At 39.9% G+C, this 106,901-nt stretch overlaps 2 protein-coding genes across 3 annotated transcripts; both read right to left on the bottom strand.

Moving 5' to 3' along the window:
- Window positions 1-483: 483 nt before the first annotated feature.
- On the bottom strand, window positions 484-87,690 carry pigg (phosphatidylinositol glycan anchor biosynthesis class G (EMM blood group)). Its single transcript, XM_006781851.3, has 13 exons — window positions 87,280-87,690; window positions 86,974-87,179; window positions 76,982-77,191; window positions 76,326-76,514; window positions 69,481-69,619; window positions 62,356-62,568; window positions 55,318-55,535; window positions 53,743-54,027; window positions 42,483-42,886; window positions 37,932-38,123; window positions 17,897-18,206; window positions 14,055-14,218; window positions 484-7,610 (listed from the first exon to the last, which is right to left on the bottom strand). The coding sequence occupies exons 1-13, from the start codon at window positions 87,431-87,433 to the stop codon at window positions 7,388-7,390; spliced, it is 2,907 nt and encodes a 968-aa protein (XP_006781914.1). The 5' UTR covers window positions 87,434-87,690; the 3' UTR covers window positions 484-7,387.
- A 2,330-nt stretch (window positions 87,691-90,020) lies between these two features.
- On the bottom strand, window positions 90,021-103,655 carry guf1 (GTP binding elongation factor GUF1). 2 transcript variants are annotated; one of them, XM_006781852.3, is made up of 18 exons: window positions 103,558-103,655; window positions 102,843-103,048; window positions 102,430-102,541; window positions 101,512-101,660; window positions 100,555-100,635; window positions 100,401-100,478; window positions 100,231-100,314; window positions 100,088-100,152; window positions 99,793-99,996; window positions 97,841-97,980; window positions 97,495-97,618; window positions 95,303-95,435; window positions 93,731-93,874; window positions 93,227-93,360; window positions 92,863-92,964; window positions 90,479-90,598; window positions 90,344-90,380; window positions 90,021-90,256 (listed from the first exon to the last, which is right to left on the bottom strand). In XM_006781852.3, the coding sequence occupies exons 2-18, from the start codon at window positions 103,026-103,028 to the stop codon at window positions 90,122-90,124; spliced, it is 2,028 nt and encodes a 675-aa protein (XP_006781915.1). In that variant the 5' UTR covers window positions 103,029-103,048; window positions 103,558-103,655; the 3' UTR covers window positions 90,021-90,121. The 2 variants fall into 2 exon arrangements, with proteins under 2 accessions (XP_006781915.1, XP_006781916.1); XM_006781853.3 differs by lacking the exon at window positions 103,558-103,655 and having other exon boundaries at window positions 102,843-103,539.
- Window positions 103,656-106,901: the final 3,246 nt, after the last annotated feature.

Here is a 106,901-nt window from a genome sequence, read left to right as displayed (position 1 = left end):
TTGTGGCATGAGGGCTATAACACATCTTGGGTGCATCATCACTTTGGAGGTTTTAAGAGAGACTCCTACTCAGAAGCGAGCAGAGCGTGGAATGTGTGGCTCCTTTAATGGTGGCATTGAAGTCCAGCTCCTGAAGGCATAAAATAATTATTTAGTGGGTGGATAGCAGATAGAGGGATGATTACTAAATTATCATCCTCCTACTTCTATACTGTATGTTAAGATACGCTAGGTGCACTTTCACAGATGGTTTTATGTCCAATTTTACTAAATCAGTAGGAAACTTTGAGACTCTAGTGAAAAGTGCATCATATGTCATCCATCCTCCAGAGCAGGAGGAATCAAGGCAGATGGCTTCCACCCAGGATGCAAGAAGCTGAAAGACAATTTAATGGGCAGCTAATCACTAATATCACAGGAGGAACGTGTGCACATCCTTATCAAAACACTTAATGTAACAGCTTGTAGGAATTACACAAATCCTGCAGAGGAAGTCTTTTATTTTAATATGGAGAACATAAACAGATGATTCTTGTAGGTCTGTCACTTTTCACATTAACAAACAAACCCCAAATACTAACTCAGAAAACTACAGATATAAAAGAGGGATTTTCAACATAAAGGCAGATTTCATCTGATTAAACACCTAATTCATCACATACAGACAGAGGAGTGAAGTGTTTGAATACAGAAACAGTATGAATTGCATAGTTTACCACAGGCTAGATTAGGAAATAACAAAATACAACAAAACAAAACATGAGGGCTGTTGCCAAATTATGAACAGGAGAAAACAAAAAGGTTTAAAAATAGACTGACATCACTGTGGAATGTGGAGTGCAGGTCACACAGAAATACAAGAGTCATCTCAACACAGATGGGCAAAAATAACCCCACACACAGTCAGGTTATGATGTGATGTACAACACATGCCTAAAAGCTTTTGACCATGTGAACAAAACAATTATTTGGATCTATTTCATGGTCTGCTGGATACTTGGATACAGAGGAATGAGTTTAAACTGTCACAGTGTTGCCTCATCACGCTGGTGAGAAGCTGTTCCGAGTCTTCTGATCGTTTTATAGATGAATCGTGAAGTTTTCAAAAAGATTAAATAACTTAACAAACCAACTCGGCTCTTTACTGTGAGCCGAGCATTTCAGCTACAATGAAGCAGACAACAATTCTGGTTTTCAAACATCATCTCCTCCTCTTGTTTTGAAGTGACGACTGATCAATAAAACCCCTTTGCTTCACCTGACAACAGCTTATTGCATTCTTTAAATGTTTGATCCAAGTCTTGGTCTTATTGGACATTTAACAGACAGTATTAACAGAAACAAGGAAAAAAAATACCCACCTATAGACAACAAAATAACCCCATAAATTAAACAAAAGCTCTAATCATAAAACCAACCCTGGAACCTGATTTATAGTGTAGTGTTCTATAGAGATGATCTGGCATGCACTTTCTAACAAAAGTAATCAAATAAAGCTGCCACAACTTCTAATAGTTTGCTCTGTACCAGTGCCTTTATAAAGAAAAATGTAGGAGTCTCTAATTGTTTGTACCTCCCTGAAAGCACTAATGCTATAGCGGATATTTTTCAAGCAGCAACTTAAGAAGGTTAAAAATGAAGCTAAAGCTTAAGTGCGAAAAACTGTAGTTCCTTTATTGGCCATTTGAGACTAAAAGTAAATCAATCCCTAGAGTCCCATGTTAAAAAACAAAAAAAAAATTTATAATTCAGCTGGACAGTGGTAGTGGCAGCTTTGACTGTCAGGTGTTCTGACAAAGGTAGCTAGAGCCTAGTGTGGAATTATAGAATTACAAATTATATTGCGGCGTGAGTGGTACAGGTTATCCAAGACGTTTGTGCATGAGTTTTATGAGTCATTTAATATTTATTTGTCTATTTTTTAGCACGAAATGTTCGATATTTGTGTCTTACTTTGCATGTGTAAAAACTCTCAATGCCACTTGCTAACTACAGTGGCTAGCGTTAGCTAATGACTTAGCACTCTGCCTTTTTATCCAAGTGTAATCACCTCTGGTTCCAACTAACCAAACATGGTGACAATAAATATGCTAATGTTAAAGCTTAAAGTTACAGTGTGTACAATTGCAGCTTGCAGTCAACTGAATTCTTTTTTCTCATCCCTCCTAATTCAAGTGACAATTCGAGTGACTATTTGTTCTGGAGGAAACTGTAAAACTTTCTGAAAGGAGTCCAATATGTCAGTGTAAAGTAAAGTTCACTTCTGTCTGATGACAAGGACACTAACGTCAGTTGTTGAGGATATCGTAAACTTTTCTGCTGGTAAGTGCTGCTGTTTTTGTTGCTGTTAGCTGCTGTTAGCCTGTGTTAGCTGCTGTTAGCCAGCTTTAATGAAACTTTATTTAAAGTGGATCTCGGCTAGGTCTTGGAAAAAAGGATTTAATCTCAGCGAGACTTTTAGCTGGATAAATAAAGAATAAGAACATTGTTGGACTCAAACAATAAACTCTAATACGGGGTAAAAATCTAATCAAACAGTGGGAAGGTGAATTTTAGCATAATTTAGCATGTCTAACATTAGCTGGCATAACGCTAGCTTGTAACCAGCTGTGGAGCACAGATGCAACAGGTGATTTCACCAACGGCTATATCCAGACATGGGCAATGACAATAAAGTTGAATTCTATTCTATTCTATTTTCTAAGATATTCTTACAATGTGCACATGTGCCATACTGTCTTTTTTTTAGTACCATGCTGTTACTGAAGTCTTCTCTTTTTCCTGCATTTTGATAAAGTAACCTTTGTTTTGCTGGATATTGATAAGCTATCCTATTATTCATTTCCAGCCTGATCAGCTCACTTTTACTCATGATGACAGGGCAGTGCAGAGACATCCGCACTCAAGTATCATTGCAAACAATAATGTCACCCACCATGGTGCGTGCTCCGCAGGGATTCAGCGCAGTACTATAAATCAAGCTTTTAGACTGCAGGAGTTTGTTAAACTCAACAGAACTGGTCAGGATTATAACGCGGCTTCACAAGATTTTTCACGAGGCCGATGAGATGCAGACGGATGTTACTCTTTTCAAGCATAATTCATCATCGGCGCTGCGGTTCCCACAGAGCGGTTCATAATGTTTTATTCTTACAAAAAACAGAAAATCGATCTCCATCTGAGAAAATGTGTTGCTGTCATTCTAAATTTTTCTAAATCACTTTACAATCACAGGAGGAGATCTTGGTAAAAAAAAGACAGTATGGGAATCCAGATTTAGTCGGATCAAGAGCTCGACTTGTAAAGACTGTGCGAGACCATTGGACAAGTCGAGCGAAGTGAAGCATGCTGACAGAATAATCCTGTAGATCATTATCTGGTTCATCAACTATTTACATCACACTTTGATATCTTTGTGAGATTCCTCGTTGAACTTAGGAGAGGAAAAAGGCACTTGACAATAAGATGCTGCCAGTTTAGCTTTGAGGCTGGCTCCACCAAAAAAAGAAAGAAGAAAAAAAGCTAAATGTGTCCTCCCTGTAATGCAAACCAGCTCACCTGCAGTGATCCATATGCAGCGTGTGTCTGCCCCTGACCCCCCCTGCATTCAAATGCAAATCCTCTTGTTTGTCTGACTTTCCAATGATGCTCGGGGCATTTAAATTCCATTCTGTGCCGATGTAGTAAGCAGTGAGGTCCCTGTCAAGGTGAGTCACAGCAACAACAACAGCGGCAAAATAAAGAGTGACGAGCTCGCCTCGCATGAAACAAAAATCTATTCAGGAAAACGTGGAACACCAGCGTTGCCTCCTCTTCCCCCACTTTTCCCAGTTTGGCAACTGCTTCTCTGACGCCTCGGGGGGAGGGAGTCAGTGATCTTCGCCCCGGGTGAGACGCTGTTTCAAAGCAGACAGCTCATCAAGGTGAGTGACAAGTTTTGGGGCGGGAACATGAGATTCACTTTGGTGTCTGGAGGTGAAAAGATGCATACCGAGTCTTTCAACTTGAGTTTTTTTCCTGGTTAGAACTGCCAGGTTATGATCAACAAGAAGCTTTGAAGCAGTCGCTTCTGTTCGTCGACGTCAAAAGCCCATGAGTCAACAAAATAACTGCTGGAATGATGTCTTACTTTATACTTTACACCACATCCCGCTGGATTAAAAGTCTAGCTTTTTGTGTTGGAGGTGGGGATATTTTCTTTTAACAAATTATACAAAATTGAAGCCAAACAGGAGGTTTGATGAGTGCTCCAGTCTTCACTGCAACTCAGACTTTACTTTCAAAACAAGAGTCCAAGCACACAGTGAGCTCCATCGAGTACTTGGACAGGGACACATTGTTTGCTCTCTTGGCTCCATACTCTTATTGCTTTGGATCGAAGCCAGCTTACATGCCAGTTTTACTTTGGTGGGATTCTCAGTTATACTGAAGAAACAGATTGAGTGGACGTTAAACAAAGTTTATTTCCACGGCCCTCTGGCAGACACAAAATTTTATGAGTCGTGCATCGAAATCCAAACGAGAACAATTCATCATGTGAAATAAAGCCCTACTGAAAAGAAGAGGAATTATTAGCCCAGTCTTTCTGGAACTTGTTCTGCAGTGTTTATAAACCGCCACACAGTTTTGGATTTTTACCAGCTGCAATTTTGCAATTTTGCAAGTAGAAATCAAAAGACAAACAGCAATGAGCTCAAACAAATGCTGCCTCTGTGCAGTAAGAACATCTAAAGCTTCAGTGAAACATAAACTCAAAAAAAAACTGAATGGGAAAAAAACAACAGCATTATTCGTCCTTTTATCAAAAGCTAAAATTTGGATTTGAAGCTGAACAAAAGTTATTTAGGTTTATACGCAACATCAAACTCTTTCCTGTTTGCTAACTTTACTGAGCTCAACTTCATATGAATGTGGTCATTTACTGGGATACGAGTTCGTAAAGGAGGCTAATTCAGCAAAGACACAAAAAGACCCACAGACATAACTGCTCATTTCATCTGAACATATCGAACACCAAAGTCTGAACTTTTTTTGTGTCCACATCTGTCAAAATGTCACCAGACACTGGATGGTTACAGTTACAAAAACAGTAATAGAAAGAAAAGAACACAGTTTAGCTAACGGTTTAGTGCAGCGTACTGGAAATATTGTGTGATGTGCTCGAAAACTCCCACTCTGCACCCCCATGTTACACCCACACAGGTGTTTTCACTCACGCTTGCCTGATTAGACTCTTTTCTCAAGACCGAGTGGGCACAAAGGAGCTCCACTTGATTGACGTCCCCCTCGAACTTCTGCTAATGTTGTTGGACCTTTTAAACTGAGACAACACACACACTTTCTCACAGCATGTGTTTTGACATGAACACGGAGAAAGCACACGTAGTACTAAAAATACCAATAATGGCTCTGTTCTTCTTAAATGACTCCCGTAAGACGCAGCAGCCAGCGTGAGCAACAGGAAGCTCGATGCTGAAGCAGCCGCATGCGATGCAGCTGAAATTATTATTTTTTTTATCATTTACACCTGAGCTCATCGTGCTGTGACAAAAGGCAACTGAGGTTGTGGTCGAATTGTCAAATATTGTCAAAACACATAAAAGTGTTTGGCAGCCATAGCTGAGCTGGTTGAATGCCAAGGAAAAGCGCTTCAGTGCTACCTTTATTATTACCTGACTGTTTACAGGCCAAATATGAAGGTTATGCTACTTTATTAAAACTCTTCTTGTTGCTTTGCATGAGGTACTTTTTTAGAAATCTTCTGTCTCCAGAAGACAGAAGACAGAAGACTGTAACTTAGTTTGCAGTTACGTTGTCATGTTGCTCGCTTCTGGGATCATAGTTGATGCCTTTTCCATAGGTAACCTCTGGTGTGTGGAAGACAATCAGTTCATCAAACTTGTCTGTACTAAGCCCAAAGGAAACGCAGTGAGCAGAGTTCATAAAGCACTGCAGCGACATGGATGGACTGGGATTCTGGACATCTCAGAGTGGGTCGGGTCAGAGGTGTTAATCTCATGTTTCTGTGTAACTTCTCTTGTGTATGTTTGACTTTTCTGAGCTGTTTTGTTTTGTGATATAAAACAAACAACAGCTCACAGCAGATGGCCCCGCCCCTCCCTGAGCCTGGTTCTGCTGGAAGTTTCTTCCTGTTAAACGGGAGTTTTTGCTTCCCACTGTCACCAAGTGCTTGCTTATAGTGGGTCAGCTGAATGTTGGGGTTTTCTCTGGATTATTGTAGGGTCTTTACTTTACAATATAAAGTGCCTCAAGGTAACTATTGTTGTGATTTGGCGCTATATACAAACAATTTAGTTACCAATATAAAAAAACAGCTAGGTTGGTTTTCATATTTTTTCACAGTAACTTTCTAAGTTTTGGAATAAAGTCGATCTCATTTAGTTTTACTTAAGAGATGATCAAAGACTGGATAAAGGAAAAGCAAATTGATTCTTCAGCAGGAAGAAGTTTTATTATTAATCTAACCATTTTATTGTTGTGATTGTTGTGGTATATAGTTTTAAACTCCATCTAGTAAAAAGGTTGGTTATTCACATTCATATAGCCTGCATGAAACAACGTGGTAAGAACACAGATGGCAAAATATCTAAGGAGGTATTTCCAGTATTTGATCTCTACCATAGAGGCGAACAATTCGGACAACTGCCAGCCTTCTAGAAAACACGCCTATAGTATCAAATCAAAATCTACGTCGCTTTGTTCTCAAGTTATCGCATTCACAAGATTTTCAGAAAGAAAAATCAGGTCCTGGGACTGAAACTGAAGCAGCTAAATGGAACTGAGTCATAATCATTAGTATTTGCACGTGTGCTTCAAACTACCGTTAAGTAAGATCTTTTTCACTTTAGTGACATCGCATATTTCTCAGCATTACTCTGTACATTTTCACCACTATAAAGCTCAGCATGAATAAGTGAAAACAACTATGAGGGTGCAAGTCGAGACTAAAACAAGTATTATCAAACGCTCACAGCACATTCACATCAAGCTCTCCAGTGTAACATCAAAGTCATTCAATTAATCATGGAGTCAAAGCGCCCGTTGCTGCTCACTGTACACTCATCCCTGAGGTATGTAAAAAAAAACCCTCTAAAATCTTTACATCATTTCATTTTTATTCATCCTCTTCAACACTTCTCTTTTTGGAAAATAATTAAATATTTAAATATGCTTCTCAAAAATACATTAAAAGTGCATCCCCGAAGTATTTTTTGCAACAGAGTTCACAAACATCTATTCACATAATGTGAACAGAATTAACTTAGAGAGTGAAGGTGAGTACACTGTAGCGTGGATCAGGCTGAAAGTCCCACACAGTATAAGACCAAGTCTGATCCTTTAGGGGGGATTTTCAGTCTTTGGCTCCCTAAGACTTACTTGAGCTGGGGCTTTGTTCCATGGTGATGAAGAAGAGACAGACTCCTGCAGTCAGCAGGAGATGCATGGATTCGTACAGTAATTTGGGTGAAAAGACACTCCATATGAAGAGATGATAGCGCAGAACAGTTACCAGCACTATGTAGGCTGCAGCTGGCACAGACCTCAGCAGGGCCAAACAGTAGCAACCATGGCCGACTGCAACCGGGCTCCTGTGGAGAGGAAAAGGATTCATCAGAGAGGAAGATGCACTGCAGAGAGCAAAGCAGGCGAATGTACTGTGGATAATAGTCAAAACTTCCTGTGTAGAAAAGTTTTGATGTAAGCCAAGGTCATCCGAAGCTGCTTCATGTTTGTCGTGATAAAGTTGACTCGCTAAAAATGCAGATTGCTCAGTGATTCATAGCAGAGGCCACAATTTCGCATTTTTTCCTTTACACGTGTACCCAGGAGAAGACTCTGATCCAATTATCTTGGCACAATAATGCGGATTGCTGGCAAATTCTGATAAAGAAGTTAATGACTCTAAAAGCTGCAAGATGGGATGGCGCGAGGAGATTAGGAGACGATGATGATGTAAAGCCAAACACGCACAGATATACAAAAGACTCGGTCTGTAATACACTGAAACACATGCGCCGGTTTGCTAAGGGATGTTCTTCATTACAGCAGGCAGAGTCCCAGCTGAGGGGAGGAACTTTAAGTCTTTTCACAAGACAGGAAGGCAAACCAAAGGAGTAGGTGACATGCTAGGTAGACCGGTTAGCAGATGGATAGATAGAAACACACGAGTGGATCAAAGACTGACCAATACTGATAATGAATAAACATTATTAAAATCTCCAAAAGCCACATCATGTTACTTAGTGGAAGCTAACATTTTCAGAAACTCAGTCTTTGTTTTGGAGATTCTGAAGACAAAGTTCTTGGTGGAGGAGGAGGTGACGGAGGTTGAAGAAAGCATACGTATGCATGCATACATACGTACGTGTACATGTACATAACATTATGTAATTTAACTAAATTTTTTTAAATTTTCTATTTTATCTATTTCATTACACGGGCATTTTGTCGTACCACGGGGAAGAAATATTGCCGTTAAGTGCCTTCGTAACTTGAATTTTTCGTTAAATGGAGTCTTCGGGGTTCCACTGTATTCTAGAGTCAAATGCAAGGCCATCTGTCTGACAGCTAAAGCTTGGCCCACAGTGGGTCATGCAACAGGACAATGACTCCAAGCACAGCAGCAAATCTACACCAGAATGGCTGAACAAGAAAAGAATCAAGGAGCTGCAAAGGTCCAGTCAAAGTTCGGACATCGACCTGATGAAACGCTGTGGTGAGAACTGCTGTGCATAAATGTGTGGCTGTAAAGAAGAGCGGCACAAAATCCCTCCACAGTGATGTCATAGGCCGATAAAGTCATACAGGAAACAATTACTTTAAGTTACTGCTGCGAAACGTGGTTCTACAAGCTACTGAATCATGGGGTGTAGTTAGTTGGAAGTACCTGAATTTAGACATATTAACTATCACACTTTACTGCTGCAAAGTGTTGCTGCTGTGACCTCCTCTTGACTTGAGTTGGAAACACTCAGTTTGTAACAACATTAAAATATCCTTGGTGTCATGTAATTATTGCATAAAAACAAGGTGCAGAAAACTTCATCGCTGTAGTGAACTGCAAAGAAGCTACAGGCATGTTAGCCAAGCATTGTAGTGGGAATACACGCACAGTTTACCTGAGTGTTTGCTTGCATTACATTTAGCGTTGGTGTAAACAGCATGTGTATCAATATAGCCCGAGTGACTGTAGCTTCAGTAGCCTGCATTATGCATGATATGCTAATTAGCCATGTGCTCTTGCTTCTTATGCTTTTAGCTACACCAGCCTGATAAAAGCTTTTCACACAAAGCTTGTGATGGACTGATGAAACCCTGTGTGTACAGACACATTTCAAACATCTCCAAAGTGACATAAACCACTTCTTTGGAAGTGAAAACAGCTACCACGACACTTGAAAACACCCATTATTGTCATTCAATCCAAACTGCTGGCATGCTAGATAGACTACAGTACGCACAGCCTGTCAACGCTGAACTAAAAACTACCCCTGGAAGCTCTAATGGATATTTCCAGGCACTATAGATAATAATATGAACATATTCCTGCTTTTTAACATCACAGTAAGAGGTTGAGATGACATATTTAAATATGTCTGGTTGCCTTTGCTGCCCTAATGGACTTGTTTTTAAAACTATGACTGACAAAGTGTCTCAGATAGAGAGAAATGAAATTGGTGCATGTCATGTCACAGAAAGGAAGTAGAAATATAAAGCTGCATAAAAAAATGGGGGAAATAGAAAACTGAACGCCACCATGCTCTGTTTGTGTTTGCTGTTACGCCTACTTCCACAGAGTTGCTCATATCAAAACAGCTTGGGGTCTATTTCTGTGTGCTGCCTCATAGGCGACCTCTAAGGTGGGTCATGAGAATGCACAGACAGTCTGTGAAACCTGTGAACAATACCTATAAAAACTGACAGTTTTAAAAATCACCAAGGGTGTAAGTAAGGCTCATTGTACTAATGCTGTGAGAAACTAACTGTAACTGTTACCAAAGTTAACATGTTTATCTGCTTCACTCTTGGTGGGTGTGTTGCTGAGGACCAGAGTAAATCAGTGCCAAGTTTGAGGATTTTTGGGTAAGTGGTTCTCATGTTTTGGCTAAAAGCTGCTCTCTGAGCAAAGCTGTGACCGTAGCCTGCTCCACTCTGTGTGCACGGGCCACAAATATATTTACAAGCATGTCTGTTTGGCTCCGTGTGTTAAACTCTAACCTAATTCTAACTTTACCCCTAATATCAGACCTAACCTTCAAAAAACACCTTCCTAACACTTTACTTTACAGTTTGTCTTGTTTTAACTACAATCTATTTCAGTAAATCATTTCACCTTAAAGCTCACGAGCATGCAGATGCTCAGAAGACTGACACTTGTCACTCTTGCAAAGTGTCTTAGAAATAAATCTGCGTGAATGTGCCTTATGCTGAATGAATGAAATCTCACAGATTACAAAACCTACAGTGGATTAAGACAAAGAAAAACACACTGTGTGTAAATAATGATTTAGTTTGATGTCATTACTCAGCAGATCCTGAGGACTTCCAGTACAAGCCTCGTGGTCAAGCTGCTGATGCTGCAGAGTGAATTTTAAACTAACTGAGATTATTTTAGCGCCATTAGTCAGAGTACCTCTGATCACCTATTAGAGGTAAGTCTTTTGTGGATGAGTGATGACAAGCAGGAAAGTTTTTTGCTCTGGAATGCAGTGTGTGATGTTTACCATCAGCTGGGCGGTGTTGACCCCCTCCAGAGGCTGCAGCGTTCATTACAGCCTACATATGAAATTGATGGGTTGCCCACTTGGCTATTCAGAGGATAAAACCACAGTGAACATGGCGAGGCTGCCAGGCACCAAATCCCATAACTGGCTGCAATTACGCCGTCGATCTAAATGGAATTTACCGCCTGCTTTCATTGCTCCAGTTTAGGTTCAAGTTTACAACCGATCAATGCAGGTGCTGCGTTTGAACGGGCTTTCTCAGAAGCAACATTTTCAGGAGCTATTTTCAACTTACTGTAAATGCAATAATTACAACTAGACATCTCGGGTATCATGCTTTTATTGGATCACGTAAAGTAATTTTCCTTTGCTGCTGTGTGTGTGTTTGTGTGATACTCGACTGCAGGATAAAATCAGTTTATGTTGATATTTCCGACCTATTTAGAGCACTCAGGGTGAGATTCCCGTGGACGTATGACCAGATGTTCTCCAAAAATACTGTGATGGACACTACGTGGCTTTTTTGATGACACATCAGTACTAAACGAAAGGTCGAGACAAAACCGACCACAGTGCTGGACTACTGGATCACATTTTTCATTCTTATACTCCGCTGAAAGCAGCAAAAAGAAAAAAAAAACAATTCAGAAGGATGGAACTTTTTAATCAAAGACCGTCTCAACTACTGAAATGTTAAACACAGCTTATTCAAATGTGGGATCAAGGATTATTAAGAATATAAATCATGTATGGGTATTTTCACCCTCTACAGTCTAATTTCTATGCATTCTTTGTGCCAACAAAATTCACTTTTTACAATTTCTTTATATCTCAAGGCAGCAGACTTGCATATATATCTCCGCTTTTTAGTTGCTGGCATTATAACATAGGAGGCAGGCTAAAACGACTCCTTTTACACAAACAGTATCTTTTGTCTGCATTATAATAGCATTTTAGTTTTGGCTCTATCAGCAGGGCAGCTGCTGCCCAGCCACAGACCTCATCACTCAGCGCTGTGCAGAGGCCTCACGCTGAGACGAAGCGGTAGTTATTGGCTGCTTTCACACACATACAGCAGCCCAGCTACTGGCCCCTCTCCAGTGGAGGTCTTCCGCAGGTTAAGCTGTTTACATGCATCTTTGATACCCTCCAAGGAACGCTCCTCGTTGCCACGAGTAAACTAATTAACATAGCATTTCTGCGCGCCAGCATTGTCCCACCCACAGGCTGAAAAAGTATGAAACAAACAAACAACAGTCAAAAGTAACTGTAATAGTGATGCTGGTGTGTGGCGGTGCTGGCACAGAGGGCACAAAAGACAGTGAGAAAGAGGAGCGTGTTTGAATTTGGTTATAACGCAGAGCGGCGGTGCCCAACGCTTTGGCTGACATACCACGATTCGAGGAGCACAAGTGCCTCTCCATCAGTGACACCCACCATGTTCCAAATGTTTTCTCGTGAATGGATTACAAACTGGGCGTCGTTTCAAACGTTCGGTTATATAAAAAGTGATTACAACAATGATTTTATGCAACCCTGACAGTGGAAACTTCGATCATGTAGGACTTACGTATAGAATTGCTGTGCATGACTTTGGATTATGGAATCGAAACGACTACCACCTCGTCACAGACGCTGGATGCTTCAACCATTTATCCTTTTCTTTTAGCTATTCAAGTTACGGTCATGCCACCAGGAGCACATACAATATCGAGCAATCCTTGAAGCCAAGAAGGGGGGAGCCTGGTTATGCTGGTGGTTTCTTCCTGTTTAAAGGGAGTTTTTCTTTCCCACTGTTGCCAAGTGACTGCTTACAGGGGGACTGTTGGGATTTTCGCTCTAATATTTATGGTCTTTACTGTGACTGTTAGGGCTGTGCGATATAACCAAAATCTCATATCTCGATATGAGACATTTATCGTCCAGTCAACGATATGTATCATAAAAATGTTACATTTTCTGTAAATTCTGTGAATCTCGGGCAACTCGATTTGGTTAAAGTGTTTTCAGCTAGGCGTCGTGTACCTGGAGTCGAGTGTTACAGAAGTTGAAACGGCTGCAGTTTTCTTTGAGTATTTATTACACAGCGTGCTGCAGGGAAACGCCTGTTCTAAGGTTTATTTTTTTAGCACCTGACGGCTCTTTTTAGCTTCTCGTCCATAAACACTCTGCATACTATTTCACGTGATTCAGTTTATTTTGAAAAATCTCAATAGGATCTTCAACTTTATTGTGAAAGGTTTATGTGGAAAATAAACAACCGGACAGCGGAGCCACGCGATGGTTTTACCGTCGTTGTTGCTAACAACAACGCTTAAAAACAACTTGTCCGTCCGTAGTGTGGTTATATTAAATATAAGAGAAAGAGAGAACTTTAAGAAATTCTACAGTGACCATCAGAATGATGAAAAAATATTGCTGTAAACAGTTTATTTTGCGACACCACGAAACAAACGATGGCATATGAAACGATAGATGTTTTCATATCGTCATCCGATATATCTCGTTATATCAAACAGACCTAGTGACTGTTGCTGGAAACTGGTGACACATAAATAACACTTGTTTTCTAAGCTTGGGACAAACAGTTCACACCAGGAAGGTTCCTGCAGTTCACTTCACTTTCATTTTATACACAAATCAATTAAAATGCAGTTACAATCATAATTACGCATAAAGCAGTGATTTGTAAAATCCCCAAAAGCCATCCTGAGCTTGTAAACAGGGGTCAAGACATCACGATAAATATCATTTTTATTTTGTATCCTAATACTAACATAAATCTTTAAAAAAAGCACCTTGAAACTCCTAAAGTACAGTATAGAGATCCTAAAACAATACATCCAGACAGAGACACATGGGGAATAACAGTATAAATCCACTGGTGGGTGTATTTTAAATGGAAAGCTATGGAGAATATTTAAAAACCCTGAGTGATGCGGGGTTTTACGAGTGAACATTTTTTTAGTAGCAGCTGTCTTAAGCTCTGAGCGAGATGCTGATTTTTGTAGTGCTCTCTAGCTCGTTCCAAACCTGCATACCTCCAGTCACACTAAAAGTTTGCAATTTTTTTTCTCTTTTGTGTGTTTACATAGCCAACCATTTACACACAGACATTCACAACTATGAAGAATTTTGAATTACCAGTTAATCTAGCCCCACTAACCACATCCCCTTAGACTGTGAAGCCAGAGTTCCTGGAGAACATGCAAACTCCACACTCCAGGACCTTCTTGCTGCGAGGCAACGATGCCAATCACCGTGCTAATCCAAAAACCAGTGAATAGTGGGTTTTAAATTGAAACTTACCGGTCTCTCTCCGAGCTAAGGTAGCAGACGAGGTGACACGCCCAGAGCAGCGGGCCTGCATAAGTGCTGAGCGCTGTTAAGAAGATGGCAGGTGCTTCTATGTAGCTTTCCAGTCCAACGAATCCAACTGAAATGTCGACGGTGGCTATGTTGTTAGAATTCCCCTGCAGGTGCACAAAGAAATCTTCTTCAAATAATTTACATTATATACAGACAAAAATAAGTAAACAAAGAACTGTGGATGTGCTTCAGAGCTCTAAAGAACTGGTGCTTTGCTTTATCATCATTACTGTGAGTTTCTGGCCACTTCCCAGCAGCCCAGTTGTTTGTTTTCCAGTCTCTGGCCAGAGCAGCGCACACAGCTCTCGGTCTGGAGCTGGACTTAGTAGCACTCAGACGACTGTATGCACCAGCAAACACATTTTATTTCTTTATTTGACAAAAAAAAAAAGAAAAACAAAACACAGATTTCTGCCTTATTTAACTTTGCAACCATTTTTGAGCTTCTCTGGAACAAGATAAATATGTCTGCAGTAAACTGAAAATATAAAACTTTTGTTGTACTTTCTTTTCATCTCAGCCTTTAGAAGATATCATCACTGCAATGCAATCAGGATTTATAGCCCCAATCTTCTGGAAGTGCAAAATACAGTTACAAGGACAAAAAGACTTTGTTCAAATTAAAAAATATATATTTATTTATTACAAATAAAAGGGACACAACAAAACTAATTGCTGTTCAAACTTATTAAGATTTATAAAAATCCCCCCAACACCACAGCATTCACACTTTTCCTGTAACTCAAGCCACTGACCTGCCCCTCTGTGCACAACAAGTGATAATAACATTTTAAACGGACGCTGTTTGTTGTGGCAGGTAAAGAAAATGAAGCCCAGATATCAACAGTGTCTCTCCTCTTAAAAGCAAATGTGATGACGGTCCGCAGACAACAACAAGCATCAAGTCAGCATTTGTCTCCCTCTTGTAAGCACATCTCCGATCACAGAGGAGGAAAACACTAACAGCTGGCTCCATTTTAAACAAACAGCAGACACCAGTGAGCAGGTTGGAGACTGCATATGGATATTTTCTGCTTGCTGGAATCCTGCTGCGATCTTTCAAATGTCATTTGGCACCATCAACAAATGTCTCACTTAAGAAAAAAACCAAAAAGAACTGCAAGACGTGTTTTTTTATAGACAAGATTGATTCTCACAAGACAGTGTGGGAGAGTGTGGCTGGACTAATGCGGTTCCTTAATGGAGTCGATATCAAGGAGGAGCAGGCGGCACACTTTCACCCTTTCAAATTAAAAATGCTTACAGCGCGTGGTGAGTAGCGAGGTTTCGATCACCTGAATAAAAAATATGCGCTCTAAGTTGCTCTGTGTATTCAAGCCCACCTTTTAGTTCTGCTCTCTGATGAATCATGTTTTCCACAGAAGCAGAACTTGTCACTGCTCATGCGGCAACATTTGCACAAACTGGCTCATATCTGAAGAGTAAACACCGTCCTTGCTGCCTTGCTGACCATCTGGTTTTGGGGGACAGCGATAAATCCAGAGAAAAATCCGTCACTCCCAGCGATCGAGACAGACGACATCACTTTACTTATTTATTGTAACGCTAGTGATGTCTGCCGCTGATGTTACCTGGAATACTTCCCATAATCCTCTTGTGTTTTCAAGCATTTCAATGCCAAAAGAGATGGACTTTAGAAACAAAAGCTTTCTGCCAAAAATCATAACAAATCTTTGGAAAACACAACAAAGCAACTCTGTTTCTAGACCGTTAATGTGTTACAGTTCAGACTCGGTGCACCGATCCTCTGTACTCACGGATTCGATTTTAATTGGACATAATTTTGGTTATTCTTCACATCAGCGAGCTTAACTTTTATACTGTACGTCGCTGCTTACACTTCCATTATGGTTACAGCTGCGCCGAGAACGTTTTTGCTCAAATGCCTGTAATTACATGCCTCGATGCTTAGATGGGAAAATTGTCTGGTGGCGGTCTATTCCCGAGCCCATCACAGCATTAATGACCCGAGGGGTGATGAGGGTGATTAAATTGTTAACCACGTGGAGGTTCGCTGTTGACAACAATGCACAGTCACTAATCAAATATCTGCGGTAGGTGGAAGTCGAATCAAAAGGCAGGTTTTCCTCTCCAGCCTTTGAGGAAGAGGCATGGTACATCCTCGGGAAGCGGCCGGTCCGGTTGGCCTTCATGGTAGAGCTGGATGAAAGTAATATGATTTATACACAAACACTTCCTCTGCCCAGAACAGCACCTATTACAGTATCTAGCACTTTATCAGTGGCGATAGCTTCCGTAAATGTTGCTACACTCTGTGACAGGGCGTTAAATTAGATGTCTTTTACAATCAAGACACTTGCTGACTGTTTTGTTCTTCACTGTGCTTCCTTTTGTATTTCTGGGAGGTGTGATTTTCGCACAGCGTCACACACACATCTGAATTTCAATACTCAGCACAACAGTCAAAGTTAATTTGGAAAGGTGGGTAAGGTTTCTCAAGAAAACGTGTTTGGTGATACGCTTAAAGGAGACCTATTATGCTTTGTCTTATTTTCTTTTGTATATATAGCGCTCACATTAAACATGACCACAAATTTAGAGGAGGTCAAGCAATCCTTCGATCCAAGATCTCAGGCTTGGGATTGCTCAAGTGCTCTCTTCGTGATCTTAAGTGGGTTAAAAATGCTTGAGCTAACAAACTTGCAGACTACCATTATGGACACTGTAGTCCCACATGTGGCAAACTCTGGGGCTAAAAAACAAACATAAAGCCAACACAGAGGTGCCAAATACTTCTAGTGGACACTTTTGTTGGCTCTAAAAGCAAGTCAATCCCAAAAAACTCCCATTTTAAAAACCTTAGGTAGAACAATGAATGAGATGGTGCAGTAGAACAATTTGGATCTGGCAGGATTTGTGATCCCTGACTAGACTGGGATCCAGGGATTTTTAAACCAGAGGAAACAGGCACATATTGTTCTGGGAGAGACTTTTGGGGCAACGTGCTTGGTTTGTAACAATGTTTAGGCACAAAGTAATCGCATTAATCCAAGAATCCATGTTTTCCCAACAGAGCTTTTCTTTTTTGTCTTTCGGCTGCTCCCTTTAGGGGTCTGCACAGCTGATCATCTACCTCCATTTCACCCTCCCCATAGCATCCACCTCTGTCACATCGACCCTCTGTATGTTCTTCTTCTGCAGGTCTTCCTCTTTCCCTCCTGCCTGGCAGCTCCATCTACAACATCCTTTATCCAGTATATCCACCGTCCCTTCACTGCACACGTCCAATCTGTCTCAGCCTTGCCTCTCTTTACTTTGTCTCCAAACCACCCCCTTGGTACTAATTTCTAATCCTGACCATCTCAGTCATTCCCAAAGTCCTCACACCTCCAGCTCCACCTCCTGCATTTTTGCCAGTGCCACCATCTCCAAACAATACATCACAGCAGGTCTCACTACCATCTTGTAAACCTTTACTTTCACTTGTCACTCTGCTTTAGTCACAAATCACCTCTGACATGCAGCTCCACCCACTCCACCATGCCTGCACCCTCTTCGGCACATCTCTTGTGTCTGTTGCATTAAGCGATTGACCCCAGGTATTTAAATTCCCCCACCTTTACTACCTCTGCTCCTTCATTGCTTCACTGTTACACGTTTCAAAGAAGAAAACCAACAAAACAAAATAAAGAGTTGAATGTTTGAGGAGTTCAAATTCATGCAGATTCTACAAGACTGAATGCAAATTATACTTGTGCAGTATAATTTGATTTAAAAAGAATCAACTTTAACCAGCTTACCTGAAAGTAAAAGAAGGCCTGACCAAACCAGTAGTGCATGATGGTAGTCTGGGCGGCATCATAGTGGAGTTTCTTCCAGATAAACTGAGCCATGAGCGTCTGGATCAACAGGCAGCAGCAGAGAACTGGCAAGTTGTGAGCACGGAAGAGCAGCGAAACCAACAAAACCAAGCCACTGTAAATCTCCCATAATCCCCTGCTCTTCAGTTTGGCATCTGCTGTGATGATCTGGGATCGCAACAGGTCCTTGGTGCCCGAGAAGAGGATCCCCAAAATGAAGACGTAAACAAAGCGAGCTTCCACTGTGCCCCTAAAAAAAGAAAGATCAAACACTGAGTCGTTTGTTGCATGTGCAGGAAGCCTGAACTGAGTTTCCGTTAAACTTCTCATTCATCATTCAAGTAACTGTGGCGAGTGACTCTGGGATGTGTAACTATCCAAGTGTTTAGCAGTTAAAGATCAGGGGTTTGGGGGCAAGAGGAAAGGGAATAACTTAGATCTTATGTTGCAATAGGGTTTTTTTTTAAAGTTCACCACTTTAATTAATTTCATATTCCTGTCTCTTGTTCCACAGGATTCCTCACATTTCTGTGACTCATAACCCTCCCTTCATTCAGTATGCAGTATGTCAATGTAACATTAATTATTAAAGCTATGAGACTTGAAGACAGAACAAATCGCCGCAGGAAAACAGACTTCCTCGCCATCACGGTGTCTGTCGGGGTTCCTGCATCGCTATAATTTGATGCTATTAACATACTTTGAGTACATTTTAAGGTCATGTGACATTTAATCTAAATTGTCCTTGTTCGGTGGAGCACTGCTGCGTGTAAGAAGCAAGCATACTGATGGTTGCTGTTAAACACACTACTCCTGAAATTGGCTTGGTTATTTCATGACAGCTGATTTGTAATGGTAAAACATTTCTCAGGAATAATTTTCATCTTTCTTTTGCCAGTAATGACAAGGAAAAGTCCAAACTCAGAGATGAACTATACGGGTTGCCACAGTTACAAAACTCCTACTACTGTATATCAGGTTGACTTTTTCCCTGGGTCCTCACTGTTGTCATCAGATGATATGTACTGCTGCTTTAAACACACAGATATGTAGCACACAGTGGTATGTGTCTTATTTAAAATCTAATAATGGTGCGATGGTGGTGTGAAGGGCAGACTTTGAACTTTAACCATGGGGTTTAAGGAAAGTATTTCATTAACTGTTTGGAAAATAGAGCCATTTTTATGCACAGTACCTCATTTTCAGAGGCTTAAAAGTATTTGAAGTTTTGACTGACAAGCATTTAATGAAGGGAATGTGTGAGGTGAAGCCTGCTCCCTTCATCTTTCATGACAAATTAAGTAGATAAAAGATCTTGAGTTGATTCCAAGTGTTGAACTTCCATTTGGTAGCTGCAACATTCAATATTATATAATGAAATAAATATGTCAATGCACCAAATAAACTTTATGAGACTTTATGCCATGTCCTTAAAAAGAATGAATGCATTGGTCAGCTCACCAAAAGATTTTGAGTGCAGATTCTTTCCTTGGTTAAGAAAAATCATTCAGTAAATCACAAAATCTAGCCAAAAACACACCAGAGAAGGTAGATGTAAACCACTGGTTACACTCAGGCGATTGAGGCTCAAGAGTTGGGTGTTCGTCTTGCAATCGGAAGGTTGGCGGTTCAAGCTCGGACAGTCTCGGTCGTTGTGTCCTTGGGCAAGACACTTCACCTACTGGTGTTGGCCAGAGGGGCCGATGGTGCGATATGGCAGCCTCGCTTCTGTCAGTCTGCCCCTGGCAGCTGTGGCTACAAATGTAGCTGCCTCCACCAGTGAGTGAATGAATAGTGGAATTGTGAAGCGCTTTGAGGGTCTCAAAAAGCGCTATATAAATGCAATCCATTATTATTATTAAGAAGGCAAGATTAGGGTTTTCCAGAGAAAATGAAAAAATATGGAGAGATCAAACCATCAGTAAACTAGTGTTTATGCTACACTGTCTGCTCAGAGTCTGCAAAATGCTGTAAACCTGATAACCACACTGTAAAAGAACCAGAGTATTTCAAACCAAAGAAATTAGATATTCTTTAAAAGCCAAGTTAGTCATCTGATTACAGCCCAATAGATCAAATTTTTATTTACTGAAGGCAAAACTGAAGGCAGTGAAGCCCACAAACAAGCTGAAGGCAGCTAGAGTAAGGGCCTGACCGAGCATCAGCATTTGGTGAGGTTAATGGGTTCCAGACTGTCATCGACTCCAAAGGTTTTCCATCCAAACATTAAAAATTAATCCTTAACTTACGATACCGTAATCTTAGTGTACTAAGTAGGGCACCTATTACCTCCTAACTGTTAGGCCAATGTCAAAGAAACTTTGCATGAACAACTTCACGCGTATATTGATTGATTTATTATAAATCCCAATTCTTTGGCTTTTTCACATGAATTATGTTCATCTCATCATCGGTTTGCGTTTTTTCATGAGTCACCTTCGATATACATCGCGCACATGTATGTTTAGAGTTATGTTAATTTGTCCAGGTAATTTTGAGCCACTGAAATTGGGGGACTGTGTATAAATGTGTGTAATTCCTAAACAGTTAAAACATTTGAGTCGTTGAATTAAATCTGAAAATCTGCCATTTAATCAATTCTTGATTATCTGTGGTGCACAGAGACAATTCTAGATGACACTTTTTTTATTTTCCATATTTCCCAGGGCCTGAAGTAAAAGTTTAGCCACCCTGTATGGTCAGATTGTTTTATTTTTGACTTGGCGTAACTTTTAGGAAGCTCCTCTTGTACGGTTTTAGGATTGTTTATGGAGCCACGCTTATGTAGTCTAAATGTGGTTGGGATCAGGCTGTGAAGGAAGGACATTTTTTTGACAGATGTTCTGGTTCTTCTGCACTTTTCTGATATTTAACTGAATCTATTCTGTCTCATAAATCAAGGCTTTTTTGATTTACCTTTCTGAATAAAAGCCTACATGCAGTTCTCTCAGACAGTTTTCTTTGTCTCTGATACCTCAACTTGACCTCCACCGTTCCTGTTAAGTACCATTTCTTACTTGTATTATGAACTCAGGAACTTGCTACTTCAAAACAATTTTCTTTCTTTTTGTAGCTTTCTCCAGCTTTGTGGGGATCAAATATTTCAATTTTCAAAGTGCTAAGCAGCTTCAACGAGGAGTCCATGGCTGCTGATTGTTGGGAAATAGCAGAGAAAGTATTAAGAAAGGTAGGAAATTTGTATCGTCTGACCTTTCCTGTTAGACATTGTGAAAAATATATACCACATACTTTGTTTTTGACATTTTCACTCAAAAAAACTTTATACCATGGACAAAATACACAAATCTTTTTCTATTTATCTTCTACTGACAGTCCTCTTTGTCCATTGCTTTGCATGTGGCATTTTCTCCATTTCTATCCTCTCTTTGCACTCATGCTGTACCGGACTGACCCACCACTCTGGGACCTCTCTGTTTTTCTGGCCTAGCTATTAATGCCTCCAGGATATTCACCCTGTTCAAACAAAGGGTTGAAGTATAGAGGCTCCATATGCTGTGCAGAATGCTCCTCGAGACAAATGCGTGATTTGTGAAATGGAGCAACATCACTAAAGCTGACATACATTCTTGTTGTTTTGAGCTTGCACCAGTGTTCTGAAGGAAAATTCTCCAGGTGTTTGTTTTTTAACTTTACTTTCATAAAATGATACTCTGCTAAGAGTATGATGCCACGACATAAAATATAGCATCGAGCATACCGTGTAGTCTTTCTAAAACAAAACACTACACTGCATTAACCTCCTGTTTTCCCGTTTCATTTAGCTAATTATGATATGTTAAAATGGAGAGATTTCACACTTTCTTCCTTCTCTATTCTGATTTTGATCCATGCCACCGTTTTCAGCTTCCCCTCTGTAGCCCTGTGACAGACTGGTGGTCTGGCCAGGGCGCACCCTGCCGCCTGCACCATGACAGCTGGGATCGGCTCCAGCGACCCTGAATTGGATAAGTGGAAGAAGACGAATGGATGGAAGTTTTCATCTTGGCAAAGATATAAGTTGTTTTGTTTAATTCAAGTTAAGTGAAGTCTAGCCTAAGTCTAACAGAAAATAAATACATCTTTCCTCTACATTGTTCCATTATAACTTTCAGCTTACACTCTAACCTCCTCCTGTTTAAAATATTGTCACCACCGGATGCACTCTGTGTCTACGAAATGAGGGTTTTAGTCAGTTTTAACTGTGTATTTTAAAACATAATATTCAAATATAATCATCACTACATTAGGGCCAACATGACAGATACCACATTTGAAACGTGGACTGGTAAAGTGCTCACAGCCTATTCTTGTTTTCCTTTGAAGCTTTAAAAAGAAGTTATGGCTTAGAGAAGGTTCCTTCAGATATTTACAAATAAGGCTCCAGGTAAATGAAATCATTAATGAAGGGATGGCTAAAGCTGAAACGGTGTACTTCCTGACAGCTGAGATAGACTCCAGCCCAACCACGACCCTGAATTAGAAAAGTAGAAGAAGATAAATGGATCAATGGATCAATGGATCTTTTCAGCTCAGCAAAGATATAATGTGTCACTTCAAGTTGAGTTTAATCTATCTAGCCTAAGTGAAATCTAAGAGAAATTATACATGTAATCAATTACATGTATAATTTATTGAGCAATCTAAAATTGTAATCAAAAATGTATCTTGCTGTACTTAAAAAAAGACTAATCTTTCGATATATAACTCAGGTCAGTGTCACTACTGGTAGCATGAGGTGACACCTGGACCCTACAGAGGTTGCACAGGTAATCCAACTCATCTAGGATGGAACATCAATATGTCTCCCAGCACAGCATTAAGGATATTTCAGGAGACAGACAGTTACTGTAGGAGAGCTGGACAGGACCATCAGTAGGACCAGTATCTGCTATGGAGCTCAACTGTCATTTAGCATAAAACAACAGAACTGGGAGAGGCAACACTGGCACTCTGTGATTTTCACAGATGAGAGCAGGTTCAACCTGAGTGCATGTGACAGATGTGAAAGGGAGAAGCCTTGGTGAATGTTAAGCTGCCCGTAACATCATTCAGGATGACGGGTTTGGTGGAAGGTCAGGTTTGCTTTGGGGAGGCATATCTATGGAGGGACACACAGACCTGTATTGGCTAGGCAACGACACCCTGAGTGCCATTAGGTCAGAAATCCTTTGACCCATTATCAGACCCTAACGCCTGTCCGATGGGTCCTGGGTTCCTCCTGCTGCACAATAAAGCCCGACTCATCTGGCGAGAGTCTGCAGGCAGTAACTGGAGAATGAAGGAATTGATGCCACTGACTGGGCCCCAAGTTCACCTAACCTAAATCCAACAGAACACCTCTGGGACATTATGTTTAGCTCCATCTGACGCCGACAGCTTGCACCTCAGACTGTCCAGGAGCTCAGTGATGCACTGGTCATTGGAACACATGATCTAAATATTCATTTAGCTGCCAATTTATCAGATAACTAAGCTAAATTTATCACTGGTGCATTCTCTTGTTCATTGAATCATTGAAGTATTTTCAGCCTAACTTTATTGATATAAATGATTCTGACAAAAAAAAGAAAAAGAAAAAAATCAATCCCATCACAAACCACCACCAAAAAAAAGATTTCCCAGCACATAACACATTTTCCATTAAGGTCGCTCACACCCACACGTGCTTTCAATTACTCTGGCTAATGGGAGCTTTGAGCATGTTGAAATGTAGTGGAGCTGTGAACCAATAAGAAGGTTAATAGGGTAGGTAGTCCTGCCCTGCAGTACGATATAAAACCAACATGAGTGGGGCAGATATCACTGAAGCACAGGCTGTCCACATGAACACTCACCATCCCACCCATTGTCTTATATGTGCTAAACAGTGAGCCTACTAAGTAGCAAGTTCAAATGTTTTGGTCACCACCTTAAAGTACTGATGTTACATAATTGTACCCATGGTTATTTAAGTACGAGTCACATGAACAAACATCGGAACCAAAGCACGACAACTGAGTTCATGAACACAACAGATTTGCTATTTTTCTATAAATCTGTACATCAGTAACTTTAATTTGGCTAAACTGTATCCACCTTCAGTAGTGTAGAAAGGTTTTGAGCCACACATCATTTCTTTTTATTTTGCTTCCAATGATCCAGAATTTCTTGCCTTTTTTAATAGTGACATTAAGAGAATTTTTAGACAACACAGTGTGACAGTCATAATATTGTATTTTTGTACCAACAAGACGATTTCCAAAAGCTATGACCTGAAAACTGGAACATTCCAGGACGGTGTGCGGTGTGTCTTTAAAAAGTCGGAGGAAACTGGACAAGTTGAGGAGAAAAAACACATCAGTGGCAGACCTAAAAACTTATCTATAATAGATGAACAGTATGTGAAAGTTGTCGCCTTAAGATATAAGAAAACCCCGCTACCAGGCTCAGGGAGGGTCAGCCATGTGCCTCGACTGGTTGGAGGGAAAACAGAAGAGAGGAAAAAACGAGCTCTTAGAGGGACTAAAAACAAAAAGTAAACTACAGGAGAGCGAAGGCAAAAGTTCAGAAACATGCAGTAGCAGCACACACGGCACATGAGGAATGAAAAGATGAAAAAGAAGGAGAAATGATCATTGCCTCAGCCGCGGCCTGAGCCTATAGCATGACTAGAGGAGTGTTCACCTGATCCAACCCCACGTAAGCGAGGGACTTATATCACTAACAGGCCAACTGAAGTCTCAAATACAGCTCTGGTAGGTGTTCATTTACTATTTTGGGGTGATTTTTTTGTCCTGCTGCTCAGGGAGAGGAGAAAATGACACCCTGCATGACTATTGAGACATCTGAGGAGGCACTCCCAAGGCACTCTCAACAGGTAAGAAAACCATATTAGCTCCACATCTGAGGCTTCTGTTTGTTCTTTCTACAACACAGAGGCGGACTGCAGGGCTTATATCTGATGGTTTTGGCAGATGGATGTAGTGTGCAGCTTCTTTTGGTGTGTCACATTGTGATGGCATCAGCCACACAGGGGTAAATTAGTCCATTTTTCACTTTATTAGTTTGCTTTGCAGTTTTCTTCATTAATATAATTCATTAATCATTTGGTTAAACCTAACACTGATATTATGAGGCGCGCACATAGTAACATTGTGTGGTTTTTCTAAAATGTTTTGTTATATTAATTATGTTTCTCTTTCTTTGAGTTACCTGGGTTTGGGCGGTGGCTGTTTCCTGTCTGGGCAAAAGGCGTGGCTGAGGACTCTGGGAACAAAATGCCTGCTCAGCAGGACCAACCATGGGCTTACCAGGAGCAGGGGTGTTTTAGGTTTAGTTAGGCTATTCTGTGCTTAGTTAATATTAGTGTGTTTTTGTTTCCCCCCCCTATTGTGTGTAAATGGTTTGGCCAAATCATTATAAAAGCTACCCTCATGTGTCTTTGTAATTAGGTCAGTTTGTGAGTTAAGTTGTGTCTCATTTTGTTTTGTTTAAGTTTCTGGAAATTTCTTTTCGTAGAGTTATATTTAGTTTACCTCCTTTATGGGCCTGCTAAGTATGGTTTTTGAATTTTGTTAATTTTGGACTTTTTGAGGGTTAAAATAAAGAAAACCCTTTTTGAAGATATTTTTTTGCCTGTGTCTTCTTTGCTTTGGCTGCTTGGTCCCTCACACACATGAATATATTATAGTCATCTCATATCATGAAGGGTGAGATTTTGAACTGCTGGCACTATATATGGTTACTTCAAATAGACCTACAGTCTGTGCAAACTCACACTGCTTACCAGAGGCAACCCAAGTGAAGCACAGGCTGTGCGTATGTGCTTTTTATATAGCAAAATGAAAACACCACATTTAGAGTTCTGTAACTTTCAAGCAAAAGTCTACAAGGTCTGTTGCTAACTAGCCTGAAAACAAACCGCAAGCATGGCTTATTTGTCATTTTTATCCAACATTTTTTGTAGCTTGTCTCTTTAAGTTTACAAAAAAGGAGGTTCCCCTGAACGCGAGCATGATCAGCGAGATTCAAAGCCAGACGAGGCCAGTAATGCATGCCCTGTGGTGCACGACGGTGAGTCTGGATCTAAAGTCTGAAGCTACCGCAAGGTTAAAAACAGGTTTCCACAAGCTCTTCTTCTTCTTCTCCTTCTTCTTCTAAAAGGCTTACTCCACAAAAAAGCCTTTTCAAGTTATCAATAATTTATATACTGAAAAAGTCCCAAATTGAAGCTTTAAAGGAAAAGTGCTTTCGATTACGAAGGCAATTACATTTAGTCTAATTTCCATTTCAGGCATTCAGCATTTTCTCTTATCCAGAGAGACTTAAATGAAAAGATTTTCCCACTCACATCTGCTCTTTAATTAACTTACATTTATTAATATTTGCCCTAAAACAAGGACTAAGTAAATTAGCCTCATACAACAAAAACAGGCAACAAAGAGTGGACAGAACTGTGACGCGAGTTGTTTTTTCTTCTACCCATTTCATAATAGATGAAGGAGAAATAAAGAGTATTAGGAGGTAATGAAGTTAAGAAAGCCACTGAATATTAAGGCAGTTACAGCCAGAGGGAAACTGAGACTTCATTTTGTTCTCTGCAAACATGTGAAGATTAACAGTCATTAGGATGACGGTGCCTTGAATATTCTCTCCTCTGGACCTTTTTGACATCAGATATCTTGAAAAGCACAGATGGAACTAAACACATTCATGACTCAGTTTCATGAAGTCTCCCAGTAAGCTGTGCTAACAATACCAGGAACTTCTATGGCTGAAAGGCAGCCTTATTAATGCGATCAAATCCATCTGTATTTTTCTTTGACAAGCCAAAATGGCTGTTGTGAATGAGATCCATTCGCCTCCAAACAGCTGTATAATTTTCAGAATAATATCCACCATTTTTGCTTCTGATGATATTTCCAAACTGCAACAGCAGCTCAAAAAGCTCTTTGCACATTTAGAGAATCTCCTGCTGACAAGCACGGGTGTCTTCAGTTGAAGGCAATCGCTCAGTAAATGAACGTTTCTTTTGCAGCAGGATGCAGTCAAAGCCGCAAAAGTACGACAGGATAATAGTTGACCCTGAAGGAGCTGAGCAGGTATTGGACATGTATTATTAATCAGGTTTTATGGAAACCTGTTCCAACAGAAGAAAGGAGCAGGGTAATATGCCCCATACAGCACTATTCCTTATTATTCACAACTCCCTTAACAATATGCCAGGCATTGTATTCATTATTATTTTATGCACAGGAAAAGTGGAAAATCCTGGCCTGGATTTGATTTTACACGGGGACAGGGATGGATGTGAGCTGCCGGGTTGGCATAATAATATCTAGCGTGGATGACAAACCTTTCATTCTGATGTACAGATGCAGGAAAATGTTTGTGAGCTCTCTGGAATTACCAGGATTTCTAAACTGATTAGAAAACAAGGCCTGATTTTCATTTAAGCCACAAAATTATAGATAAACACGATCTGACCAAACTAATGTTAAACAAATAGTGCAGAATCTTGGCAGAAGCTCTTTTAGCAGCAACAACTTTGATCCCAGAGACTGCTTGGGGAGACCTGCAAAACCACGAGGGGGAATTCTGGCCCAGTCCTCCCCACGAAACTGTTTCAGTTCACCAGTAACTCTGGGAGGTGTTGACTGAACATTCCAGGTCATGCTAACCATCTCAACTGAGAAAAGGTCAGCAGACTGAGCTGCTTATTCTAAAGCTGATGTAGAATTCTGCAGTAAATCTATGTTGTAACTTGTGAACTAACTGGAACCCCCTTTTAACACTACGCTGTAACCTTCCAAGTGCATGCATTAAAGCTGAGATCAGATCTTATATTGGTGTACTGTGTTTTTTTTAACACGCATTTCAATCAAAGTGGTGTTCATTTTTACCAGAAATGCCAAATTCTGCATCATCGTGCTACAGAACATTGCAACACATGTGTTGCACAACTTGAGGTGGTCTGAATTTGTTTATGAATCTATAAGCGTTCTGATTATAGACTCTCATGTCTACATAAAGCCTTTTGTTTCCCTTTCTAGCTTCTAGCTCCTTAATGTTCCTGCTGTGGTGCTGTGAAAGTTTCTGTGTTCAAGGCACGGCTCTCCCCAATCAATCTTTCTAAAGAAGAGCAGACTTTGTCAGTAGCAAGACACTGTATGCCTTTATTTAGCGGGAGAGGCATCTTTACAACCCACGCTTTCAATCTCATCTCCTTAATTGGAATATGTGATTCTAACTAGCTTTTGGTCCCACTCTCCTTTACAATGTCCCTTCACTTCATTGAGAATTGTGGACATTTATTGATGCACAGCTGTCTCTCACCACAGCATTTCAATCAGTTGACTTTGACTGGACCAAAGCAGCAACTCAGTTCATTTGCTTTTCAGCAAGTCTGTTGTAGATTTGCTACTTTGGCTGATAGAAAGATAGCTTCAACGTTCTCCTGAACTCCTAATTGTTTTGGTATCTAGAGCAAATTTATGATATCGGTATCGGACATAAAAAAGTGGTATCGTGCCATCTCTCGTATCTACAGCACATGAACAGTATGTGAAAGTCATGTCCTTGAGAAACAGGAAAATCCAGCAAGAACCTGACACAATACCTGAGAGATGGAAAGCTGTCACCTAACTACAACCACCTACAAAACACAGTGGAGGGTATGTCATGGTTTCAACCTTGTGGTGTTAAAGATCTTGTCAAAATTAATTAATTCAGAAAATTACAGATTATATTTTCTGCGTTCATCTACGACGCAATACCATTTTTAAAGCATCTGATTGGCAACAGCTTGACTTTTCAGCATGACAATGATCCCAGACGCACTGACAATGCAGTAAAAACATACCTGGATTGAAAAACACACAATGGAACGGATTGGCCTCCCCAGAGTCCAGACCTCAACATTGCTGAGGCAGTGTGGAATCATCTTTTCAGAGAACAGAACAAAAGGCAGAAACATCCAAAGAAGAGCTTTGAATGCCCTTCAAAAGAATCCTGGAGACCTTTTAAAGAAATTGGAAGAAAACTTGCCCAATAAAGTTCAGGCTGTGCTTAAAAAATATCAAATTTCGCATTTCTAACAATTGAAAAAAACAAAAACAAAAAACTTTTCTATGTATGTTTGCACTTGTTTCAATAGATCACTGAACCAATTTCCAATTGTCTGCTCCCCCCCCAAAAGAAAAAGTGGCTCAAAATTTTTGCACAGTGGTGCATGTTTCTGCTTATTAGTCACTATTTACATGATGCTCATGTGGAGGATATCATACCACTGTGGTTTACACCATGTAATCAGGATGGAAAGCGCACGAGACACGGTTCTCCCTCTGAAACCTGCATAGACGACTGCAGGGCCACATGACTCTGACACAATAACCATCTTCCTGAACCGAGAGGCACAAGAAAGTCTGAATACTGAAAGGCATCTTGTTTGTTCTGACATTTTCAAGGCAGACTGCACAAACTATCCTTGTTGTCTGAGCAATAAAGGCTCTATGTAATGTTTATATAATTTCCGTAACTGCAGGCCCTTCAAAAAGTGTCTGCAGTGATTTTAAGAGTACCCTGATTATAGCATGTCATGCACAGCTTTTTGGTTGAAGACATGAATGAGGCTGATTTTAATCATCAGATTCTTTAACTTTCCCAACTGTCATGGCATGAATCTCAGAAGGCATTATGCCATCCACAGTTTCCATCCAAACGTAAAGACATGCAGCCAAAGCACAAAGTGCAGCAACAGTAAACAGGACTCCTGCAGCCCTTCATATCCCTGCTCTCTCATCTTTTTTGTAACTCGATTTACAGTGGTCCGTAATAGATATGAATAAAGTTGTGGTTTTATAATAGAAACAGCCTGACAGACAGTTTAAGATGCAGTATAGAATCCTTGACATGATAACACTGTTTATCATGTTGCTGTTTGGTGGTGGATACATGCAAAGGATCATGGAACTGCAGTCAAAGAATTTTTGTTCCAGATTACAGCCAGTGAAATTGTAAAGTCATTAGTATTGACAACCCATGCTATCAGTCCTCCTCAGATATAATGTTATTTTGTAGTGAATCATTTATAAAAGTCTGCCATTTGCCTTCTGGCATGCATTAACTCAGACCACTAAACAAATGCAAAGCTTGGAAGAGGAAGCTTGCTCTTATTACAGAACAATAACACAGAATATCCCAAAGTTGTGTTCAGCTGCGTCTTCCAGAGGAAGACATTCATCACAAAGAACAATGCTAAGAGTGCATTTTGTTACTTCTTTTTTGTTGTTGTAGAGATTACTTTTGGATTTGAGAACTACACCAGTAAACAGAATGAGCACTTGAATCTTCACAGAAACAGGGAGATGTCCATTCATAGGCAAGTAAGCATTTATTAGAGCAGATAGAGCAATACTGTTGCCTTATTCTAGTTGGTTTTGTCAGATGGGTTGAAAACTGCATTACTAACATACAGATGTGCTTTGGTATTACTTTCATAAAGACATTACATATAATGTATTTCAACATAATTTTTTAAAAGATATTCCTCAAAACCAGTTTCTCTCAGAGATTCTTCACTGGAAATGTTTATTTCAAGGCATTCAAAATAATATTTTTTGTCTTAGTATCTGCTCTTCTCATTGGTCTTAAAGGGATGGGGCTCAACTGGTATCTACCATAGACTGTACAGAAAAGATGGCTCTAGCTTCAGGAAAAAAAGAGAAGACAGTGTAGAAAATCTTACAACTGCATTCTTTCAAGTGTCCAGCAGGGGGCGACTTCTGTAGTAGCAATAAGAAGTCACACCGTATGGAAATCAACAGGATGAAGGCCAGCAGCTCCCTTCATCAATAACCTCAGGAAATATTTTTATGAGTTTATGGCCTCAACTGCTAGTTTCAGGTCTTACTTAAAACAACATGACGTTAAGTTTTTTTAAATGAAGACGCCATTTAGTCAAAAAGTAGGATAAAGCAAGGTACCCTGTGGTTCCCTGTGACTGATAGTCACTAGCTGTACTTGAAGAGAGCAATGTCCTCAGTTTCCCAATCAGTTCTGCCCACTGGGCCAAATTTACTAAACAGGGCAAAATATCGTGTGAGTGCAATCCCCTAAATAGCGCTCTTAAGTGTGGTTAGTTTTACAAAAGTTGCTGTTTTCTAAAAAACTGGCACAGTCAGTTCATTCCAACATCAAGCACAAAGAATAAGCCATGCTTTTAATCAGAATTACATTTTGGCATAATTAGCAGTAAACTACACGTCTACTGCTAACTGAAAACTTCATGTTTGTGTGCTGGATTTGACCTTCTACACGCAATATTGTCACTTTGTAAAAACGAAGTCAAATTGCATAAAAGCTCATCAGGAAATGACTCTATGACCAGTCTGGTCATCTTTATTAAAAACATAATATTTACTTTTCTAAATTACGGTTTCGATTAGAGTCAAAAAGAAGTGCAGTACGTGTCACAACTGTGAATGAAAAGTAATTAGCCAATAAAGCAAGCAAGCAATTTATTTATATAGCACTTTCCAAACAACATTCAGCTGAAAACAAAGTGCTGTACACATGACATCACAAATAACAAAGTGAAATAGTATATGTAAAAAAAAAAAAAAAAAAAAAAAAAAATTAAACAACAATTAAAAAAAAAAAAAAAAGCTAATTTAATTAGACTAAACGCACAAAGCCCATTGAGTTTGGTCAGATTTAGCCCATGTCTGTTTGCAAAAACCCCAAAACCTTTGATGACAGATAAAATGCTCAGCTTGATGCTTCAAAGCGGGACTTGACTAGCAAATTTCAAAGCAATGGCTACATCCATCTATTACATACAGTCTATGCTCCCCACTCAGTGAACTGAGACTAAGGAATTAAAACCCTTTTCTATAATCAACAATTTTAGCAGTTACACAAGAAAAATGTGGCAGGCTGACTGTGATGAATCCAGCTCTGTATTCTCCATTCACCAAAACAGTTAAATGCTTTATATGAATCAAAAGGACTTCTTATTGGATTATTTACTCATGTTTCCAGGCCACTGTCACTCAAATCTGATCAAATCACACCGACCTCACCCTGAAGAAGCAAAACCTCCCCATATTAAACTCCTTAGCAATAATATTATCAGAGTTCCCCCCAACCTTTGACTTTGATTGTTCTATATTTAGTAATGAATATTTAACGTGAGTGAAAGAAAAGATGTCTCATTTCAAACTATGTTTTTTAGGGGTGTTAAATCCTTTGGGAAACCTTCACATTGCTTGATGAGGAGGTGCAATCCAATCAATTTCATCTTCTTATCTGCTGGATTTTTTTAAAAAAAGGTTAATAGTAGTAACAGTGGACAGAAAATAGTCGCTTGTCAAGCTGCAGAGCTGCCTGGATTTCATGTTACCTTGGAAACAAGCACTGGCGCTCCAGCAAGTGAATAAGAAAAGGTAAGACTATGTCCAATCCCCTTAACATGTTTGGTAGATCCCCTTCATCAATCACCTGCATCAGGCTAACACTTACAGTGAATCAGCCAAAACAAGTGATTCAGTGCCAGAGGAAAAGCTTTGAAGCAGACGCCTGAGAGCGAGCAGGACCTGCCCACTTTGTCTGAGCCCTGACTTTCTGCGGGATAAAGCTGAGCCTGTCACGGTGGTAACTGCTAAAACGCCACGGGGACCGAGGAGAAGACTTTAAAACAATGGTTACAGACACAACATCTAATTACACAACAAGCCACTAGATCAATACCTGCTTGATGTCCACCTTTCTTCAGACTTCTACTTTGTGTCATTTCTTTTAAACAATCCTGTTTGTGCTGAAACAACAGAAAGCGGTTTTTACGTACACGGCTCTGGCAGTCAGTGGAGGATAATAATTTGCTAAATGTTACCACTGATATATTGTAAACACAGAATTGACTTTGAAACAGGGTTATAAAACACTTTACCGCCTGGGTAATAAAACTGAAAAATGCATTCTGTGTGTGCCTGTCTGCGTGTGCGTGCGTGCACGTGTGTGTGGCAGAGGTTCACAGGTGTTTTGAGACGAGTTTGAATACATTTCCATTTTTAAGCGGGATCGGTATGCATGAATATTTTTAAATTGGGAAACTGCGCAACAGCCCCCTTTCGAGATCAAGAAGTACACGATAAAATGGGTCATGTTTTGTGCAGGTGTGAAGCACGGGCGCTCACACGCACACACAAACAGAAGCATAAAAATTGTAAATGCTTCTAGTGGCTTTGTGTTCAGTATAAAAAAAAAAAGTGCCATAAATGTGGAGGGGGGGACTGAAACAAACTTTGGCTATGATGCATACAGCCTCAGACAGGTTTGGACCTCAGCCGGCTGCTTTGATGTTCAGCTACTTCCTGCTGGAACGTTCGCTCAGAAAAATTTCATTCGCTTCCGCTTTTGTTACCTTAACTGCATCTTCCTGTCTATAGTTATGTGTCAGTGCTGCAGCGGTAATCAGCCACCTTCTCAATATCTAAATAAATACAAATAATTCAGAGTATATACGTGCCCTGTCGCCTGACTTTGCTAGCTTTCTATTTTTAGGTTCATTTGAGATGATGCCATAAGGAGGGGCGTGCGCGGGGGAGAGGAAAACTGAGAGGGAAAAAAGACAAACTGTATCCACAGTGACATCAATCCAAGCGAGTCTTTGAGCCCTTTAAAGTGAGCAGCGTTGGCTGTTCTCAACCCCATTAGCCATTTTGAAAGATGCAGCAGCGCAATTAGGCAGTTGGCACGAAGGGAGGTGAGGAGGGAGCCGGGGAGTTGTCAGGGGGCTTTACTCTGATAAAACACACAGAAAGAGTAACCCGAGAAGACCAGACTTTAAACAGGGTCATTATACAAAGCTGCTTCTTTTTAGATCCACATTACAGCATGGGTGGGGGGCGTGCATTTTTTATCTCAAAAAGAGATCTATCTAAAATTGCCATAGCTTTAACTAGATGGCTGTTTAAAAATGGCCAAAACAACAAAATATAGACCCATGGGAAATTATTTGTCTCAAATGTTGGAAGCTTTAAGACGATAAAATCAAAGTTCTATTTTAATTGGCCAAAAATAGAATCTCCTTAGCAAGCAATGAAAACACAGAACCTGAGTCACATGACCTGCTGTTGTCAAAAATAACAACACTTAAGTTAGTCTATAGGAAGAGCTAAAGCTAAAGAAAAACTTGAGGTGATGCACAATCATGATCACTGCGTGTGAAAAGAAACACTGAAGCACTGGGTCGAACATCGGCCATGTCAATTATACAGTTGGTCAAAAGGAACGCAAGTCACTGCATGGCTTTAGTAAGGTATCTTTGTTTGGCTAAGGGTGAGAGGTTGAGATTTTAATTAGGCAAGCAGGTAGGCGAGCCTGCCAAGGAGAACAGAAAAGGTTAGGGAAGGCCAGGTACTGGTGGTAGATGAAGGGAGGTCAAGAAAACTAGACAGGAGAACCGTGTGCAGTCCTGAACACTCATCATTTTCTGACAGGGGTTAGTAGCAGGTAACTCTGTGCCAAGCTACTGGCTACAGGATGAAAAATTACACCACTTAGGAGGTGGAAAAATCTTCTCTTTTCGGACAATGCTAACAACAACTATTACAGATGGACTGTGCTAAAGGATAAGATATATACACAGTGTAAAGGGGCTCCAGTCTCCAAGAATACTAATGCATTTAAAGCCAAACCATGAACATGATTTTTTTTATTCAGGTTGAGTTCAAGGACACACATAATTTCCTAAATGCACTGGATGCTGAGCAGCTGGCACCAGATGAACAGTTTTATCATCAGCTCTTTAAAATGAAAAAGATTATTATGCATCTAGGTTGCTTGATTAAGACTTGAGGGTCTTAGCAGGGAAGAGTCTTACCCTCAGAGGTATACTGGAAGGGCTTGAATGCATTTTCAGGCTTAAGAAATGAAAACTCTTCTCAAGATTTGTTTTTAAATGACAGCAGGGACGACTGAGGACCATTTAAAAAAAAAAAAATCTGACATAAGAAAATCAACAGGCCGGAAAAAAAGCATCATCCTTGGAAAACCTGTCGCTGTTGAGCCAGTTAAAATGCCTCCAGTCTGTTGTCATCACAATTGTGCACGCAATTTGATCCAATCTCAATACACAAATCAGTTAGCCGTGGCTGGCTGACTTGTCAACAAACATGACCCCAAGACGAGGAAAACAATGCTCTCCACGCTTTCAGGCTTTCTTTACTACTAGAAAGAGGCAGCAAACTTGATTTCTTTAAAATATGGTCATGAAGTAACAAATATAGTTACACCTGCTGGCATCTGATCATAACACAGGTTTAACTATCTCTGGATCTGCAGTTACTTACACTTTGCATCAACATGATTTTATTTTCCTGTTTTTTAATTCAACATAACAAATGTCATAACTGAGACATTTTTTTGTTTTGCAAAAAATGTATCTTCATCTTAAACAGGAAGCTAGCAACACATTTTGAAAATGTGAGATAGTGGAGGATTACCATTGTGATGCCTCACATCTGCACTTTTTTAAAAATGCGTAGCCATGCCACGGCACGATGTGGATTGGGACACAGTCTCACTGAAACAATTAATACCCTGCCTGTAAAACATATTGGAATGACAGCATATGTGTCTCCAAAACCTGTATGTCAAGCCGGCTTCAGCATTAATGGTGCCTTCAGAAATGTTTTGGTCTGCCATGTGCATTATATCCTCAGTCACACTGGAGTAATAGTACGACAGCGACCTCCTCTCCAAAGGATTCAGTGGAATTTTTCCTCTTTCAGCGACTGAGCGTGCAACAGCCTCAGCCTCTGGGTGATTGCTTTGCACTGAAAGGCAACTGCACAGCTTGCCTGGTGGTAAGCAGCCTGTCTTCAAACAATCACAGTGTGACTTGGCCTGGCTGCAATCACTCTCAGACCAACTGGTGAAGGTTTGTAAATAAATGCAGTCTAATTTAAAAAAGGACAGTTTGCAAACACATTGTAATCAATCTGAGTCTGTGACACGTATATTTGCAAAGGGGGAATCTATTCAACTGGTTGGCAACAGGATTGTATTGTGTTTATATTATATGAAAGCATGGCTACTGTGCCCCCCCCACCCCCCATGTGATTTTAATGTTAACTTGTCATCTTGAGCAACTACGTCACTGTTTGTGGAGGAAGGTCTGTTTCAACTCTGTGTGAATCAGACTGGAATTTAAATTTTAACCTCCTGAGACCCAAACTCTTTCATGGCATGCATTTTTAATTTCTCTTTGCTATTTTGGCTGATTGGGACCTGATGAATGCAAAAACAAAAAAATATGATTTTTTTTTTTTTTCTACCTGATTTTTGTTTCTGAGAAAAATAAGATCCACACATGAGGACATTCGCTTTCAATTTCGATAGAACAGTAACAGAATAATGTCCTCGTAAGTGGATATTGGGCCCTCGTAGAGCAAAATTTAGTATTTTGGTCTAGACAACCCAAAATGTGATGTCCACATATGTGGACGCCAGGTCCTAGGAGGTTAAATCAGTAACTTGAATTTCTGTGTATGCAGACGGCAACAGATTTGCAGTTTCTGTTGATTTATCACAGTTTGCCATCGTATTATCACAAACACATTGCACAAGTTGCCAAATTTACCCTAGGCAACTGATAACAGACTGACTCATTTTATTGCTATCTTATGTTTGTCTTGACATTCTGAAGTTACTTTGGTGATGAGAATTAGCTGCAAGTGGAGACCAGAGACAGCCACGTCATCTCTGTTCACTTCAATGGACCAGGAATAGTTCATATACTTTTATAAACACTTTTAGTTAGAAACATTAGCTGCACTAAAGCGATGTAGTCGGACAAAACTTTGAGATGGAATTTTAAAATGTAAAAAGGTAAAAAACAAGTCTGCATGTTATCCACTAAACACGTACTGGAACTATCTGAAGGCTACACAAACCAACTGACAACCTTAAATTCTGAAGCCCCGCTGACACAACTCGTTCTCACTCAAGGCATCTAGCGGCGACCTGGTCCCCTTCTTCAAGTCAACCGCTTCAATGGTTTGAGTGATTTACAAATCATTTTGCTTTTACATCAATTTTCACAGCAGCTCCACTCTTGTGGCTATGCAGTGAGGTTATCCATTTAAAATTATGCTAACTAGCACTTAACAGAGATATAAAGATAAATGAGGCTGCTGGGCTGCCATTGGTTTTGGTCTTAAATCAAGCTATCTATCCAAAGTCAGTACAAGTGGTAAATATTAATAATGTCTATCCAACATGATAGCAATCCATCCAACAGTTGTTTAGACATTATACTCAAAACTACAAATATGAACCTCACTTTGTGGCCTGCACAGCTATTTGCTGCTCAGGAATAGAGACAAACACATCGATCTGTATTTCAGTCATTGCAGCTAAAAAACTCATTTTCAAGCCAAATGAAAAGCAAATTTACTTACAAAAATTATTCCAATATTCTGCATGTTAGTCTATTTCTTCTGTACTCACCACTCTAATTAAATAGCTGTGTTGTGAATGTGATACTTTAGTTTCATAAGTTACAGATGACATGAGGGGAGAGTGGTGATGCGGCCGTACCAGAGATGTGTTGAAGGAGAAAAGACCTGTCGATACTTCTGCAGTTCCCACTGGCTGCCAATTTAAATCAACATTTATAGATTGCTTGATGCCTCTTTTAGTGTAATTAATTTAATTTAAGACACTGTCAAAACCGTGAGGACACGACGTTACACCAGGTCAGGGAGATTTACTGTAGGTAGATGTAAAGCGAAAAAACTGTACTGCAGTTCATCATCACAGTAAGGGATTGTCCCAGATGACACGAGCAGCACTAGAGTCTTCACGCTCATCTGCATCACAGCACAGCCTGGCACTCCTGAACTTTCAATCAAGTCAATACCAGGGGACAGCAATTTGCCAGCTGTTATGGTGAATGAACTCACTGTTTCGTGGTTCACAAAGACTTACTTACTTGGACATAGTTCGACCAGAATGATGCCAGGGAAACAGGACGTTGCCGACAGCTGCCCGATAGCTGTACACACCCAAAAGCCCGAGGGCGAGGGCGACCTTCGAGACCCACGAGCACCGTCTTTGAACCAGGAAGTAGATGAGAACCAAACAGAAAGCGGACAGCAGGGAGAGGACCACCTTGTGCTCAGAGCTAGAGAGAAAATGGAAGAGAACAGTCACTGGCTGAGAAACGTGCCAGGCACTCAAATGATGAGAAAGGGATTTGCAATTTTCACAATGAAGTTTATATATTTTTAAGGTAAATGCTCAAAGTATTACAGTTGGTGGCTTAAGGCAAACCACATCTATGGTCAGTTTATAGATATCTATATCAATATCTCTCTCTTTCTACATATACATATATATATATATATATATATATATATACATATATATATATATATATATATATATATATATATATATATTAGGGGTGCAACGATACTCGTATCGATATTGAACCGTTCGATACAGTGCTTTCGGTTCGGTACGCATATGTATCGAACAATACAACATTTTTAATTTATTTTATCAACTTTCTGTCTGTTTGACAGCTCAGTGGATCTGCGTTCAACTACTCCGCCTAGGCCACACTGTCGAGTGCAGATCCACCAAGCGCAGATCCACTGAGCGCAGCACAAGCTAGCAAGACAGAAGCTAAGCTCATTGCAACATGGCAAATTGAACCTCCCCCACCCTCATTCAGATCTGGCCTTTGGAACTATTTTGGTCTTCATGTGATGTATGACCCTGAAGGTAAGCGCGTCATGGACAAAAGTAAAACAGTATGTCGGATGTGCCACGCAATGCTCAATTACATGGGTGGGAACTAGTGCGTTAGCGCAGTTTGCTCGTTAACGTGTTGACGCCGTCCAGCCGCACGCATGAGGCGATCCGCGGTAGCTCGTTAACAGAGATTTGCCGTGTTGTGGCGTTAACGTCATTTCAGATTAACGCTGACAGCACTAGTGGGAACACAATGAATATGACTGCACATTTACTCCGACATCATCCTAGTGCAAAGACAAGTGGAATTATTATTTTTGGACTCTGCTAGTAAGTAGTAAGTAAGTAAAGTTTATTCATATAGTACCTTTCTCAGACATGTGTCACAAAGTGCTTTACAAGAAGGTAAGAAGACATAATACAGTCATAAATACATCATAAAACACCCGTCTAATTAAAAGCTTTTTGAAATAAAAAATGTCTTTAGCTGCTCTTTGAAGGTCTCCATCGAGTCCAGACGCCGTAGAAATAGTAGAAGTGCATTCCACAGTCTGGGGGCAACAGCTTGGAAAGATCGGTCCCCTCGAGTTCTAAAACGAGTGTGGGGGACCACTAAAAGGTTTTGATTCAAAGACCTCAGGTTACCAGGTATGTGTACAAATCAAATCAGCAGTATAGGGAGGGGCCTGTCCCTGTAATGCTCTAAAGGTTAAAACTAGAGTTTTAAAATGGAACCTAAATCTGACTGGGAGCCAGTGTAGCAACTTCAAAACAGGGGTCATATGAGCTCCCTTGTTCGAGTGGGTCAGTAGCCTCGCTGCAGAGTTTTGAACAACCTGTAGACAAGCTAGCCCTTTCTTGTTTAGACAAGTAAACAGGCTGTTACGGTAAGAGAGCTAGAGTGGCTTTGCGTTACACACTTCAGGATAATCCTTAGTATTCTGAACTGTGAATTCCTATCATCTAACAGTTAATTTACTGTCTAAAAAAGGCTATTTTCTCCTTTCCTTTTAAGGCCACACTCTTGAAAAACCAGATGTATTCTGACTGGGCTGCCCCTCACACCTGGCTCCACCCACAGGTGGGTGGGGCTTCTGTCTTCACAGCCATAGACGTGTCCCTGAGTTGACTCGACAAATCCAAGAAAAGAAAAAATATTGATAGACCAGCTGATTAAAGCAGTTTGACGCTTTAGCTCCTGGCTCTCAGGGATTACTTGGACATACACTCACCTCATTACTGTGAACTGACTGTCTTTAATATGACGGTTCACCAGTGTAACTGTATATATAATAACACACGAAGAGAAAGCATTACAGGTTCTCATTTGAAGGCTGAAGATGAGCATTTACTTTGATGAGATGAAATACTGTCAGTCAAGTCCTCTAGATTCAGGTTAAATTTAAAAGAGGCACAGCCCCTCAATTGTTTACTGGATTAAAGTCTGTAATAACGCCACACTGAGCACCGATAGGAAATAGTAAGACATCAAAGGACATATCAAAGTTGAAGCCGTGTATTTAGCCATTAGCTGGATCAGACTGGCAGTGGACGTTGAATACTTTGAGACAAGATGAGGCATAACGCTACCTGGATCTCATTATCCAAGCAACAGGCACTGCAGGTAGGAAGAAAGGGCAACACTGGACAGGGAAAAGGTCAGAATCCACATCTCTGTTCCACATTGTGATGAATGTTAAAGAACAAACTATAATCCCCCTGCCTCGCACTGCTGTCAGAATATTAATGGCTCTGAAAAAGCCACAGTTTTTACAGAGAAATCACAGTTTTCCTTCAGTCTGGGCAATCTGAAGACGATTTTCTCTTCTTGAATCTTTAAAAAAAAAGAAAATGTAAGTGGGTAGTCCTATCAGCTTCTCAGCTAGAAAAACACATTTAAAATGTTTTAGTTTCAGAAGAAAAGACTTGCTCTGTGTGTTAACACCACAAAGCTTCCATTAGATGTCTATATCTAGCATTGAAATCTAAATGTATTGTTCACTGAACCGCTTTCATTACGTCTACTACAGTAAGTAATATCCTATATCACGGCTTTCCCCAGAGAACATCAATGAATTTGCTACATTGATCTGTTGCATTTGTGCGTAGGTGGAGAAACAAATTGAGATTGAAAATCTTGTTGCTGCACTGCATTTTAGCCTACTGAGTATATTGTCTGCAGACAGATTGCTTTTCTGCAACGAATGTATCCCCATGTGACGGTTGAACTTCTATCCTTAAACAGTGAACTACGCCTGTTCTTTTTGAATTCTGTTTGATTTGTCCTAAAACATCAAGTGTAGGGTTTTTTTTTTTCAAATTGTAGTTGTGTTGGAAATAAGTTCCTGTTATGTCCTGTCACCTTCATGCTGCCACATATCCACGTAAAAAGAGAAATATACCATACAGCATGACACAGAAGTAATGGTCCTCAGCTTTGCTAGCCCATCAACACCAACAATACAACACTGGTTTTCAGAAACAACATAGTGAAGATTTTGCTGTAGAGCCATATCAGCAATCAGTTTACCACTGTAAATTTAGCTTTGAGTATAAGAGAGCAAATACGCTTGAAGGGATTTATGCATGCATGTAACAGATTTCAGATAAACTTCTGAACTTCGGTGTAATCGCTTTTTGTACCCGGCCCTTTTGTACAGCTTAACACAAACACATCAGAGACAGAACCCTCTATCCTTTTGCTATTCATAGAGTCGTCTGATTTTCCCTTGAGGAGCGATTTAGGAATAAAAATGCTGCCAAGCTAATCTTGAATCAACCAAGAAGCTGTTGCTGTTGCCACTCTCTATTTGCTTTGCTGCCTAGTTAAACAATAAATGTGCACAAACCAACAGTGATGGTTAGTTAGGTAGTATTACTAGCTTTCATGCATTAGAATTAGAATCAATGTTTCTGTAACAATGAAAAATATGACTGTGCAAGAAAAGCACCACTGTAGTAATAGAACTATAATCCTCCACATTTCTCCTCAACTATTTACAGTTTTATTGTCCTTTCTAACATTGGTTGATTTTCACAGCTGTAATTACTAACAATACAATGATCACTATCTGTCCAACCAATAGTTACACAAACTTAGCGACTACTTAATAAACATAGTTTAGCATTTAGCACATAAAAACACTTGTCTTGCTATCCAGGAGGTAGCTGGCTAATCTACTAGCAACTGACCACTTGCTAAGAGGAAATATGAGTGCCTTTGGGTTTTTATTCAGGTAAAGTGACTGGAACTGGGAAACAATCACTGACCACTTAATAAAACACCTGTTCAACTGCTCAGGAATGGAAATATCTTACCAGCAGCCTGTCACATGGTAGCAACTTGTGGATTTATGCAATTTAGGCATTTAAGTGATAGCCAGAGAAGAATGGTCAGACTGCTTCACGCTGATAGGAAGGCAACAGTAACTCAAACACCCAGTTGTTACAACCAAGGTATGCAGAAGAGCATCTCTGAACGCAAAAGCAGTAACTGCAATTGCTGTCAGCTAGCAACAGGAAACTCCAAAATTAGACAATTGAAGACTGATGAGTCTAGATTTCTGATGCAGCATTCAGATGGTTGGGTTCAAATTTGGCAGTGAGTGTAAATTCACTACTACATGGCATTAGGTGATTAATCATCAGTGAAACCAGTTAATTTATATTGTTTTCCAAATACTGCCTGCATTTTCTTGATATGAATAAAATACAGTGACTCAAATATTTAAACTACTTAAAATTGAAGCATTTATCAAAGTTAATATTAGATCAATAAACCCACCTGTTGAGCCAATGCCCAACGTCAGGGATATGAGCCCACTGCACCCCAGTTTGGTTGAGGGAGCGCAGTAGCCGGCAGCAGAGCAGAGTGAATGGTGGCGTGGCTAACGCTAACCACTTCTCTGAGAAAATCTCTGCTTTGGGGTGAGCGGAAGGATGACGGTCTTTGGAAGGGAGGATATGCTCTTCGTCATCTCCAGAGCCCCTCTTCTCTCTGAAGTACTTGCGGCAGACATCCTGGAACACGGTGAGGCAGAGCGTGTTGAGCAGAAAGTACCAGGTTTGGTGCTCTTCCTCTACGAAACTGCTGGCCGCCAGGCTGAGAGTGTGACCGATGGTGCCGGCCAGCAGCAAAACATCCAGCTCTGACAGCGACCAGTCAACCTCACTGCTCCTCAGAGGAGACTGTGAAAGAGAAGAAAAGAGAATAAAAAACAGGAGATTTAGAGCAGGCTGTAAAATCAAAAATAAAAGAGGCCCCCAATATCTTCTGCGCCACAGCTGTATTAATTTCTGCACCTCATTCTGTTAAATTTAGGATCATTTTAAATACAGAGGAAAAAGCTATTCCATCCACACAGGCCCGACTACATACTCAACCTACTTTCACCTCGCCCACCCCAGAGTGATGGCATCACAATTCTCAGTGGGACAATTAGATGGATGAAACTATTGCTTGGGTGATTCACACTAATATAGCACAATACTGAAAACCTCAGCTCGTGACACTCATTATATGACTCATGCACTTCACAGTACTAGGATTACTGCCTCGTGCTTCTAGCAGTCATGTAGCAGTTCATAACAATGAAAGCTTTGAATAGGCGCTTCCTTTAAAAAAAAAAAAAAAAGACTTTACCTCATTCATTTATTCCGTAATTTGTAGGAAATTCTGTCAAAATTAGCATAGATTCTTAAATCGGGGCTGTGAGGTTACAATGACCGTGACCATGACCATCAGATTTTAAAGTCCAATTAGATGTTTGTGCCAAATTTTAACAAATATTCCCAAGGTGTTCCTGAGAATTCATGAGCTAGGCATGAGTTATGCCTAAAAATGTCTGTCGTAATAATTAATCAGTGTTACTATACTCCTTTGAGATTACCCATGATGCATTGAGTATTTCCTTTTCAGTCACCTTTCTCACTCAACATGTGTTAATAGACCTCTCTGCATTGAATCATATCTGTTATTAATCTCTGTCTCTCTTCCAGCATGTCTTTATCCTGTCTTCCTTCTCTCACCCCAACCAATCACAGCAGATGGCCCCGCCCCTCCCTGAGCCTGGTTCTGTCGGAGGTTTCTTCCTGTTAAAAGGGAGTTTTTCCTTCCCACTGTCACCAAAGTGCTTGCTCATAGGGGGTCATATGATTGTTGGGGTTTTTATCTGCATGTATTTTTGTAGCGTCTACCTTACAATATAAAGCCCTTTGAGGTGACTATTGTTGTGATTTGGCGCTGTATAAATAAAACTGAATTGAACTGAATACACAAAATGGACTTAATTAATTAATTAACTGTGTTTTATGCTGATAATGTAAGGCAGAAAGAGGCACTTAGGTACATGCATTATGGGAGTGTTCCAAAGTTTTTCCTGATTGGAGAAATGTTTTGGAATATATGGGCCAATGGTTGAAGTGTCGTTTGTCCAGAGGCTCATGCCAGACTGATTCTTGTGATTTGGAAATGATCTCAAACCCTGATGCTAAAACTGTGGACTGAACAGATAATGAACACTGCTGACTATGAGAAGATGTTGGCTTAATTGTGAAAATGAGCTGGCCTAAGAGCAACGGGAAAGTTTCTGTGACTTCAAATCCAAAGTGAAAACATAACTTGTGTGTACTGGATGTTCGCCAAATCAATATTACCCAACAACTTATTGCACAAATTGACTTATATACCTCTCTGTATGTCAGTGTATTGTTCTGCCTTGTTCTGTGTTGATGTTTTTATGTCTAATTCAATAAGATCTGAATTATAAAAACAAATAAATAAAACGGTATTGTGGGGTCACGCTGACCTTGGCCTTTCACACCCAAACTTAGCTCATCTCTGAGTCCAAGGGAACGTCTCTAACTAACTTGAAGAAATCTCTGACGGCGTTCAAAGAGCTACACCGTCTTCAAAAACGGGAAAGACACAAAGCATTATGGCCAAAATTAATGCCTCCAGCTACAGCTGTCACCAGCGGGAGGTATAAAAACAGTTCAATTTCAAACCCGTTATGCCTGCTCTATTCATGCAGACCAAAACGAGAACAAGCGTTAACCGATGCATGTGCTATTTGCACTCAAATTTAAAAAGGTACACCGTTCAGACTCCTGTTACGATGAACAGAAAAATTACTGCCAAACATCAGATCATCCATCACATGTCACTACAGGATGTACAGAAGCAGGTTCCTGCCTTGGCACTGCTGACAGTGACCATGAGCTGTCATTCATAAATTGCAGTCGGTCTGTTATGGATGCTTCAATCCCATTTTTAAGATTGCTGTTTGTCCAATCGAACACTTGCAAATGATTTTATTCAATGAGCTTAAGTTCAGGCTGAGTTCAGCCAGCCTCTTAGCTCAACAGCAATATTTTAACCTAACAAACAACAGACATGCATCTTTGCCTGTCTTTGCCTTGATGACAAAGATAGGCTAAGATGATATATTCAGCCCCTCCAGGCTACAGTGGTGGCTTCGCTGTGGGACCGGGCTGTTGCAGAACAATTTCCCCTTACACCAGGTTATTGTTATTGCAACCTTTACACCAATCCTTCTCTAAACAAGATGCCCGGTCATTAAATATTTGGTCTAGCAGTTATGTATACACAGAAAGAGAAAAACATTACTTAACTCTGGATATAAAAGTCGTGGGTGAATACATTTTCATATATTAACAGTGCACTAAGAGCAGGTTGCATTTTTATTAAGCTCTTTTCAGGTTTTTATGAATATCTTCTAGATTTAAAAAAAAAATGGCGTGTTCCTAAACTCTCCCAAAATATAGTTCTCTACGAGTCCCATAGTTTAAGTAGAGATTGTTCATCTGTTCTGTGTACGAAACTATAAGTCATCCATGCGTTACTGAGAAAAGGACTGATGGCCTTTATGCCTACAGCTCCTGTTTTTGAGATAAAACATGTCACATCCCAAAGGAAGCTGTAATATATTTTTCCAGCTTCACTGCTCCTTGCTCTTTCCTTCAGTGGCTGGCAAATTGTGAAATCAGAAAAGCCTGCTGCATACTAATCTGTGTTCATGGCAGGGTTTCAAAGTAGATGGATACATACTTAATGAAAATATTACTTGAAAAACAGCAAAAACAAGTAGCAACATTTACCCAGGCTAATATAACCAAGTGATGCAGGATAGATAAAACTTCACTAAATCATTGAGTATACAATTTGCATGCCTTAGCAATACAGCAGGTGACACATTTATGACTCAAGTTAGTCATCGGGTTTAACAGAAAAACTAGAGCAAAACACTCAAGAGATACTTCAGTTTATAGAAAAGTTATTATAAAAAGTATCACTGGCATACGTATTCAACACCTCCTCCACTGTGAGTGGAGGAGGAGGTAGTCACTGTTCATTCAATGACATTCGAATGAACGCTTTCCAGGCAAAATTGCTATTCAGCTATTATTAGAAAGAACTGCTTCTTTTGATGCATTCGGTCATATCCTGGTCTTGGATATTTTTGAAAAAAGGGTTGAGACTGGACCCGTTGAAATACTAGTGCCTACTAGACCCTAGGCTGAACTCAACTCTATACTGCAAAATAAAGAGTCTACAATTATACAGAGAAAACCCCAACAATCAGATGACCCCCTTTGAGCAAGGACTTGGCAACCGTGAGAAGAAGAAACTCCCTTTTAACAGGAAGAAACCTCAGACAGAACCAGGTTTAGGGGAGGGGCAACTATGTGCCACGACTTCTCTGTCTGCTCTTTTCACCAGCAGGTCAGGGCAGATAATTTCATCCTCCTAAGTCTCTCCTTTCTTCCTCCGCATCAAGGTTGCTTGATGTCACCAATAGTCACCTGACTATTGGTGTTTTCTCTGTAATATTGTAGGGTCATTTTCCTACAATATATATTTGTAGAATATATTGAAAGAAAATGGAGACTTTTGCGATCCTACTTGGTTCAGACATCACTTGCAGGACAGGACTCATTTTATCTCAATTTTGTTCCCAAGCACGTCAACCGTTAAATACAACAAGGATCAGTACATTGTCTTTTTCTATACAAGCTAACATTAAGAATTTTCTAGATTTGGTCGTCCTAATATGAATTGTAGCCTCACTTCCCTGTTATTAGCTGACCGGAGTAGCACCTAGTGTGGTGTTCTGCTGTAGCCCACTTACTTAAAGTTTCAGTTTGTTGTGCATCAGAGATGCTCTTCTGCACACCTTGGTTATAACAAGTCAGTATTTGTTACTGTTGCCTTTCTGACAGCTCAGAGCAGTTAAAGCTATTTTCCTTTGACATCAACAAGGCACTTTCCCCCCAAAGTTCTGCTGCTCACCGCTAATTTCTCTTTCTCAGACCACTCTTTATAAACCTTAGAGACGCCTGTGCAGGAACATCCCATTAGATCAGCAGTTTAGACCTGCCTGTCTGGCACTAACCTTTATTCTAATGCTGTCTGAACTGTAGCTGGTCGTCTTGACATGTGTACAGTTATATTTCTGTCTTAACAAACAGCTGAACAGGTGAACCTAATGAATTGCTGGGTGAGTGTAAATTATATCCTGACTTAGTTTTCTGTGCTTTTGGCTGGTCTACACATCACTTACTGGGTTGGGAGGAAATTATACTCCCATCATGTTCTTTGCTGAGAGTCAAGGAAATTTAGTCGAGAAACAATCATCATATATGTTGTAAAAAGGAAGTTTTAGTCTATATATTTAAAAGAAACCAGTTAATTAAGAGTAAGTAAGTAAGTAAAATTTATTTATATAGCGCTTTTCACATATAAAAATCACAAAGTGCTTTACAATACAGGAAATGGGAATATAAAAACAATATAACAGTAAATAAAACAATGTAAAACAATAAAACTATAAAAACAGCATAAGAAGAAATTAATCAAATGCTTTTCTAAATAAAAATGTCTTCACGGGGCTGTTTTTATTTACTAATGCTAGGGTTATGGGTGTGGTTTTACATTAAACAAACATATGAGGGTTTTTCATCTTCACATTAATCTGCGAACCATGAAGAGAGCTACGATATGGTCGTCTACTGACTCGAGCAGATTCTAAATAATGCATAAATATTCTCTGACCATGCTGAGGGCTCCATGTAGAGTAGAACATAAATCAGGACTTGACCTGAAGCCTAATGTGCTGAAGTAGAATATTGCTCTGCCCTGCCAAAAGCCTTTTCATGACAAAGCACAGCTACTGATGTAGCAAATGACCTTTTAGTCTTTCTAGCCTAAAATTATTGGAGGGTCTTTGATGCCACCGTTGCATCTATGCCACTTAACATCACTTTTCCTGTGAAACCAATGTGTCCAGTATGTGTGTTTGATTTAGCATATTCTGCCAGCTGAACCTGCCTTTCCATCACGCAGCTGTGAAATGGTAATACTGACTCAGACTGACTTCCGAGCTCTGCCATTTAAAATATGACTTTTTCCACTCAGGCATAATAAGAAATCATATTAAACGCTCATGCTGGTGACAGACTAGAGTAAGCTCCTTACAAAAGTCATGAGAGACTCAATAGAATCATTTATTAAGGGATTCTTAGCCTTTTTTTGGTTGTTGGAAAAATATAAGCCACTTTTGGCTGTTCTCTTACCCACAAGGGGTCTCCCACAGCAGGTAGCGCCGCATGTCTGAGTTGGCAGATTTTTATTTATTTTTTAACACCGGATGCTTTTCCTGACGCAACCCCAACAGAATCAGTGTCTCCTCCTGGGATCAAACTGGGAGTCATCACTTGATAGGCGAATGCGTAAACAAGATACACATTCCAGGTATTTCACACGTCTTTACAGCTCTTGTACAGAACTACTTTTTTAAAATGACCTCACCTTTGTGTCATTAAAACTCACTTAAATGGAATTCTCATCACATTTTTGCTGGAGCAGCAAGTTTTTCTTTTCGTTTCCACCTTGCACTGAAAGTAATGAGGACAGAGTGAATATATGTTTTGGACAGTTTCCCCAAAGCAGTTATTTGTCAAGTCTAACCAGACACAGCTCTGCACTTAGATCTAAATGGATTCCTGAAAGTATACAACATTATTGTGCCTTAGGATTATTTGTCACATTTTCCAGCACTACATGTTACATCTGGTAGTAGCTTCAAACACACTTTTGTGTGAAATCTGTCCAAAGGTTTGTAATTTTGAGCAGATTTCCTCTTGTCTGACAAATATTCAGGGATTCCTGGGAATTCATCAATTTAATCCTTTGATACAAATACAGTTCAACAATAAAGCAGCTTTATTATTTAATCTCAGTATCAAAATGAGTTTGTCAGTCATGACTTTGAGGACACAGAGTCCACTAACTGCATTTCCTCCCACAGGTTATTAAAAAGATCTTGGCTGTGGAGATCATGGCCATGATTGTAAGCGCTTAATCACCACTTTTGGAACGAGAAATAAAACATGGCATGATACACAACGGCACTTTTATATACACTCTAGAGTAGCAGCAGGACTAAATCCATATGTAGCTTTGAAGGAATCAATAACATTTAAAATCAATTCCAACATCAACAGGAAGCCAAATTATGGAAGCTCAATACAGTTGTTCTATGAATAGTTAAACATTTCAATATATCTGTAGAATGATTTAATACCTGACATTGATTATAATGTGTATGAAAGACTGATTTAGCTTCCAGGTCTTTAACCTGGATTCTTTCTAATGGCCAGCAGGCGGCGACTCTTGTGGCTGAAATGATATCAGATTATTATCAAAGTCGTTGAGTGAATGACCCTCCAGCTCCCTTCGTGTATGACTTCAGTAAACAGTTTTTTTTAAGTCTTTAGAAATTGAAGTGCCAGTTTGACTTCTTACTGAATATAACATATAACACATATAACTCATGTTGTGTTCCCTGTGAGAGTCAAACAGGAGGATAAAGTAAAATATGCTTTAAGGTGAGCCTATCGAGTGACTGACAAGTTATTATATGAGCATTGTCGGCATTATTGATGGGCCTTGGGGGTCCAAGCCCACCCAGTAATCACTGTGCCTCCTCAGCAGAGTCCTACTGACACACTTCAACTATGAATTCATCAAATCTGTTAACGAAAGTTGCTGTGGCCACATTTCTCTCAGTGTGTACTGCGCATGTGTGCTTGCAATTGTGCATAGTGTTTTGGGTTTTTTTGTAATAGCAAAGTGACTTGAGCGAATGCCCTCTCGTTAACGTTGGCGGTCCGTCCAGTTTACATGGTCTTCTGCCAATCCTGCATGAGCATGCGCTGCTCTTCGATTTCTCTTTTAGCTCCACCCCCTGCTTCTTATGACTGATTTTGATTTGCAGGCTTCACAAATCCATGATTGTAATGGTGGGCAACTATGGACCTGTTTACAAATTTACATTTAATTTAAAATTTGTGGGTCTGTCAAGCAGAATCCAGTACTGTGATCCTTCACCAGTTGAAAAAAAACAATCCATTACATAACAACCTGAAAAGATCTGAAACATTAAAGTCATCTATCAAAGCTAAATGCCAAATTATTTTCAGCTTCAAGTCTCGGGATTTGTTACTTTTTCTGTTTCATATTGCTTCAAATCTCACATCTTTGAGTTTTTGTGTTGGAAATTCACCTTGCACTGGCATTTAATAAACTCAACAATAATTCAATTAAGAAGGAAATACCTCCAGGCTAAAAAAAGAGAACAAAATCCATTATTGGTTGCAGCTATAATCAGCAGCAAATATTTGTGTTTGTTTTCATCCACTCTGAAACCCTCTAAATACTTTGAGTTTACTGTACATACAGCAGTACTTTCGATTTATGAATGACTTTCAGCAGCCAAAGAAACGACACTGCTTTGGTGTTTGTTGTGATCAAGCTTTGCTTTTATAAGTGCATTCTCCACTGGGCACATGCTCACACAGCCTTTCAAGGTACTTGGCAGGTAGGATGTTTCATGAATCCTGCAGAATTTCAGTTCAGTGGCTGAAAAGAGCTCTTTGAGATTTTTGTTTCTACATGAGTTGAGCTTCAACAGTTTGTCTGTTTGATTTTTCTGACCAAAGTCTGGTAATTTCACAAAAATCAGCTGCTGGTACAAAAGCACATTTGTCATCACAGGTCATCATCATCACCTGCCTACTGAACTATGAGCACAGTTTTTTTCTTCACTATGACATTTGTAAGACTCAAAAGAAAACAGTCTTTTCACGGTCACTGGAGCCAGAGAAGAAACACCTCCAGTACTGTACGAAATCCTCCACATCCTCCAGTGTGTCGAGTCAGAGAGTTGATTTCCTCTCCCAGCCTAATGACCCAAGTGGATTCTTCTGACTTTTTTTTGCTACATCAGCACTTTCTCAAGAGTTCCCAGAAGGCAAATGAGATGTAACCTTTACAGATAAATTAATAATGAGCAAAGAGTTGCAGCAGCAAAGGGAAGCTACTGTCAAGGCCCTTTAAACAAGCACTTATGACTTAAAGCTTCCATTTTCCACTGAAGAACCACTTCAACCTTTCTATGATTGATAACTTACTTCAACATATTGCTGGGAATTACTTCAATTTGTTGAAGGAAAATTTAACATTGCAGTGATGGAAAGAGAAAATTACTGAAACAAATTTAAACTACCCAAAACCTTTGATAGCACCGCCAAGAGTGTGTTATCATTAAGGCTTAACAAATAAACCACTTATCTTCTAACTGCACCAGCAGTTAGAGTCCAAATGATGGACCGTCTTTAGTTTTCTTCATTTTCAATTTAGATTCACAACAAGTAAAAATCCTGACTGTCTTTAAACTACCTGAGTGATGTTTTTACGTCATTCTCCTAAAGGATCCTGGCAGTGCATATCTTCTAATTTACTATTTTAATTGTTAGTCAGACCCGACACCCCATCTGTCCACTGTGTTAGTGTCTGTTTTATTTACAGAGTTCGCAGTTTTATGGGCACAGTCAGCAACTCTTCTTCCAATAAACTGGACAGTATGTTGAGAAACGGCATCTACTCGCCTAATAGAACCACAGTCTACTGATGCATCCACTCATATAATATTTTATAAGACATTTATATACTAATGTAACTTTTTTTAACGTAACTTTATTATGCAGAAACACTTCCACTTTCCCACCCTCGGAGCCAAGTTTTTGGCAATAAGAGGCAAAAATTAAAAAGTGATAATATGCAGCAATTGTACATTACATGGATTGAATTCTCTAGTCAGGTCCTATATGTGTACATGAATCAAATAAGTGTTTTTAATTTGTTTTGTCATCTTTTAAATAATTAATGGAGGGCAGTTGGTATATAACGCACTTCAGAGTTTTGTATGTTTATGATGTCATGTATGGCTGTGCTTTTTAGCCTTGTTAGCAAGCTAACTGCTGTTTTTGGAGACATGTTTCTAATGTTGCCTCTGTACATGAGCACAGTGGATTTAAAATCAAAAAATTAAGTTGTGTTTGAAGATCAGATTTTGAGTTTTAATTTACAAGCTTTAACAGAAGTGCAGAATTTACTGTTGAGGAATAACATACGTTTTTATACACAGCGCCCCGTTTTCAAAGGCTCATGAGTACTTCGACAATTGATTTTATATGAAAGTTTTATGTCAAGGGGAGGCCTGTTCCCTCGTTATTCCATAAAAAAAAAATTCAAAGAAAACTGGAGTTGATTCCAAGTGTTGTACAAGTGAACCTGTATTTGGTAGTTGTGTTCAAAAGAGAGGCTGATGCAAGGGAAGGAGGCAAGTATTAGTCTGAAAAACCATTTAAAAACAAACAAACACATAAAGCCATTTGAAAAATGAAAAAATTGGAAAAAGGCCAAATCAATCAATCTGGTATATTCCTGAAAAGGCCAGGTCAGCAGCTCAGGAGCACCAAACACCTTCAAAGACCACAGAAGATGAAAATAATTCAAGAACGCTCAAAGAGGTAGCTGCATCATTGTCAAGGTCCACAAGAGACGCCTTCATGAATGGAGACAACAGAGTGCAAACCTCTGGTTGCACTAAAGAACCATCAGAAAATACACTTTTATTAAACTTCCTGAATTAAAGTTGAAGAGCTGCACTTTAATTGCATCTTGATTGGTTAACTTAAATCCCACTGCGGTCATGCCACAAAAATTGTGTCACTGCACAAGAACTAATGGACCTACCTATAAACCCCACCACCTGACAATGTAGACAATACTGCTACAACAATGCTTCAGTTTGAATAATTATTTCTGTGTAGCATGGAAATGTTTCACACACAGGGTAAGAAAACACAGAGTAAACACACTAACACCACAAACTTCTGGCATGTCAGAAGTCATGATTATGTGATCACTGCTGTGTCCAAAAATATTGTTTGTGTTGCCTTTCTGCTACTCTCACCGTCACTCCGAGTGCCTGACTCACAACAACAACACAATATCATTTGTTTAAATGCACTACTATTTCTCACTTGTTTTCTTGTGCGATACTGCAGAGTAATCAAAGAGTAATTATTGCAGCTCTTTACAATCTCTGAAGCATACAATTGTTGCCTGCAGTTTTAAATTGACTAAGAGGCACTTACTCAGACACTTCTTTTAAGCCACTTTTTGGCAGAATCTTTTTTTTACTTGTCAAAGTGAAAATACACTAAAACTTTTTTCTTTTTTCTGAGACTGTTGAGAAGCACTCAAATGATTTAAATCTACATCCTTAAAGACTCTGCAAACTAAATCACTAAGTGAATGCACAACAGACAAGAGCATGCCACCCCATTCGCTCCAGTAGATTTAGCAGGTTTTCTCTCAAATAAATTCCAAAAGTCTCTTAGGTAACGTTTCTCTACCTACAGGAAGTGAAAAATTCAAATACAACAACACAAATCTGTTTGACAAGCAGCGAGGTTTCTAGAGAGATAGATGGATTCACTAACATTCAGTCTTTTATCGTCAGTGTCCCTTTAAAGCAATCAGAGAGCAGCAGAATGGGTTAGCGCGTTAGCTTGTGCATTCATGCTTTACATGCGGATCCACTGTATGTAAGTATGGATCTCTGAGGGCTAACATCTGTTACAATATGTACCCGTGTTTCACTGCACTTACTCACCTTCCCATGAATCTTTGCACCCAGAGGGAGTCTTCGAGTTGCTATAGAGACCAGAATACAAAACATTGCTGAGGAGAAGGCAACGGCAGCAAACACAAGACCCCAGGAGAGGCTGCAGAAGTAACAGGAGCTCTCAGCAGATGTGCACACCAAGACGTGCACTGAGGCAAGAAGTAGGCACAAGAGGTAAAAAGGCAGGGAGAGCAGGGCTGAGAGGATGGGGAGGTCCACTGCTGCGGCACCGCTGAGGGCTTCAGGCATAGCCAGCAGTAAGACCAACAGGAGCTTAAAGGCCAGGAGAGACAGAGAGGAGAGAAAAAGTCTTTTACAAATCTGATGCAATCATTGTAATCTCCAGTTTTATAACCTCCCCAATTTATGTGAACAGTGAAGAGCAATTTAATAACAAACATAATGCATGCATGTACACATTTAACTGATTTTCTAATTGAAAGAGACTTATGATGCTCTTCTTTTATTTATTTATTTTTTTATGCAGTCGTGCTAAAAAGGTTTTACAGATCAGGACAGACTAAAAATCATCTGGTCCTCAGTAGGTCTGAAAATTAGGTAAATACAACCTCGCAAATGATAAATTACACTGTTTCATTACATCCATCCATCTGCTTATCAAATTCAGGGTCGCAGGGGGGTAGCCTATCCCAGCTGTCATGGGTGAGAGGCTCGGTACACCCTGGACAGGGGTCATTATATATTTAAGCAAAAGTGAGCCCACATTTACAAGCAGTATGTGAAAAACTAAGTGCATCCTTACTGCTTCCTTAAAAGAGTAAATAGCAGCCGTGTACTGATAATCAAAAATATTATTTCAGTAAAGGGAGCACCTCTATAAAGTTTGATGGTCTGGAGCTTTTAGATGTGTGTTAACACAATGCCAAACAGCAAAGCCACAGCAGTGGTCTCAGAGACCCAACTGTTGCTCTCCATCCATCTGCAAAGGGTTATAAGGCCATTTCCAAAAATCATTCTACAGTGAGAAAGATTATTCCCACGTGGAGATCAGACTGTGCAATGTTCAGAGAAACTGCAAAAAGCCCAAGAGCTCAAACTGTTAAATGTTGAAGTTCATAATAGTACAATAAGAAAAAGATTGAATAAGTAGGTCTTGTTTAGAAAGGTTGCCAGGAGAAAGTCTCTTCTCTCTAAAATAAAGAATTCAGTGTGTGTGAGCTAAAAGCTCAGCTATAAACGCTCATTTCAGACAGTTTCATGGCTATCACTGACATCAGTAGAAGGGGATATCCCTAATATCCCTAAGAAGAAAGCCGGCTTAAAGGGTCAGTGGCCTTAATGGAAGAGGACCTAAAAGAACCAAGAACCTTGTAGCAAGGCCCAATACAAGATAAACACAATAGATCCCCCTCTAAAGTAAATCTATCTTAGGACGGCTTCATTGTCAGAAATATTTCCACTATCAAAAAGAAAGCATGACACCTGGTGAGGGTTTAGTTTTTACTTTTTGTTGCCGTGCACCTCACTCCCATACTAAAACTGATAAGCAGCACACCAAACTATTACGAGTGCAGATAAAAAATATGATGATCCGGTCCTTACCTGAAAGACAAACACCATGCCTGCAATCATGGAGTACATGTCATACTTGCCCAGCTGTTTGCTCAGAGCAGCGCTCATGGCAGCCAGGGCCTCCAGATACTGCCTCAGGACCTTTTTGCCCACGTTGGTCAGCACCTCGGAGGTGTTTCCTTCCAGGTAAAGCTTCATCCAGTTCCCGTGAGCCTTTTCTGCCACACGAAACTGCTCAAACCCCACCTCTGGAGTGGAGAGAAGTGGAAGGGAGCATGTTTTAAAGCACTATTATTTGCAATGCTCCAGCTACTGCAATCTGAATTTCAGGAGGGAGGGAGTGAGGAGGACATTTATAGCACCTGATTTTTTTAACAGTTTGTGAGGAATTTCATTAGGTTTACAGTTTGATTCTCACATAATTTCTTGGTTTGCTGCCATGTGATTAATCAGGACAAACCTTCTAAAATACAAAAACTAAGTTTTAGCTTTTATATAGAGGAGAAAAACTTTGCTGCCTGGATCTCTGTGACCTAAATGAAATATTCCTAATGTTATAGGATAAACCATTCGCTAACTGTGGGTATTATTTCCTCATAATATGAGCAATTTTTCCCCATATGCTGACATATTAATTAATTACAATGTTAAGCCACAGGTGGCTGATACTGGTACAGCTTGCGGAGTATTTTTACTACGAGCTCATTAAAAACCCAAACTGATCCATGACAAATGTGAAGAAAAGGTTTCATATTGCTGCCTACCCTGTTGTAATTTAGCCAAAAGAAAATGCAGACATATTCCAACTGCTTGTTTTCTTAGAAATGAGACTATTTATGAGTTCATCAATCATTGATGTTGAATTCTGTTTTTCAGAAATAGAAACCTATTAAATTTCAGCATTTTCTTTTTCCCGCGTTCTTGTGTCAATAACGTTCGCTAAATTGAAAACAATACGCCTGTGGTAAAACCATTTAGTTTGGAGCAAAGCAATGTACAATTTATCAAGATGCTAACTATGACAAGCTGTGACTCATTCACATGTTTACAGATGAAATTATGCTCCCTTTCATTTTACTTCAGCCTGTTCAAGGACGAAGCAACGTGTAGGCTTTGAGTAGTGGTATACTTCAGTGAAACACACACACACACACACACACACACACTACTAAAAACAATCACCTATCTCAGCAGCATAGGCAGAGATGATAAATAGTCACTGTGGCTTTGCCAGACAGAAGGGTTGGTTGAAATATCAGAACTTTAAGCCACAGGCATGAATCATGCAATATCAATGGCCCTAGCCATGTTTCATCTGTCTAAAAGTACAGGGATTGGTTAATGGCTCTGCAAGACGCCTGAGGTTACACGCACGCACGCGCACACACGCACACACACACACACACACACACACACACACACACAAAACAAACAAACAAACAAAAAGACAATATGAAGATTGAAGCAAAGCAGACAGAGAGAGAGTGAGGCAGAGAGAGTTTCTAAAGTTTGTATCGCCACAGCTGAACTTTATAAAGTTGCAGGTTAAGTCTACTGTAAGTCTAATAAATGTGACTGCAAAAACAGAGAAACCCCCCCCCCAAAAAAAAATATCATAAAATATTTAACTTAGTGCACCAGACTGAAGCTGAGAGTGGCCGGGCATTATAAATCCTTGCTAAGTTTTTTCTCCAATGAGCTACTTTTTTGTCTTCCTGATGAAACCTCATTGAATACTGAAATCAGAAACGGACAGAAGGCTGATTTCTCCTAAGCAACTCCTCACACGCCCAGTAAAGATTCGACCCTAACAAATGTCCAACAGGCATGCTACTTAAAATAACATCCCCGGCGAATTTCCCAGCAATTTCCCATGATTACCCAAGTGGACGAATACAAAAAAAGGCAACATATCCAAATGTAGGTCTGCTGAGATAATTTCCATTTCATCCCATCTCTATGGAAACCAGGGACCAAAATAAAGTGGAAAAACTGCTGCCAGTGCTGAGTGTTTTTTTATGTTACAGGAAATAGTAGTTGTTTTGAAAATGCCCCATTTACTTTATGTAGAAGTTTGCTTCGGTTCACCACATCTGTTTTTTACATGGGTACATTTGTGTACAAAGTGCACAAGGGCTATCATAACATAAATTGGTTTAAATGTTTACACAGGCCTAGAGATTGGTTGGCAACCCCAGGAAACCTCTGATAATTAGTAGAACCCCCCGCAAGTAGGGAGATCCTGTCTCTAGCATACTGCTGTCATCACCTATAGTTTACATGGAGGATGGCAACTTGTCAGCATTTAGTCTCCGGCCTGTAGCTGCGCATTTTAAAATCTGCTGAATGAAACGGTAAGGCACAACTTTTACTTTGAAGCCAAAAGGTCTCTGTTTCCAGTTTGCATAACACATTTTCACAGTTTCACTATCACTTAGTAAGTAGTTGGCGAGTGTTTGCAGACTCACAGTGAGACTAAAGCAACCTGCTGGCAACCAAAGGCAATTGCAAGAAAGGGGGCCGGGTCGTGGGGGCAGCAGCCTAAGCAGAGAAGCCCAGACATCCCTTTCCCCAACCACCTCCTTCAGCTTGTCCGGGGGAACACCAAGGCATTCCCAGGCCAGCCAAGAGATATAATCTCACCAGCGTGTCCTGGGTCTGCCCTGGGGTCTCCTCCCGGTGGGACACGCCCAGAACACCTCACCCCGGAGGCGTCCAGGAGGCATCCTTGTCAGATGCCCAAAGAAGTTCAGTCATCCGGGAGGGGCTCAGAGTAGAGCGACTGCTCCTCTACATCGAAAGGAGTCAGTTGAGGTGGTTCTCTAAGGAAGAGGCCAGCCACCCTTCGGAGGAAGCTCATATACTTGTTTCTACACTGTAGCAACTGCCAGCAACCACTCACCAACTAGTTGTGGAATAACATAGTCTTCTCTTGCGACCAGTGTTTACCAGGGAGTTACTGATATGTCTCTAGGCCTTAGTTCTTCTAGGCCTTAGCAATCAGTTCCACAGTGTCTACCAGCAAACTCCAATGACTGGGGGTTAGCAGATGTCTGCCGAACAGTCTCTAGGCATGTGTGATTGGGGCCTTAAAGGCCTGGAGCCTGCTTCGTGGGCTTCTGGTGTCTAGCAGTTCAGAACATCACTAGAGCTTGTGAGAAAACACCAAATAGGTTACTCTTCCACTTTAAAAGCATGTCCATAGGAAGTTGCTGTCCATAGTAGGACTGTTCGATATAATGATATATATCGGATGACGATATAAAAACGTCTATCGTTTCATTTTACGCTATTGTTTGTTTCGTGGTGTCACAAATAAACTGTTTACGGCAATATTTTTTCATCGTTTTGATGGTCACTGTATTGGCTATATTAATTTCTTAAAGTTCTCTCTTTCTCTTATATTTAATATAACCACACTACGGACGGACAAGCGCCTGTTTTTATGCGTCGTGTGCTAAAAAATAAACCTTAGTCTCAAACATTAAAACAGGCTTTTCCCTGCAGTATGCCGTGTAATAAATACTCACAAAGAAAACAGCAGCCGTTATATTATACACAAAAGCAGGTTATTCTTTACTAGTGTACATCGCTCAGTAATTTATGCTGGAAACCTACTTGTTTTCCTACTCAAGCAGATTACGCTACCTTTGTGTGCAGAGTGCAAGAGTCTAAAGTTTTTTAATAGCATCTGAAGTCTTAGTCTGTCTCTAATGATGATCAGTAGGATATATGGATTCTTACGTGCATTTACAATCCTGTCCTAATTTTTTTTAGCAAAACACTGATTTACAATTTTAAGCACCTATTTGTACATGGTCTAAATTTACACTTACACAGCTGCAGAGCCTATGCTGTTCTCAGTCTATATTATGTGCTTTAATATGATAGTTTCTTACTTTATAAAATCAGTTGCTCTGCTATAGATCCTGCTAACTGAAGCCCTTGCATGTGAATGTGCTTTTAGCTAGATTGATGAACCTTGGGTTAACTTTTGGACTACATCGTGACCATGAGTTATTAATTTTGTGGCATTAATATTCTTTTACACCTACTGTGTGGGGTGTAAAGTAATCTTCATCTAGGATTCAGCTGAGTTGCTATGCAAAATTATATCACAACACATCAAGCAGTTGTGCATATATGCTATTGAAAGTGATGGAGTTATTAAATAGTAGTGTTGTCCTTATGCAGTCAGGTCCATACAGTAAGTACCGTATCTGTCGGACCATAAGACGCACCGGATTATAAGGCGCATTAAACGAAACAAAACAGTCAGATAAGTCAAACTTTACTCAACTCATTTTTCTTACTTCCTCCACTTCCGTACCATTGATTCATTAATGTGGAATTCTCTCACAGCTGCTCTATTCCCATGTTGTTGCAGTATATTAATGACTAACCTCGGAATTGTGGATGGATTTTTGTCCCTAACCATCGGGAACCCTCATGGTAACTTTTATCGAGTGGAAAAAAGTTAGCGTTCATCCTCCAGCTTCACTGTATTTAAATTATGCTAGCATAGCTGTGTCGCTAGCGATCACGTAGCACATCATTATATACCAGCTAGTCCAACTTCAGTAACCCTACAAACATTACTGCTGTTTAGTTTTCTGTCTTCATTTATGTTGGAAGTGATAGCAGAGCTGTACGTTTGAATTCTTTCAGAAATCTCTCACTCAGAACATGCTATATCATGTTTAGGTGGAAGCTAGCGAGCTAACTTCCTGCTAACTTCTAACTCCATTAAATTTAATAAATTCTGTTTTCATTGATGCCTGGATGTTAAACTTAATTGTTACACCTGGTAAAGCAGCAATGCTGATCATTTTATTAAAGATGAAAGAATTTAGACAGTTTTTAACTCTCAGTGTTGCCGCAGTGTTCGTTTGACTTTGGGACCTGAAGCAGAGTTTTGGACCCAGATTCCTCTGCAAGGCTCCTGACTACGGTAGCCGTAATGCTCCGACATTAGCTTCGTAGCTTAGCAAAGTTGTACTAAAACATTTTTTGACAGAGTTTTGAGCGCCGTGTACCACATAAAATCGGTTTGAGGTCAGTAAGCGCAACCAGAATTCATACATAAGACACACTGTCGATTTTTGAGAAAATTAAAGGATTTTAAGTGCGCCTTATAGTGCGGAAAATACGGTAAGTGAACATTCACACATCACAGTGCATTTTAAAATAAGTTAATCCAGTACCTTTGTGAACCATTTTGAATAAAGCAGAAGCATTGTGCTATTGCCCAAATTTTATAAACCTGCTATATTTGTACCATTAGTTACTCAGCTTCATGGAAGTTAATAGTATGATGGACTATTAACTTCCATCTAGTCAACTCCCAAAATGAAAAAAGTAAAGACATCATCTGAAACTCAAATGTGTTATGCTTTTCTGGACTTTTTTCCCCCTTTGCTCACAACATTTTCTCTAGGATAGCATGCTTAGAATACAACTTAGTCATCAAAAACATTTAGGGAAAACAACTTCTAAATAAGAAAATGCTATGTGTCAAATCATTTATGTAGTTCTATCTCTGCCTCTTTGGGATATTTTAAAAAGATAAAATAAATTACTTCTGACTGATGGTAATTGCTGCTGTTGGTGTATCGAATGCTTCTGAAAGTGAAAGACGGCAAGAGAAAGAGTGGGAGACAGACAAGAAGGGTGGGGGACAGACTCAAAGATGGATAACTCAGACAAACCGCGTGACCCCGAGATGCAAGTAAGGAGCAAAGCCATGTGTGAATATGTGCATGCATTTGCACAGAGATGCAAATGCATGCACAATGCATGTTGAAGATCAGAGCATAGACTTTAAGTCGTGGGAGCTGGAAACGCTCCCACGACAACAAACTGACTAGTATCTAATGTTTGGCAAAAGTTAGTACTTTTTTTTGTCTCAAACTCTTATATCATTGTAAAGCTTTTAGTGCCATACGGTATGTCTGCAAAGTCCCACTGGGTTTATCTTTGACAACCAGGAACTTAAAAATCACTGTAATCACAGACATTTAGAGGATTTTCTAACTGTAAGAAGAATATTTTCTTAACATCTGCTAAACCCCATTAAGGCCCATTAGTGCCTAGTAAAACCGCCTGTTTGAATTGGTTCAGTTTCATCTGACACATGTTGAAATATATAAATTATCAAGTCTGCATTTTTGCTCAGGATTATAGCCTTAATTAAGTAGAATCTTTTGAGCTTGTTAGATGATGCGATGCTGCCTTCACTTTAATCAAACTGCTTCAGGTTAAACCATCTAAGAAGACGCTTTGATGCCAAAACACAGAGACAGACTCAAAGTAAATCACTTTTGAGCCATCTTAAGTCTGTACCATCTGTCACAACTGTTATACGCACAAAACTGAGCGGACTGCAAATTAAACTGTAATTTAAATGTAATAATGACAGTGTTAGCATCAGTTCACATATGTTAGCTCAACAGCTTGTTGAAATTAGCTTATTTTACTACTTGCAATAGAATTAGCAGACTCATGTTGGTGTTTACTCTTCTTTTAGCTCAGTTCTTAATCTGTGATTATGTATAAAGACAGTATAGGTCTCCATTAGTCCATCACTAGAAACATCCCCTTTAACATTATCCTTACTCACTGTTAACATCGGAATATTTAAATGTGCAGCTTTAAGCAATGAATAGGTTCAATGCAAGTAGCAGGCGACATTATAAATTACTTTCAGTTTGTGGAATTACAACATTAGCTGGACTTTTTTTTTTTTTAAATTTAAAGTATGCTTCCCTTAAATTTAATAGTTTAGGAGAAGGCTGAGGAGTAGGGAATGATGGGAATTGATGGATGTTCCAGCTTCAACAGAGTTCTAACTGACATGAGGTAAAGAAAAAGTTCCATATCTCAATTTTGGAATAACTATGCCTTAAATTATTTGGCATACTCACCCTGCTGTGTGCAATGAAAAAAAAAGTAGCTACTGACACCATCACCAGCCAGGAAACAATACAGCATGATGATGAGAGTACCTGTCAAACAAGGTCTTGGCTTTTAACGAGTCCAGAGGAGGAACACAGTGAATCTGCAACCCACCTTTCTCATAGTCGGATATGCTGTCTTTGAGCAAGCAGCTGAGCTGGTGGCCATTGAGATGCAGGAAGCGCAGCTGGTCTCGCAGTGAGGTTTCCTCCAAGACACTCTGGATCACGCGGCCAACGCTGTTCTGAGATATGGGCAGGCCAAGGCCTAAGGCCAGGGTTGGGGTTAGGTCAACCTGCTCCACCACTCCTGGTTTCTCCATTCCCGCTGAGAAGACAGGGCAAAAGGGCAAATAGTAAAAAAGACACAGCTGGTGCAATGGCTGATGGTGAAATAATAACTGGCATGCTTTTGGCCCAAACAATTTTGATTTTGAAAATATTTGTTACCCACAGTGATTTTTTTGCTCTATCAACCTGAATCTACAATCTATCTGGCTATGCTACAACCGTCCAAGGGAAACAGTAGTTGTGTGATCTCGCGTCCAAATGATTGCTCTGAAGATGGGGACCAGTCTGCAACCACTTGCAGTCAGCTGCTTTTTTTAAAGGGACTTAGGGGGTAAAGAATGCAATAAAATTCTGGTAAGACAGTCTGCTATTAATTTCTGATTGAAAGAGGTCAAGCTGGCAATTACATGCACCAAAGTTGTACCAATCAAAACAATAACTTTGGTTACTAGCTGATAGGGGTGGGGGAAAAAAATTGATACTGTGTAGTATCGTGATATTTTGTTTGCTAATAATGTATCGATACAGGGACAGCAGAAATCGATATTTTGTTACAAAAAAGGTTTTTGTGCTCTGACTTCAGAGCATGTTGATCCTTTTTCTGAGCAAGAATCCTGACATTCCTTCACTGTCCAAATGTGTTTAACTTTTTTATGGCAGCAATAAACATGACAGTTTAGTTATTTTAATTTAAGACATGTTTTATTTTAATTAAGTTTAAAACTTGTTTTATTTAATGTAAAATTATATTTTGTTTTAATTTACTTTCAAATTCTTCAGTTGCTGAAGGGGCTGCATAGTTTTCATAAATTGCATAGTTCAGAATAGCTATAATTGTGCCAGATGGTTGCATTCAGTTAAGTTGGACTAGACTGTAATACAAACCATTCAGTTTGTCAACAATACAACTGACTGAAATGAGAGAAAGACTGAGTGCGAGACTTTGATATTAGATAAAATGAATATTGATAAAGTTTACCTTTATGTACAGAATCTGAATATCGCAAAATATTTTTTTAAAAATCGCAATAATATCGTATTGTGCGTTAAGTATTGTGATAATATCGTATCGTGGGATGTATGGTGATTCCCACCTCTACTAGTCGATGGTAACAGCTGTCTGAGGTTTTGTGTCTGCAAATACTTGCCAACTAGGAGGTAAGTGGATAACATAAACGGAAGAAGGTTTGTCTTCAAAATTAAAAGCCCAAATGTGTCAAAACGGACAACTTTTACTTTGACTGTTTGTGGATCACTATAAACAGAAGCCTAAATCAGAAACCATAAAATGAACAAATTGAAAGAAAAAATATCATTATTATATGATTTGTGGTTGTTTCTTGAAGCTTGTCAGACACTTAAGTTGATACTTGGCTTCCTATCCTGAGCTTTCAAGTATACAAACAGAGAGTGGGAGTATTTTCCCAGATTGTCATTGGAGTGAAGTTTTCAGGTTACAATGATGAACTAAACTGGTGTGTGATATATTCAAAAATGAACAAAGCAAATCACATGTCTGGGAAAATGGGAGAGCCACATACTGAAGCATGAGACAAACCCCACAGCTATGATCTAATTTTGTAATTGGACACAATGAAATAAGCCTGGGAATTATCCATTTCATATTAAAAGGAGATGGATTTGCAACAAGACACGGGCTTTGCTGTATTAAGCTCATAGCTATTTGGGATAATGCCACAAAGCTATCAAGGATATCGGCCTTGTTTAAATCTGCTAGTTAGCGATAAAGGTCCCAAAAAAATGTCCAAAAAAATAATAGTCTTCTTCTCAAAGGCGAGTACTTTTCAAACCCGCTGGAAAAAATTAATTCATCTTATCAAATGTTAATCCCACATTAACTGTGTCTAAAACCACACATTAGAATTTTACAATGTTGTTTTTTGTTCTCTGACAAGCAGTAAGTAAAAGCCTATACAGTTACGTCCAATGAAACCTCTTTAGAACAGTACCTGCTTGGTTTGCACTGTAATTTCTGACTTACACAGAACGTTCCCACAGAATAGATGTGTCATAACGCAGTTAAAGGTTACAGCGGCTGAACGCTGATTCATAATTGAGAAAACTGCAGCTGGTGGAAATTCAATGTGCAATCCAATATCTGCCTTGCTAATATAAAATACAGCCATAACCATTCATACATTTTTGAAATGGTACAGTGAGGGATCATTCAGAACTTCTGGAGGTCACAGTTTGAGCACTAGCACATCAAACCAAAACAAATGTGTGTCGACCATGTTTTTTCATTTATGAACACAAAGGTTGCGTATTTATTTTTTAAAATCCAGCTTAAAGGATGTATATAAAAGATGAAGAATGCCATAACACCATCCTAGCTTTTTGAAACAGGATGTGAGGAGCAAGAGGTGGATTAAATCTGAATAAGAAAATGATGGACACTGCACTTTCACAGGGTCAGACACAAAGTAGGTCTGCAATAAACAATATCCTGCTTTGTGCCCCTTTATGACTCTAAAGCTGCGTCCGTGCTGGAAGCAATTCACAGTGCCGAGGTAAAAAGTCAACACTCAGTGACTATGAGGTTAAAAACCCCGACACCAAGTGGGTGGATCCCAAGATAAATCTGAGTCAACTTTGAGGGGAGTGATTGAAGCAACTACCAATAAGACCACAGGGTATTGCTGACTGATATATAACCTGGTAGTAATTATATTAAAGGTTTAGGCAGCCAGAGTCTGTAATTCCGGCTTCACAGCGATGGGCGAAAATCCAATTGCTCCCTGTGTGGCTGCAGCCTAATGGAACCATAATTTACAAGATGAACATCATATTGTATTCATTAAGATTTGAAACTAGTGACTGAGACCTTAACATCATTAGTAAAATAATTATTGAAGTCACAAAACAAGAGAGTCAATGGTAATTTCCCCATTGAATTCTATTTCATTTGACCTCTTTTAGAAACCAGTGTTGACTTAAGTCAGCTTCTTGAATTACGGCCATTTGTATACAAAGGATGCCCTTTTCATTTTAAAGTAATTGGAAAAGACATCAAATTAATTGCCAGGAGAGGCCTGTTCACTCGTTATTTCATCGCAGATTAAGCAGAGAAAAGACCTGGAGTTGATTCCAAGTGTTGAACTTGGATTTGGTAGTTGTTGCCTGAGGCTCTCAATAGGAGGCCTTCAGAGCGCGAAGGAGGCCAAAGGAAACAAAACTGAAGGCGGAGGTCGACAAAAAAGCAGCTGTAGTAAAAGCCTACCAGAGCATCTCAAGGGAGGAAACACAGCATTTGGTTTATAGGTTCCAGAGACAAAGAGTGATTGATTTCCATTAAAGTATTGAATACAGTCCCTATATTTAAAAGGATGCTAGTTTGTCCAATCACATTTGAGCATCTGAAAATGGGGACGGTGAATGAAAAGTTTGTAATTGCTACAAATTTCATTTAAAACTGTTGTTAAACTCCTTGAATTAAAGGTGGAGGCCGACCATCAATCACATCTTGATTGTTTGATTTAAAATCCACTATGATGGTACATGGTGCTACAACATTACAAAAAAGATCTCATTGTCCACAAACCTATGGACCTAAATGTATGACAATAATCTGCCTAATTAATACATTATTAATTATGTGTTATTACAACAACAACAAAAAACTCCAAGTGTCTTCCTGATTTTTTGCATATTTCCTTGGATAAAAGATGGCTCCTTTGCTGAAACTCCTCTCATAATGCACTCCATCTGCAATGCAGACTCCAAGTTTCCATAGCACACTTTTTTTTTAAAGTTGTCAGACCAGTTTCCTATAAAGTCACAAATCCACCTAGATTTCATTTGAGCAAACACAAACTTTCCACTGTCAGGAGAATTTAATAAAACATTCTTTCTGTGTCAAAATCCAAGATAAATACAAATTATCAAAATACATTTTCTAAGCAAAAACTGAGGAGGATGATTACAGAGCTAAACAATAACCAGAAGATTTCTGATACCAACAGTGTCTTATTAACGCAGCTTTGCCCCAAGTAACATCAATTAAATGTGCTGTCAATCTGCAGTAAGAGGGTTATTTTCTCAATGATGCATTCAGATTAAAAAGTGAAGCTCAGGTAGTGAGGTGGTGCTGAAGTCTGATCGTCCGCAGCATGTTCTAATGAAAACAACAGACAGATGAGCTCTCTGCTAATGACCAATCATTCTCACAACGTTCAAAATAAAGTTCTGCTAATGAAGGCCACTGATTGCACTAACTGATGCATTAAAATAGAACACACTTGCATCAATATATTTATATCTAAAGTGGTAATGAGTAACAAGTCTGTGCCTACAGAAAGAAAAAAATCAAGGTACAGAACTTTAAATAGACGTCAGTGTCCTCAATGTAGTTCAGTGATTCAAATAAATAGATAATAACATAAAAATGTCCCTACATCAAGGAACTATAGGGATGTTTCATGATTGCTAGAAATCCATCCATCCATCCATCCATCCAGAGAAGGACTGCTCAGTTATCAACTAAAGCTAACATTATTGGTTAGTGAGGGGCATCCATGAACTATACGGGTGAAACACAGAGACACACGTATCTGCTGATAGGTTCCAGGTAAACGGCTACTTGAATAAAATACTAAAATGTCACTCACCAAAACTGAAATCCAAACTTCTGATGGGTGGCATCACACCACTTCCACACTGGCTTCATTGTTCGGCCCTGAAGGCTTCTGCTTATTTTAACTACCGTTAATCGAATAGGACACAAACACTCTACAAACACTGACGGCAAAAGACCTCGTGATATTTTTTGATCGTGCTCATTTAAACTTACATATTCAATGTTTCAGACTCGTTTGGATTTTGTTTTATGTTCGTTAGAAAAACTTTAAGGTACAATATTTTCCACTCCGTGTTTGGCATAAAGATCACCGGTTTATGAATGAACTTGAATGAATGAATTCATTCAAAAGAAGAGTTTATTTCATTGAAGAAAACACATAATTTGAAATGTACTTGATCAACTTTCTGTGGTTGTTGCGTGTTTAATATTTAAACCAAAAACCTCTGGTGGTTAAGAAAAGAGTCAGTCAACCTGTGAGCCCAGCAGGAGGCATAAAGTACAAACAAAACCACACACGCTGTAGCAACTCCACTTAACTGTTAATGATTAATTAAGGTGAATGGTTCACATATAAAAAAATAAAATTAAAAAAGTAAGTGCCAAGACAGTTTCAAAAATAGACTTGGCTGAAAAAGAAGCAATTATCACAACCGTACTTTCACACTTAAACACATTCATCGCTGCAAAATAAAGCTCTGCTCATAAGCCTCTGTGTGCAATGACACTGTTCCTCACACTAATGAAACGTTATGTGTGAGAACTCAAGAAAGGCTGTAGCAGCTGGCAGACACATTACAAAAATCACACAAGCTCTTCAAGTTAATGGCAAGTCTGCTGCCACCTGCATCCTTTAAACGTGACCTGTTCTGATCACTTCCAGATCCATATTTTCCATTCTTGGACACGAGCAGATTTGATCACATTTAATCTTCTCGTAACATCCTGCAACTTCCCAAAATTGACATCATTTACTCCGTGCATTACCCTGCTAATGTCAAAACCTCAGATTCCTGGCTGCTGCTACTGTTGAAGTTTTAAACCAGCTCACTCTGGAGAGCCTGTTGTTAATTTCATGAACATGTTTGGGTTGTTCACAGCTCATTTAGATTCTTATTCAAATTCTCTGCAGTCAAAGATACGATAAGTACTGAGTAATCAAAATGCATAAATGGTGTGGAATAAGTCATTCTAGCGCCTGTTACCCTCCCTTTAAGCCAACTTTCTTATGATTGGCTGATTTGTAAAGAGAAGGCCTGAGCTTCCGTGGCCAGAATATACCCACTACAAGGTGTTTTACAGAACAAGAAAAAACATGTAAACTGAGCATTTAATACAGTCTGAAGTATTTGGCTCACGTGGATTACTTGAACATGTCCTGAGCCATATTTCATACGAATATCCACACACAGTCACGGGTGTTTTAAGTAACTCTGAATGTAGTGTTGTGTTGGTGCCAGACGGGCTGGTTTGAAACTGGTCAGGAACTGCTGATCTGCAGGGTTTTTGCTACACAGCTATCTCTAGGGTTTATAGAGCAGGTACAAAAAAATACAAAGAGAAAATGTCCAGTGAGCAGCAGTTCTCTGGGTAAAAATGCTTAGTTGAAGCCAGAGGTCTGAGGTGAATGGCCAGGCTGCTTCAAGCTGATAGGAAGAGAACAGCAACTCAAATACCCACTAGTTACGGCCAAGGTATGCAGAAGAGCATCTCTGAACATGTTAAGCCTTGCCTTCCAAATGCAGAAGCAGCAGAAGACCACATCTGTCAGCTAAGAACAGGAAACTGAGGCTACAATTTGCACCGGACCATCAAACCTGAGGAGCAGAAGATTGAGATTCTGAACAGGCAGCGTTTCTTCAATCTCTGCTGCGACATTCAGACGCCAGAGCAAACAACATGAAAGCATGGATCCCTCCTGCCTTGTTTCAATGCTGCTGCTGGTGTAATGGCATGGAGGATATTTTCTTGGCACACTTTGGGTCCCTTTGTGCCAATTGAGCATCATTTAAACATCACAGCCTCCCTGACTATTGTTGCTGACCAGATAATGTGCCATGTCTCAAACTTCAAATCAGCTCAAACTATAAAAGTTCAGCGTCCATCATTTTGACTATGACAATGAGTTCATCCCACAGTCACCACATCTAAAATCCAACAATACACTGCTGGGATGTGGTTGAACAGGAGATTTGGATCATGGATGTGCAGCAGCAGCATGTCAATGTGAACCAAAATAAGGCAGTAAAATGACGTCCAAACTGGTACTATTAAGATGGACCTAAAAAGCGAGTGCATGTGACAGAAAATAAGAAAACATTAAAATTAAGCATTAAACAGTAGAACAGTTACCTTTTCTTTTGAAGGCTGGACTTATGAGAACCAAAGGTGTACTGACTTCCGGCTCCGAAGAGCCTCCGTGGCTGCCGGTCTCCGACATGCCGTGGTCTCCACACAACACCAGCAGGTAAGGCAAGGATCCCTCGACTTCCTGAGAGAAGCAAACCTGAAGGTTAATGGCACTGCACTGTAGATGGAAGGCAAACTTTAAAGCTCTGAGATGGGATTTATTCAAGCCTGGAGCTAAATGTGTCTTGTGTCAGCTAACAAAATAAAAACGATACATCAAGTTTGGAAAACAACAATTTGTTAAAATGATGGCTGCTGGGCTAATGGATTACTTCTTCAGATATCTTTTCATTTTATTACGATGGCAAAATTCGACAGCAACATAAAAGGAAGGTATTAAATGATTACTTGTAAAAACAGAAAGCCGTAACAAACACTGAGGCCATTTTATACCATCTCCAAAAAAAACCCACACAGAAAACAAATAAACACAGAGGGTGAATCGTAAGTCGAGGATGACAGACTTTGATCAAGCTTGGTTTCTTCCTTAAGTAATTCCCTTTCAACTAGACTCACAAGAGTCTTCCATTGACAATGAATTCAACAGGGAAAGCCTTATGAGTTATAGCAGAGGGGCTGGTTTAAAGGCATGACTGTAGATGTTAACAAAACAAAAGCCAGATCCTACCACATATAACCAAAAGACACTTCAGTTCTAATGTTGTATCATACCCACAAACAATATCAAAGGCCATCATTTATTATTTAAGAGTGAAAATTGTAATCCATTAAGCAAGACAACCTGAAAGACAGACAAAGTAATCATTAATGAGGTAGCTGGGATAAACCCTGCCAAGACGAGTTGGATAACACGAGTATCCGAGCAGAGGAGCAGAAAATGCTGGTGTTTTTGTAGATGGAGCTATTGAACGAGAGAACTTTCGGATACTCTCAGACTGTTACATAAAAACATGGAGAATGGTCTGAGCCGAGGCTGCAGGTGGAAAGCCTGCGCTGAACTGTGCCTTTGCGCTTTGCTGAACAATTATATTAGTTACTCAGCACAGCAGCAGCAAAAGACTATCCTCTGCCCCAGATTTTACCTCTTGGATGCTTGTTATAGGATGGCACTGGACACAAGGGACGATGGGGGGAAAGAAAAGAAACTAAAAACCACCTAGCCACATGCTGAGTGAGCCTCTTTTCTGTTTAAGATAAGTCAGTTTTCTCCTGGATGAAAGCACGACGCGGACCTCTTCTGGGAGACGTTTTTTCACACTTCATAACAAACCTTTTTTGGGCCAATACACTGTCCTGAATCAGACACTTGCTCGTGTTCTCCATGAGTAAGCCAGGAGGAAAAACAAAAGCTGCACTTTACTCTGAAATCATGCTTTTTGATCTGGTAAATCAGTGATTCTCAGCCCAGGGGTATTTTAGCTGTTAGGAGGGTGGAAAGCTCAACTAAATAACTCATAGAAGAAAAAGAAATTGTACTTTGATTCCACGATATGGCAGCCATACATGCCCATTCCTACATATATGTTTAAATGATGATGCATGCGCTGTTTATTTGCTTCTCCATAATTTTCTCTTCCCATAGTTCTGGTAAACTCTTGTTTTTCTCCAGAACTGTGCAGACTCTTTCAGATGTTTTCTCATAAATCCGTCTTGTTCTTGGGTGTAACCACTGGATTGCATCTTGTTTCTCTTGACTAGACTCTAACAATAATACAACTACCTCCTCAAGAGTGTTTCTGACCGGGCGATGGAGGTCAAACACAGGAAGCGAAGATCTCTGTTATGCCTAATGAGGTATTATGTCTCATCTGGTCATGAAACTGTCCGGTTACTTTGAAGGTTTTAAAAAAAGTGAAACTGCATATAAGTAATACAGTCTAAATCCTTAACAGTTTATACTTCTTTTTTTTTTTTGCTAAATCCCTTAAAAAAATCAATCACGTCTTGATTGACTGTGTTATATCCACTTTACGCTTTACATCCAATTTCAAATCCCCTGTTGTGGTGTATAACAACATTGTCTGGCTGTCCCAAAACTTCATGACCTAACTGCTCATACAAAGAGCCATAAAAAGCATTTTGTTTTTAGTCCAATCATAAGAACAGAAAAAAGAAACCCCAGCAGTTAACTGTACATTTCAGATAAAGGAAAGACTGGAGCGATATAGCTCATTAAAACAACAATAATCAAGCTTTTCGTTTGAACTTAATAAAGATAACTGAAACAGACACATAAAACTATTTCCAGGTATAAATGTTTTTTTCACTTGTCTCCCTGACAGGCCTTAGATCACTTGCTCATTCTGCAGGTCATATTTAAAAAGTTTTATACTTTAAACAGCAAAAGTAGAAACCAACCCGTACAAATTGAAATATATAAAAGAGAAGATTGAGGCCATGAGCTCTCCATTAACACAGAGGTCTTACTGAGGTCTTTATGACCAGGAGGTCCTGCTTTCCAATCATGTTTTAATGGAGAGTGTTGCGTTAGTCCGTGCTGCAGGTAAAGAATTTCTCTGTCCCTAATTTGCGCTCGGTTAAATAAGCCTCTCGCTTCATTTTGAGGTAGCCTCTGAGGCTACCTCCATCTCGAACCACCGTCCCTTTAAGAGCATCAAGGAGCGGCGGCGGCAAATAACACCCAACTTGCGTGTGCAGTGAGACATCCTGATACCTCAGTATCATAAACACCCAGATATATTAGAAGCATGTGCTGATTGAGGAAACATTGTTTGGTAGGAGCTTCTAAGATATCCTGCGGGACCCCACTGGACTGTGTCTATATTTAGGTCATAGTGCTGCTAAAAGAAAAAAGAACAGGCACAGCTTCCACTAATGTGACTGAAGCAAGACTTTCAAACAGGTTTCATTCAAAGAGCTCACTGGGAGCACATGTGAGGCTGCCCACAGCACAGAGATATCGCCATGAGCCAGGACAGACAGTTTTTAACAAGACAGAATTCAAAACTTTGGGATCTGGTGAAATGTTGAATCAACTTATTCAAAGGAAGGAAATCTTAAAGGGTTACGTGCACTTGGCTTCTGTTCTCTTCAAATATACCAAAGCAAAGGGAAAGAAGAGGGAGGTTGTAGTCTCATGTAGACATGATTTGACAATCTAAATACAAGCTCCATAGCTGAATGACAGCAAGAAAATGCCCATTAGCAACACACACACGGTGCAAAGACAATATGCATGCACAGCTGCCAGACCATGTGAAGGAGAGGGGGGGGGGGGGAACAAAGGCACAAGACCTGCACACTGATCAAAGGCAAAATTAAAGATAACAAAAGCTTAACAGTTTATTAAATCTCTGGTGGTTCCTGCAACAGATAACATAATAAATGCTGGAAACGGTGCAAATTCTCTGTGTAATTAAATGTCTACCTAAAAACTGATAGTGTTAAAAAAAGAATCACTGATAGCATCATATTAATATATTAACCAGTCATTACTTCATATTTGCATATTTTCCTGTCTTTACTTTATTATGACACTAACTAGATTTAAACAACCATAAAAAAAAGAGTTATTCTATAAATTTATTAGAGAAAAACAGATGTTGACAAGCAATAGCTAATTTCAGTTCAGTCTTACGAAGCACATCAGTCCCATTAGCTTCACACAAAAATCTGAAGGCAAAGCACTAAAACAAAATATGGGGAGCAGAATAAAAAATAAAAGTCTGTCCTACGTTCACCTCTCTTTAAAATGGCTCAAATTATATTAACAATGAGCAGCAACAACACTGATAGTCCAATACTCCATCCCTCATCTCTTCCTAAGAAAAATAACAGTCTCTTCTGAAGCTTAATGCTCCATGATGCTCAGAACCCAACAATGAAACCCTGGACCCAAAACAAAAGACTGAAAGGAGGTAAAATGCAAAGCACATACATGTAAGGTTGCAGAAAATGCAGAGTTGGATCTTTTCGAGGGTTTGCCAAAATGAGCTACCCCTCATACATTATACACAGTCGTATACGTTTCTTGGAAGTGGTTCAGGCTTACCTTTCAACTCGGCTTTTCAGGCCACAAAAAACTACCTCAGGTATTCAATAAGGTCTATTGGATTTGTGTAAACATCTTTTGTAGACTCCTTCCTTATTATTTACCTTGAGTCCATCTGTGGCAACTGGAGGCTTGTCAGGGATATTTAAAAGGCAACAACAGAGCTGAAGTACTTTAGTGCTGCTTAATTAATGATTAAATACTTTACCCATGTTTTTTAGATGTTTTTGAGTGTTGCAAAGTCCATTATTTTTGTTATGTTTTGGTTGTTTTTGGAAGAAAGCAACAAGACTCACATTTTATTTGCTTGGCAAACCAATTTCTGAGATTTTACATGTCTATGGGTCATGTATGGCCTGAAGTAGGCTGAAAGGGTTCCACAGGCTTCAATTACAAACTATGCAGCTGGGATGCAGTATGTATCGTCATCACACAGCTGCTTTTATTTATGTTCACCCTTAAGACTCTAGTAGCAGCTGCAGTATTTTCCCGAGCAACAGGCGTCACCACTCAGACAACAGTGCAATATCAGCGCTAATATAGGAAAGGAACGAAGTCAAAACCCAATAATTTTCCCCAAAAATTATTTCTTGAAAGTCTTATCTTTTCAAACTGTTGACCAGGGCTCTAGACTAACTTTTTGCCATGGTTGCACTGTAGTACCTGACTTTTTTTCTTAAGTGCAAATATTTTAACCACATTGCTTAACACCACAGTTTTACATGTTCACTTTTTTTTTAAAATTAGAGGACAGGGGACACTTGGGCAGTGCATTTATCGCAGCATATAATGTGTTTTCTGGATACACTGTGCTTATTCGGCGTTTCCATTCGAAACATATTAGCACCAGTTAGGGCTGCTCAATTAATTGAATTTTAATCACGATTACGATCTGGGCTTTCAACAATCATTAAAAATGACTGAGCCGATTATTAGCCCCTCCCTCGTGCTTTACTCTCGCACTGCTCCGTGTGGCAAATCGAGCGCACCTCTCTGCATTTCGAACACGTGTCACAACAATTAAGAGCAGCGGTCCCCAACCTTTTTTGCGCCACGGACCGGTTTATGCCCGACAATATTTTCATGGACCAGCCTTTAAGGTGTCGCGGATAAATACAACAAAATAAAAACTAGTACCGGTACCGAAAAAAAGAAAATTTATTCATAACACACGTGAAAAGACCAAGGAAAACCGAGTAAACGATAAAAACGATAACAAAATAACGCTGAAAACCGATAAAAACCCTGAAAACTATACATTTCACACCTGAGCCTCAACTCTTGCGGCCCGGTACCAAACGACTCACGGACCGGTACCGGTCCGAGGGCCGGGGGTTGGAGACCGCTAATTAAGAGGACCCGAGGGAAGCTCGGAAAGCTAAGCAGAAGTTATTTGGAGAGGAGAGTGACTGCTGTTGGTTGAAAAGAGAGGTAAAAAAAACCTTCAGTGGTGTGGAAACATTATGGGTTCGCAGAGTCAGACGTGGATCAAGTAGTGTGTAAACTTTGCTACAGTGTCGTAGCTGCACCACAGAGCAACACTGCAAAGTTCACTAAACATAGATGTTTACATTTTTCATTTATTTTTTATATTGCAAACATTTGCACTGTTATCAGTATTTGCACACTATTTTATATTATTTTTTGACAATCTTTAAAGTCATTATTCAATACATTGTTATTGTTAAATAAATAACGTCAAATAATCGAGATCTCAATTTCAGTGAAAATAATCGTGATTATCATTTTTGCCATAATCGAGCAGCCCTAGCACCAGTCACAAACACAGTATTGCCGGCAACGGTCTTTCCACACTCACGACAGTAAAAGCAGTGCATCATTCTGTCAGCTTTACTGTATCTTAGCCAGGGAAACTGTTCAAGCCACTCGCTTTGAATACACATTCCCCCTTTAACTTTCAGTGGGCTCTAGCTCGGAGTCGATCGTATGTGGCTCGTTATCTGATGTCGTCTCCGAACCAGTGTTAGACATAACGTGAGAGGTTGATGGCTTAGTGTCACAGCACTGGCTATGAATTTCGGGCGGATCAAGCCTTAACCTAATGAAAAAGTTATCAATCGTTCTTTTCAGTCCTTTCTCATTACCCACAGCTGCATCTACTTCTGTCGGACGAATAAGAAAGGTCCCGCACTTGACCATCTCTGATTGGTTTAGACCATGATATGCATAATGTGCATCTGTTGTTAACCACACGGAGACTTTCAGAGTTGCAGAGACTTTTTTTTTTTTTTACTCGAACAGCTGAGACCTAGGATTGTTTTTATAGTCGTATCATTGAGAAATTAGGTTGCATGTGTGACTAAATTGGTCGCACTCTAGAGCCCTTTGACATATCTGCCTCTGTATAATCTCTGAGGTTCTGTAGTGATGGTAGTAAAAACTGACACGACCGTGTCTGCAACCCAGCAGTCGAGAGGTATACCATCGGAAAAACAGCAGCTAGCAACAGCAGATGTGAGATCAATTTGACATCAGCTTGTCATCCGGTGCTCTTCCCAAGGTGGAGAATGTTGATTATGACAAAGTCTTGGAGGTATTCTCCTGAATTCTAAAGATGCTGTCAGTTCCTGACTGCCTTTGTTTCATTTGGAATCCATGCATCTCTCTAAAGACCTGGGTTGAAACTAGTTGGTAAATATTGCTAGTTAGCTACAATTAGGGGCCTTGGGATAAAAATAATGAGGTCTCATAAAAGAAAGCTTACATTCTAACCCAACAAAACCAAAAAGGAATTCTTCTATAACACAGAATGCAAATGATGCACATAAGAGTAGAAGTTAAGAAAATAAATTACCTTTGAAATGAGAGCACTATGGATCTTCTTCAGGATGTCATCCATCTCCATTAGTTTGGGTTGGATGAGTGAGCTATACGGTCCACTGATATGACCAATGTGGTCCAGGCCTAGGTAGTGGAGGATTAAAATGTCCCAGTCATCTCTCTTTAAGGTGCTGTCCAAGTGACGGGTTACATTGTTGTCAACCTGGAAAGAAGGTGACGCACGTCTTTAGATACAAGATTTAAGTCATATTTAATGTAGGCTTATCTTATTCAAAATTCATCTCCATACCAAGACTGTCCTCATTAAATCTGAGCTAAGAGGAAATTTACCCAAACCTGTGGTACCCTTGATAAGTAAACATCCCTCCTATCAGGTAATGAGCTCAGAACCACCAAAATCCTAGTATAAACAAGAACAGATTGCAAACAGTCCCACAGAACATTGCCGCTAAGGCATATGGATCTATTAGATGAGCAGTTTTGATGTGATGCTGGCTGATCAGCTGCCTTTATCCCTTGTATGACTTGGATCATTTTTATGTATCATTTCTAAAATTCATGTACCACATCAGCAACCAGGTGCTTTTATTCTTTTTTTTTTTCATATTAGCAGAAAATTACATTACATGACTTTTACAAGCAAACCCCAACGGCTCAACTCACACATACCTCAGTGTAGTCAGACACGAAAAAGGAAGTTGTGCCGTCATATTCCATGAAGTGTTTTGGGAAAAGGCGCACCCAGGTGTCATCCCCGTAGAAGACTATCCTCTTCCCTGCAGTTTTGGCTTGCCAAATGAGGTTGTCTTCCAACAGTGCAGGAGAATTTAGGTTCATTACCACATCAATGAAGCCTGGGATACTGCCAGTGGTAAGAGCCTGGGGAGGAATATGTTTTTGTCATTGTCCTTTGAACAATAATTGTCTTTTAATGGTGTTATACAACCTTACAGTTTCATCATATTAACCCCACTAATTAGGATTTTTTGCTGCAGTACAGGGATTGGTTAAAAAATGTATACATTCATTAATTAATTTTATTATTAAGGTTTAAAAAAACAGTCAAATTCCCATTAATTTAAATGGCTACTACACTGATCTAACATTAGAAATTAAACCAATTCCCACATCACCAAACCAATCTTGCTACCACAAATGGAAAGTGAAAGCTGAATCAGGTAGACACATGATATTTATGAAGTATAGTTTCTACCGATTTCATCATGGAATCTGAAATAAAACAACATCGGCCTCCATTTGACTGACAACTATAACACAGCCTATTTCGGAAGCCAGGAAAAAGCTGGTGCATCGTCGAGGGGGAAAGTACAAAGGCCTTGTCTTTATGCAGCGAAGTAGACAAGAGTTTGTAGATGATGGCAGGAGACATTGTTATTTAACACCCTCCCTCCATGTGCTGCCTGGAGCACAGCTCTGGATCCTCGCGGACACTCAAAAATCCAGACTAAAATGAGTAGTGACCAGGATTTATTATATGAGAAAAGCAAGACGGAGCTGTCAAGGGGTCCAGGGCCAGAAAATTCACTGTCATCTATTCTTAAAGCATCGTCCCTTATTGTGTTTATGTATTCATCTGATCAACCCTGATCAGATGAGTCCACATCTGGGTATTTTGTTCAGTGTTTTTTTTTTTGCTTACAAGACATTTTCAGCAATTTATGCTATATCACTGTATAGGTGCCACTTCTCTATCGCAATTCTATGGCTTCTACACAGGAAAACAAACCAAAGATGTCACACTTCAAAAAATGGAGGTAAAAATGCATCAAGTATCATGCTTCAATGTCACAAGATTCAAGCTTTTCTTTATTTTCAATCACGTTTTGAATACTAATGCCAGATGTGAATTTCTATGCCAATGCTGACACAGAGGTTTAGACTAATAATTTGGTGTTTCATGATTCTTTTTCTGTTAGCATATGCTATATTTTATTTTGTTCATCTTCATTAATAACCACAACACTCCTGGTTTAAAACCTATTTCATTATTCTTTAACATTCATTCAGTGCAAAATTGCATTCGAAACAACTGTGCAAAAGTCTTGAAAACCCCCTTATTTCTTAATATTGCAGTAGTGCAATGTTTCTATTGAAACATTTGCAAACATACACGGACACACAGTATATAAGGCAAAAACAAAATCTGAGAAATACTAACCAGGCTGAAAATCCATATTTGGTTATGAGCACCTTTATTCTTCAACAAAGTCTAAACTCTCTTACTAAGCTTTCTGACTAAAAGTAGTCTTCAGGAATAGTTCTCCAGGCTTCTCGAGGGACATTGAAAGCTCTTCTTTGGATGTTGGCAGGGGAGGCTAATCCTTGACTGTGTGTTTTTCTATCCAGGTATACTTGGATACACACTGACAGTGAGCTGAGATTATTGTCATGATGAAAAATTAAGCTGTTGCCAATCGGACACTTTCCAGATGGTTTTGCATGGTGGACCAAAATCTGACCAGACTTTCCTGCATTAATAATTCATAATTAAAATAAGCAAAATTCACCAACATCCCCAGCACTACTGGTTAAAAGGCAGCTCCAAACCATGACAGAGCCTCCACTGTGTTCTATAGATGCTGTACTGTTTTAGATTATAATGACAATTTTGAAACAAAATTTTCACAACTGGGTTCATCACTCCATCAGTCCCATTGCCACCAATTTTCACACCCGTTCTTAAGTAATTTCCCTTCCTTACGAATGACTTCTTGACCGACAACCTTCCACTGAGACCATTTCTGATGAGGCTTCAATGAACAGGTGACAGATCAAGTGAAGGGCCAGATAAATCTCTCAGTTTCTGTGTTGGGTCTTTGCTGGAGTTTTTCATATTACTTAAACAGCATTTGATAGTCATGTCGTTAAGCGGCTTTACAAACAAAAGATTCTTCTGAAAATTGTCAGGGATAGGGACTTGACTAAAAATGAGTGAAAAGCAGCCACAGTCCCCCCAGGAAAACTATCAAAACTTTGAAAGATCTTAAAAGCCTGAAGAACGACTACTCAATGCAACCTTTAAAAGATTACAAGGAATTCTGGAGCCTTGGAAGCAAAATACAAAGAAGTCACAGTGGTTTACGCCTTTTGCACATCCTTGTAAATTACAGCCACTTATGCATACCAATATCTTTTGTGTTTTTTAAGAGAAATAATATTCTTCTTAAAATATTTGTCTCCCTATTTAAAAATGACAAACTAATACACAAACTCTGGGACAAAGTAACCCACTAACAGCAGAAGCCTCTCAGTTGTTTCTGTTTATTCACAGGTGTAACAATTCCGAAACCCATCCTCTGAGCTCTGTTCCTGAGCTCAATTATTCACAACTTCCTTCCTTGCGATTGTTTTGCCTCTGCCAGCGCAGGTGCTTGTTTCGGGGAGAGATGGATGCTTTCTGCTTCAAAAGCAGGCGTCTCTTTCAGTTTGTTCGCTCTCAGGAAGGTCCCAAGTCTATTAATAGAGACAGCCTGACTAATGAAAACAGTGCCTTGGACATAAAAAAGGGCAAAAATGATAACACTGTTTGCAAGAACAAATGAAGGGACATAAAAGTATCTAGACGATTGCACAAGAAAGATCAGTTTGAAAGCTGTGCAGAAAAGTTCAGCTTAATTAGGCTACATCTTAAAATCCTTCTTGATGCCAAAACGGCATCGAGAAGCTGCCCAAATGAATCAGTGATTCATCAACGTACTAATTACTGTCCCACAGTATGTGTCTAGGCTTGCGATGCTACTGCGTAAATGTCAAATACAATATCAGTGGGGTATAGAGACACTCTCTGGCATAGTGATGAAAACTTGTCAAGGTGCCAAAATGCAGACGGAAGGGGGCTGCGATTCTGAGTCCTCGAGCCTGGAAGAAGATTTTTCAGTTTCCTCCTCAGTGCTTACTTTCTCTTGACTCGTGAAAGGAACACTTTCTACCATTAACCTGAAAATATCCAGAATTTCTCAGGTCTTATGACCAGATAATACATATGGAGGTTTAAAACAAAAGCAAAAACAACTATTATGCCTTTCTGTGTTCTTACTACCCCAGGAGATACCAGCCTTTGAAACACCCACAGCTGCTATGATTAACTGAATTCACTGTCCAAGTCCGGCATCTCAGTAATGTCCACTGACTGCTGTGCCAGTGGGAGCGTGGGGCTCTACCGGCCACATGCGAATGCAGGACTGGGGAGGGAAACTAATTTTCTCTGCTTGCGATGGTAAGAATGAGTAACTAAACTGGGGATCATCAAATTTTGTAAAAATGACCCCCATGGTAGAGTTTTCCTTCGTAATAACAGTTTGTTTCCCACAAATAAAACAACACACAAAAGAAAGAAGACTCTAAAACCTCACTGTGCACCAGACATGAAGTCAACCATGCAATATATCTCCATGGAGATATACTGTTATATTCTTAGAAACTGTGGAGGTAGTCGTGTGTAAATTAATGGCTGTGACATGGTGAGATTATGATTTAGGTTAGTTGGCTGTGTCATAGCAGTTAATTGGGTGCAATGCAGTGATAGTGGGCAGTAATAGGCAGTTGGTCTGTAATGCCACCTACTGGTGTGTCATCAAGCCTCAACGATGCAACAGAGCACTTTTTGTTTGGACAGCAGAACTTCTGAATCACTTCAAGGTTAAACTGACCAGCGTGGTGACCGCAAACAAATCTACGCGTGCCTCTGGGCCCCGATGACTACATGCCTGTTTTTGTGTGACGCACCGGCTGCAGGATGACAGCAGATGCCACTACACTAGGCCGTGTTTTTATAGTTTTCTATCGGCTCCTCAATGAAAAAGCCCAGTTTGAAAGGTAGATGCCAATCATTCAGGGTGTTATTGTGGAGAGGTATGTCGAAAAATGAAGCCACTACATTAAGCCCAAAATGCAAGGTGAGTTACCTTGAATCAAGAGTTACAGCCAAGCTCTCTAAAAAGTGATTAAGTGGCCCTTCTGCAGGACTGCAGATGAACCACAAATCAAACTTGCATGTTTCTGGGCAGCCGAAGGACGTGCCATCTTGAATTTTCCCGTCTCCTCCGTGTCCATACTACACACCTCTGCTGCAACGTAAACCCTTCACACACGCGCTTCTAAATCTAAATTTCGAATTTACTCTTATTGATCTCCTGCTACAGCCGCCTGCCCCACCCCCTCTCTGGTCCTGTCAAGAAATCTTTTTTAAAAGGTTCAAATCCGGGACTGTTTTTCTAAGCTGTCTTTTCTCCCCATCGCTACCGCTTCCTTCTCTAAATCCGGGGATTATGGTGAAACATCTGTCTCCCTGCAAGTCCACCTCAATCTCACTCCACTCTATCCTGTCAGCCTTCCTCCACATCACCAATGACATGCTCCATAACATCATAACCGGCTTGTTTTTTTCGGGGTGTTTGTTCTCCTTTCTCTCACACATTTACAGAAAGTTTACTTTTTTCTGTTTAATTCACTTCTACCTCTAAGTATATTTTTACTTAGCAGATGTAATTGGCAACAGAGACATAGAGTAAAAGCATTTAAAACCCTGAATGTGAATTAGCAGATCAGCAGAACACCAACATCAATCACTCAATTAACAGAAAAACCCAGGACTTCATTAGTTTAGTCATCTGCACTTCCCTTTTGCCAAGAAAATGTATCCACCTGACAGGTGTAGTGTATCAAGATGCTGAATTAATAGCGTGGTTGCTGCACAGCTGTTTCTTCAGACGGTAATAATAAAGGTCGCTCTACATTTTGCAGTGTTATCACAGGGCACAGGGCCACAGATGATGCTGGTTTAGACGGAGGGTGCAGTTGGGATGCTGATTGCAGGAAAATGTGCAGATTTGTCAGCTTAATGTTTATTTCACAACCATAACCATGTAACCAAAGCAACCCAGGACCGCCACATCCAGCTTCTTCCCCAGCAGAAGCTGGATGTGGCAGTCCAGCCAACGGGACAGCTTTTTTGCACAATTAGAGAATTTCCTGCAAAACTCTCAGAAACTGCTAGTCCGCATGCTCATGGTCCTCACCAGTGATCACCTTTGACGGCAGCTATCATGTTAGGGAAGTGTTCGCTTCAAAGATGAATCCCCGGGGTGGGGGGTAGGGTGGGGTCGTGTACTATCACTTAAAGTTGTAGCAGGATGATGCTCAACCTCACAGTACAAGGATCTGTACACAACCCTTTTGAAGTTGAATCCCAGTCCTTATATAGCCTGCCTACTCACTGCACATGACCCCCTTTGAGCACATTTGGGACACTTTTCAATGGGCATGTACAACAGCCTGTGCAACATCCTGTCAATTAAAATTCAGAAAGACAAGAGGAGTGGGCCAATATTCCACAGACTACAGTCTTGAAAGGATTGTCAAGGACCGGCCATAAGTACTCAAGAACTTACAGACTGTGGACTGAGTTCTTAAGTACTTAAGAGAACTAGAACTTCATGTGAAGGGACTGAGTCTGGTGACATTCAGTGCAAACATGCACAGATGTCTTCAGGAAAGGGGCTACAACTGCCACATTCCAAGGGTCAAACCACTCAATTAACAGAAAAGTACTCCATGACTTCATTAGTTTAGTCATCTAGTCTACAACGTCAGAAGTATCTTACCTAGGCTAAGAAGCCACTTCTCACTTGACTTCTTCTAAGAAGAAAAAAACTGGAGTGCTGTTCAGTGGTCCAAAGTGCTCTTTCAGATAAAAGCAAATGTTGCATTCATTTGGAAATCAAGGTGTTTGAGTCGGAAAGAAGAGCGCAGAATCCATGGTCTTTGAAGTCCAGTGGAAACCTGTGCAGTCTTTGATGATTTGGGATGACATGTCCTCTGCTGTTGTTGGTGGTGGTTAGTCCACTGTGTTTTATCAAGTCCAAAGTCAGCAGTCACCTACCAGGAGATTGTGGAGCACTTCATGCTTCAGTCTGATTTATTTTTCCACCAGGACTTAGCATCTGACCAAACAGTTTGCTGAATAGGTTATTACTGAGCTTGACGGGCAAACCAATTCATCTGACCTGAAGCCCACGGAGAATCCATGGAGTACTTTAAAGTAGGAGATGAGAAACACCCGACCCCGAAATACAGACGAGCTGAAGAGTTTTATCAAAGCAACCTGTGCTTCAGTAACACCTCAGTCTCCATGTCATAACACACCCATGCAATAATTTGTGTTAACGGAGGCCCAACCAGTGTTGAGTGTATAAACAACCTCACCCTCAACCTCTCATCCTGTCCACTGCCTAACCAACACATGCTCTCTGTCACCCTCACTAACCTGAAGATTGCAGAGTCAGCACTCTCATGCCTCCCGTGTCAGACGCTACAGAGGAGAACTGTGTTCATACTGTGAACCTTCAGCAGCACCTTTCTCCAGGTCTGAGTTTGTATTGCAATCTCCTTCTGTTAAAACAACTCGATGCTGTCAGCATATCCTCGATCCTCCCACCGCAGAGCGCTTCCTCTAAGGCACAGGCTCTGCTTTTAGTTTTGCCCTCTGACACTCAGGCACACATATTCTGCTTCACCTGACAATTTCAGTTAGATGGCTTCCCCCAAGTTCAGCACTACCCGACACCCATGGACAAAAGAGGGCTGCTCTTTTTCCCCGAAAATCATTCCCTTTGCAAAATCTCTTCAACACCACTGACAACAGAGCCTGACTGAAATATTAAGCTGTCGACTGTGGCCTATCACAAACATACAGATAAAGGTTTTTATGTTGTCCATTTTGCACCAATATAAACATCTTTTATACGATTGCAGATTTTGAAATGGTTAGTCCGTCACACAGCTCCCGTTTGCAGCACATGTAGTACCGATCACAGACGAGAAGGGGTGATTTACTAATAAACAATGACTCCATCTCTCTTTTGTAACTGTATATATAATGCTATTGGCTGATGATATCAATATCAGATATATTCCCTAAAAAGTATCAGCAAGGGCTCCAGGCAGGCTTTAATTGGTGGCGTGCTCTCTGTCTGCCTGCGATGTTAACGTGTTACAGCACAGCAGACTGTCATGAAAGGTGCACATGACATGACTCCAACTCCCTCCTGGCTCCGCTCCCAAAATACTCTCGGCAACATGACACATCATCCAAATGTGACAACACACCATGTTTTCACGCTTTCAGCCATCTAACCCTATTTTCAGATACGGGCTGAAAACATAGAGCTTAATTCAAAATGTTCGTCACAAGTTCTTTTTACAAGCTTTTCTGGGCTCACAGAAGTACTGCCATTTCTAGCTTAAACACCTCTGATCATGGACTGAATGATTTAAATCCTTCTCAATACAAGTCAAAATTACAGTCCTGGTCTTCATCAGTTTCACATTTGTCTACAATCAAATTATTAAGAATCTGCAATTCTTAAAGGTGCTTTTGGGTAATTGCACTATGTATATATCGTTGTATTACCAGATCTTTGCACACCTCAACTCTTTTAAACTGCCCTAAATCAGGTTGGCACCAGAATCTACCTTCTCAAGACATTCATCCATATCGAAAACAGTGATTAAGATCCTTTTGGGTGAAGATTTGGAGCTTTTCTTCATCTCCACCCCAATCACTGGTGGTGTACCTCAGGAGTCATCTATAGGAGCTTTTTGGTTTATTTATATGTTCACTTTAGGCAAAATTTTTCATGAGCACAATATCTCATTTCACTGTTATGCTAACATAAAACAAATATATCTAGCTTTTAATCATTAGTAGTCAACCCGCATAAGTTCCATCCTTAGCTGTCTCCAGGAATCTCTTCTGAATGAAGACAAATAAGACAGAAGTTAAAAACATAGCACCACCCTACTGGGTGGAGCTATGTTGTTTTTTTTGTTTTTTCAAGCTGATGGAATTTCCCTAACTTAAGTCCATTCACTCTCTTAAGGATATGAATACCAAAAGTGAATACGCACAAATCTGTGCGTAAATCATGCGTACGAGCATTTCACACACAAATCCATCATTTATCAACATTTTCATACCTGAATTTGTTCAAACTTTAGGAACAAATCTGAATCCTGTGTACAAACAAATGAAAGCCTGGCTTCCTTAGGAATTTAAACATCCATCCATCCATTCGCTTCTGCTTATCCTTTTCAGGGTCGCGGGGGGCGCTGGAGCCTATCCCAGCTGTCATAGGGCGAGAGGCGGGGTACACCCTGGACATGTCGCCAGTCCGTCGCAGGGCCAACACACAGGGACAGACAACCATTCGCACTCACATTCATACCTAGTGACAATTTGGATTATCCAATTAACCTATCCCCACAAGCTGCATGTCTTTGGACGGTGGGAGGAAGCCGGAGTACCCGGAGGGAACCCACGCAAACACGGGGAGAACATGCAAACTCCACACAGAAAGACCTGATGGTGGAATTGAACTCAAGACCTTCTTGCTGTGCGGCAACAGTGCTAACCACCGTGCCACCGTGCTGCCCGAATTTAAACACAAGTCTTTAAAATGAATACTACTGCCACTACTACTACTACTAATAATAAAAATAATAACTTTTATTATTGCATTTTGGTTATTATTTATAGTTTCCTATAACAACATGAACCAGAAAATATTCAGAATTACAATAAAATATTTTTTTAAGAAAAAACAAAATACTAAATAGAAAGGTGCAGGTGCACCTTTTTGATTTAAATATATTCCATTATCAGGTATCTTATCATATATTAAATGTTCTTATCTTTCATTAAAAATGACTTCTATCATTGCTAGATGTCACACATTGTAGAATTTCTTGGCACTATTCCATGGATGCTGGAGATCTGGATTTTTTTCTCTCTCATTGCAGTGATTTTCTCACCTGAGCTCTTATATATTGCCAAACAATTGTTTCACTATCAGTGATAGTGCGCAATCAAATGCTCTCCATCCACCGAATTTATCAGAAAGAATTGAAGACATTTATGTTTTCTATGGTTTTTGCTCGCTTCCAATCGTCTAGCTATTTTCTTTTAAACAAGACTTATACTTTCCACAAGCATTTTAAAGTGTTATATTTTATTCTTCCTCCGTGCTGTTTTGTTATGTTTCCTGTCTTGATTTCTCACACTTTTTTTTAAACTGTCTGTTCATTTTGGATGTTTCTAAATGTACTAATGACTCCTTTAATACATTAAAAAAAATACACATCCAATTTTCTCATTAGTGTGAATCAACAGATTTCTATAAAAAAACCAAAACAGATGAGATTTAGGGATGTTGTTTAAATCTGCATTTGAGTTGCAAAGCGGACAAAATGGACAGTAAACTGAGCATTAACACTGAGCCTGGGTTTCATGCCTGTAATGGAAAATATTACACGCCTTCAGCACCATAAAGAGAGCAGAGAAGTTAGTGTGTATTTAAAGGAATACCACATTACAGGGTTAGGTATTAACAACAGAATATTCCTGGCATCATCCGTTTCAAGTTTTCACTACATAATAAAGTGCTAATGTAGAGTTTCAGAGATGCAGATTTATGTGTGCAGTTGGAAAGGATTTGAGAAATGCTGATAGTTTGGATCCAAGTGGTTGACTCACTACAGCAAACACTAATCCAGAATTCTAACAGACACACGCCATGATGAGAGACAGTGGACAGATTTGATGGGTGTGTTCTCATTTCAACATCATGCTAGTGGCATCCTACCTTGATCCTGGGCATAGTGACTGTAGGTGGTCTCGCCTTGGCCACAAAGCTGTGTGATGAGCCTCTTTCCACCACGTGCCTTGTGTAGGGCATATACATACGGCCATTGGGTCCAAACACAAAGTCCTCTCGGAGGGCATCCACTAACATAATAACCACCCTTTTAAACAGGGGCTGCGGGAGGCGAGATGAATTAGGAGCGCTTCCTGTGAGGTTAGAAGAAAGCTTATGAGTTTTAACAGGTTTAAGTGATCAGTACAGGCCGAGGAGAGGAGTGTGAGCAGATGTGGATGAGGCTGGACTCACCTGTCAGCGGCTCGGCTGGCAGATCTGACAGCTTGCTCTTGGATGAGAAAGAAGACTTGACAGGTACGGGAAAAAATCCCCGCAGGAAAAGGGCAATGCCAATCACTTCGAATATTAAAATAAAGGAGGCGAAAACAGACGAGCGGACCTTCATGGTTTGGCCGACGGACACTTTAGGAAGTTAGGCTACAGAGATGACTTGCTAGCTAGCAACCAATATAACGCTCTCTACTCTGTTTAATTAAATAAAAAAGAGCAGTAAAAGTCATGGTATCCCATTTCAGGTGGAAGCGCTGTGAATCAAAATATTATAAAGCTACGTGTCAATGAGTTGCGTGGTGTATATGTGGGCGTAATTCACAATATACACACTACCAGCGGTTAGCACTGTGTTCATTCACAGCTGCTTCCGCATTGATAGCACGAAACTACGGGTGGGACTTAGAGCCGAACAACACCAAATCGCGTTTCCTACGACGCTTGCTTGTCAGAATGACAATGTTATTGTAAGGTCTTCACCTTACAATATAAAGCACCCTGAGGCAACTGCTGATGTGTTTTGGTACTTTAAAATTGAATTGGATATTACAGTGTTATACACACGCACACACACACACATTATATACATTTATGACTTTCTGTTTAATTATAAGGAAAGTTTTCCATCTGAATGTTTGCAATTCTACTGCAGTACTGTTTTCAGTACCTTCCATCTCAACAGCAGAAGCAGTTGAAAGCTCTTACTTGTCTGACAGCCACATAAAAACTGCCTGTTGGAAACCTATGGCCATTCGTTCCCTACATTCCTGATTAATGGCCTCATTAGTCATCCGTCAGAGTCGTACGTGCTCTCCCTGCTATGCTGACAAAATGTGAAGGAAAAACAGGCCTATAATCTGTAATAGTCCACGCAGATTAATAAGAAGTGTTCCTCTCCTGAATCCACTACACACGCTGAAGTACACTTTGTGAGCGTTTGTCCTCCTCCTCTTTACTGCAGCAAAATGCCAGCTGGTCCCTGAATTAGATTTGCTTACATTGCCTAAGTACAAAGGACAGCACTTAGAGGCAATGAGATACTTTCATCAGGCAAATGAACTGCTGGGGACAGTGTTGAATTTCTTTTTTGCACAATTTAAATGTGACACTGATGTGGTCTGACGCTGACGAAGCCTGACTGGACATTAGTTGGGGATGGAATTAACTTCCACCTCGTGGTGTGCTTGAGCTCCTGCTGCCATCTACTGGAAAAACAGAATAGACAACAATGAATGATTTAGTTTTCCCCTAGAAACGTAGCATGAATGATGCGGAATATAAATTGTACTTCTTCCCCTTTTTTTCATCTGAAAAGGTCTGAAAAACAACAAATAAAGATGTAGTAAGTATGAAGGACTAGGTTCTAAATAATATTGATAGGACCATGGGGTAAGTTTAAAGTGCAGGTTGTTTTCCTAAACAAAGATGGTTTGATTTGAGTTATGCATGTTGTATTGAAGCACGGTTAACTGATGAAAATGTCCAATCAGGCTTCAGCAGCGTCAGACCACATCAGTATATTTGTTCATAGTACATCTGTGTATCTGCCCATCTGTACAGCAAACTGTATTTCATTACCCGTATTTATACATGTGTAATGACAATAAAGTTGAATCCTAATCCTAACACATATGATGAAAGCCATTCTTTTAATGACCAAAACAATATCCTGTCAAACAAAAATAATTTACATTAATCTTTTATGAAAGAAGGACAAGCAATCATGTTATTCACTGTGTAACTCTAAAAATCAGAATGCTTATATAATTGTGGAGGTACTACTTCATGTCTTCTACTAATTTACTGAACAATTTTCTGGCCAAGCCATCTTTAGTATAGTCACCCATCACCAGTTTGACTCTTCTTTACTGTAGGAAGCCCTCAAACTGTGTTTTGTAAAGTTGTGAAATGTGATTTTATGATTGGGGACGATCCCCTGATTAGTTGTTTTCTCTAACTAAAGTTTAGAAACAGTGAAGGTGGTTAAAGTCACTGATGTTTATCACCAATAAAATCTGTGAAAACTAGTACTTATCTAGTTATACCAGAAAATATTTTAAAATTGAGTCATTGCCTTTTTGGAAAAGGTGTCATTCCTGAAGTATTAGTGATCCCAACTATCAAAGCATTTTCATGGTCATGTAAAAGTGTCTTCTAGGACAACAACAGGACAGTGGCTGTCAGCGTTTACTACCAACTAAAGCCAAACAGCCCGCGAAAGCAGTCTGATAGTTTCGAGTCTGGGAAGTTCCACATTAAGATAATGAAGGATGGAAATGGCATCTATATGTTTTTTTTCTTTAAAACAACTGACAGTGTCAGTGCCTCCCTAGATACGGTGTGATACTTGGAAAAAAAAAAACATTAGTAACTGCTGTACGTGATGGCACCAAAAATAATAAATAATAATAATTTAATCAGGGCGCATACTGAACAATATAGCAGGTCGATGTTGTACAGAACTGTACTATGTGAGCTTCTCTTGTTTTACTTCCTGTTGAACCAGTGTGGGGTTTTTGCATTTCAAACATCTAGTCATTCTCCTGATTGGTTTCAGACTGCATTTATGTAAATGTTACAAGTATAACTATAAGTTATAACTATAATGGTCATGAACATGAAGGTGTAATGATGAAAGAATGGTTTGTAATGCTGGTGTTGTCTGAGAGAAAAGAGCCAATAACTTGTGACACATGTACAAATAAGGATTTTCACTCCAGTTTGCAGCACTTTATTCAAAGAAAACGTGACAGAGCCTTTCAATAACAAAAACCTGCTCCATGTTGTTTTATAGTCTCACAGTCTATTTTTCTTTCCTCTTCAGAACACTAATAAAAGCATCTTTGGGAACTTCCACATTGCCGATACGCCTCATCTTCTTTTTACCTTCTGCCTGTTTCTTCAGTAGCTTCATTTTCCGTGTAATGTCACCTCCATACTATCAAGACCAAAAAAAAGTGATTTCAAAGCATCAGTGGTATATTTGGACTTTTCTAAGAAGAAAGAAAAAACAAACTTTACTTACACATTTTGCGAGAACATTTTTTCTATACGCCTTTATTCTGGAAGAGACACGTGTGGTCATACCACATATTAAATACAGTACTTTACATCTGATTTCTACACATCATTTTAACAAAATCTTAGCTCTTGTACTTACGTTTCTCTTGCAATGACCTTACTTCCAATAGCTGCCTGTATGGCAATCTCAAACATCTGCCTTGGGATGGAGTCCTTTAGTCGCTCACACATGGCTTTCCCTGTACTGTACGCACGCTCCCTGTAATGAAAACACACTTATCAGAACAAATCATAAAACTGTTAAAGTACTGACGGGTGCCCATATATCAGCTTCACCCTGACAGGTAAAGCTAATGAAAAAGCAAATGAGAGTGGAGCAGAAAGTCCACCACCCTCACCACGTCACCTTAAAATACAGTAGTGAATACTGACATGCCCGTGTGTCATTTACAATTAATCAATAAACGTTCTGTGTGGGAGGTCAGCACAAAATCAAACCGTGGTTCAAGCCACAGGACTCACGGTACTTTGAAATTTAAACATTTGTCCTTAATCTAGAGTACTAGCTTAACAACAGACTGTGAAAAAAAGCAGCATTATTGGTGGTACTGTCTCCTAAACACTGCAGAAAGCTAAGCTGGATTTTCACCAAAGTCAGTTTGACTTTGGTGTTTCACCAAACACTATCCAGACCAATATAATATTTGGTGATTTAAAAAACCAGTATATGAAGCTGATATTTTTTTTCTTTCACAAAACAAACTGATTTCCTGAACATTTGATATGTCTAGGTATTTATCAGTCCCTAATAAGATAATATGACAATGCAAGTTAGGTTGTTTTTATGGCTTTAGAAACATGTGCCCACAGGGAAGTTGCAGAGTGCCCTCTGGTGTACAAACTATGCAACACCAACAGTCCTAACATGAATGAAGGGTGTTTCTCCCATCCCCTCTTCACTTTTTAACTTTGCTTTTATTGGTTGTTATAAATGCAGATACCAATTTATCAGCAAACAGCTGATATCGTCTGGGCTCTAAGCTGTTTGAAGTAGGTCTAGGTGAAGTTTTCTGTTTCAGACACACCAGTGCTGGTGCAAGGAGAGACTTCTGAATGCTTTAGCTCATATTACAGAGACAGACATCAGCTGAGCAATTGAAAGGAAACAGTTAAAAGTCATAACATTTGTCTGATTTATTTTCTCACGCAATTATCTTATTTAGAATAAGTATGTTGTGCAAACTTAAAATTATGCTTTATATTAGTATTATATAAAAATATAATGTCTTTGAAGGTTCTCAGTCATCCAAGTCATGGTAATCTAAGCAGCTTTAAAAGAAAGGCGACTGGAGTTTCTTGAAGACATTTCATCTATCAGCCAAAGTTTCAGGTGAACTCACTGTGACACCTTCCCACCCAAACCCTTTTCCTTCCTAGACGCCTTAACGCCCACTCGCATAAATCACATGATAGGGTGGGGCAAGGTCTCACAATGGGTTCACCCGTATAGTGATCCACATCAGTTTTCACACCCTGGCTCATGTGATTAGGCAGATGATCAATGGGTCAACGACCCTTTTAAGGACACTCCCAGTAGGGTTTAAAAACCAATTACCCTTAGAACTGAAGAAGGTTCTCGGATGAGAGGTGAAACGTCTTCAAGAAACTTCAGGAAGTTCAGAAACTCCTTAGATAGTAATAGTTATTGATAATATATATTTACTTGTTTATTTGTAACATATGTTAAGCCTGTGTAAAAATGAAAAAGCTTTCAGTTTTCTCGTAATTGGATAAAATGAACTAGCTGTAATGGGTCAGCTAGCTCCATCCTCTCAAATGAAGCATGAACTTTATCACCCATCTCTTTGGGAGAAACTGGATCGTACATTTTCTGTACATCTGTTTTCAAACTGTAAGGTATGTTAATGACTTCTCTACTTGAAAAGGCGTAGAGAACACGCCTCCAATAAAAGACATTCTGCTCTGTGATTGGTGCGTTGGCCTTAAGGAACAGACCGAAGCTTCGCTCGAGTCGGCTCAGCTCCAAGGCTTACTGTATAAATCGTCTGAGAGTAGCCATCATTGGCGAAGCGTAGCGCCCTTCAATTACCTACGTCTGTTCTGGCTCCTGTACCGGCTTTGCTAGTGAGTACATTACACACAGATCTTGCTGAACGTCATCACATTTCTTCTGTAAAGTTACTCCTTTGTCCTTGTCCAGTGTGTAAAGTCATGTTAACAGCAGCTGCCAAAAGGCCTTTTTTTCTTAAATGTTAACCATAGTGCTGAATACATTTCATGCTTCACAGGCAAAGAGTAATTACTATAGTAATGAAGGACTATATACTGTAACCTTGCCAGTAACAATAACAATGAAGGTAAGAATATGACCAAAAAAATTCATAACAAGGTGCTCTTAAGTAACATCAGAGTCACATGTCCTGGCCAAAAAAAGTAAATTACTCAGTGAAAATTAACACAAAAGTCTCAATTTTTTACCTCAGAGCATTATCTGAAATGTACCTGTGTACAACTGTGGTCAGCTCTTCTACTGGGCGTCCATTCAGCAGAATATCCATCTTTATCAAATCAGCAGCCTGGTAACCTGCATTCTCATAATCAAAGCTGCGCAACATAAAAACACATAAGGTGCACAGGAGAGGCTACACCATTAGAGTGCATGGAAAAAGATTTTACACCAAAATTAAAATGAATTAATAACTTAATGTGTGAAACCTTTTTTTAAACTTGTAACATTGGATACTTTCCATAATCTACACTTTCCTGAAAATGATACCTTCTATAACTCTTAATACCTAAATACTGCAGATAAAACCTACAAAATCTATAAAAATCCATTACACAGTGTATTTACATAACACTTTACCTGGCGTATCCAGATGAGTGTGATTTGAGGAGGTCATAGAAATCCACCACGATTTCATTTAAAGGGAAGAGATATTTCATCATGACACGCTGGTCATCTATGTACACCATGTTCTTCTGGACCGCCCTGCGATTCTATAAGAACACAAACCGTTAGTCTGACATGTTATTGATACACCAGCTATAACTTTATTGGTTATTTCTGAAACAGAGGAAGGCCGCATGGTGACAAAAACACCTGAAAATGTCAAGTTTCATCGGAAAATAAGTTTTTCATAAACACAGATGGAAATTCGTTCTCCAGGTTACAGTATTATTGGTCCTCTTTGTCATCAGACCAGTTTTTAAAGAGTTAAAAAAATTTGTTCTCCCACAATTTAGATAAGATGTTTACAAAGTAGAGCGATAATGTTAAAATAGAAAAGTAAAATAACTTGTACAGGTTAAACTGCAGACGGAGGTTTTCTTCTATATTCCATCTGCATTTTTCGCATTTCCTTCTTACCAAACACAGAGTCATAATCTTTCCAATGTAAACGTCTGGAGTGAGAATGGTCCCCAGGACCATGGGCTCCAAATACTCTGACACGACCGACCTGTCGGGGAACTGAGCGGGATTCACAATGGTTATCTCCTCACTGCCATGTTCCTGTAAGCAGAAGAAGGTTTGAACATTGTAAACCATATTTATTTCTATTTTCTGACAGTTTTAATAATTTGTAAAATCATTCAACTCTCAGAAAATCATTACAATATTTACTGACAGTGGGATAAGAAAGTTTCCCAGCATTACACTTTGTTTAGTCTTTGAACCAACGATCTGACACATTCTTAAAGTGAATGAGTGCACTGGGCAGCTAAACAACATCAAACGCCCTCAAAGACCACAGAAGACAACTCAAGTGAATGATCACAGAATTATTTTCTTAGTAAGAAACAACTTAACAGCATCTAACAAATTCAAGAACACTGAAACAGATAGACATAACATTATCAGGTGACGCCTTCATGAATGGATATACAGAGGATTTACAACAAGGTTTAAACCTCTGGTTTCATTCAAAAACAAGAAGGCCAGATTAGACTTTGGCAGAAAACATCTACAAGAGCAAAACAAACAAAACAAACAAAAAGTGTGGAGATATAAAACCAAGACTAAATTGTAGCACTTTGTATAGAAAAGGAAAGAATATCTCATGATCGGAAACAATCAGCAGAGGCATACATGACTGCCAGTGGATCCATGTCACTAGTGTTTACTGATGATGTGATCTGATATGAAGTATCAGGATGAATTGTGAAGTGTACATGGCTGTACTCTCTGCTCAGGTTCAGCTAAATGCTACAAAAATCAATTGTCCAGCCCTTCACAGAGCAAATGAATAACAACATATAGCAAAGAAATGGGATATTCTTCAATGGCCAAGTCAGTCACCTGATTTTAACCCAGTAGAGCTGCTCTTTAGTTAGTGAAGACTAAAATGAATGCAAAGAGACAAGCGAGCAGCAACTGAAGGTTGCTGCATTAAAGGTCTAACACAGGATCTCAAGGGAGGAAAGGATTTTCATCTGAGAAAAAAAATCATTATATTTAAAATTATGTTAGTTTGTCCAGTTACTTTTGGGGCTCTGGAAATCAGAGACTATGCATGAATATGGCTGTGAATCCTAAAATGTTAATAAAATATCTTTGTTAAACCCCTTAAATGAAAGCTGGAAGTCTAAACTTTAATCACACTGTGAATGTTTCATTTAAAATGATGCAGAGAGGCGATATTACAAAAAATAATAATAAAACATTTAATGGTCCAACTATTTATAGAGCTGAGTGTACGATAAGTAACAGAGGGACTTCAGCATGCTTTGTGTTTTCCCATTAGTGTTAGAACATTCTGCACCATTTCCCATCAGGTAGCTCATACACTATATCATTTTACAGGAAGCAAGCCAGTGACACCAGACAGCCTTCATCCATAATCAATTTCCAAGTCAGCTGAAACTTGCTTTTTGATGAAATCAGCGTGAGCCAAGCTCTGCACCAAGGCTAGAAGATATACGAGCGAGGAATGGCTCTTACCTTGATGAGTTTGGCTGAGGAGAGCACAGCCTTGTAGGGCACGGTGGGCGCAGTCACGATAACAGAAGCATTGTATTCCTGCTCCAGCCTCTGATTGAACACCTCCATATGGAGGAGACCCAGGAAGCCAAGTCTGCAGGGGGACAGGAAGGTCCACAGGTGCACTCGAGCTTCATAATTGATATTCAGGCTTTTAATTAGAAAGAGGCCGTTTGGAAACAGTTCAACAGTAAGTAAGACTCATTGCTATCCCAGCACAGTGTTGTACATTTAGATTGTCTAAATCACACCCACGAACAGAATCGAATGTACATCATCTGGACTGATAATGTGACCTGAGATAATAAACAGACTCGTACTTGGCTGAGTAATCTGGCAACACCCAGTGTGTCCTAAGGAAAGTTATGTTTCCCGGTTAATCATTTGTTGTTAAAGTTTGTGAACAAAATCATGACAGAATATTAAACTGGATTTAGCTCATTAATTTTCTCATCAATAAACACACAAAAGTCCAAAGTGACAAAGCAGAAAACAACTTTTGTAAACTTTTGCGATTTTTTTTTCCAGACTTCATTTAAAAACTTTGTCAACCAGAAAGCTGGGCATTAATGGGAAATGAGGATTTTACTGTTTGGGACGGTCATGCTAACTGCCACATTCTGCCACGGCAGATGGCCCCGCCCCTCCCTAAGCCTGGTTCTGCTGGAGGTTTCTTCCTGTTAAAAGGGAGTTTTTCCTTCCCACTGTCGCCAAGTGCTTGCTCATAGGGGGTCTTCTCGTGTTGGGAGTTCTCTGCATTATTTTAGGGTCTTTACCTTACTTTTGACTTTGACTGTGATTTGATGTTTTATAAATAAGATTGAATTAAATTGAACTGAACATGTTGTGTTGCTGAGCACACGTAATTCCAGATTCTTGTGCATTACAGATGATCATTTAATACACATAAACACCAAAAAACACAACTAAATAACGCCAATCCAGAAAAAAAAAAGTAAGCTGTCAAGCTATTAGCATCACAGTCTGTTTCATTGATGTATCCTGTGTCCTTCTTTTTCTCCTCATGTAGGCAAGATGGAGACCACTGAGGGCAAACAGTGCACAGCATTCTAGAGACAACTTTTTGACTAAGTACACAAACATAGTCTGTGTTTGTCCTCCATATCTAAGTATGGAGGAGTGTGGTATCTTTGAGTTGATAGTGCGTGGCAGACTGACAGACAGAACTCTGTCAAGACTCAGATCAGAGGAAGATAAACAAAAATGAGATGAAGCTGCCCAAAGAGTGTAGAGGCCTCTGACCTTCTCAAAAAAAATCTTGACACACCAACAGTCCTCGAATATCTGGCTGCCCGGCTAGTCTAAGTAATCTGAGACAAATCTTGGTTGTTGCTGATGGTCAGTTGCTAGCTGACATTCCAGTCTCTGGTTACCAAGGTAACCCTATAATGCATTTAACACCATATCGTAAGTGAATCAGTAACAGTATCTTTCACTGTAACTGGCAGACACTTCAGTTGTTCGCCCTGAGAAAAGTTTAACTCTATCAAAGTCCTCTGGTTTAAAATTGATTACTCTGCTACACTCTCACACATCTCGGTGGCATGTGTTGAGGAGACCAGCCTCTGATTGTCACCTCGTGTGCTCAGGAGGATCTCAGGCTGGGGCAAAGGTTTACATTTCATGAAGATGATGACCCCACATAGACTGCCAAGAAAACATGAAAAACAGTCCTGGTGTGGCCCAGCTAGAGTCCAGAGTCTGGACTTAAAGTTGATAGTGAACCTCTAGAGAGACCAAAGGCTGTGCACTGACCTAACTAACCAATCTTGTTAAGCTTAAATGACTCTGCCAAGAAAAATAGAGGATATTTCCAAAACTGTAGTGTGCCAAGCTTGTAGGGGTCATTCCAAAAAAGCCGTGACGCTGTCAGTGGTGCGTGCTGCCAAAGGTGCTTTCACCCTGTACCAAGTGCCTGAACATTAACATAAATGGGAAATTTGAATGTTTTCAATACTTTTACAGTAACCTCCATAAAATCCCGTAAGTGGGAACTAAACATTTGTGTGTCCACACCTCAGTGTCTTAATTACCCAAACACTTTGTTTCCATTCACCCCTACATGACACCCAACAGCCCAATCCTTGGCTGGGTATCATTTTTATTCTAATTCAAAAAACATTCATGCCAACCTCCATCCTGCCCCCAGGGCCAGACTGCTGTCTCTTTGCACTGCGACACTCGAGTCATTCAGGGTCAGTCTTTCAATGGCGCTGCGGAGGCCAGTGTATTCTGACTGGTCCATTGGATACATGCCTGAGGGACGGGAAAAATAGAGAGTGTACATCAGCAGGAAACAAGACTCCTGCATCACAGTGGAAACACAAAGGAGTTTCATCTTTATCCAGTTCTTTCGAAGTACTCAGGACTAAGCTTCACATTATTACCATCTCACAGTGTTTATGTAGAAATGGTTACATTAGCTCAAGTTCTTAATCTTTTTTATTTTTTCATTGAAACAGAAAGAACACTTCTTACCAGCAAAGACCATGGCTTTGGCAGGTTTGAATCCTGGGAGAGCTTCGACTGGCTGCTCCTGCAGGTAGAGTGTGTCACCGATCTGGGCCTCTTTCACATCCTTCATCCCTGCTATGATGTAACCCACCTGACCTGCAAATCTACAAAAAAAGCCAACCTCAGAAAGCAACACTAATTTACAACCTTCAGTCTTTATTTTGCAAAAACCTCTGCACACATGTAAATGACACTGATTTTTTTTAACTTGTGGTTATTTTGGAAATGTTGGTCTGTATATTCAATAGTTCAAGTAACTGATAAAATAAAATCAAATAAAAATTAAAATGTTTGCAGACTCCCACCATAAAATAAAAAAGAACCATTTACCCAGTTTAACCTTTTAAATTTGGTTGATATCCCACATAAGGTCATCTCATTGTAAAGTGCTGTGAGCATAACCTGTAGATAAAAGATGGACACAGCCTTTATGTCTTAACAGTAAAGCCAAGAAGTGCATTTTGTGTAGTGCGGTGAATTTTGTGGTTTTAAAAATAAGTCTACTTCCAAGCTCCAAGACTTCCAGTAAACACATTCATGATGGGTTTAGAGCAGCGGTCCCCAACCCCCGGGCCATGGACCGGTACTGGTCCGTGAGTCATTTGGTACCGGGCCACGAGAGTTGAGGCTCAGGTGTGAAATTTATGGTTTTCGGGATTTTTATCGTTAACTCGGTTTCCCTGGGTCTCTTCCCCTGTTGTAGTTGTGTGTCTTATTTTGAAAGAAATATTTACGCATTACCATAACTTTCAGTGTTGTTGGCGCATTTCAGGAGGACGCTGCTAATAAAGTTACACAATTACACAGTGGATTCACATTTATTATTATGTTTACAAAATACCACAGTTTTTGTCTTAGTCGGATCATTTTATTTTATTGTATTTATCCGCGACACCTTAAAGGCTGGTCCATGAAAATATTCTCTGACATTAAACCGGTGTGTGGCGCAAAAAAGGTTGGGGACCGCTGGTTTAAAGTATCAAATGTTACTGCCAAGTCATACTGAATACAACAGAATTGTCATTAATGTCCAGTAGGAGCATAAAGCAGAGTGTGCTTTACCATGCTGTTGACATGTTGTTGCCATACTGCTGTGCAGTGTCCCTCAGTTTCTGTCAGACCTGCCCATCGCTCAAAACATCAAGATGGCAACAGTGGAAATGCTCAGCTGTAGGTTTTACTAACCAATTAATGAGTAGGTCCGTCTTTTATATACAGTCTATGGCATAAACATTCCAGGGCTCCTGCTGTATTTTGATTGTTCTTTGGAAGTTCTGTTCTGACCATGTCCATATGCACATCTGCTTTTTCCCCATGGGCTGCAAACTCACAGAGAGGGTAAACATCAACGTCAGTGTCAAACTGACTCCATCTTCCTGCTGACAATTATCATTTTCAAAAGTGTGCACGTGAAAAATACTGAAGGCGGCACATCGAGTCAGGAATCAACCTAAAATGTTCTTTAAAGTTCACACTCTCAAGTATAACATCTTCACCTCCGTCCTCACCATCTTTCCTCACCTCCAGCACTACTCACTAGATTGGGCTCCTTAGAGCTTTGTCGTTCTGAAACTGAGGATGACGGGTCACTGTTTTCTCACAGTGTAGGAGTTGATTCAGCACACGTCAGCTGATCAAGTGAAAGCGGTCAGAACAGGATCAATCAGGAACTCTTAAAACAATCGTGAGCTTTAAGGGGACAGCAGCCAAACTTAAATCAGGTAATCTGGTAAGTTTTCATCCCTTGCATTGGAAACTCTTTTTCATATAAATTTGCTGAAAGTAGTTTAGTTTTTATTTATGTAAAACGTTACGATCACTGACTGTAGCAGAGATCATGAGATGAATCCTAAAGTCAGTTTTAGTGGAAATGAAAAGAAATGGGGAAAAATGAGTGGAGGATTAACAGAGCGTACAGCTTCTGCGTTGGGTGCTCATCTGGCCGGAGAAGGCCTAGCTCGTTGACCTCGTAGGCTTTTCCGAGATGTGCCGACACAATCTTGTCCCCTTTTTTGACCCGACCTCCAAACACGGCAATGTTGGCCACGACTCCTCTGTAGTGGTCAAAATTGGAGTCAAACACTAAGGCTTTAAATGGGTCTTCGGTGCTCGCTATGGGCCTGTGAAAAAGTAGCAACATTTTACATTTGGGTTTTTGTTTTATATCAAATATTTTTCAGATAATGAATAAAACCAGAAGAGCCTTCTTACGGTGGAATCCTGTTTACAACAGCTTGGAGCACCTTGTCAACATTTGTTCCAAGTTTAGCTGAAATCTGAAGAACACACGGAGACATTTCTCAGAAAAGTGACTCAAAGCAAAGTGAAAAGCAGCTTTTGCAGCAAGTGCTCACCCTGATGCATTCTTCGCGTGGAATATCAAACACCTTTTCAATCTGTGACTCCACCCGCTCTGGATCAGCATTTTTCAAATCAATCTGAAGGAGACGCACCAGAATCAAACATGTGTTCGACTATAACGATAGCGTGTAACAAACCCAAACAGTGGAAGGTCAGATCGTACCTTATTGATGACGGGAATGATTGTCAGCTGAGCTTCAAATGCCAGGTAGAAGTTAGCAACAGTTTGTGCCTGAATGCCCTTCACACGACAGCAAAAAATTAAAATCTTCACACTTATGCAGCAAGCACATGACAAAGAAAGCATATTTTAGTACCTGATTGGCATCAACGATCAACAGGACACCCTGGCAAGCAGAAATCGAGCGAGACACTTCGTAGCTGAAGTCGACATGACCCTGAGGAGAAGATTCACATGCACAGCTTGAGCAAAAACAACTTTAGGGAAAAATGGCATGTTAGCCCGGGGATCGCAAACTCATCTTTGGGCCACATACAGCTCATTTTGATTTTAATAAGTGCAGTTTCAACAGTATGTCTGTAACTATGTGGAAGTGCTCTTAAAGAGTTCAACATATCCTCTGCAGAAAGAATATATTTCATACATGCAAACTTTTGAGCTAACACAGATGGAGGAAGCCATGCTCTAAAATTACAGCAGTGCAAACTGTGTGTTCACATTGTTATGCGAATTTGCATGTATTCAGTTGGTGATGCAGAAAATCTATAAATGTTTTTATTCTTGGTCCCAATGCTGCAGAGGCTCTTTTACACAGATACATTTACAACAAATGAGCTCAGACTTGAACATTGATCAGTCTGTAAGCTATTTATCACCAAGAATACCTTTTCAATCAATAAGATAAATTTCACTTTGACCCGATGGCAAATGTTACATCGACTGTCAGGAAGCGCTAAAGTAAATATATTATACTAAATATTCTTTTTTTTTTCTCCACTAAGTGAAGTGGTGATTGGTTAATGACTTTTCTCAGCTTTACTCTCATCATACTTGCATCAACAGTGTTTTATTTGAATGCTCATTATAGATCTGCTGCACCTGTTCCTCTGATAATGTCTCTGAGTGGAGAAGGGTGTAACTCTTTTGATTTTGTGGAAAAAGAGAGTGAAACGATGCCTGCAACCGCTGATAACTGCCACTGTGACACCTGTCAGCTGTGACGGGGGTTTTAGGTTCGTCGGGCCAGTTAACGCAACAAAGCCCGGTTCTATTGAATTTGCTACTTAGTATACCAACGTACACCTCTCCTTACCGGGGTGTCAATGAGGTTCAGGAGGTACCGCTGCCCCTCGTAGTTGTAAAACAAAGACGCTGTCTGGGCCTTTACGGTTATCCCCCTCTCTCGCTCCACCTGCAGCTTGTCCAGCACCTGTTTGTTCTTCTCCGTCTTTGCTATAGCACCTGTTTGTCAGTCACACCATCAGTGAAAATGATATGAATTAGTTTCAACATATGCGACACCAAAAAATGTGAACTGCTGACGGGTGCTCCCTGACGTGTGTGAGAGGTGCTATCGGGCCTCCAGCAGCAGGAGTAGGGTGACCAGGGGTCGTACTTTAGATTGCTCATACCACATCGCTTATATACTGACATAATGTCCCAGGGAAGAATATGAACTTAAGTCACAGAGTACACGTGAGTCTCAAATGAAGTGTGTGGCTGAAAAAGGGTAGCAGTGATGTATGGGCTCATCCCCAGTGAACTCCAGACTAGGCAGCAGCTGAAAACAGCTACAACATGTTGACAGTTATAGAAAGCCATCAAGTCACGCTCTCCTCAATCCTTAATCTAGTTATGCTGAAATGAAACCAAAGTAAAATACAACTGATTTGTCCTCACACATTAAATTCCAAGTTTCTCCTGTTTTTGGATGCGTTTATTTCTCAAATTTCCGACCACCTCTTAGCATCAGAAACATGTGTCACACTGCATCACACAACCCTGCTCTTTGCCTCACATTTGTTTCTTTGTTACTTTTACTCTTAACTAGAGGACACTGTGGAGTTTTACACGTGGAGCACTCTCGACAGGAGCAATATTACAAGTTTGTGTCATTAACTTCTACCTCTTGGACGTTTAAAAAAATAAAAATAAATTATGATTAATTTGGATTTGCTAAAAAATGAAAAGGTGAAAAGCTGACAGTGTAGAGTGTGGAGAGCAAACATACCAGTCATTTCCAGCAGTCTGTCAGCCAAGGTGCTTTTCCCGTGATCAATATGGGCGATGATGCAGAAGTTCCTGATTCTGTCCACAGGGAATTTGGACAGGTCCACAGCATCCTTAAAAGCAAAACAGCAGAAGCGTGCACTGAACAGCTGTATTATAGTACTCCACCTAAAGCCATGCTGCACACTTGGTTCAGTAACTGCAGCTTATGGTTCTCTGGGGGCGACAAACAGAGAGCTACTGGCTAATGGAGGCAAGAACTTTATGACTGTGCAGCTTCTTGGCTGTACTCTCAGAGTCTTTTCCAAACTGTAACAACAGTGTACCTGCTTATTATTATTATTAATATTATCATTATCAATGTTTATTGTATCTAGTTCACGCTGACAGTACCAGGTCCCAGCAGTTTATTACCTTGTCGGCCTGGGTGCTTAGCCTCCTGGAGCTGCTGCATAGCACAGGCAGTGCTTTCATCCAGCGGTGTCTAAACACTGTGTAGGTCACATTAGAGTCTTGACTCTTCCTTCTGCACATTTTAAACTGCAGCACACGTCTAAACAGGGGCGTCCCACAGCACCGTTTCACCATAGAAAACGACATGTTTCGGTTCCGCTTGTAGCCTCACGCCATGAAGAAGACAGGGAGGAGAAATAATGATGATGTAATGTTCACACGATACAATTAAATATACGAATTATATATATAAACGAAACTTTAAAAGAAAGAGCACTGTAATCATAACAACCCCGGCGCATTTGCTTTCAGAGGGCTGACATTTTGGGTGACAGGTCAGCGGCAAGGACTTCTGGGAAATGTTGTTCGTTTATCAAGAGAGGCGCAACACAACAAGAGGAAGCCTTACAATAACTTCCGTTTTCGTTTAGTCCAGCACAGAAAGCAAAAACATCTCTTTAATTCAAATGTACACTCAGCAAAGGTTAGCGCACTTCCCTTCTAATCTGCCGAGATGACACTAATGTCGATAAAGCTAGCTCGACTGCTGCTGTTCATGTGAAAGGATGTTTAAAAAAAAAAGGCTAATACGACCCCAGGTCAGGCTAATGCTTTTCTAAATATTATACAGCAGTGTCCATAGTGATTTATGCCGCAATAATATTTTTACAATCACGTTTGACGTCTGACGTTAACCTTCGAAAGCGTCCAGGGGTCAACTATCACGGCATAAAAATACCTTTGGAAATAACTGACAGGTGAAAGTCCCGCCCACTCAGGCTGTCAGATGAAGGATAAAAATGGATATCAGTTGCTATGACAACGAAACTGCCTCTCGCACAAGAATAGATTATGCCTCCTCTTTGTGCCAGCACAGATAATAAGCCTCTGCTAGTCCCCGCTTCTGCCTGTCATGCAATCATCTTTCCCCTTTTCAAAACGGGAGACTTTTAAACTGGGCGACGCGTTTGATTGAAAGCTGTTTTGCTTTCGATAATAAATGGCAGGCTTTTAAATGTAACGTGTTGCATTCATCCGTTTCAAAGACAGCGCCTCATTCATCAAAGGCGCTTCTGCCTCGTTTCTCCCGCATAATAAAAAATGATGCCGGTCATAAATCTCTCAGAAACAGGACTGTCTGTTGGTATGCAAGACATCGTGTAATTCTTTGCAGTGTTAAAACTTTAATATGACATAACAAGTATAGTATAAAACTAGTGTAAAACCAGGGGTGCAGTCATGGGGGGGGGACATGGGGGTCAAAGGCACCACTCCTCTGGTCACCCAACACAAACAATGTTAATGGCTATTATGCACTTGTTGCATCAAATAACCTATTTTTTTCCCACTATTAGAACTTTTTTTGCAGAAGCATTTGTCTACATGAGCAGTGCTTAACTGCAGAAATACAACTGCAGCTACTATGTTTGCTCAGTTAAACAACAGAATTGGAACACGCTAAGAGATTAAAAAGAAACTTGACATGTTTATGACCTGTAATAATGGTTTTCGTGTGTTCTTCAGGTTACATTTGAAAAAGTAGAAAACCTCTCTGGGTACTGAACCGTTAGGATTCAGGAGACAAGGATTTAGGAGCCTAATTTTATAAACAAAACTGAACTTAATTGAACCGTTATGTTATCTGGCTGGATTTTTCCACCAGAAAAATCCCAGTGAGCTTCCTGTATTCCAAGAAGACAAAAAGGAGGACCTTCATATGCACTGATTACTTTCCACTCATATGAATCTTTCAGCCTCGTTACACCATTTTTAGTTTTTTTTGTGTAAAATGGATGTCGTGAAATAAAACGTCCGTCAGCACTGATTTCTGTCAGACCACGGCTCACCCACAGTGTGGATGGAAAAATGAAACTTCAGCGAGCTTTGCATTAACAGCTCAGCGCCACAGGGCTTTTTGTGGGTTTTACCAACACGCTCATAATGATAGTTCTTGTCAGCCGAGGAGCACTGGTTGACAACAAATCCTCTTCTACTGAGGAAGGGCCGAGTTGCATCACTTGTGGTCCCAGGAGCCTACAGAGCTGTTGTGAGCTGAGCTACAGTTGAAAGCTGTTCTCAAAATACTAATATAACACATTTCAGATTTATTTCAAATACCATCGAACTTGAATGGATTCAAGAATCTGTGCTTTAAAGGATACACCTAAATGATATCTAACAACCCCTGTTATTTGTTTATATAGCAGTTCCCAATGCTGACATGTTAACTAGCTTCACTGAAAAGATATAGAAAGACAGAATCCGACTTTCTACTAGGTCTGAAATATGAAATAAACACTTTGTAAAATACATTGTTTCCCTATGAAAGCATGAAAAACGGTGACCTCGGAGATGGAGCCAATGTGGCAAGAAAACTAGTTCTTTGAATGAGAACCTGAGGCTGAGTCAGTCCCGTTAGACTAGATGTTAAGAAGCCCTAGTGTAACAGCAGAAATAAACATGTTTATAACCTGCTACAGAAAACCTGGTGAGTTTTAGTCTCTGGTCTATAATTTAATTTCCTGCTTCCCTTCACTTGTTTAAATTATATTAAGCATTGAAGTGGATTATAATGCGCAGGAATGCTCTGGCTGCCAGGTGGGTTACAGGCAGCTGTCTCTTAGGTGTAACCTCAGCAAATTCACTCTGAACTGATTCGGTGAACTGGATCTTTGAACCATATTTGTGGTGTCTGCCATTTAGAGCACTTTAATGCAATTATCTGACATAATTTGTTTGATTGTTGTACGGCTCATTGTACTAATAGAATATCAAGAGGTCTGTCTTCCAGTTTTGATGAGGGAAATTCTAGTGGATTGTGTTTTTTTGAGTGATATACCACCAATAGCAGGTTTTTGTGTCTGTGTGATCCACCCATACATTCTTTGGATGCACCATGCTAACCAAGCCAGTTAATGTTAGCTAATAACTCCACCCTCATCTCCCAATCCAGTTTTTAAGTCTGACGTCATTAGCTGTTTCTGGGTCCAAACTCTGCTTCAGGTCCCAAAGTCAAACGAACACTGGCGCAACCCACTGTTACAAACTGTCTAAATTCTTTCATCTTTAATAAAATGATCAGTGTGGCTGCTCTGCCAGGCATAACAATTAAGTTTAACATCCAGGCATCCATAAAAACAGAATTTATTAAATTTAACAGAGTTAGAAGTTAGCAGGAAGTTAGCTCGCTAGTTTCCAACTAAACATAATATAGCATGTTCTGACTGAGAGATTTCTGAAAAAATTAAAATGTACAGCTCTGCTATCACTTCAGACATAAATGAAGACAGAAAACTAAACAGTAGTCACGTTTGAAGTTTTACTTTAGTTGGGCTAGCTGGTATATAATGATGCGCTACGTTGTGGCTAGCTATACAGCTATGGTTAGCATAATATAAACACAGTGAAGCTGGAGAATGAACACTAACTTAAGGGTTTCCAGTGGTTAGGGACAACCATGCTGTAAACGGACCAAACTTCAGTCAGGAGAACAACTGAGATAATCCATCCACAATACGAGGTTAGTCATTAATATACTGCTGCATGGGCTGGGCTGTAGTTACATTGTAAGGTTTTAAAAACTGAGCTTTAAAATGAACAGTGGTAATAAAAACCGAGAGAGGCCGACAGTGATCACTGACTGTTTTTAAGGGCTTGTCGAGATCAAATAGAACAAGATACAAAGCATTAAAACATGTTAAAAACACAACAGCCATATTAAACGCAGAGTAGTTTGGACCCGGAAGCAGGGCTCTTGCGTCATCACTTAAAGACCGGATGAACATCATTACTGATCCCGAAAGATCACAACTTTAATGGCCACAATGTAAAAATAGTCTTTAAAAAGCAGCGTTTTCTATGCAGAATTTTGGCCCATTCTTTTTCTCAATGTTGCTTTAGTTTATTGAGTTTCTCTAAAGGTCCCACCACTGGGTTTCACTCAGATCGATGTTGCTTGGGATCATTTGCATGTTGTATGACCTTATTTGGGCAAAGCCTCTGCTGTGAGACAGATGGCCT

Source organism: Neolamprologus brichardi, chromosome 2 (genome assembly GCF_056152115.1).
Source record: "Neolamprologus brichardi isolate AB-2024 chromosome 2, ASM5615211v1, whole genome shotgun sequence".
Lineage (NCBI taxonomy): Eukaryota > Metazoa > Chordata > Actinopteri > Cichliformes > Cichlidae > Neolamprologus > Neolamprologus brichardi.
Note: the sequence above shows the minus strand (reverse complement) of the source record. Positions and strands in the feature narration are given on the sequence as shown.

Coding starts and splice junctions, on each gene's coding strand:
- pigg (XM_006781851.3), bottom strand. CDS start 87,433: ATGAAGGTCCGCTCGTCTGTTTTCGCCTCCTTTATTTTAATATTCGAA. Junction 42,887..53,742: donor GTGCAAAGATTCATGGGAAG/GTGAGTAAGTGC, acceptor TCTCTTTCACAG/TCTCCTCTGAGGAGCAGTGA. Junction 38,124..42,482: donor GTTGGGCATTGGCTCAACAG/GTGGGTTTATTG, acceptor TTTTCTCTCTAG/CTCTGAGCACAAGGTGGTCC.
- guf1 (XM_006781852.3), bottom strand. CDS start 103,028: ATGTCGTTTTCTATGGTGAAACGGTGCTGTGGGACGCCCCTGTTTAGA. Junction 100,153..100,230: donor CACGCGAAGAATGCATCAGG/GTGAGCACTTGC, acceptor TGTGTTCTTCAG/ATTTCAGCTAAACTTGGAAC. Junction 93,361..93,730: donor AGATTATGACTCTGTGTTTG/GTAAGAAGGAAA, acceptor GTGTTCTTATAG/AATCGCAGGGCGGTCCAGAA.